The sequence below is a fragment of the Oncorhynchus nerka genome, linkage group LG22 (assembly GCF_034236695.1).
Source record: "Oncorhynchus nerka isolate Pitt River linkage group LG22, Oner_Uvic_2.0, whole genome shotgun sequence".
Lineage (NCBI taxonomy): Eukaryota > Metazoa > Chordata > Actinopteri > Salmoniformes > Salmonidae > Oncorhynchus > Oncorhynchus nerka.
The window spans coordinates 80,105,903-80,250,081 of NC_088417.1; the positions used below are offsets into that span (position 1 = coordinate 80,105,903).

The 144,179-nt window shown below is 42.2% G+C and overlaps 3 protein-coding genes across 14 annotated transcripts; 2 read left to right on the top strand and 1 right to left on the bottom strand.

The window, feature by feature from the left end:
- Positions 1 to 13,852: 13,852 nt before the first annotated feature.
- LOC115105804 (AP2-associated protein kinase 1-like) lies at positions 13,853 to 62,041 on the bottom strand. 11 transcript variants are annotated; one of them, XM_029628205.2, is made up of 21 exons: positions 60,990 to 62,040; positions 41,934 to 42,052; positions 41,578 to 41,686; positions 39,158 to 39,300; positions 38,507 to 38,628; positions 35,932 to 36,013; positions 35,487 to 35,619; positions 33,172 to 33,275; positions 32,313 to 32,407; positions 28,431 to 28,591; positions 27,481 to 27,605; positions 26,175 to 26,564; positions 25,570 to 25,706; positions 25,067 to 25,284; positions 24,759 to 24,860; positions 22,311 to 22,406; positions 19,877 to 19,981; positions 19,527 to 19,628; positions 17,842 to 17,997; positions 17,296 to 17,397; positions 13,853 to 15,974 (listed from the first exon to the last, which is right to left on the bottom strand). In XM_029628205.2, the coding sequence occupies exons 1-21, from the start codon at positions 61,147 to 61,149 to the stop codon at positions 15,970 to 15,972; spliced, it is 2,766 nt and encodes a 921-aa protein (XP_029484065.2). In that variant the 5' UTR covers positions 61,150 to 62,040; the 3' UTR covers positions 13,853 to 15,969. The 11 variants fall into 11 exon arrangements, 10 of the variants coding, with proteins under 10 accessions (XP_029484065.2, XP_029484064.2, XP_029484063.2 ...); XM_029628204.2 differs by having other exon boundaries at positions 13,853 to 16,894; XM_029628203.2 differs by lacking the exon at positions 13,853 to 15,974 and having other exon boundaries at positions 17,130 to 17,397; positions 19,527 to 19,625; positions 60,990 to 62,041.
- A 3,113-nt stretch (positions 62,042 to 65,154) lies between these two features.
- On the top strand, positions 65,155 to 84,106 carry LOC115105806 (annexin A4-like). Of its 2 annotated transcripts, none has more exons than XM_029628209.2 (13): positions 65,155 to 65,226; positions 66,935 to 66,979; positions 67,739 to 67,826; positions 71,319 to 71,413; positions 73,099 to 73,212; positions 74,947 to 75,037; positions 80,128 to 80,207; positions 80,446 to 80,502; positions 82,241 to 82,334; positions 82,628 to 82,723; positions 83,451 to 83,509; positions 83,623 to 83,745; positions 83,850 to 84,106. In XM_029628209.2, exons 2-13 carry the CDS (start codon positions 66,971 to 66,973, stop codon positions 83,901 to 83,903), a joined length of 960 nt encoding a protein of 319 aa, XP_029484069.1. In that variant the 5' UTR covers positions 65,155 to 65,226; positions 66,935 to 66,970; the 3' UTR covers positions 83,904 to 84,106. The 2 variants fall into 2 exon arrangements, with proteins under 2 accessions (XP_029484069.1, XP_029484070.1); XM_029628210.2 differs by lacking the exon at positions 65,155 to 65,226 and adding an exon at positions 65,278 to 65,518.
- A 102-nt stretch (positions 84,107 to 84,208) lies between these two features.
- Positions 84,209 to 104,494, top strand: LOC115105807 (beta-1 adrenergic receptor-like). The gene is made up of 3 exons (XM_029628211.2): positions 84,209 to 86,568; positions 87,223 to 88,666; positions 98,856 to 104,494. Exon 2 carries the CDS (start codon positions 87,261 to 87,263, stop codon positions 88,644 to 88,646), a length of 1,386 nt encoding a protein of 461 aa, XP_029484071.2. The 5' UTR covers positions 84,209 to 86,568; positions 87,223 to 87,260; the 3' UTR covers positions 88,647 to 88,666; positions 98,856 to 104,494.
- The last annotated feature ends 39,685 nt before the right edge of the window (positions 104,495 to 144,179 follow it).

The window sequence follows — 144,179 nt, forward strand, 5'->3', positions numbered from 1 at the left end:
CACGGCTGCCCGGAGCCCTGTTCTGTGAGCTCGCAATGAGTCGTTGAGCCACGGAGCGGGAGGGGAGGGCCGAGCCGGCCTGGAGGATAGGGGACATAGAGAGTCAAAGGATGCAGAAAGGGAGGAGAGGAGGGTTGAGGAGGCAGAATCAGGAGATAGGTTGGAGAAGGTTTGAGCAGAGGGAAGAGATGATAGGATGGAAGAGGAGAGAGTAGCGGGGGAGAGAGAGCGAAGGTTGGGACGGCGCGATACCATCCGAGTAGGGGCAGTGTGGGAAGTGTTGGATGAGAGCGAGAGGGAGAAGGATACAAGGTAGTGGTCGGAGACTTGGAGGGGAGTTGCAATGAGGTTAGTGGAAGAACAGCATCTAGTAAAGATGAGGTCGAGCGTATTTCCTGCCTTGTGAGTAGGGGGAAGGTGAGAGGGTGAGGTCAAAAGAGGAGAGGAGTGGAAAGAAGGATGCAGAGAGGAATGAGTCAAAGGTAGACGTGGGGAGGTTAAAGTCGCCCAGAACTGTGAGAGGTGAGCCGTCCTCAGGAAAGGAGCTTATCAAGGCATCAAGCTCATTGATGAACTCTCCGAGGGAACCTGGAGGGCGATAAATGATAAGGATGTTAAGCTTGAAAGGGCTGGTAACTGTGACAGCATGGAATTCAAAGGAGGCGATAGACAGATGGGTAAGGGGAGAAAGAGAGAATGACCACTTGGGAGAGATGAGGATCCCGGTGCCACCACCCCGCTGACCAGAAGCTCTCGGGTGTGCGAGAACACGTGGGCAGACGAAGAGAGAGCAGTAGGAGTAGCAGTGTTGTCTGTGGTGGTCCATGTTTCCGTCAGTGCCAAGAAGTCGAGGGACTGGAGGGGGCATAGGCTGAGATGAACTCTGCCTTGTTGGCCGCAGATCGGCAGTTCCAGAGGCTACCGGAGACCTGGAACTCCACGTGGGTCGTGCGCGCTGGGACCACCAGATTAGGGTGGCCGCGGCCACGCGGTGTGGAGCGTTTGTATGGTCTGTGCAGAGAGGAGAGAACAGGGATAGACAGACACATAGTTGACAGGCTACACAAGAGGCTACGCTAATGCAAAGGAGATTGGAATGACAAGTGGACTACACGTCTCGAGTGTTCAGAAAGTTAAGCTTACGTAGCAAGAATCTTATTGACTAAAATGATTAAAATGATACAGTACTGCTGAAGTAGGCTAGCTGGCAGAGGCTGCGTTGTTGACTATGTAGGCTAGCTGGCAGTGTCTGCGTTGTTGACACTACACTAATCAAGTCGTTCCGTTGAGTGTAATGGTTTCTCCTGTGCTACTGTGCTGCTATTCGGGGCTAGCTGGCTAGCTAGCAGTGTTGATTTACGTTACGTTGCGTTAAAAGAACGACAATAGCTGGCTAGCTAACCTAGGAAATCGCTCAAGACTACACAATTATCTTTGATACAAAGACGGCTATGTAGCTAGCTATGTAGCTAGCTACGATCAAACAAATCAAGCCGTTGTACTGTAATGAAATGAAAAATGTGATACTACCTGTGGAGCGAAGCGAAATGCGACCGGATTGTTGAGTGCGGAAGTTCTGTTACGTTAAGGACGACGAATAGCTGGCTAGCTAACCTCGGTAAATTAAGATAATCACTCTAAAACTACACACTCTAAACTACACAATTATCTTGGATACGAAGACAGCAAAGACAACTATGTAGCTAGCTAACACTACACTAATCAAGTCGTTCAGTTGAGTGTAAGTTGTGCTGCTAATCGGTAGACGGTGGACTAGCTAACGGTAGACGTTAGCTAGCTAGCTAGCTGCAGGGCGGTGTAGACTGCGTTAGGACGACGAAATACGATAATTACGCAATTATCTATGATACAAAGACGGCTATGTAGCTAGCTAAGAAGAAAAATTGCTAAGATTAGACAAATCAAACCGTTGTACTATAATGAAATGTAATACTACCTGCGGACCGAGTGCAGATGCGACCGCTCCAAATACCAATTTCCCACAATGTCTGTGGGAAATTGGTCTGGGGGTGAGGTAAGTGCACTAGAAGACAAACATGAGTTTCTCCTCTCCAAACAAAAACTACAGGGTTACATTTGTGGACCTGCATGTCATGGTCCTTACCATGTCATTTAGAAAGGGTATTTGGTGTCATGTATTGTATGTGTATGAATTCAGTACATATTCTGTGTCATTTTCAATCTATTCTATTATTGGTCAAACAGTTCATACAAACAATGTGGAAATCTTTGTTTGTGGACTGAGGTTGTTGAAAATACGCTATTCTTGTTCTGAGAAATGAAGGCTATTCCATGTGAGAAATTGACAAGAAACCGAACATCTCGTACAAGGCTGTGTACTACTCCCATCACAGAACAGCACAAACTGGCTCTCACCAGAATAGAAAGAGGAGTGGGAGGCCCCGGTGCACAATGAGCAAGAGGACAAGTACATTAGAATGTCTAGTTTGAGAAACAGATGCCTCACAAGGCCTCAACTGGCAGCTTCATTAAATAGTACCCGCAAAACACCAGTCTCATCGTCAACAGTGAAGAGGTGACGCCGGGATGCTGACCTTCTAGGCAGAGTTGCAAATAACAAACCTTATCTCAGATTGGCCAATAAATATCCAGTCCACAAGAAGGTGAGTCCAGAAATGTCTTCTATGCTGCTGCATAAATAATGTAATATGCCAGGGAGATATGAATACTGTAGCCAAGAAAGTAATACTGAGTGTATGTTGTGTAGTAAGCCGTTTGTAGGCCCTGTGCCTCACCATAATAATTTGGTCCCTTTTTCCCTCATAACTTCGACTACTGTTCTGACTTTATGGTACACATGTAGCCTATAGCCTGTTTTAGAGAAATGCAATCATTTAATATTAAGAGCTTTCATTGTCTGCTTATATGCCCCTTTATTTATCCTACGGTATTGACTTGGTGTACAGGACGAATACTGTAATAACGGCCCATGTTCTGAATAATATCGCTGTACATTTAAAAAATGCTGAACAAATAGTTACAGTCCCTTCGGAAAGTATTCAGACCCCTTGATTTTTCCACATTTTGTTATGTTACAGCCTTATTCTAAAATGGTTTCAATTGCTTGTTTTTTTTACTCATAAATCAACACACAATACCAAATGATGACTTGCAAATTTATATAATTTTTTTATTTTTAATATCACATTTATATAAGTATTCAGACCCTTTACTCACTACTTTTTTCCAAGCACTTCTGGCAGCGATTACAGCCTCAAGTCTTTTTGGGTATGACGCTACAAGCTTGGCACACCTGTATTTGGGGAGTTTCTCCCATTCTTCTCTGCAGATCCTCTTCTGGAAGGTTCTCCCATCCCCACAGAGAAACTCTGCAGCTCTGTCTGAGTGACGATGGTGTTCTTGGTCACATCCCCGACCAAGTCCATTCTCCCCCGATTGCTCAGTTTGGCCAGGCGGCCAGCTCTAGGAAAGGTCTTGGTGGTTTCAAACTTCTTCCATTTAAGGATGGAGGCCACTGTGTACTTGGGAACCTTCCACGCTACATAATTATTTTGGTACCATTCCCCAGATCTGTGCCTCGACACAATCCTGTCTCCGAGCTCTTACGGACAATTCCTTCGACGTCATGGCTTCTTTTTTGCTCTGAGATGCACTGTCAACTGTGGATCCTTATACAGAGAGGTGTGTGCCTTTCCAAATCATGTTCAATCAATTGAATTTACCACAGGTGGACTCCAATCAAGTTGTAGAAACATCTTAAGGATGATCAATAGAAACCGGATGCACCTGAGCTCAATTTTGCGTCTCATAACAAAGGGTCTGAATACTTACGTAAATAAGGTATCTGTTTTAATTTTTGTATTCGCCAGACATGGGTGACATGTCTGGTGAATATGCAGGCCAAGGAAGAACTGGGAAATTTCATCTTGCAGGACTTGTGTACAGATCCTTGTGACATGGAGCCATGCATTATCATGCTGAAACTTGAGGTGATGGATGAATGGCACGACAATGGGCCTCAGGAACTCGTCGCAGTATCTCTGTGCATTCAAATTGCAATCAATAAAATGCAATTGTGTTTGTTGTCTGTAGCTTATTCCTGCCCCTAACATAACGCCACAGCCACCATGGGGCACTCTGTTCACAATGCTGACATCAGCAAACCACTCGCCCACCTAACACGTTGTCTACGGTTGTGAGGCCAGTTGGACGTACTGCCAAATTCTCTAAAATGACATTGATGGCAGTTTATGGTAGAGAAATTAACATGACATTTTCTGGCAACAGCTCTGATGGACAATCCTGCAGTCAACATGCCAATTACACGCAACATGCCAATTACACGCAATTACACGCAACATCCCTCAAAACTTGAGACATCTGAGACATCTGCGGCATTGTGTTGTGTGACAAAACTGCAAAATGGCGCAGGAAGAAATGGCAGCAGTTTTACGGGTGCCCAACCAATTGTGCTACTATGTGGGGTTTTGCAACTTATTTTGTACATAATGTTTCTGCAACCATGTCTTACGGCAAAAAAAGAGCTTGGGGATATCAGGACAGCGATCACTCACCTCGGATTAGACAAAGATTTCTTCTTCAACAAACAAGATGCACAAGACATTCTCCAAACACCCGGCAGGGCCGACATCCCCGTTATTTGCAAGAAGAAGCGACGTAGGTACAGAGGACCGGATGCCTGGTCAGGACCAGGAAAAGGCGAGTGGGAAAGCTGCCGTTACCGTCAATACTACTCGCCAACGTGCAATCATTGGACAATAAACTAGACGAGGTACGATCACGAATATCCTACCAACAGGACATCCAAAACTATAATATTGTAAGGGTTAGGGTTAGGGTTAACCCTAATCCTCTTCTGAGGAGGAGTAGGAAATATCAGACCAATGCGCAACGTGGAAAGTGTCCATGTTATTTATTATAACCGGAACACTGAAACAAAAACAAAAGTAGAATAAAACGCAACAGTTCTGTCAGGTACTCACACAAAACAGAAAACAATCGCCCACAACTCAAAATGGGAAAACAGGCTGCCTAAGTATGGTTCTCAATTGCCAGCTGCCTCTGATTGGGAACCATACCAGGCCAAACACAGAGATAGAAAACATAGAACATAAAACATAGAATGCCCACCCCAACTCATGCCCTGACCAAACTAAAATAGAGACATAAAAAAGGAACTAAGGTCAGGATGTGACAAATATCCTATGTGTCACGGAATCGTGGCTGAATGACGACATGGATATTCAGCTAGCGGGATATACGCTGCACCGGCAAGATAGAACAGCACACTCCGGTAAGATGAGGGGGGGGTCTGTGCATATTTGTAAACAACAGCTGGTGTACGAAATCTAAGGAAGTCTCTAGATTTTGCCTGCCTGAAGTAGAGTATATTGTGATACATTGCAGGCCACACTACTTGCCTAGAGAGTTCTCAGCTATACTTTTCGTAGCTGTGTATTTACCACCACAGACAGATGCTGGCACTAAGACCGCACTCAGTCAGCTGTATAAGGAAATAAGCAAACAGGAAACCACTCATCCAGAGGCGACGCTCCTAGTAGCCGGAAACTTAAATGCAGGGAAACTTAATTTAGTTCTACCAAATTTCCACCAACATGTTAAATGTGCAACCAGAGAAAAAAAAATCTAGATCACCTGTACTCCAAACACAGAGACGCGTACAAAGCTCTCCCTCGCCCTCCATTTGGTAAATCTGACCACAACTCTATCCTCCTGAATCCTGCTTACAAGCAAAAATTAAAGCAGGGATCACCAGTGACTCGGTCTATAAAAAAGTGGTCAGATAAAGCAGAGGCTAAACTACAGGACTGTTTTGCTATCACAGACTGGAACATGTTCTGGGATTCTTCAGATGACATTGAGGAATACAGCACATCAGTCACTGGCATTATCAATAAGTGCATTGAGGACATCATCCCCACAGTGACTGCACGTACATACCCCAACCAGAAGCCATGGATTACAGACAACATTCGCACTGAGCTAAAGGGTAGAGCTGCCGCTTTCAAGGTACGGGACTCTAACCCGGGAGCTTACAAGAAATCCTGCCCTGCAACGAACCACCAAACAGGCAAAGCGTCAATACAGGGCTAAGATTGAATCATACTAGAGTGTGATCACTGGGAAGCATAGCCGCGAGCTGCCCAGTGACACAAGCCTACCAGACGAGCTAAATCCCTTCTATGCTCGCTTTGAAGCAAGCAACACTGAGGCATGCATGAGAGCATCAGCTGTTCTGGACGACTGTGTGATCACACTCTCCGTAGCCGACGTGAGCAAGAGCTTTAAACAGGCCAATATACACAAGGCTGCGGTGCCAGACTGATTACCAGGACGTGTGCTTCGGGCATGTGCTGACCAACTGGCAGGTGTCTTCACTGACATTTTCAACATGTCCCTGATTTAGTCTGTAATACCAACATGTTTCAAGCAGACCACCATAATCCCTGTGCCCAAGAACATAAAGGCAACCTGCCTAAATGACTACAGACCCGTAGCCATGAAGTGCTTTGAAAGGTTGGTAATGGCTCACATCAACACCATTATCCCAGAAACCCTAGACCCACTCCAATTTGCATACCACCCAAACACATCCACAGATGATGCAATCTGTATTGCACTCCACACTGCCCTTTCCCACCTGGACAAAAGGAACACTTATGTGAGAATGATGTTCATTGACTACAGCTCAGCACCAACACCATAGTACCCTCAAAGCTCATCACTAAGCTAAGGATCCTGGGACTAAACACCTCCCTCTGCAACTGGATCCTGGACTTCCTGACGGACCGCCCCCAGGTGGTAGGTAGCAACACATCTGCCACTCTGATCCTCAACACCGGAGCTCCCCAGGGGTGTGTGCTCAGTCCCCTCCTGTACTCCCTGTTCACCCACAACTGCATGGCCAGGCATGACTCCCAACACCATCATTAAGTTTGCTGAAGACACAACAGTGGTAGGCCTGATCACCGACAACGAGGAGACAGCCTATGGGGAGGAAGTCAGAGACCTGGCAGGGTGACCTATCCCTCAACGTAACCAAGACTAATGAGATGATTGTAGACTTCAGGAAAAGGAGGACCGAGCACGCCCCAATTCTCATCGACGGGGCTGTAGTGGAGCAGGTTGAGAGCTTCAAGTTCCTTGGTGTCCACATCAACAACAAACTAGAATGGTCCAAACACACCAAGACAGTCGTGAAGAGGGCACGATAAATCCTATTCTACCTCAGGAACTCAAAAGATTCTACAGCTGCAACATCGAGAGCTGACTGGTTGCATCACTGCCTGGTACGGCAATTGCTCGGCCTCTGATCGCAAGGCCCTACAGAGGGTAGTGCGTATGGCCCAGTATATCACTGGGGCTAAGCTGCCTGCCATCCAGGATCTCTACATCAAGCGGTGTCAGAGGAAGGCCCTAAAAATTGTCAAAGACCCCAGCCACCCCAGTCATAGACTGTTCTCTCTACTACCACTTGGCAAGCGGTACTGGAGTGCCAAGTTTAGGACAAAAAGGCTTCTCAACAGTTTTACCCCCAAGCCATAAGACTCCTGAACAGGTAATCAAACGGCTACCCGGACTATTTGCATTGTGTGCCCCTCCCAACCCCTCTTTTTACGCTGCTGCTACTATCTGTTTATCATAGATGCATAGTCACTTTAACTATGCATTCATGTCCATACTACCTCAGTTTGGCCGACCAACCAGTGCTCCCGCACATTGGCTAACCGGGCAATCTGCATTGTGTCCCACCCACCAACTGCCAACCCCTCTTTTACGCTACTGCTACTCTCTGTTCATCATACATGCATAGTCACTTTAACCATGTCTACATGTACATACTACCTCAATCAGCCTGAATAACCGGTGTCTGTATGCAGCCTCGCTACTTTTATAGCCTCACTACTGTATATAGCCTGTCTTTTTACTGTTGTTTTATTTCTTTACCTACTGTGGTGGCATTTTTCTGCTTTACCAAATGAGGAGAGTTACAAACTACACACCAGTCAGAGTTATCCTTAAATTACATTTTTAATAATAAGAGCTTTGCAATAGCCATCTTTTTCAATGATGCACTATCTCTAATGAACCATTGAAAAGTGACTACAGAAAAATACAAAGATCTTTTAAAGCCAAGATACACCCCTCTCAACTTACATGACGAACCACAGATCTTAGGAACTGTTCACAAAGAAATACTTTTTCTTGACAAAGGAGTATCCCTTAGCCAGATAACATTCGCTATTAATTATCGTTGAGTTTGGTCCCTCGGACGAGGTTCTAATCTTGTTCCTGTTACTTCATAGTACAAAACCATTACCTCATCCAATCTGGAATGCTCTTTAGGTTTTATCACCCAAAGACATCGTAAATCTCCTCTGTCAGTGCTATATCATAGAGGCCCATCCTCAGTGGAACACACACACAATAATATATTCTGTCGAATAAAACAACCATTACAATGCAATACAAACATTATAACATAATCTTGCAATTTTCCACGACACTACCTATTGTTCACCTAATACCTTTTTTTCACTATTGGTTAGAGCCTGAATGTAAGAATTTCACTGTAAGGTCTACACCTGTTGTATTCAGCGCACGTGACAAATACACTTTGATTTGATAATAGAGTAGCCTTTTATTGTCCCCAACACAAGGTGCAATGATCATCTTCTTGATATGCCACACCTGTCAGGTGGATTATCTTGGCAAAGGAGAAATTTGATTCTTTGTCTTGAGGACAGCTTTGCACACACTTGGCATTCTCTCAGCCATTCGATCCAGCAACCTTTTGGTTACTCGCCCAACACTCTAACCACTAGGCTAGCTGCGGCCCCATACATGAAGTGCTTTCATTTCTAAATGATAAAGCAGATACTGTTGGTATGAAAACATCCTCAAATAAAAGCTGACATTCTGTACTGTCGCCTAATACAAAACATTCTATCTCAAATTGAAAATGCTGGAGTATAGAGCCAAAAGTATAACGCTGTCATATAATGACACTTTGAGAAGCAGACACAGCCACAATCCTGTGGAGAGAGAACTGAAGCATGCCATGTGGCCAAACACAGAGCCAACTGTAACTACTAGCTGAGCTTGGTGGCAGAGGGATTGGAGGCAGTAAAAGAAAAGGCCCAACCATGATGACATAACCTCCTCTGCCAGGGCTAAGAACCAGGCACACATACTCAAGGGAGAGCTGAGGTTCTGTGAGCTGCCCCTCGATCAACTCCTTAAGTCTGATAGACAAATAGATCACTCCACTACAGCTATTTCTGTTGCAATTTCAAAATGATGAGGGGGATGCTGAGGACACGCTTGCTCGCATTGGATTAATCACCCATATAAGACTCTTCAATTCCATTCTGTATTAAGCCTACATTTGTTAAAATACCCTTCTGACTGATTACTCTGGGATCCAAACAATAATCCAATCAACTGATTCATTAGAGGTAAGAAAGCCACTTGACAAATTATGTCTAAATAAGCATATTGTTAAAATGAATGTTCAAATCAGATTGGTAGACATGTCAAGTGACTGAATACATTATCAGTAATAGGCCTACTACAGCATTGCATGAACAATCATTTTAGTTTACAGCAGTGTGGCTGTTAAGAAAACATTGAACAGCAAGGTTGTTGTAGGGAACGGTAATCCTAGATTAGAGCACCAGACTGCTGTGCTTTCCTCAATGAATGGATTCATAGATCAATGCCAGGAATATGGATACATAGAGGGAGGGGTAACATGAAAGCATATTAAATCTATAGAGCATTCCTACAACATGACACATACTGAGTGAGAAAAAAACATATATGACAGGATGTCACACCCATACAGCATTCATCTGAGGTGGATCCTTTGGAAAATGATAGGTCAGAGAGGTTCCTAATCTGTTTTGTCACAAGGCTCAACCTAAACTTGAAAGTATTACTTAAGTTGTTTTTTGGGGGTATCTGTACTTTACTATTCATATTTTTGACTACTTTTACTCAACCACATTCCTAAAGAAAAGTATGTACTTTTTACTCCATACAGGAAAATTGCCTAATTCACACACTTACTGTATAAGAAAACATCCCTGGTCATCCCTACTGCTTCTGATCTGGCAGAATCACTAAACACATGCTTTGTTTGTAAATTATATTTGAGTGTTGGAGCGTGTCCCTGGCTATCCATAAATAAATAAAAACAAGAAAATGGTGCCGTCTGGTTTGCTTAAAAGGAATTTGAAATTATTTATCAATTGACTTTTCATATTTAAGTATATTTTAGCAATTACATGTACTTTGATATATATATATATATATATATAAGTACAAGTATATTTAAAACCAAATACTTTTACTCAAGTAGAATTTTACTGGGGGACTTTCACTTTTACTTGAATCATTTTCTATTAAGGTATTTTTACTTTTACTAAAGTATGACCATTGGGTACTTTTTCCACCACTGGGCTCAACAAGTAAACTTTCATTTACTTTACAGGGACATACTGTAGTATTACATATGAATCCCTATTTAGGTAGCAGCCTTTGGGTGGTACATCGAGACCCATGTCTTTTCCTATGGTCTGTAGGTTGAAAAGGTTTTAGAATCATTGCTGTAGGTAGGTTATTTTGCATTATAGGTAAATAGGCATACAATACAAAGCTGCAGTCTGTTGGGCTCAACATAATGTTCCTCCTATATGTTAGTGACTATGTATAAAAATGCACTCTAAGACATAAAATTCAATATAGAGGCTGCTGCTATGGTTATGGACCAAATTTAAGTATCCTTTAAGATAAGCCTTTCAAAGTCCTCTGTCTTTTGACAACATGTCTTTTTATTAGGACTGTCAAAATATAAAAACAATTAATTGATTTAATCACAGGGTTTGCTGTGATTATTCGGGATTCATTGCACATTAGAAATCTGCTCAAATTAAGATTTTTCATTTAGAAAAAAACATTTCACGAATATTGACATCTTGATTTTGTCTAAAGTAATGATTTGCAAAATTTGGTGAATTGAGAAAGCACACTTTCTTTAATCTTAATGTCAACTTGTTTTTACATTGCATTGTTGTTTTTAGCTGTATAGATGTGTTGGGATGTTTTTAGTGTATTTTGAACGCTTTAAGACAATGCGATTAATCACGATTCAAAAAATGTGAACTCAAATTACAACTTGAGTGAACTGATTAACTCTGACAGCCCTACTTCTTATAAAACCGTTCCATGTTGACCTTTGAAGAAGGAAACTGCATAAAACAACGGTTACAATGTAAGGAATAGTAGATGTAGATTACATACGTTTCACACAGAGGTCAAATGTCACATGCTAATCAGGCAAATACTCAACTGATGTAATTTAGTACTTCAATAGTATATCAAGTCTAACCATATAAAAGCAGTGTAATTTACACAACATTAGTATATTATTAACATGGTGTTAAAAACAATGTGACAAAATTATATCAACATTTTAAATTAAAACCATTCAACAAAAAAACAAATTTCCCTTGAGCTCTACTTTACATGGGAGACTTCTCTAATTCAGAAAATGTAGATTACTATCAGTACTTTTAGAGTAAAACAATCCTGGACAATCTTCGGTTTCAAAATAGTTTAAATCGGTTCGATGTGTCCTGAAAATCTAAATGTATTGCAAATAAAGTGCCGCAATGCTTCATCTGAAGGTGAATCAGAAAGCTGAGGCAGAACAAGGGTGTAGCAAAGCAGGTAGAATATGGGCAAGATAGAGCAAGTCATTGTTAATACTGCAATTGTACAGAAATACAGTCAGTCTACCTATAGTATCACATCCTCACCAGAGGGAGACAGAGCAATCTAGATTGCACACTGGTACTGGGATATGACCTCTACAGGTGGATATAGAGCAGGGCTGGCCTGGGCCAGGCTTCAACAGATCACCTCCCTCCCTGGGAGGCCAGCTTTGGTTTTTGATAATGGGTGGGGGTCCATATATTAAGACTTTCCCTGTGGGCATCTGGGGTATAAGGGGGCCCTGAGGAATGGGTCCACTATAGCTCTGCCTCCAATGGCCTCCACAGTCACCGAGCCCACAGCAGCCTGCTTCCCCACACTGGAGACCATGCGGTGGGCTGCGACAGGCTGCTGGAACAGGGGGGCCTCGCGAGCACCAGGAGTACCTGGGCTGGGCCTGCCATAACATGATGCAGCCACCACCATGCTTGAAAATATGAAGAGTGGTACTGAGTGATGTGTTGACCCCAAACTTAACACTTTGTATTCAGGACATAAAATTCATTTCTTTGCCATATTTTTTTCAGTTGTACTTTAGTGCCTTATTGAAAACATGATGCATGTTTTGGAATATTGTTATTCTGTATGAGCTTCCTTATTTTCACTTTGCCATTTAGGTTAGTATTGTGGAGTAACTACAATGTTGAGCCATCCTCAGTTTTATCCCATGACAGCCATTAAACTCTAACTGTTTTAAAGTCACCATTGGCCTCATGGTGAGATCCCTGAGTGGTTTCCTTCCTCTCCAGCAACTGAGTTAGGAAGGATGCCTGTATCTTTGTAGTGACTGGGTGTATTGATACACCATCCAAAGTGTAATGAATAACTTCACCATGCTCAAAGGGATATTCAAGGTCTGTTACCAATAGGTGCCCTTCTTTGCAAGGCATTGGAAAACCTCCCTGGTCTTTATGGTTGAATTGGTGTTTGAAATTCACTGCTCGACTGAGGGAACTTAAAGATAATTCTATGAGGTATTCAAAAATCATGTTAAACTCTATTATTAGACACTGAGTATATGGAACTTGTTAAAGCACATTTTTATTTTACTCCTGAACTTATTTAGGCTTGCCATAACAAAGGGGTTGAATACTTATTGACTCAAGACATTTCAGCTTTTCAATTGTATTAATTTGTAAAAATACATAATTCCACTTTGACATTATGGGGTATTGTGTGCAGGCCAATGACAAAAATAATCTGAAGTCAATCTTTTTCTTTTTTGTGTGTGCAAAGCTATCATCAAGGCAAAGGGTGGCTACTTTGAAGAAACTCAAATATAAAATATATTTGGATTTGTTTAACACTTTTTTGGTTACTATTCCACAAGTTTTGATGTCTTCAATATTATTCCACAATGTAGAAGTTCGTTAAAAAAAATTTTTTTTAAACTTGAATGAGTAGGTGTGCCCAAACTTTTGACTGGTACTGTAAGTGCATGTGACAGATGGGAGCAATAATAAATATGCTATGTTGCAGTTGGCTCACCTTTCCTATATTAAATGGACTTTAAAAAGTATGTGATAGATTGCTTACTTTATTGAGATGAAATTTGCAGCTGAAATCTGGCCATAGAATGAATGACCAAAAAATACATATTTTCACCCTCTGTAAATTACGTCATTTCATTTTTCATTCAGAACCTAAAATTAACCTAACTTCAACGTTTGGAAAACACTTTTTTTCAACATCATTTTGCATAATGAGTATGAAATCTACTCAATGTCATCCCCCAAATGTAATTAAACCTCTGCGCATATGTAAATAAGATGCTAATAAGTTGTGATTAATTCACAGTACATGATTTAATTGATTGTACTTGAGTATTTGTATTTATTTGTATTTATTAAGGATCCCCATTAGTAGAAGTGAGTGTCTAAAAGATAACAGCTAGCTAAATGTGTCGCCCCTCTCCATCTGAATCAATCTGTCTGCCAATAAATCACGTTAACCACATGACTACCATGACAGGGTCAAATTCTCAGCAATCAACTCCCTTCAGTCACTCAATCAATAGTCAAAACAAAAGTACATTCACATGTATATGTTTATTCAACATCCCTTTCTTTGTAATTCTTTAGTTATCTCACAAAAATAGAAGGTGCACAAAGAAATGACTGCGCTTACACAGGATTAGGTGTCATATAGACGGACAGAGATCCAGAACATTCAGGAGAACAATGGTCATCAGAAACAGCTTTTTCCACTTTTGGCAAAAACAACTGGGCAACATGAAGGATCTCTTTTTCACAACAACACAAGTTGAACTACCTGGAGGGCAAGACCTTTACCAAGAACAAACAGCACAGTGGTGTCTACAGGAAGAAGCAAAGATTGCATAGGTCAATAGCCTCATGAGTATCTGCAGATGACTAGACTGTACAGTAGTGGAGGGGATAAGATGTGAACTTCAGCTTGAGATAGATGTGACACAGCATTGAATTTTAGAATATTGCCAATAAGTGCTGTTGCTTGGCATGCATTGTTTGGAAAACTGCAGTAGAGCAATTATCTGTAATTCCTTGAAATGTATAGTGAGCATTCCTATCTTCATAGGATCTGACGTGTATGTGGTCATAGTGTTGAGTCCTGTGTAGTGCTTGCCCCTCTCTGTCTGATAACCAATATATTCCTTTCCTCTAATTCAGTCAGATCACTGAGTCTAGTGGTCCACTCAGAGAGACACTGATGTGCTCTCAAAAACAGTGGCTTCCTCTATGGGCAACAGAGTGGACTCAGCGCTATTTATTTAAGAGGGCCTGTGCTTTTCAAATGTGACGAAGTCAACACAAACATCACTGTAGATGTCACTTATTGCAGCGAGGTTAGACAACAACACAACCGCATCACATCCAACGAGTCAGACTGGCTAGGAGTTCCATTACTGTATGTTCACACATTCACACACCGATGATAACACTGTCTACCAACACAACAGAACAGAACATTCAAGAACACGGTCATGCATCTTTTTGATCATATAAAATCTGCGTGGAGAAAGCATGGCTTTGTAGAGCACTATTTCAGCAACGACTGTAGTTCTCTGCCTTTTGTACAGCGTGATTAAGTATGGTACAGTATAAGACATGGTAAAGCTCCCTGGGTTGCGGTCCCAATGTACAACAAACTACTTTGTTTGCAATAAAACCCTCCTTAGGTCAAGGAAAGTTAATAGACACTACTTGAAGGAGAAATCCTACCCAACCCTCAACAACAGATCAAAGCTAAGATTGTCACAACTGTATGTTATGATAATGTCACATTAGGAATCTGGGGAGAAATATGGTGGAAAAAACACAGCTGCACAGGAAAAACAAAGTATTCGTCTATAATAGTCATCTTAAGAATTCTATTTAAATATATTAATCTTTATTTATAATGATATTAATTTCATACATTCATTCTCTAACACTCTATTCATATTCACATTTATTATTAGCTATATATGAAATAAACTTTTCTATATATTTTTTTCACAATGTAAACTATGATGACCGATGAGTAACAGAGGACATACATGTTTTGTAACGTTAACTTTATACACGAGAGGAACCACACGTATGATCACTGGATCAGAGTCTGTGGGTATTGCAGATATACATACATTTACACTATGTAGGGCTGATAAATTACTGGAATATAGGATCTATGTACAAGTAGGAATGGACTTTCTGTGGGAATGCATGTTTGAATAGAATGAAAGGATTGCGTGGGCACAAACAGGCTGAAATGAAAGGGATGATATTGACCGACGGTCTGTATAGTCAGGCTAAGGAGAGGTCAACGAGAGGAAAACAAGCAAATGCTTTAGAAAAGCATCAATGTTGTCAATGTGCAGCTGAGTCCAGAGCCAAGCTGGTGTTTTTAAATCTTAGCTTCTTCCTTTGGGATCGTTAGCTCCATATTTATGTTAATGTAGGCTTTAAAAAGTCTTAAGATATGTTGGTGCTAACTTAGAACTTTTTTGAATAACTTCCTAGCTCATTTTGACCATAGACAGGTAACATGCCTGGTGGCTCTTACAGTGCTCTGCTAATGGCAGCTGGGAGGATGCGTCCACAGGGAGGCTCAATCTCTGGACCAGCTGGTGGAGTAATCAGTCCTTTTTGATATTGACATCTATCCCATCACGCCGGCTATGATACCTCACGCTAAGGGTTAAAACACAATCCCTGAGAACTCAGCCACTGAAGTGTGGGAAACTAAATTGGCAGACAGACAACCATTTTTTTCAACGTTCTACAGTACAACTCAAGATGTTTAGAAGAAATCAATGTTGTGATATTGTTGTTACCGAATGTGCGCAAATAATAATCCAAGTGAAATATAAATATAACCCTGGAGAAAGGCAGGAGACAAAACATCTACTTGTCCACCATAACAACATCTACTAACAACAAGAGTGGAATTATCTGGTTGCTTACAGGACAAGACTGACCAGAGAGATAGGATTGAAACATGGTGAAACATTTGACCCTGGTCTACAGAAAGAAGAACTCTTGGATCAAGTTAGAGTGACAAATACAAAAGCTAGAAAAAGTTAGTGTGTCGTGAAAGCAAAAGTTATATTGTTAGGGTGCCATGAACGCAAAAGCTAGAAGCAGTGTGCCATGAACTTGTTTGCCATGATGACCGCAGAAGGCAACAGAACATAGGCCTAAATGCTGTGAGAGCATGAAATGAGAGGGCAGAGGGGGGAAGAAGAAAAGTGGTGGACATGACGGGAATCAATATCAGAGGCATGATGGGACAAACACAGACAGGACAATGATTATGGATCTAGAACTCTATCGCCCAGTGCGTTCGGAATGACAGCAGGAGTTCCCATGGAACAAGCGTTGGTGATGAATGGTATAGGGGTGTAACGACTAATGGTGGGGTCTATTTTCCTCTCCAGCATCAATACTTCTACCTCGTCTCTCCATCCCCCCACTCCCCCTCTCTTTAGTGTCCCGGCTCCCCACCGGCCTCTACAGGTCGATGAGCTGGTCCACCATGAGCAGGGAGCGGGCCAGGCTGGGAAGGCTGGACTCAGAGCTGCCACTGTTACTTCGAGAGTGGCCTCCTGAAACTGTCCGGACAGAGGAGGAGGGAGGTGGGCCAAGGCGAAGCAGGGGGACAGGGGGGAAAAGCAAGGGAGGTAAGTAAGAAAGAACAGGTGCCAGGAAAAAGAGGGAGAGAAGATAAGGTTACAGAAGATAGAGAAAGACAGGAAGAGGAATTTCTCTCCAGATACAATCTAAAAATGTTACGGAATAACTACACAAAGGATGCGAGGATGGCTACTCAGATGAATCTACAAGGGGAAGAGGGAACAGGGTTTAATACACTACTGAGGACATTGACCGGAATCAAATCCCAGAGTTCCTCTGACCCTGGTTGAGGTATTAATGGCAATCTTAGTGGGACAGGACAGAGACTCCCTGCCTGTCCCTGCCTCTGGTCTGAAGGCTGGAAGCCCACTGGGCTTACCTTGGGAGGAGGCCATGACAGGGATGGGGTCAAACTCATCCTCGTTGGCTGTCTCTGCACTGGGTGGAGGCTCAAAGCCTGGGATCAGGAGATCAGAAGAGTCTGCAGAAGATGGAGCCGAGAAAGGAGGAAGGGGAGGTTAAAAGGTGTTTGGGAGAAGCATTGAGTAAAGCAAGCAGCACAACCAAGAGTATAAAGGAAGAATAAGAAATGTCAGAAAGGGAGAGAGATAGAGGAGGAAGCAGATAAGGCGAGTTACAGAGCAGTGTGCCACACAACTACAGAGGGTTAGAGTTAGACTGCAAGTCAGTAGCCTGCTAGTGTAGTTGTCTCTCTTCACAGGGAGAAGAGCTAGCTTCCTAACAGGGAGAACAGCTAGCTTCCTAACAGGGAGAACAGCTAGCTTCCTAACAGGGAGAACCAAACCATTTGTTCCTACGGTACACATCAAGTATAAGTGGCAGCACTTCTGCCTCTCCAATTGTGGGACTAAGTGGTCCAGTTTGGGCTTGTTATGGACGTGTGATTTTGGAAACAGAGCCTTACCTGACAGAAACTGGGTGGAACCCCCAGATGCCAGGTCAAACTCTTCCAGAACAGACCTAAAGCCAGCAGAAGCGGCAGCAGAGGAGAGAGAGGAGGCTCTAGAAGGGGGAGAGATGAGAGAACAACCCAGCAGAGAGTCCTCCCCAAGCAGGGGATCTGTGGGAGGGAGGGCAGAGGAGTGGGAGGGGGGGCAAGGGTTAGACTGGAATGTTTAGTTCAGGATATCTCAGGATATGGCCAAAATATATTACTGTATCATGTATAATATAATGGGGCGGCAGGGAAGCCTAGTGGTTAGAGCGTTGGACTAATAACCCGAAAGGTTGCAAGTTCATATCCCCGAGCTGACAAGGTACAAATCGGTCGTTCTGCCCCTGAACAGGCAGTTAACCCACTGTTCCTTGGCCGTCATTGAAAATAAGAATTTGTTCTTAACTGACTTGCCTAGTTAAATAAAGGTAAATAATAGCTAGATTGTAAGCGCCAAGGAAAAGGGATGAAAAAGAATGTGTGTTTCTAATAGCTCTCAATGTCATGCTATAGTATATCATGTATGGTCATAGAGGCACTAAACATCAAAGTATCCAACCGTAAGTCGGGGTATGGGGAGGTTTCCTTTGAAACCATAAAAAAATGAGGTAACTATCTGCATCAGCTTTTTCAGTACTTCCAACATGAGGTATTCTTTTGGTGTTTCACAAACACTAATATGAAGTCCAGCATAAAAAAATGACTTCGCTTCAACTTCCTTTTATCAATTCCAAACTGTTATTATTCGGTAGATCTACTTGAACGTTTGATTAGTTACTTTCAGTGATCATGTCTTATTGTTTTACATTGCTTTGTGGTTTTGATTATTAGCCATTTGAAACCACTTTCGCAGGCATTGTTGAGCACAGTGCACAATCTACTAGCAGTAGCCTAAGTGGAGGTTGATCTGCACGCAATGGGCCTCAATGGGCTTGGCAACAGTAACAAGGCGTGATGTGTAACAAAAACATTTTGGGGGGGAGAATGTTTCTTTGGGACCATCAGGCAACGTCCTGACAACTGATACACAGGAATGTTCTTGCAACGTTCTCATGAAACGTGTTTAGAACATGAATATTGTATATTCTGAAAACATGGCAACCACGTTCTGTGTATGTTTGATGTGATGTTGATGGAATATTCTCCTAAACCTGAGAAAACTGGACACAAATGTTCTTGCAACGTTCCATAAAACGCATCTAGAACGTTGTGGAATATTCTGAGAACATTGTAACCACATTCTAGACATTAAGGGAATGTTCTCCTAACTTTCACACCAAAATACGTTAAAAAGGTTGACAGAAGGTTTTTGCTAACATAGATAGAATGTTCCCCTAATGGAAAACTGGACACACATTAGGGGAACATTACGGGTAACATTACATTCAATCTCCCTAGAACTGTTAGCTGGGTAGACAGACACTCAAAATATCAGTCAGACAGTCTCATTGTACTCAATGGGCTGGCTCCACTCCGTCCTCTGAAAACCTTATACAATGATCAAAGACCAGTGTCGAGGCAGGTGGTATTATCAGTAATAACAGAAACCAAAACATTTTGGTTTCGTCAGATCTAAATTATCTTCTTCCACTGTGGCATTCAATTTTGGAACCATCTAGATTGTGTGTCGCATTGCCTGTGAGACAGAAACTAACCATGAAGCAGTGTAGAATCTGTCTCAGACTGGGACACAGGAGCCTCCAGACCAGGGATCAGAGAGTCCAGACTCAAAAGAGAGTTCTCTGCTGGACCCACTACTGTACATGTAGAGAGAGGGAGGAAGAGACAAAGACGAGGAGAGGGGGAAGCAGAGAGAGGGAGATGGGGAGGAAGAGAACGGGAAATGGAAGCAGAGAGAGGGAGAGAGGAAGAAAGGGTGCACTGAGGGCAGACAGAGGATATTGCGATGGAGCATTCCACGGTAAAACATTTACATTGGGAAAAACAAATGTAACAAAGTGTGTACAGCAATGAAATCTCCAGGAGTGAAAGTATTTTACCATACCATTAACAGCCTCCACCACCGTTCTGCCAAAGGGATCAGCCATGGACAGGAGGTCAGGGAGCAGGTGGTGTGTATCTGGGGACTTCAGTCCCTCAATAAGCTTCTCTAAATGCCCAGAGAGAAATGAAGAGCGAGGAAGAGTAAATGGAAAGGGAGAGAACAGTAAGAAAAAGTGAGTGGCAGCAACAGTCTAGCTAGCAAATACTGCATTTGACATGGTCAAGCAATTAAGGAATTTGTGAGGATGGAGATAAGGGGTGAAGAAAGGAAGAGAGAGAAGGTGAAGGACAAATAATAAATAGGACTGAGGGCAAGGGAACTAGGCAATAGGGAATGTGAGAGGATGGAGATAAGGGGTGAAGAAAGGAAGAGAGAGAAGGTGAAGGACAAATAATAAATAGGACTGAGGGCAAGGGAACTAGGCAATAGGGAATGTGAGAGGATGGAGATAAGGGGTGAAGAAAGGAAGAGAGAGAAGGTGAAGGACAAATAATAAATAGGACTGAGGGCAAGGGAACTAGGCAATAGGGAATGTGTGAGGATGGAGATAAGGGGTGAAGAAAGGAAGAGAGAGAAGGTGAAGGACAAATAATAAATAGGACTGAGGGCAAGGGAACTAGGCAATAGGGAATGTGTGAGGATGGAGATAAGGGGTGAAGAAAGGAAGAGAGAGAAGGTGAAGGACAAATAATAAATAGGACTGAGGGCAAGGGAACTAGGCAATAGGGAATGTGTGAGGATGGGTGTTCAATGCGGGGAAATGATGGTACAGCCGAGCCTCCAGCACATAACGTGATGCAAGGACAGAGACCACAATATCCTATACATTTTCATAAATATAGGCCTATATAGATAAGCTAATGTACATTTTTTGGAACTAATATGCACTCCGTGGATGGACTCAGCTGCACGTCCTCCAAGCCTGTGTCATCTATTACTTTCAGAGAATGTACAGAACGTCCTTATTTATCGCTTACATATAGGCCTATACAGATAAGCTGTTGTACTACAACTATAACCACTCAACCCACTCATGTCGTTAAGGCCCGTTTCCTAGTTCATGGGGAGCAAACATTAAACATTGCTGATTAATTTATATTTACTGGCCAATAGTGTATCCTAGTTCCAAATAACCTGATACGGCTGAGATGTAATGTTTGTTTATCAAGTGCAGCTTTCCAGTCAGAAGTGATTGACAGCCCCCATGGAGATAACCTGCCATGGTATTTACATTATCACCATTGATATTATTTTCATCAATAGGAGCCTGAAGGAACTGGAACGGTATTCAATTGTTTAATGAAGCTATTGACCTTAGCTTTCAAGGGTTTTGTAATCAATAATATAAGAAATGCAACTAAAACCATAGATTTTTTTTTTTTACGTACCAGTAGCTTAAACAAAACAGAGATGGAGGGAATGAGAAAATTGGGAAATGAAAGAGGTTTGGGATAAATTCATGAATTACAGATGAATAAGACAAAGATAATAACAGAATGGCTGAAGAATGACATTAAGACAAAGAATCTGAGAGAGACACATTAGAATATAGCTAAATAAAAAGAATAGCGCCCTACAGATGAATGAAAGGTTCACCTCAAGCAGAGAAACTGTTTGCAGTGGAACCGTTCTCTTTGAAGAAAAGTTATAAAAAACCAACAAGGTCAACTTCCCATCACATTCCAACAAGCCAGTTAACAAGCGATTAGAATATCTTGCATACATCGAGACATTTGTTCACACAGCCACCAAACCCGAAACGTTATTTTCACACCAGATGCATAACACAGTTACACAGAGAGAGCTGTCTAGTAGCTACATCCACTATCTGGGGTTCCCCCTAAAGACCACTCTACACACCAGGTCATCTCCCAACACAACACATGCACACATCTGCTCTCTTCCTGCCTCTCCACTCTGTACTTACAGTTAAGTCATGGACCAAGGCACAGCACAAGTCCACTCTAGCCCCTTTAACTTGGGAAAGAGAGCACTGTACATCACTGCTAGCAACATGATTACCAGTACTTTGGCTTTCTTAGAGCAATATCCCACACATTACAACATGAAGTACTGCATTTTGACTTAATTAAAAGAAGATTAGGCTTGGAATGGTTTTTGACAACCACTTACTAAAACAGCCAAACGTTGCCATGACCACTAAGGAACAGTAATTGTGTGTGGATTCCAAGGGTGCGTTTGTTTTTCAGCCTGATGTTTACTGGCACCTGTCAAAAACAACAGGCATGACATGTTTTCGTAAATGCATCAGTTATTCTGCACTCTGGCACTCTCAAACCTGAGTGCTCTGACCTCGGAGTAGATTTCCAGAGTGGATTTACGAATGCAGCATCTCAGTATGTCGTGTTGATGCTCTATGTGGGGTAAGTGATTTGAAGTGTACTTTTAGAAATAAAAAGGGACACAACCTTACCTGGAGTGTCTGAGAGTGCTAGGGTGCTGAAAGGGACCATAACAGTCAACAAAGACTCTCCTGTATCCAGTCCAAGGATGTCTTCAGATTGCTCTACTGGTGCAGCAGAGAAAAGACAACAAAACAGACGTAGACTAATGAACACTGCAGAGATACACAAAGCATGGCATGTTGTCCATCTGCGTCTGATAAGTAGAGATGATTGGGCATGGATAGTTCAAGGCAAAGACACAGTGTTTTCTTGGCCAGTTATTCAGTGAAGACATCCCATTAAATGGCTAGCTAGCTAAGGATTTTGAGCTCGCAGAGTTAATGAAAGCTTTCAGAAAGGGATTTCTGCTGAGCTTAGAGTTCAGATTGCTACTGATGAGGTCACAGAGGACAATTCACTCAGCAGGAAAAAATATGCACTTTTATGAACTTCTCCTGTCCTCCAAGAGTTGCTGAACTTTCTCTTCATTTCAGTAGCTCCTCAGTTCCTCAGTTCCTGCACCTTGGTTGGAGAGTGGAGGAGTAACAGAGTTCCCTTCCTAAGTCCATAGTACGACATATAGAATAGTGAATTATAGGATTTCTATGGGTATGTCACTGGAGATGATTGTAATGGAAAATGGAGGATCTGATTGCTAAAGGAAGAACAAAGGAAGAGGAGCTATGGGAATATCTGAGAGATACAGCGTATTCGGAAAGTATTCAGACACTTTGACTTTTTGTTACATGACAGTCTTACTCTAAAATTGATTCATTTTTTCCCCCTCATTAAACTACACATAATAGCCCACATAACATTTTTTTTATTGTATATACAGTAAAAAAAAACAGAAATAGCTTATTTACATCAATAAGTATTCAGAGCCTTTGCTATGAGACTCTAAAATTAATCTCAGGGGCATCCTGTTTCTATTGATCATCCTTGAGATGTTTCTACAACTTCATTGGAGTTTACCTGGGGACAATTCAATTGATTGGACATGATTTGGAAAGGCACACACCTGGAATGCCAATAGTCGATGAGGAAATAAAAAAGTGTGTGAACCTACAGTCAGAAGTTTACATACAACTTAGCCAAATACAGTTAAACTCAGTTTTTCACAACTCCTGACATTTAATCCTAGTAAAAATTCCCTGTCTTAGGTCAGTTAGGATCACCACTTTATTTTAAGAATGTGAAGTGTCAGAATAATAGTAGCGAGAATGATTTATTTGGGCTTATATTTCTTTCATCACATTCCCAGTGGGTCAGAAGTTTACATACACTCAATTAGTATTTGGTAGCATTGCGTTTAAATTGTTTAACTTGGGTCAAACTTTCGGGTAGCCTTCCACAAGCTTCCCACAATAAGGTGGGTGAATTTTGGCCCATTCCTCCTGACAGAGCTGGTGTAACTGAGGCAGGTTTGTAGGCCTCCTTACTCGAACACGCTTTTTCAGTTCTGCCCACATATTTTCTATAGGATTGAGGTCAGGGCTTTGTGATGGCCACTCCAATACCTTGACTTTGTTGTCCTTAAGTCATTTTGCCACAACTTTGGAAGTATGCTTGGGGTCATTGTCCATTTGGAAGACCCATTTGCGACCAAGCTTTAACTTCCTGACTGATGTCTTGAGATGTTGCTTCAATATATCCATATAATTTTCCTGCCTCATGATGCCATCTATTTTGTGAAGTGCACCAGTCCCTCCTGCGGCAAATCACCCCCACACCATGATGTTGCCACCCCCGTGCTTCAAGATTGGGATTTGTTCTTCGGCTTGCAAGCCCCCTCCCCCCTTTTCCTCCAAACATAACGATGGTCATAATGGCGAAACAGTTACATTTTTGTTTCATCAGACCAGAGGACATTTCTCCAAAAAGTATGATCTTTGTCCCCGTGTGCAGACGCAAACCGTAGTCTGGCTTTTATATGGCGGTTTTGGAGCAGTGGCTTCTTCCTTGCTGAGTGGGCTTTCAAGTTATGTCGATATAGGACTCGTTTTACTGTGGATATAGATACTTTCGTACCTGTTTCCTCCAGCATCTTCACACGGTCCTATGGTGTTGTTCTGGGATTGATTTGCACTTTTCGCACCAAAGTACATTCATCTCTAGGAGACAGAACGCGTCTCCTTCCTGAGTGGTATGACGGCTGTGAGGTCTGCAAAAACTATCAAGCCATTGACTTTAATAAATTTTTAGGCTGTAACATAACAAAATGTGGAAAAGGTTGAGGGGTCTGAATACTTTCCGAATGCACTGTATACTGTAGGAAGATTAATATAATATTAATATATGCCATTTTGCAGACACTTCAATCCAAAGTGACTTAGTCGTGCATGCATACATTTTAGGTATTGGTGGCCCCAGTGGGAATTGAACCCACAACCCTTGGCGTTGCAAGCAACAGTCTCTACTGACTGAGCCAGAGAGGACTGAAACACTATGAGTGATGGAGATGAGAAGGGTCTCACCAGCAGGTTGGGGGGTTGTTTCCCCAGGGGAGGAGACCTCCAGCAGGCCAGGTATCAGTTCCTCTGTGGGGGCCGTCTCCACCTCTGCTTCTGCAGCCACGTCTAATAGCGATAAGGTCAAAGTGAATGATACAGCTTTATCTGATTGGAAATACGATTACAGCAGGGGATATGTTAGAAATGAGGTCTACGGGTGTATTTTTAGCACCTATCTCTTCACCTATCTGAAAACACACGGTATTCCGTTGTGTGTGCAACACACACACACACACACACACACACACGTCCACACACACAAACAGCCTCACCATCAGCCTGTTCATCAACCAGGTCTTTGTTAATCAGTTGCTCTGCACTGAGATTGGAGAAGTCATCATCACCAAAAGGGTTCCAGACGGGCTGCGTGGGGGAACCCGTGGCAGGGCCAGGGGAATGGGCAAAGGCAGCAAAGTTGCCGTCTTGTGCTGGTTCACACACACTCTGCTGAAGGGACCGGGAGGAATTGGGTGGAGATGTACCGACAGATCTGGAAAAACACACAAATGCCGGAAGAGGTCAACTTGTTGTTACACACTGAAGCAGTGATGCCAAAACGTTGGTGGTTTACCCAATTCAATACTAGGAGTTGATATATAGAGTGTGCGACTCTATTTATTTTTATAGTTTACAGTTTATTCGTTGTTAGTCCGCACCTCTACACAAAACAATTTTCAGTGGGTGTGCGCCAGCTCATGCTTTTTATTACACATTGAAAACTAGGCATATTTAACTAAGGATGATATTTCTGGTGATGATGTCATGCATATCTTACATTAACTGGTTGAGGTCATCCTCTGCTGTGGCCTCTTGCAGTAGTAGGCTGAAGTCACTTCCAGGTAGCCCACCGACTGCATTCTGGGTAACGTTACTCGGGGTAAGCTCTGCTGTCTTTGGAGAGTGGTGCGGAGTCTTGGACAGAGGGACAGAGAAATAGAGAGGAAATATAAGAAAAAATATAATATAAACGATACAGATCTCACAGTCTAACTGAAGGGAGAAGAATTCAACAGGACGACAAATCCACAATAACACTCACTAATGATTCACTTTCAATGGCAAATACAAATACATACAACACTAAAGAAAATGAGGGAAACAAAGTAAAATGAAGTGAAAAACAGACAGGGGAAAAAAAGGCTATCACACAGAAATGAGGGTCATTCAAACATTCACAATGTTGCAGTTTTTTTCAAGTTACTGAGAGAACAACACTAACGAGCAAAACTGAAAGACAGCAAAATGATGAAGGCTGATGGCATTGGCATGACGATAGATGGCTGGGTGGAACAATGGATGGCCTGATGTCATTTTCAAGCAGGCTTTGAGTGTGTCTGACAGCTCAGGGAGCAGAAGCGGTGCAGGCTGCAGGTATGTTACCGTCTCAGTCTCAGCTGTGTTGTGACTGGTCTCGGCAGGAGTGGACTGGGTCTTGACAGGTGGATGCTGGGCCGCTTCTGTCTGAGCTACTGGTTGCTGGGCAACTGGTTGTTGAGGAACTGGTTGCTGCCGAGCTGTAGGCTGCTGTGCAGCTGAAGGATGGGCTGGAGTAGGCTGAGCAGATGGTTGCTGCTGGGTCTGGCTGGCCTGCTTACGACGTGCTGGGGCTTTGGGTGGGGCTGGGCTGGACGGAGCCTGGGCCTTCTGAGGGGAAATACTGGCCATCGGGGGAGGCAAGGCCTGTTGAGGGGTGCTCGGGGCCTCCGCCATGGTCTGCACAGATGGGACTCCTCCCACTGCTTCGATAGGCTGCTGCTGCAACTGTCCTGGCTACCACATAAAGACGTAGGACAGCACACAGTGTCAAAAAACCGAGACAACGAAAACAAAGCTGCTTCACACACAGACAACACAGTGTGCCACTAAGAACGCATGTGGCTGTTATCATGGGTTCACCTGCATAACACTTCACCTTTTCACACAGAATTATATACCGGTATACCGTAAAACTGTCTTACCTACCTAAAAACTAAGGACCAATTGTTGCAATAGGAGGAGACTGTAAAAAATGTAATCCCAGGAAAATATCATGGGGTGCAATTGTGTGGTAATGTTTTTTTCCATCCAATTTCCTCCCTAATGCACATTTCTTCTCTGTTTGGTCAAGAGTTTCCTGCACTTCAATGACCTACTTATCTAAGCTTGTTCCATGATGACAGTCTATACAAAGGTTGGCTGAACAATAACCCAACCCTGAGGCAGCAGCTTGTCACACAGATGGCACTTTACAGCTGGCATAAGTGGCTTTGTCACTAAGCAACAAAATCCTATGAAATAAATTAGCTATATTTCTTTGAAATAAATTTTACCAGACCCGTTAGAGGGTAAAGAGGAACATTTTCTTTAGAATTTTTTTGTTGTTGTTGCTAATAACCATAATTATATTAACCCACTTAAATGCTTTTTTAAAAACTTGCAGGGTTTTGTACTGTAATTGATTAGATTCATTAAACGCTTCCAGATGCTCAGAAGATACGTCATCCACCCCCACCTGGTGATGGCAGTTCTTTTTGCAGCAGAAACCTAGATCAGCACTCCTATTCTGAGACGCATGATACAAACAGCCCCTGGTCTCCCATCCAAGGATCGACCAGACACAACCCTGCTTAGCTTCAGAGAAGCCAGGAGTGGGATGCAGGGTAGTAATGGCTGTGGGTTTGGGTGTTAGCTGGCTGCCTGAGTTTACCTGCTTCTGCTGGGGTGTTGCCTCACTGGGAGGGTTATGTGATTGGCCGGTCGCTGGCTGAAGTGCCTTCTGTGCCTTCTGTGATTGGAGGGCTGCCGCTTGCTGGGCAAGGTTTAAGTTCACTCCTGCAAGGAATACAGAATATGGTTACTATACAAGCCATGAAACTAAGAAAATATATTGCATGCTATATACATCACTGGCAAGACCTCATTAGATGAAACTGTTGAGAGACATTCTAAGCATACCAGTCATTTGTTTCTAAAGAGAGCCATATAATGTTTGACTAAATATAACTAAGATCGAATTTTTGTAATAATTCAACCAAATTTGGCTGGTATGTTCTGAACAGTTTGCACCCAAAGAGGCATTTCTTTGAGTTACCGAGAAAAGAGGGAAAACAACTGTTTTAGGTCAGTGCAGGTCCAGCTCGATGTTAACTAGCTAGCTTATTTGGGTACATGCCCACTTAGGCATACATTTATTTATCATGGCTAGTGCCCACTGTCCGCCATCTTAATTTACTTCCATTTTCTCCAACTTAGCTATTGCCATTAGGGTAGAGAATCTACCTCAGTCACTTCTGTTTATCTCTTGAGTAACTACAGTGCCTTCAGAAAGTATTCACACACTTAGATTTTTTCCAAATGCTATTGTGTTACAGCCTGAGTTTAAAATGTATTAATTTACAAATATTTTTTCACTGACATACACAATAATGTCAGTGGAAATACATTATTTATTTATTTGTATTAATAAAAAAATGAAAAGCTGAAATGTCTTGAGTCAGTAAGTATTCAACCTCTTTGTTAAGGCAAGCCTAAATAAGTTCAGGAGTACAAAGTGTTATGTTTGGGACAAATCTAATACAACACATTACTGAGTACCACTCTCCATATTTTCAAGCATAGTAGTTGCAGTAAATAGGCAGAGTGAGGGTGGGTACATACCAAGAGGAAGGGCCCCCCCGGCAGGTAGGTTGGCCCTTTTGCGAGGGGTGAGGGCAGCCGGCTGGATGGGTAGGATTCCAGCGCTGGGCTGGGCATGGCCCGCTTTGGGCCTCTGTCGGGGCGTGATGGAGGTCTCAGTGGTGGGGATGGGGTCTGTCAGTCTGGGGGGAAAAAGGTGAGAGTTGGTGAGACTTGTAGATAACCTGTAGCCAGTGGGTTTGACGACGAGTATGAAGAGAGGGCCAACCAACGAGAGCGTACAGGTCGCAATGGTGGGTAGCGTATGGGGCTTTGGTGACAAAACGGATGGCACTGTGATAGACTGCATCCAGTTTGTTGAGTAGAGTGTTGGAGGCTATTTTATAGATGACATCCCCAAAGTCGAGGATCGGTAGGATGGTCAGTTTTACGAGGGTTTGGCAGCATGAGTGAAGGATGCTTTGTTGCGATGTAGGAAGCAAATTCTAGATTTAATTTTGGATTGGAGATGCTTAATGTGAGTCTGGAAGGAGAGTTTACAGTCTAACCAGAAACCTAGGTATTTGTAGTTGTCCACGTATTCTAAGTCAGAGCCGTCCAGAGTAGTGCTGCTGGAAGGGCGAGCAGGTGCGGGCAGTGATCGGTTGAATAGCATGCATTTAGTTTTACTTGCATTTAAGAGCAGTTGGAGGCCATGGAGGGAGAGTTGTATGGCATTGAAGCTCGTCTGGAGGTTAGTTAACACAGTGTCCAAAGAGAGGCCAGAAGTATACAGAATGGTGTCGTCTGCGTTTGAGGTGTACCGGAGAATCACCAGCAGCAAGGCTGTCAAGTCTGTGAATAATAATGTGGTGACTGACAGAGTCGAAACCTTTGGCCAGGTCGATGAATACGGCTGCACAGTAATGTCTCTTATCGATGGCAGTTATGATGTTGTTTAGAACCTTGAGCGTGGCTGAGATGCACCCATGACCAGCTCTGAAACCAGATTGCATAGCGGAGAAGGTACGGTGGGATTCGAAATGGTCGGTGATCTGTTTCTTAACTTGGCTTTCGAAGAGGATAGATATAGGTCTGTAGCAGTTTGGGTCTAGAGTGTCACCCCCTTTGAAGAGGGGGATGACCGCGGCAGCTATCCAATCTTTGGGAATCTCAGACGATACAAAAGAGAGGTTGAACAGGCTAGTACTAGGGGTTGCAACAATTTCGGCAGATCATTTTAGAAAGAGAGGGTCCAGATTGTCTAGCCCGGCTGATTTGTAGGGGTTCAGATTTTGCAGCTCTTTCAGAACATCAGCTATCTGGATTTGGTGGGATGCTGTAGAGGGTGCCAGGCAGTTGACCGGGGTAGGGGTAGCCAGGTGGAAAGCATGGCCAGCCGTAGAGAAATGCTTATTGAAATTCTCCATTATAGTGGATTTATCGGTGGTGACAGTGTTTCCTAGCCTCAGAGCAGTGGGCAGCTGGGACTTTACAGTGTCCAAAAACTTTTTGGAGTTAGTACTACAGGATGCAAATTTCTGTTTGAAAAAGCTACCCTTAGCTTTCCGAACTGCCTGTGTATATTTGTTCCTAACTTCCCTGAAAAGTTGCATATTACGAGGGCTATTCGATGCTAATGCAGAACGCCACAGGATGTTTTTGTGCTGGTCAAGGGCAGACAGGTCTGGAGTGAACCAAGGACTATATCTATTCCTAGTTCTAAATGTTTTGAATGCAGCATGCTTATTTAAGATGGTGAGGAAGGCACTTTTAAAGAATAGCCAGGCATCATCTACTGACGGGATGAGGTCAATGTCATTCCAGGATACCCCGGCCAGGTCAATTAGAAAGGCCTGCACGCAAAAGTGTTTTAGGGAGCATTTGACAGTGATGAGGGGTGGTCGTTTGGTCGCAGACCCATTACGGATGCAGGCAATGAGGCAGTGATCGCTGAGATCTTGATTGAAAACAGCAAAGGTGTATTTGGAGGGCGAGTTAGTTAGGATAACATCTATGAGGGTGCCCGTGTTTACGGATTTGGAGTTGTACCTGGTATGTGAGATTGAGGGCATCAAGCTTGGATTGTAGGATGGCCGGGGTGTTAAGCATGTCCCAGTTTAGGTCATCTAGTAGCACGAGCTCAGAAGATAGATGGGGGGGTAATCAATTCACATATGGTATCCAGGGCACAGCTGGGGGCAGAGGGAGGTCTATAGCAAGCGGCAACAGTGAGAGACTTGTTTCTGGAAAGGTGAATTTTTAGAAGTAGAAGCTCAACTTGTTTGGGTACAGACTTGGATAGTAATACAGAACTCTGCAGGTTATCTTTGCAGTAGATTGCAACACCACCCCCTTTGGAGGTTCTATCTTGGCTGAAAATGTTATAGTTAGTGATGGAGATTTCAAGGTTCTTGGTGGTTTTCCTAAGCCAGGATTCAGACACGACTAAGACATCCAGGTTGGCAGAGTGTGCTAAAGCAGTGAGTAAAACAAACTTAGAGAGTAGGCTTCTAATGTTAACATGCATGAAACCAAGGCTTTTACGGTTACATTAGTCAACAAATGAGAGCACCTGGGGAGTGGAGCTAGGCACTGCAGGACCTGGATTAACCTCTACATCACCAGAGGAACAGACGAGAAGTAGGATAAGGGTACGGCTAAATGCTATACGAACTGGCCATCTAGTACGTTCGTCACAGAGAGTAAAAGGATCAGGTTTCTGGGCACGATAGCATAGATTCAAGGCATAGTGTACAGATAAAGTTATTGTAGGATGTGAGTACATTGGAGGTAAACCTAGGCATCGAGAAATTATGAGAGAGATATAGTCTCTAGAGATGTTTAAACCAGGTGATGTCATTGCATATGTAAGAGGTGTGACAACATGGCTGACTGGGAACACGGCGATTCAGACAGTTAGCAGGCCGATGCTAACACAATAACAGTTAGTAGGCCGAGGCTAAACAAGCTAGCAGACCGGGGCAGGCAAGCTAGCAGTTAGTAGACCGGGAGACGTCTGTTTTTGCCTCTTTGTGCGGTGACGTCGATAGACCAGTCGTGGAGTTAGTAGGGTTCCAGGTATCTCTAGGTAGCTAGCAGGCCTAGCAGGTTAGCAGAATGGGCCTTCAGCGGGCATCGCACCTCAGGGGCCTGTTGGAATCCTCGGGCAGATTATCGGTATTCCAGTCATATAGGATCGGCGGGGATCCGCGCCCCGTACCGGCAGTAGAAGAGATCCGGATATTGTAGCCCAGGAGTGAGCCGGGGGATGGGTCTAGCATGGGCTAGCCCCAGGCTAGTTGGTGCTAGCTCCGGGACAGAAACGTTAGCCAGGAGTAGTCAACCCGGGCTGCGGTTAGCTAGCTGTGATGATCCAGATGAAAAGATTCAGAGTTTGTGGTAGGACTCCGGGGATATAGAGAGAAAAATAGGTCCGGTATGCTCTGGTTTGAAGCACATTGTACAAACTGGCAAGAGCTTTCCGAGCTAAAGGTTAGCTGATGACCGCTAGCAGTGGTTAGCTGATTGATAGCTGGTAGCTAGCTAGCTTCAGTTGAGTTATTCCAGTTCGGAGGTAAATAGAAATACTTTAGGGAAAGAAAAAAAAGGATCCACACCACATTGGGTGAGGCAGGTTGCAGGAGAGTATTTTGAAGTTGCGGTTTAGGAAAAATATTAAAAGTAATGCGAAGGAAAAGATATATACACATGGGACGAGACAAGACAAAGACGTCTGACTGCTACGCCATCTTGGAACAAGATGTCAATGGTATGAAATTACCTTATGAATGATGTTAAAAGCAGAACAGAGAACACACAACTAAAAAAACATGGATACTGGCCTCAATACTGCTGCGTATAATAACAACAACTACAAGATTACTCAGGCAGCCCCCTGTATAACAAACACCACAAACTTACCTGGCCTTACTCTGTGTCTGGCTCTGGTTCTTCTTCGCTGCAGCAGCCTCGCTGGCTTTGATTGGCTCAGGGAGTTGAGCAGGAATTGGAGAGTTCTATATGATTAGAGGTAAAAGTATTGTAAATTCCTATTTGGGAGGGAATGGATCCATATGACAAGCACATTCATTAGATTCAGGCATGGATTGAATAGAACATTGGTAGATCTGGCCCTGAGGCCAATCCCAGAGCAGAGAGAGAGAGAAACATACAGGAAACACTAGAGAGAGACACCCTACCACAGAGATTGACTGACCCACATAACACAGAGTGTACAAAACATTAAGGACACCTGTTCTTTCCATGACATAGACTGACCAGGTGAAATCAGGTGAAAGCTATAATCACTTGTTATGTCACTTGTTAAATCCACTTCAAAATCAGTGTATAGGAAGGGGAGGAGACAGGTTAAAGAATGATTTCTAAGCCTTGAGATAATTGAGATGTGCCATTCAGAAGGTGAATGGGCAAAACAAAAGTTTTAAGCGCCTTTGAGCGGGGTATGGTAGTAGGTGCCATGCGCACCGGTTTGAGTGCGTCAAGAACTGCAACACTGTTGGGTTTTTCACACTCAACAGTTTCCTGTGTCTCAAGAATGGTCCACCAATCAAAGGACACCCAGCCAACTTCACACAACTGTGGGAAACATTGGAGTCAACATGGGCCTGCATCCCTGTGGAATGTGTTTCACACCTTGTAGAGTCCATTCCCCAATGAACTGAGGCTGTTCTTAGGCCAAAAGGCAGTGCAACTCAATAATAGGAAGTGTAATGTTTTGTACACTCAGTGTAGACTTTCCGCAAAGCAGAGAAAGACTGACCTTAACATTCTGAACAGGGCAGTCCCGACGAGCGTGTTTAAAAGCAAAGTAGGACACCTGGTAGATGTCAGGTCTTTTGTCAGGGTCGGGCTCCAGCATGTACCCTGACAAACACCAACAGAATGAGAAGGAGAGGTGGAAATGAGAGAGAAAAAGTGAGACACCAATCAAACCACAACATAAGAGACAAAAGCAACACACTGACTATCCCACAATGGGTAGATTAAGCATGGTTAGATGAAGAGGTAACATGTTGTACAGAACTGATACTATATACACTAAGTGAACAAAAGTATGTGGACACCTGCTCATCGAACATCTCATTCCAAAATCATGGGCATTAATATGGAGATGGTCCCCTTTTGCTGCTATAACAGCCTCCACTCTTCTGGTTAAGGCTGTCCACTAGATGTTGGAACATTGCTGGGGGTACTTGCTTCCATTCAGCCACAATATCATTAGTGAGGTCGTGCACTAATGTTGAGCGATTAGGCCTGGCTCACAGTCGGCGTTCCAAATCATCCCAAAGGTGTTCAATGGGATTGAGGTCAGGGCTCTGTGTTGGCCAGTCAAGTTCTTCCACACCAATCTCAACAAAACATTTCTGTATAGACCTTGCTTTGTGCACGGGGGCATTGTCATGCTGAAACAGGAAAGGGCCTTCCCCAAACTGTTGCACCAAGTTAGAATCACACAATCGTCTAGAATAATTCAGAAATGTCTAGAAGGTCAAGACAGTCTTGAAGAGGGTAAGACGAAACCTATTCCCCCTCAGGAGACTGAAAAGATTTGGCATGGGTCCTCAGATCCTCAAAAGGCTCTACAGCTGCACCATCAAGAGCATGGTTGCATCACTTCCTGGTATGGCAACTGCTTGGCCTCCGATCTCAAGGCACTACAGAGGGTAGTGCGAACGGCCCAGAACATCACCGGGGCCAAGCTTCCTGCCATCCAGGACCTCTACACCAGGCGGTGTCAGAGGAAGGCCCTAAAAATTGTCAAAGAATCCAGGCACCCTAGTCAGAGACTGTTCTCTCTGCCACTGCACAGCAAGCGGTACCGGAGCGCCAAGTCTAGGTCCAAGAGGCATCTAAACAGCTTCTACCCCCAAGTAATGAGAATTCTTAACAAGACCGGTAAATAGTTAAATGGCTACCCAGACTATTTGCATTCCCCCCCCCCTCTCGTTTACACCGCTGCTACTCTCTGTTGTTATCATCTATGCATTGTCACTTTAAAACCACTTCCTACATTTACATATTACCTCAACTAACCGGTGCCCCCGCACATTGAATCTGTACCGATACGCCCCTGTATATAGTCTAGCCATTGTTATTTTACTGCTGCTCTTTAATTACTTCTTACTAGTATTTCTTATTCTTATCCGTTTTTTTTAAACTGCATTGCTGCATTGTTGGATAGGGCCACTGTAAGGTCTACACCAGTTGTATTCGGCGCATGTGACTAATACAATTTGATTTAATTTTATACTGTAGCATTAAGATTTCCCTTCACCAGAACTAAGGGGCCTAGCCCGAACCATGAAAAACAGCCCCAGACCATTATTCCTCCTCCACCAAAATGTACAGTTGGCACTACGCATTGGCGCAGGTAGCGTTCTCCTGGCATCGCCAAACCCAGATTAGTCCGTTGGACTGCCAGATGGTGGAGCATAACTCATCACTCCAGAGAATGCGTATCCACTGCCTTAATGGCGGCGAGCTTTACAACACTCCAGCCGACGCTCGGCATTGGGCATGGTGATCTTAGGCTTGTGTGCGGCTGCTCGGCCATGGAAACCCATTTCATGAGGCCCCTGACGAACAGCTTTGTGCTGATGTTACATTCAGAGACAGTTTGGAACTCGGTAGTGAGTGTTGCAATGGAGGACAGACGATTTTTAAACACGATTCGCTTCAGCAGTCCCGTTCTGTGAGCTTGTGTTGCCTAGCGCTTCAAGGCTGAGCCATTGTTGCTCTTAAACATTTCTAATTCACAATAACACAGCTTACAGCTCTTGCATGGAAAACATTTAACAAACTGACTTGTTGGATGGTGCCACGTTGAACGTCACTAAGCTCTTCAGTAAGGCCATTCTACTGCCAGTGTTTGTCTATGGAGATTGCATGGCTGTGTGCTCAATTTTATACCCGTTACCCGTCTGCAATTGGTGTGGCTAAAACAGAGGAATCCACAAATTTGAAGGGGTGTCCACATACTTAAATATAAATATAGTGTACTTCTAAAATATGTAATGGCACTGTAGAATCTACACTAATTTTCATAGCAGATACAGTGAGTGGTGGAACACTGACGGATGAGGCAGTGCAGGTCGTAGGAGTAGCGGGAATTGTCAGGAATGGTGAAACTGCCATCACAGATGGCCACCTGGCTCTCCCCAAAGGGTAGAGTGAAGTAGCACAGCTTATACAGCAAACAGCCCATTGCCTGGAGGGAGGGAGGGAACACACACACACACAAACAAAGCTCTTAACCTCTAGGCTACCTGCCTCAACACACACACACACTAATTAAGTTATATAACATTTAGAACAAACATCCAAATGCCTTGAGAAACAAGATGGGAAAGGCTTCTCCACACAAATATGTCTTTTCAAATGTCCTACTGTACCAACTACATTTTCATGGGCATTCTGTGACAAATTGCTGAAAAGTGTATTGTAAAAAAGCCCATACAAATAGGAAGCTGGCACTGATACCATGACTAAAGCATAGATCTAAAATACAACATCCACTCACCCATATGTCAGCTTTAGTAGTGATAATCTTGCTGTTGTAGAGGTTTACCATCTCAGGAGCACGATATGACAGAGTGGTATACCTGAGAGAGAACAGAACAAGGTCACAAACAGGAAGATGAACATCATAAGCTTTATCTAACGAACACTAATTTCGAAAAGGCTCGGCTCAGGTGGACTTTGAAAGGACTTTTCTATGGCTGTAAAATAAAATGTTTCAAAAAAAATGAAATGGCAGGAAATGGTACGCATATACAGTTGAAGTCGTAAGTTTACATACTCTTAGGTTGGAGTCATTAAAACTAGTTTTCAACCACTTCACAAATTTCTTGTTAACAAACTATAGTTTGGGAAGTCGGTAAGGACATAATTTTTCCCACAGTTGTTTACAGACAGATTATTTCACGTACAATACACTGTATCACAGTTGACTGTGCCTTTAAACAGCTTGGAGAATTCCAGAAAATTATGCCATGGCTTTAGAAGCTTCTGATAGGTTAATTGACATAATTTGAGTCAATTGGAGGTGTACCTGTGGATGTATTTCAAGGCCTACCTTCAAACTCAGTGCCTGGTTGCTTGACATCATCGGAAAATCAAAACAAATCAGCCAAGACCTAAGAAAAACAATTGTAGACCTCCACAACTCTGGTTAATCCTTGGGAGAGAATTCCAAATGCCTGAAGGTACCACGTTCATCTGTACAAACAATAGTAAGCAAGTATAAACACCATGGGACCACTCAGCCATCATACCGCTCAGGAGGGAGACTCGTTCTGTCTCCTAGAGATGAACGTACTTTGGTGGGAAAAGTGCAATTCAATCCAAGAACAACAGCAAAGGACCTTGTGAAGATGCTGGAGGAAACAGGTACAAAAGTATCTATATCCACAGTAAAACAAGTCCTATATCGACATAACCTGAAAGTTCGCTCAGCAAGGAAGAAGCCAATGCTCCAAAACCGCCATAAAAAAAGCCAGACTACAGTTTGCACATGGGGACAAACAACATACTTTTTGGAGAAATGTCCTTTGGTGTGATGAAACAAAAATAGAACTGCTTGACCATAATGATTGTTACAGATAGTTATCCTGTGTGTGTGTATCCTGTGTGTGTGTTTCTTTTCTCTCCTTCTCCCCTCACAGGTGAAAACCATCACTCCCCAATCAATCATCAATCAGAAGACACACCTCCTCCTATTTCCTACCCTATCACAGTTCCTTCCCCATGGTTTAAAAACCCCATCATTTGTTTGCTCTGGAGCAATCTCTAGCGCAATCTCTAGCTCAATCTCTCTGTAAATGCCATGTCTGTAGGTCTCTGTGTTTCACTCTTGCTTTGTGTCGTAACCTCTCTTTTGTTTAAGCACCTCCATAGCACTTTGTCATCACCTGTGAGTATTGTTTTTGGTTATGGTGTTTGTTTGTTTGCTGGTGGGAAAAGGGGGAAACCAAGACAAGTCGCCCATGGGCATACACTACCCGTAGGTGAACTTTGTTAAATACACTAGTTAGAACTGGGCGGACCACCCACTGTATTTTTGGTTAGTTAGTTAGCTGTTGTTAAAGTAGGCTAGTCTAGCTTAGGGGTGTTTTGGATGCTTATTGTTTCTTTCCTTGGGTCCAGCTCAGCCCCTTTCCCTGCTTCCCCCATTACTGTGTGTTTATAAATAAACCTAGAGTTTGACGGTAGATTTCTGTTGTCGTGGTTATTTCGTGCACACTTTTACTTTGTCACAATAATAATTTGCATGAGTTATGTTACGGGTCTCATTACCATCCCCCCTAGACTGTCGGGCCAAAAGGGATTTGTAACAATGATCATTGTTATGTTTGGAGGAAAAAGGGGGAGGCTTGCAAGCCGAAGAACACCATCCCAACCGTGAAGCACAGGGTTGGCAAGATCATATTGTGGGGGTGCTTTGCTGCAGGAGGGACTGGTGCACTTCACAAAATAGATGGCATCATGAGGTAGGAAAATTATGTGGATATATTGAAGCAACATCTCAAGACATCAATCAGGAAGTTGAAGCTTGGTCGCAAATGGGTCTTCCAAATGGGCAATGACCCCAAGCATACTTCCAAAGTTGTGGCAAAATGACTTAAGGACAACAAAGGCAAGGTATTGGAGTGGCCATCACAAAGCCCTGACCTCAATCCTATATATAATTTGTGGGCAGAACTGAAAAAGCATGTGCGAGCAAGGAGGCCTACAACCCTGACTCAGTTACACCAGCTCTGTCTGGAGGAATTCACCCAACTTATTGTGGGAAGCTTGTGGAAAGCTACCCGACACATTTGACCCAAATTAAATATTTAAAGGCAATGCTACCAAATACTAATTGAGTATATGTAAACTTCTGACCCACTGGGAATGCGATGAAAGAAATAAAAGCTGAAATAAATAATTCACTCTACTATTATTCTGACATTTCACATTATTAAAATAAAGTGGTGATCCTCACTGACCTAAGACAGGGAATCTTTACTAGGATTAAATGTCAGGAATTGTGAAAAACTGAGTTTAAATGTATTTGGCTAAGTTGTATGTAAACTTCTGACTGTCGGTTCACAAACTTTTTTATTTCCTCATCGACTACTGGCACTCCTTCGGTCTGTGGGTTCTGGAACTTATTGGTGGCGCTTCCGAAGTCACACAGCACGTAGTGACCCTTATCATGTAACAGGATGTTTTCCACCTGCAGAAACACAAAGGAGAAGAAGAGTCAAACAGAGCCAGAGAACTACAGAATGAGTCACGTAATGGTCACGCTATTTAAAAAATATATAATGTGAATTGGATAAAAAAATGTGTCTGCTGAATGGCATATATAAATACCGGTAACAGCTTGCCTATATAACAGCAAGACTAAGCCAATAAGAAGATGAGGAGAGAGGGACCAAGAGCAGAGAAGGGAGGTGGGAGAAAACACAGGAGAGGGTTCCTACAGATGTAGGATCTTAATTTGAGCCCGTTCGCTACAGCAGGAAAATAATCCTGCAGCAACAGTGAATTTTCATGTGAATTATAATTAATGGAATTTTTGGGGGGCGTTGATACATTTTTGTAAGGGAAAATCATGTCTGAAATATCAAAGTGGAAATTACAAACTTCAGAAGCTTTTTTAAACCTCAAATACACTATAAGTTTTACATTTCCCACATTGCAGGAAAGTTCTCCTGCAACTGGGTGATCAAATTAAAATCATACATCTGTCCTCCGCATACCTTAAGGTCCCTGTGGATGATGGGTGTCTTGCCCTGGTGCAGTCGAGACACGGCGTCACACGTATCACAGAAGATCTGCAGTACCTCTGCCTCGGTGAAGCCTGTCTGCAGACGCTGGTTCATCAGGTTCACCACCTGGCCTCCTGCAAAGATACACCACACAATTTCATTACTGAACACACACTGGGAATGGAGCTTACAGCCACACTCAGTCACACCTATCTTGCACTCAGACTCAGTCTCTTGATAATCTAAAATGACCACTTCACAATAGGGGCTCAGTGGTTGCACATGGTGTTATATAGCTGTGATGTGGAAGCTCACTAGGCTTGAGCAATATACCGTATACCAGGGTGTTTCAAAATACCAACAATATGATTTTAAACATTGCAGTGGGCTGCTGGGGTGCGTGCTGCGCCACTGCTTATAACTAACTATAAGTTAAGTAGAACTATAAAAAAATCTAAGATGTCTCAAATAAATGACATCCAGCTCAGGGGCTCCAGCTATGCATTTGGTTTGCTAACTTGCTAGCTAAGTGGCTAAGAGTGTAACGCTCATTCCTTCAAAGATAAATGTGAATCTGAACCATCACCCCTGATGTGACAAAACCGCAATTCGTCAAAGAGCAATTTTTGCCAGTCCTGTCTGGTCCAGCAACGGTGGGTTTGTGCCCATAGACGACGTTGTTGTCGGTGATGTCTGGGGAGGACCTGCCTTACAACAGGCCTACAAGCCGTCAGTCCAGCCTCTCTCAGCCCATTGCGGACAGTCTGAGCACTGATGGAGGGATTGTGCGTTCCTGGTGTAACTCGGGCAGTTGTTGTTGCCATCCTGTACGTGTCGCGCAGGTGTGATGTTCGGATGTATCGATCCTGTGCATGTGTTGTTACATGTGGTCTGCCACTGCGAAGACGATTAGCTGTCTGTCCTGTCTCCCTGTAGCGCTGTCTTAGCAGTCTCACAGTACAGACATTGAAATGTATTGCCCTGGCCACATCTGTAGTCCTCGTGCCTCCTTGCAGCATGCCTAAGGCACATTCACGCAGATGAGCAGGGACCCTGGGCATCTTTCTTTTGTTTTTTTTCCAGAGTCAGTAGAAAGGCCTCTTTAGTGTCCTAAGTTTTCATAAATGTGAAATGTTAATTACCACTAAGCTGTTAGTGTCTTAATGACCGTTCCACAGGTGCATGTTCATTAATTGTTTATTGTTTATTGAACAAGCATAGGAAACAGTTTTAAAACCCTTTACAATGAAGATCTGTGAAGTTATTTGAATTTTTATGAATTATCTTTGAAAAACAGGGTCCTGAAAAGGGGATGTTTCTTTTTTTGCTGAGTTAAAATATTTATTAGTTTTTTGTTTAAATAGCTCCCCTTGTGTGCACAATTGGTAAAATCGTACACCCCGGTATGGTACAGAAACAGTATGATGGTATGAAAATGGGATAAAGCTCACTGAAGAAAATGCAGTCTGAGTAGCAGGATCTACTGTACAGTATATCAAACATTGTATTATCAACATGTTGATGGATTTATAGAACCGTCTCTACAGTATGTATGGTCTTCAAGGTTGAGCCACAGAGATAAAATGAAATAAAAAATTGTCCAATACACAAAACTTAGAGCCAATTCATAACCTCACAACTTTTTAATAATTTCAGACATGTGTTGTCTTTCAATGAACACTTAAGTGTCCTCTTCATTGTGACAGTTCTCCCAAAGAGCGGAAAAGGTTAGGCTGCTCTATCATTCCATTATTAAGAGCAAATTATTCTGTGAACAAAAGAAAGAATGAAATATATGACCCCAGATTGGCCGTGCTTGACTAGCTGTTAGCGTGATACGTAAAGTTAGCCTTTGAGTGAAAGAGTGCTAGAAACCCCAATGTCACAATGAATAACAACACTCGCAAAAGAATGGCAACATTCACAGTTCAAAGGAAACACATATTTTTCTTAAAGGGGGTAGGTTTTTAGTTCACGCAGGCCTATTTTATACATTCTTAGAACCGCAAGTTTGAACATGCATTCACATCCTGGGAAAACAACCTGGTGCAGTACAGAAGTCAAATGAGTTGCAAAGATACAAAGACAGAAGTAAGAAATGTTTGATGTGAACAGTCCTGAAAAAAACAAGGCTTTGATTTAAAACAAGTATTTCCTAGAGATACTTAAACAATCACATTATCTACACCTTCACATTTTTTGTGGAAAAACTGAACGGTTAAACACAACATTTAAAGAAATTCACCACCCCAGCCGTAGGCCTATATGGAGGACAGAATATAGTTAGACAGAAAGCGCCCTCATGTGGACTACAAGTTGAGTCACAGTGGCCGACCTTATTTCTACCTTTCAGTCACTTTTGAGGAATGAACTACACTTGATTGAACACAGATCCTTCAGTAAGCACTCACCTTTACAGTAGTCCATGAGGATGAGCACTTCCCACACATCTCCTCCTCCACAAGTGGTGATACTAGAGTCCAGATAGCCAACAATGTTCTTATGGCCGACCAGGTCCTTCTGCGAGAGCACAAGGACAACCACATTACAATAAAAGACAGAGTGAACATTACCATGCCACTCAAATTCAAACTTTGTCTCCTGAGGATAATTTGGTTGGAAATCATCGTTGCTGATACATAACATGCTGCAGTTTGTAGAGCTGCCTGTATGCGTGTCATGTATGTTTTCATGTGAGCAAAGGAGAGAACTAGACATAATAGCTCCCTTTTCAAGCATGCCGTGGGGTAATCCCACAGCAACTCACCATAATCTGGATCTCTCGCTTGCACACCTGCAGGTCGTGCTCATTGTTGACATACATCCTCTTGAGGGCACAGCGGAGCCCCTGGCTGGTTCGTACCAGGAACACAATTGCAAACCCCCCTGTGATAAAGAGTGAATGAGACCAAATTAAATGTTCAGTGTTTGGAGGCAAGCAACCATTGGAAGTCTGAAGTAATAGAGAAAACTGAATATAAGAGATATTCCACGTCAGGAACAAATCACTTTCAAGTGTATTCAGGTATCAAGAACTGCTTGCATTTTGTATTTATATGGATGTGTGTGTATTTACTGTAATTTATGTAATTCAGGGCTCATCTGTAAAAGAGACCTTGGTCTCAGTATGACTGAGACCAAGGCTAGTATAGTAATTATTTACCTTTACTCAACTAGGGAAGTCAGTTAATTAAGAACACATTCTTATTTACAATGACAGCCTTGGAACAGTGCCTTGTTCAGGGGAAGGAGAAGAACAACAGCTCGGGGATTCGATCTAGCAACCTTTCGGTTACTGGCCCAACGCTCTAACCACTAGGCTACCTGCCGTCCAAATTACAGTAGTGGGATAAAAGGCTTTACTGGTGAGTCCTCATGAAACTAGAACAAAAAGACACCATGATAATGTTTTTGGGCTTGGAAACCCGATGATCTTTAAAAGGAGGCAAATAATTTGTAGGATTTTTATTTGACATTAAGCATGTTTAAATCCAACCTTTTTATGTGAGTAAAGTACATCAGATAAAAAAATGTCATGACAGGCCTAATGGAAACAGAACATTTTTCAGTAAACTTTCGAAATGTAGAGAGAACAAAATATGCTAGACAAGTTGGGATCTTTTTCTGTCAGTAAAATTAATTATGCGATAATTGTCAGTGAAAACACTAATGTGCAAATATTGATATAATAACCATCATAGCAAAGTAAACATGGAGTCATGCGATGACAGGAAAGCATGCAGTTTATTAAGCTATAGATGACAAATTATGGAGTTCACAGGGTGGTGAAAGTGCAAGGTGATGAGCTTGATACTCCTTTCCAATAAATATTGAGGTGTCTTATTCTGGTGACATGAAAACCGATGCTTGGCATATGACAAATAAAAATAAACTCGCTCCTTCGGCTATAAAATACTAATCTCATCATGTAAGCCAGGATGGGCAAAATGTGGCCCCCATTTTATAGACCTGCGGACCAATATGACCAAAATAAGACCGTATTCAGACCGCTTGAATTTTTCAACATTTTGTTACATTACAGCCTTATTATAAAATAGATTAAATAATTTTTCCCCCTAGTCAATCTACTACACACAATACCCAAAATTGACAAAAATTGACAAAGCAAAACAGGTTAACAAATTATCAAATTTATATAAAAAATATATAATTAAATCACATTTACATAAGTATTAAGACCCTTTACTCAGTACTTTGTTGAAGCACCTTAGACAGCGATTACAGCCTCGGGTATGACGCTACAAGATTGGCACACCTGTGTTTGGGGAGTTTCTCCCATCCTTCTCTGCAGATCCTCTCAAGCTCTGTCACATTGGATGGGGAGCATCGCTGCACAGCCAATTTCAGGTCTCTCCAGAGATGTTCGATTGGGTTCTGAAAAACATCCCCACAGCATGATGCTGCCACCACCATGCTTCACCGTAGGGATGGTGCCAGGTTTCCTCCAGACGTGGCGCTTGGCAATCAGGCCAAAGAGTTCCGTCTTGGTTTCATCAGACCAGAGAATCGTATTTCTCATGGTCAGAGTCCTTTAGGTGCCTTTTGGAAAACTTCAAGGGGACTGCCATATGTATTGTACTAAGGAGTGGCTTCTGTCTGGCCACTAACATAAAGGCCTGATTGGTGGAGTGCTGCAGAAATGGTTGTCCTTCTGGAAGGTTCTCCCATCTCCACCAAGGAACTCAAGAGCTGTCGGAGTGACCATCGGATTCTTGGTCACCTCCCTGACTAAAGACCTTCTCCTCCGATTGCTCAGTTTGGCCAGGAAGCCAGCTCTAGGAAGAGTCTTTGTGGTTCTAAACTTCTTCGATTTAAGAATGATGGATTCCACTGTGTTCTTGGGGACCTTCAATGATGCATCATTTTTTTGGTACCCTTTCCCAGACCTGTGCCTCGACACAATCCTGTCTCTGAGCTCTACGGACAATTCCTTCGACCTCATGGCTTGGTTTTTGCTTTGACATGAACTGTCAACTGTGGGGCCTTATATAGACAGGTGTGTGCCTTTCCAAATCATGTACAATCAATGTAATTTACCACAGGTGGACTCCAAAATCATGTTGCTCAGCTGCTGATGTGTCAGCAAGTCTCCAAAACGACTCTGTGATGGTCAGATCTGTGGCGACATTATTTGCATCCCTCATCACTCTCACATAGCGATAAACTTGTCTTAACTGGTCTACTCTGGATACAGGTGGTGTCCATTATAATAGACAAAAATGGGGCTTCCTGCATCTCTCCCTGAATGTCACACTTCACTCGCTCGGCTAAGACATAAATCACCCCATTTTGGATTTAAAGACTGAGATATTTAACGGATCCTGCGGGGCGTTCTAAAAGTTATTTCAGAACTGGGTCGTAAAATGACAGCAGTTCAATTATACTGAGAAAATTCCCACTATTGGCCTGCCCCAGCTTTCAACGGTGCCCTCTGAACGCCAATTACATGATGCAAGTGTGAGAGTTACATTAACTATGCGCTCCAACATCTGTCGCCAGAAATCTTCTGCGTTACCCCACGCCTCTCTCCATTTCTGCGTCAATAGTGCCATTGAGCTTCATTACTCATATACCAAACAGGCACCCATGTGAATTTGGGATGTCTCATGACATGCTAGTATGGATGTTAGATGGCGCCAATCTCTCACCCCATTCACCCACACATCAGAGAAGAAAAGGGCACTCCGATCTCCAAACAGGCAGAAAGGTTAACAATACGCACAATCTAGCTTGATCGAATAACATAGCCATGTACGTGGTAATTTGATTCCAGCCTTGGTTGTAGTGGTGTAATATGACTTGGAAAAACACTGCCTTTCGTCAACTCTTGGGAATGGGCCAGCAGGCTTACACGAGCCTAATGCAATAACATGCCGTTTAACTTTTCCACATTTGTTGCAGAATGTCCCATCAGTTGGATAGGTAAAAAGGCTGTCTGTCCCACTTCCACCTGTTTCCTCAGCCGCCACGATTCTAGCCTCGCCCTGCTCCTCTTCCTCCCCGCCCGGGGATAGCTTGTCCGACCTGGCTTGTGCTCAGGGTCGTATCCACCGATACCTGACAACCTGTATCCTCCTCTGTCAAAGTTGCTTCTTCTGGCACGATGGAACAGCTTGGCCTTGGCTCACTTGACCCGCTAAAAGCTGCTGCTGGTGACGATAAACCTACATCCTCTTCTGGTCCCGCTACATTGCTTGTGCTAGCAATGGCTGCACTTGAACTGCATTTGAAAAAGGAATCCAATTTAACACATTTTGATATCACCCTGGTGCGACCGCACCGGCTGCCCTGGCTGAAGCTACACCACTGGTCTGAATACTTATGCAAATAAGGTATGTCATGATGTGACTATCATTAATGTGATGACTGTTATTCATCGAATAATTACCCACTATGTTTAGTTGTTATTAGATTAAATTAATCGCATAACAATGAACTCATTAGGAAATTGGGGCACCACGGAAAAAGTTTGTTTAACAGGTTACAGTCTCCTGAATTATTTAACTAGACAAGTCAGTTAAGAACTAATTCTAATTTACAATGACGGCCTACCAAGAGGCAAAAGCTCTCCTGCGGGAACGGGGGCCTGGAATTAAAAATAAATATAAAATACAATACAAATCAAAAGTCACTAATTAATAATTTCCTCATATCAGTCTCCTTTTGAACATCGCAGACTTCGTGAATCTGCAGAAATCTGAGTCTCACTGATCATTCTATACCACACAAATTGATTTGATTATTAATTTACTAAGAAACTAAATGATAACATAGGATACACACACGGTATAGCTTATCGATTAGAAACTCAATGCGATGACAACAGGTCCCTAATGGACTAACACAATATGACACTTGTTACACAAGATGGAGAGTTAGAGAGAGAAAGCGAAAAAGAGAAGCAACACTTGGATACATTTGCAAACTACACTTACAGTAGCCCTAATACATTGCCCTGAAAGGCCACTCTTTTGGGGAAGAAGTAATGCATGTATTACGTGCATTATTTGCGTAAATTGAGAAGGGTTTGATTGGGCCTTATTTCAGATGGCCTTCTTCTTCTCTGATTGTCCACAAGAGGTCACAATGTCCTTCTTCTTAGTTGTCTGTTTACTTGCACTCCTTCTGGAAGAGTGGTCTCCTGAGGACAGCTAATCAGCCGTGTCGATGATCCAGAGTGGTGATGAAAGCAGTGCAGGCAACGATGATTTGAAGAGAATAACCGGTCCTACTAAAATTCATCTTCTTAGATACTGTACTTAGATACAGCTACTCAACCGTAGCATTGGATTGTTAGAGTTTCTTTTGTCTTCTTCAACCTCGTGTTGCGTTCTGTGGTAGTGACTATCCTAGACCTCGCTACAGCTGTGGTCATTTTAGTCTGATATGTTAATTTTTAACAGAACCCTTTATACCCTTGGGTAAAAAGGGGAGTTTCCGTCATGCTGACATGCTCTCTGGTTACGAGGTAATGTATGATAATTTACTATGATCTTGTTAGAGAACTAAAATCACAATCTTAATCGTCACAAACACATTCTCTTTATCCTTGATATTTTCTACACAACGTAAAGGATGTAAACCAGATTAGAGGACGGATAACGATTATTGGAGGACCAAAAAAAGCCGATACCGATAAATCGGCCGATTTTTCAAATGTATTTGTAATAATGACAATTACAACAATACTGAATGAAAACTTATTTTAACTTAATATAATACACCAATAACATCAATTTAGCCTCAAATAAATAATGAAACATGTTAAATTTGGTTTAAATAATGCAAAAACAAAATGTTGGAGAAGAAAGTAAGTGTAATATGTGCCATGTAAGAAAGCTAACGTTTAAGTTCCTTGCTCAGAACATGATTACGTATGAAAGCTGGTGGTTCCTTTTAACATGAGTCTTCAATATTCCCAGGTAAGAAGTTTTAGGTTGTAGTTATTATAGGAATTATAGGACTATTTCTCTCTATACCATTTGTATTTCATTAACCTCTCCTCGCTCCTCCCTGGGGTCGAACCAGGAACACAACGACAACAGCCACCCTTGAAGCAGCGTTACCCATGCAGAGCAAGGGGAACAACCACTCCAAGTCTCAGAGCGAGTAACGTTTGAAACGCTATTAGCGTGCACCCCGCTAACTAGCTAGCCATTTCACATCAGTTACACAAGTCTAATCTCGGGAGTCGATAGGCTTGAAGTCATAAACAGCGCAATGCTTGACGCACAACGAGGAGCTGCTGGCAAAACGCACGAAAGTGCTGTTTGAATGAATGTTTACACGCCTGCTGCTGCCTACCACCGATCAGTCAGACTGCTCTATGAAATCATAGACTTAGTTATAACATAATAACACACAGAAATACGAGCCTTGGGTCATTAATATGGTCAAATCCGGAAACTATCATCTCGAAAACAAGAAGTTTATTCTTTCAGTGAAATACGTAATCGTTCTGTATTTTATCTAAGGGGTGGCATCCATTAGTCTAAATATTCCTGTTACATTGCACAACCTTCAATGTTATGTCATAATTCTGTAACATTCTGACAAATTAGGCAGCCCAAACTGTTGCATACACACTGACTCTGCGTGCAATGAACGCAAGAGAAGTGACACAATTCCACCGGGTTAATATTAATATTGCCTGATATCCTGGATATATTTTAGCTAAATATGCAGGTTTAAAAAGATATACTTCTGTGTATTGATGTTAAGAAGGGCATTGATGTTCATGGTTAGGTACACATTGGAGCAACGATACGCACCGCATCAATTACATGCAATGCAGGACACGCTAGATAAACTAGTAATATCATCAACCATGTGTAGTTAACTAGTTTTTATGATTAATTGATTGTTTTTTATGAGATAATTTAAATGCTAGCTAGCAACTTACCTTGGCTTACTGCATTCGCGTAACAGGCAGTCTCCTCGTGGAGTGCAATGAGAGGCAGGTGGTTAGAGTGTTGGGCTAGTTAACTGTAAGGTTGCAAGACTGAATACCTCGAGCTGACAAGATGAAAATAAGAATGTGTTCTTAACTGACTTGCCTAGTTAAATAAAGATTAAATAAAAGGTGTAAAAAAAAATAAAATAATCCGCCAAATCGGTGTCCAAAAATACAGATTTCCGATTGTTATGAAAACTTGAAATCGGCCCTAATTAATCGGCCATTCCGATTAATCGGTCGACCTCTAAACCAGATGTACACAGTGTAAAAACTCTTCAAGTAATGTAATTGCAATGTTTTGTTATAATGCCTTTATGACAATTTTAATGACATCACAAAATAGACTAATTTCCATATTCCACCTATTATCATTCCCAACATTCGGATGTTGAAATACATTGTCCCAGTGTTCATTGTTTGATGTTGAAGTTTTGGGAGGCAAACTCTTCTGTAACAAAGAAACATTCCATTCACCCAAACTAGAAACCACAAGGAATCGCCTGCTGCCTACAATTTACAATCGGACGCGAGCCGTTATTACCCCCCACCTCACCCACAGAGGGGGCTCTATTGAAAGCTCTTCCCCTGCAACCTGATCCTTGGATCCTCACAGGAGAGTAATGAAAGGTATAGCTGTTCTTTATTATTAATACATTTTCGAATTTCTATAAATCTGTTTTCAGTTTGTCATTATGGGGTATTGTGTGTAGATTGATGAGGAAAATTATAATTGAATCAATTCAAGAATAAGGCTGTAACGTGACAAAATGTGGAAAAAGGAAGGGGTCTGAATACTTGTATATACAGTGGCTTGCGAAAGTGTTCACCCATGGCATTTTTCCTATTTTGTTACAACCTGGAATTAAAATGTATATTTTGGGGGGGATTTGTATCATTTGATTTACACAGAGTGCTTACCACTTTGAAGATGCAATATAGTTTTAATTGTTTAACAAACAACAAATAACAACAACAAAAATGAAAACTTGAGCATGCATAACTATTCGTGCGTGCATAACGCCCCCAAAAGGCAATACTTTTTGCAGCAATTACAGCTGCAAGTCTCTCGGGGTATGTCGCTATAAGCTTGGCACATGTAGCCACTGTGATTTTTGCCCATTCCTCAAGGCTAAACTGCTCCAGCTCCTTCAAGATGGATGGGTTCCGCTGGTGTACAGAAATCTTTAAGTCATACCACAGATTCTCAATTGGATTGAGGTCTGGGCTTTGACTAGGCCATTCCAAGACATTTAAATGTTTCCCCTTAAACCACTCAAGTGTTGTTTTAGCAGTATGCTTAGGGTCATTGTCCTGCTGGAAGGTGAACCTCCGTCCCAGTCTCAAATGTCTGGAAGGCTGAAACAGGTTTCCCTCAACAATTTCCCTATATTTAGTCATCTGACCAGAGTACCTTCTTCCATATGTTTGGGGAGTCTCCCACATGCCTTTTGGCGAACACCAAACGGGTTTGCTTATTTTTTTCTTTAAGCAATGGCTTTTTTCTGGCCTCTCTTCCGTAAAGCCCAGCTCTGTGGAGTGTTTGGCTTAAAGTGGTCCTATGGACAGATACTCCAATCTCCGCTGTGGAGCTTTGCAACTCCTTCGGGGTTATCTTTGGTCTCTTTGTTGCCTCTCTGATTAATTCCCTCCTTGCCTAGTCCGTGAGTTTTGGTGGGCGGCCCTCTCTTGGCAGGTTTGTTGTGGTGCCATATTCTTTCCATGATTTATAATGGATTTAATGGTGCTCCGTGGGATGTTCAAAGTTTTGGATCTTTTTTTATAACCCAACCCTGATCTGTACTTCACAACTTGGTGGTGCCCCTTGTTTAGTGGTGTTCCAGAGTCTGGGGCATTTTAGAACAGGTATATATATACTAAGATCCTGTGGAAAATCATGTGACACTTAAATTAAGTCCACCTGTGTGCAATCTAACTAATTATGTGACTTGAAGGTAATTGTTTGGACCAGATCTTATGTAGGGGCTTCATAGCAAAGAGATTGAATACATATGCCCGTACCACTTTTCCATTTTTTTTTTGTGCATTTTTTTATATAAAAAAAATTTCAGTTCACCAATTTGGACTATTTTGTGTATGTCCATTACATGAAATCTAAATAAAAATCAATTCAAATGGACTCAGTCGGGATCTCAACTTACTGTTGAGAGTTAGAATAATCGAATACACAATTTCCACATTTGGTTGTGCATTAGCAGTCACTCAATTAGGCCACGTCAGCTAAATGTTTTTAGATTGATAAGTTAGTCTAACGGCCAGCTATCTAAACTAGTAAGCATGGTCGAACTACAGACCGGGGTAGGGCCTATTTGATCATTGGTTATCATATTGAAAACTTAAAACATTTGCCTCCACCCTATGGCAAAATGTGTAGAATTGCAGGAAATTAGTTAGAAAATAGCTACATTCTCTCTACGCCCAATGGCAAAATGCACAGAAAAAGTACAAATGTTTTGCTCGCAAGCTGAGGTGTATGGATGTGGGTATGTACACCCAGGAGCCACTGCAGCCCCGCATGATGAGTTCCGTTACACATCCCTGATTTAGGCTATATGTGCGCACTAGCCAACATTGCACAAATAGCAGAGTGGGCACACTCGCTTGTTAACACAACTTGGCGCCAGAGGAGATGGCCGCCATTTTACTGTCTCATAACCAATTGTGCTATTATGTGGGTATTTTCGCGATATTTGTAAATTATTTTGTACATAATGTTTCTGCAACCGTATCTTATGGAAGAAAAGAGCTTCTGGATATCAGGACAGCGATCACTCACCTCAGATTAGACAAAGATTTCTTCAACAACAAAAACAACAACAAGCAGGACTCACACGATATTCTCCAAACACCCCACAGGGCAGACATAGCAATTATTCACAAAAGGAAGCGACGCAGAGGACAAATACGGATGCCTCGTCCGGACCCGCAGAAGCCAACTAGGAAAGCTGCCGTTACCATCAATATTACTCGCCAACGTGAAATCATTGGACAATAGTCTAGAAGAGGTACCATCACGAATATCAACGGGAGATAAACTGTAATATCCTATGCTTCACGGAATCGTGGCTGAATGACGACATGGATATTCAGCTAGCGGGATACACGCTGCACCGGCAGGATAGAACAGCACACTCCGGTAAAATGAAGGGGGGGCGGTCTGTGCATACTTGTAAACAACAGCTGGTGCACGAAATCTAAGGAAGTCTCTAGATTTTGCTCGCCTGAAAAAGAGTATATTGTGATAAACTGCAGGCCACACCACTTGCCTAGAGAGTTCTCAGCTATACTTTTCGTGGCTGTTTATTTACCACCACAGACAGATGCTGGCACTAAGACCGCACTCAGTCAGCTGTATAAGGAAATAAGCAAACAGGAAACCACTCACCCAGAGGTGGCGCTCCTAGTGGCCGGAGACTTTAATGGAGGGAAACTTAAATCAGTTCTACCAAATCTCTATCAACATGTTAAATGTGCAACCAGAGGGGGGAAAAATTCTAGATCACCTGTACTCCACACACAGAGACGCGTACAAAGCTCTCCCTCGCCCTCCATTTGGTAAATCTGACCACAACTCTATCCTCCTGATTCCTGCTTACAAGCAGAAATAAAAGCAGGAAGCACCAGTGACTCGGTCTATAAAAAAATGGTCAGATGAAGCAGATGCTAAACTACAGGACTGCTTTGCTATCAGACTGGAACATGTTCCGGGATTCTTCAGATGACATTGAGGAATACACCACATCAGTCACTGGCATTATCAATAAGTGCATTGAGGACGTCATCCCCACAGTAACTGTACGTACATACCCCAACCAGAAGCCATGGATTACAGACAACATTCGCACTGAGCTAAAGGGTAGAGCTGCCGCTTTCAAGGTGTGGGACTCTAACCAGGAAGCTTACAAGAAATCCCGCTATGCCCTGCGACGAACCACCAAACAGGCAAAGCGTCAATACAGGGCTAAGATTGAATCAGCTCCGACGCTCGACGGGGCTTGCAAACTATTACAGACTACAAAGGGAAGCACAGCCGCGAGCTGCCCAGTGACAGGAGCCTACCAGACGAGCTAAATCACTTCTATGCTCGCTTTGAGGCAAACAACAAGGAGGCATGCATGAGAGCATCAGCTGTTCCAGACGACTGTGTGATCACGCTCTCTGTAGCCGACGTGAGGAAGACCTTTCAACAGGTCAAAATTTACAAGGCTGCGGGGCCAGACGGATTACCAGGACGTGTGCTCCGGGCATGTGCTGACCAACTGGCAGGTGTCTTCACTGACATTTTCAACATGTCCCTGATTGAGTCTGTAATACTAACATGCTTCAAGCAGACCACTATAGTCCCTGTGCCCAACAACACAAAGGAAACCTGCCTAAATGACTACAGACCCGTAGCACTCACGTCCGTAGCCATGAAGTGCTTTGAAAGGCTGGTAATGGCGCACATCAACACCATTATCCCAGAAACCCTAGACCCACTCCAATTTGCATTCCATCCAAACAGATCCACAGATGATGCAATCTCTATTGCACTCCACACTGCTCTTTCCCACCTGGACAAAAGGAACACTTATGTGAGAATGCTGTTCATTGACTACAGCTCAGCGTTCAACACCATAGTACCGTCAAAGCTCATCACCAAACTAAGGAACCTGGGACTAAACACCTCCCTCTGCAACTGGATCCTGGACTTCCTGACAGGCCACCCCCAGGTAGTGAGGGTAGGTAGCAACACATCTGCCACACTGATCCTCAACACAGGAGCTCCCCAGGGGTGCGTGCTCAGTCCCCTCCTGTACTCCCCGTTCACCCACGACTGCATGGCCAGGCACGACTCCAACACCATCATTAAGTTTGCTGACGACACAACAGTGGTAGGCCTGATCACCGACAACGACAAGACAGCCTATAGGGAGGAGGTCAGAGACCTGGCCGAGTGGTCCCAGAATAACAACCTATCCCTCAACGTAACCATGACTAAGGAGATGATTGTGGACTACAGGAAAAGGAGCACCGAGCATGTCCCCATTCTCATCGACGGGGCTGTAGTGGAGCAGGTTGAGAGCTTCAAATTCCTTGGTGTCCACATCATCAACAAACTAGATTGGTCCAAACACACCAAGACAGTCGTGAAGAGGGCACGAAAAAGCCTATTCCCCCTCAGGAAACTAAAATGATTTGGCATGGGTCCTGAGATCCTCAAAAGGTTCTACAGCTGCATCATCGAGAGCATCCTGACCGGATGTATCACTGCCTGGTACGGAAATTGCTCGGCCCCCGACCGCAAGGCCCTTCAGAGGGTAGTGCGTACGGCCCAGTATATCACTGGGGCAAAGCTGCCTGCCATCCAGGACCTCTACACCAGGCGGTGTCAGAGGAAGGCCCTAAAAATTGTCAAAGACCCCAGCCACCCCAGTCATAGACTTTTCTCTCTACTACCGCATGGCAAGCGGTACCGGAGTGCCAAGTCTCGGACAAAAAGGCTTCTAAACAGTTTTTACCCCCAAACCATAAGACTCCTGAACAGGTAACCAAATGGTTTCCCGGACTATTTGCATTGTGTGCCCCTCCCAACCCCTCTTTTACGCTGCTGCTACTCTCTGTTCATCATATATGCATAGTCACTTTAACTATACATTCATGTACATACTAGAGGTCGACTGATTATGATTTTTCAAAGCTGATACTGATTATTGGAGGACCAAAAAAGCAGATACTGATTTTTTACATGTATTTGTAATAATGACAATTACAACAATACTGAATGAACACTTATTTTAACTTAATATAATACATCAACAAAAATCTATTTAGCATAAATAAATAATTAAACATGTTCAATTTGGTTTAAATAATGCAAAAACAAAGTGTTGGAGAAGTAAAAATGCAATATGTGCCATGTAAAAAAGCTAACGTTTGAGTTCCTTGCTCAGAACATGAGAACATATGAAAGTTGGTCGTTCCTTTTAACATGAGACTTCAATATTCCAAGGTAAGAGGTTTTAGGTTGTAGTTAATATAGTATTTATAGGACTATTTCTCTCTATACCATTTGTATTTCATATACCTTTGACTATTGGATGTTCTTATAGGTACTATAGTATTGCCAGTGTAACAGTATACCTTCCGTCCCTCTCCTTGCCCCTACCTGGGCTCGAACCAGGAACACATCGACAACAGCCACACTCGAAGCAGCGTTACCCATCGCTCCACAAAAGCCACAGCCCTTGCAGAACAAGGGAAATAACTCATCTAAGTCTCAGACCGAGTGATGTTTGAAACGCTATTAGCGCACACCCAGCTAACTAGCTAGCCATTTCACATTGGTTACACCAGCCATTTGGCTGATAGGCTTGAAGTCATAAACAGCGCTGTGCTTGCGAAAAGCTGCTGGAAAAACGCACTAAAGTGCTGTTTGAATGAATGCTTACGAGCCTGCTGGTGCCTACCATCGCTCAGTCAGACTGCTCTATCACATCATAGACTTAATTATAACATAATAACACACAGAAATACGAGCCTTAAGGTCATTAATATGGTTGAATCCGGAAACTATAATGTCGAAAACAAAACGTTTATTATTTCAGAGAAATACGGAACCGTTCGGTATTTCATCTAACGGGTGGCATCCCGAAGTCTAAATATCCTTGTTACATTGCACAACCTTCAATGTTATGTCATAATTTCGTAACATTCTGGCAAATTAGTTTGCAATGAGCCAGGCTGCCCAAACTGTTGCATATACCCTGACTCTGTGTGCAATGAACGCAAGAGAAATGACACAATTTCACCTGGTTAATATTGCCTGCTAACCTGGATTTCTTTTAGCTAAATATGCAGGCTTAAAAATATATACTTCTGTGTATTGATTTTAAGAAAGGCATTGGTGTTTATGGTCAGGTACAGTCGTCCAACGATTGTGCTTTGTTCGCAAATCTGCTGTTGTTAAATCAATCCCCAGCGTTGCATCGATTATATCCAACGCAGGACACGCTAGATAAACGAGTAATATCATCAACCATGTGTAGTTAACTAGTGATTATGATTAATTGATTGTTTTTTATAAGATAAGTTTAATGCTAGCTAGCAACTTACCTTGGCTTCTACTGCATTCACGTAACAGGCGTAACAGGCAGTCTCCTCGTGGAGTGCAATGAGAGGCAGGTGGTTAGAATGTTGGACTAGTTAACTGTAAGGTTGCAAGATTGAATCCCCCGAGCTGACAAGGTGAAAATCTGTCGTTCTGCCCCTGAACAAGGCAGTTAACCCACCGTTCCTAGGCTGTCATTGAAAATGAGAATGTGTTCTTAACTGACTTGCCTAGTTAAATCAAGGTATATATTTTTTTTTATATGTAAAAAAAAAAAAAAATCTGCTAAATCGGCGCCCAAAAATACAGATTTCCGATTCTATGAAAACTTGAAATCGGCCCTAATTAATCTGCCATTCTGATTAATCGGTCAACTAGTACATACTACCTAAATTGGCCCGACTTACCAGTGCTCTCGCACATTGGTTAATCGGGTTATCTGCATTGTGTCCCACCACCCGCCAACCCCTCTTTTTACACTTCTGCTACTCTCTGTTTATCATATATGCATAGTCACTTTAACGATACCAACATGTACATACTACCTCAAAAAGCCTGACTAACAGGTGTCTGTATATAGCCCTGCTACTCTTTTTTCAAATGCCTTTTTACTGTTGTTTTATTTCTTTACTTACCTACACACACACATACCTTTTTTTTCTTTTTTTGCACCATTGGTTAGAGCCTGCAAGTAAGCATTTCACTGTGAGGTTGTAATCGGCGCATGTGTTGTATTAGGAGCACGTGACAAATAAACTTTGATTTGATGTATTTATGAGAAAACCCATCAGTCGATTTGAAAATGTGATGGAAACCCATTTAACTTGTATCTTTTATTCGGTACATGGGAATTTAACGGCAAAAGGTAGTTTTGTGCACTACACAGAATGTACAAAACATTAAGGACACCTGCTCTTTCCAGGTGAATGAGAGTCCAGCTTTGATCCCTTATTTGTCACGCCCTGACCTTAGAGATCCTTTTTATGTCTCTATTTTGGTTTGGTCAGGGCGTGAGTTGGGGTGGGCATTCTATGTTTTCTATTTCTGTGTGTTTGGCAGGGTGTGGTTCTCAATCAGAGGCAGCTGTCTATCGTTGTCTCTGATTGAGAACCATACTTAGGTAGCCTTTTCCCACCTGTGTTTTGTGGGTAGTTGTTTTGTTTTTGTGTCTGCACCAGACAGAACTGTTTCGTTCATTCTCTTTGTTATTCAGGGTTCAGTTCTATTAATAAATCATGAACACTTACCACGTTGCGCTTTGGTCACTTCTTCATGCAACGATGACTGTAACATTATTGATGTAATTTGTTAAATCCACTTCAAAATCAGTGTAGATGAAGGGGAGGAGACAGGTTAAAAAATGATTTTTAAGTCTTGAGAAAATTCAGACATGGATTGTGTATGTGTGCCATTCAGAGGGTGAATGAGCAAGACAAAAGATTGAAGTGCCTTTGAACGGGATATTGTAGCATGTGCCTGGTGCACCGGTTTGTGTCGAGAAGTGCAACGCTGCTGGGTTTTCACGCTCAACAGTTTCCCGTGTGTATCAATAATGGTCCACCACCCAAAGGACATCCAGTAAGCTTCACAAAGCTATGGGAAGCATCCCTGTGGAACGCTTCGACACCTTGTAGAGTCCATGCCCCAAAGAAATTAGTGCAAAAGGGAGGGCGGGGTGAAACTCAATATTAGGAAGGTGTCCTTAATGTTTTGTACACTTAGTGTACATCACCACGCACATGTCTGTTGGGAAAATGTGCATTGTTTTATGTGGATTTTTGAATATTTGCATGAAAATCTGGAAACGTAGCTATTGTGATGTCGCCAGATTGACTTTACATGTCGTAAACATTGCCATCACTCCAAAGTAAATTTGATGACATCATAATGATGGCAAAGTTGTTTCCTACTAATTATTTGCCAACTCCTATATCATTGTATTTACAGACCAATGTAGTTTAATTTTGACAAAAGTTATTAGCCCCCATTCAGAATGACTGAGCAGCAATATGGCAGAGGCATTTTGAGAACTTTCACAACAATGGCATGACGCAACCGAAGTGCAATCAATGAAAAGTAGGCTAGAGTTAGTACTGTAACATCTTATCAAATGTGCATCCACTGTCCCACAGCCCAGACAGTCAATTTATAAACTTAATCTCCCCTGGAAAAAAGCATCTAGACAATATTTCCTCATGCTACTAGGCTAGCATTTGGTTTGCAGCAGGTTGGGTTTGTCTAAACCTTGTAATTTGCTTCAATAATCCATAGAATTTGTTTTTAAGCACTCAAAATGTTTTAGTTTGAACATTCTGATTTTTCCTTTTGTGGCCATGATTTCAGTTTAGAATGTTGTATCTTGCATTCCGCCATTGAAATTAATGGGGATAGAAGAGTGGAAGATTGAATAACTACTCTTATAATGGTGATTTTTACTGCTGCTCTAAATGTATTTATTACTTTTATTTCTTAATTAACATGTATTTTTCTTGATACTGCAATGATGGTTAACGGCTTGTAAGTAAGCATTTCACTGTAAAAGTCCATACCTATTGTATTCGACACATGTAACAAATAACATTTTATTTAATTCCAGTCTCATTATGAAACTACAGTTGAAGTCGGAAGTTTACATACACTTAGGTTGGAGTCATTAAAACAAGTTTTTCAACCACTCCACAAATTTCTTGTTAACAAACTAGAGTTTTGACAAGTCGGTTAGGACATCTACTTTGTGCATGACACAAGTCAATTTTCCAACAATTGTTTACAGACAGATAATTTCACTTATAATTCACTGTATCACAACTCCAGTGGGTTAGAAGGTTAAATACACTAAGTTGACTGTGCCTTTAAACAGTTTGGAACATTCCAGAAAATTATGTCATGGCTTTAGAAGCTTCTGATAGGCTAATTGACATCATTAGAGTCAATTGGAGGTGTACCTGTGGATGGTGTACCAATTGGAGGTGTACCTGCGTTCTGTCTCCTAGAGATGAACGTACTTTGGTGATAGAAGTTAAAATCAATCCCAGAACAACAGCAAAGGACCTTGTGAAGATGCTGGAGGAAACGGGTACAAATAAATCTATATCCACAGTAAAATGAGTCCTATATTGACATAACCTGAAAGGCCCGCTCAGCAAGGAAGAAGCCGCTGCTCCAAAAGTGCCATAAAAAAGCCAGACAACGGTTTGCAACTGCACATGGGAACAAAAATTGAACTTTTTGGTGAAATATCCTCTGGTCTGATGAAACAAAAATAGGACTGTTTGGCCATAATGACCATTGTTATGTTTGGAGGAAAAAGGGGAAGGCTTGCAAGCCAAAGAACAAAATCCCAACAGTGAAGCACGGGGGTGGCAGCATCATGTCGTGGGGGTGCTTTGCTGCAGGAGGGACTGGTGCACTTCACAAAATAGATAGCATCATTAGGGGGGGAAATTATGTGAAGATATTGAAGCAACACCTCAAGACATCAGTCAGGAAGTTAAAGCTTGGTCGCAAATGCGTCTTCCAAATGGACAATGACCCCAAGCATACTTCCAAAGTTGTGGCAAAATGGCTTAAGGACAACAAAGTCAAGGTATTGGAGTGGCCCTCACAAAGCCCTGACCTCAATCCCATAAACAATTTGTGGGCAGAACTGAAAAAGCATGTGCGAGCAAGGAGACCTACAAACCTGACTCAGTTACACCAGCTCTGTCAGGAGGAATGGGCCAAAATTCACCCAAATTATTGTGGGAAGCTTGTGGAAGGCTCCCCGAAACATTTGACCCAAGTTAAACAATTTAAAGGCAATGCTACCAAATACTAATTGAGTGTATGTAAACTTCTGACCCACTGGGAATGTGATGAAAGAAATAAAATCTTAAATAAATTATTCTCTCTACTATTATTCTGACATTTCACATTCTTAAAATAAAGTGGTGATCCTAACTGACCTAAAACAGGGAATCTTTTCCTGTATTAAATGTCAGGAATTGTGAAATACTGAGTTTAAATGTATTTGGCTAAGGTGTATGTAAACTTCTGACTTCAACTGTATATGACTAGAAGACAAGACAAGATATTGAAGTAAAGAAATAAAATTGGCCTAACCATTCCATACACCCCAATCCATAATCCATAAGAGCATTATTTGTCATCTTCTGCCAACTGTCTTTGTGGCATCATGTTAAATTAGTAATCTTCATTGCAACTGTAGGCTGTGAAATTTACAGTATATCTAGCTTAACTATCTTAGCATGGAATTTACAGTAAGTCAATGTTGATTGCCTACATGTTATACCATAATGGTGTTGAATTTCAATGTGTTTAAACTGCAGTGTACTGTGTAGATCTATACAATATTGCAGTGGGAGTTGCTGAGCTAAAACTGAGGCAGGGATAGGCTAGACTGTCTCCATTCACCATGTTTCAGACTCAGTGTACACTGCAAAGCGGCACTCTAAAAGGATGGACAGAATAGGCAGAAATCATGAGATGCAATTTGACTTACTCGTCAACAAAAGCATTGGATGTGAGAAAGTGATAGAAACATTGTCATCATGAACTGAGGTTGTTAGAGCAAAGTTGCAGTCTTTAAGAAAGTTGTGCAAAGTAAATTAATTTTACAAGATGTCAGGGCTACATCATTACCATATCAGTGAACACAATCCACACAAATGACTCTACTGTGCAGGATAATGCAGACACTGCACCTTTCACTCAGGTGTATGATACAAAATGGTAGTGTTATGTGATAACTGGGGTCAGGCATTAATGTCACATCACTTCCTCACATCAAGGCATTATGGTCCTGTGTGGCTCAGTTGGTATAGCATGGCGCTTGCGGAGGACAAGTAAGAAAATGTAGGCACTCACTACTGTATGTCGCTCTGGATAAGAGTGTCTGCTAAATTACTCAAATGTAAATGTACAATTATCTTCAGATTCTTTGGATTTCACTACCAAGTACATGAGTGATATCAAACAATCAGCAACTTGATCTGCATGGTATTGGGTTGTCAAAATTACAAAAATGCCAGGATTAATGTGCCCAATTGGCTTTTGTTTAATAGTAAAAATTCTTTGACACCCCAAACATCTCTCTCTGTGCTCTTCAGTACCTGAAAATTAGCTATCATTCCTAGTGAGCCTCTTCTCGTGTCCATGGTCACTAATTTTAATAATTCATAGAACACCGAAAACAGCCGGTTCTGAGTCCATTTAAGTGCCTAATACGTAAGGGGATTTCCTGACAATTAATTTACCAAATGCAGATGCTGCTCCAACAATGACAGAGCTGTCAGTCATTTGACTGATATGACATAAGTCACATCTTGCAGCAGCCACACACTTGATCCTCAAAACTGATGCCATGAAAGCCACACTACAAACAATATGGCACGATGGCTTATCCATCTACAGTGAAATAGTCATTGGTTGGGTGTGTCAGATGTAGGGGTGTCAGGAATAGGAGTACATCATGTGAAAAGTTGACACAACAGTATGTCTTTACCAATGGCATACAGTAGTCATATCACACTGAAACCTCGGCTTGCCTCTGGCTTGAGCATAAATGAATTCCATCATTCCATATTTCATGCAGCAGCTACCTGATTGGTAATGACTGATTGATGTTGACCATTGTTGCAGTTTGCTGTCTGACTGAAATGTCACATGACCATGTTCTCAGTCAACATGAACATCAAAACATTGTTTCCAAAAGACAAGCATCAATTCCTACATCTCACCTTCGGCCACTGTTTCTTCAATAGTGACTTGGTGCCGCCCAATTGTACATGAACGTCCAATTAAATTGCCACCTGCATGGCTGGATCCACTGCTACCCCCTCCAGAAGCAGGTCCAGAACTGACCAACTCCCGACGAGATGAATCAAAAAACTTCCTCATTATAGTTTTGTCAAGTCTCGATGATCAGGAAAAATTATCCTCACTTCGATACAGACTGTTCAAATGTCCTTGTTTACAGTTGTGCCAGTTTCACAAATGTATGTATTGTGCCAGTTTCACAAATCTTGTATTTCTGGACAAGGCCGAAGGTCTGTCTGACACAGCCAGTCTTGTTGTTTGCAGATGCCAAAACAGCTGTGATTTCTTCACCAGCACTGGCAGCAGTTAGCTATCTCATCATTGACTAAGTAGCTAGCAATCTCGGAATGACCCGTCTACTATTTGCTTGACAAACTAGATACAGAGACAAGATAGCAGACTATAATAATTTCGCTAAACCTTGTGCAGTATTATATTTGCTATCGTCTCGGAGGACATTTCTCCATCAATACAGCTGTTCAGGAGGTTGTGGGTCCCTCCAACTCCGCGGCTAGTTTATGACATTTCATGTAGCTAAGGTTATCCAGGTTATCCTCTAAAAATGATGTCCGTTGCAATATATCCCCGGTGCAACGTGCAAATGTTACACGATCCTTCCATATTCAATGTCTTTCGGCAAATATGATTATTTCCAAGCCTACTACAACACATCATCTAGCTAGCTACAATTAGCTAACGGCCAGCAGGCTGCACACGAACCGCTAGCTAGCTATTTCGCAACAGGAAATGGATATCAAACTGACAGGAAATGGTCATTCCGATACTGAGTATACCGATTGGAGCTAGATACTTTCGATCTCAATTTGGTTTGATAGCTCCGTTAGAAAATATAGATAAATAATAGCCAGCTAGTTAGTAGTTCATGTTATGTATGCAAGCTAGGCTAATACAAGCTTCGGCTACTACGACAACATCAACATAGCAGCAGCTGCCTGCTAAGGCTTACAGCAGTGGAGTCATGATATCTGTATTTCTACGATTGGGGGGACACTGGTGGGGAGCATCTATAGCTAGGTTTCTATCCAATTTGCGACAGATTTGAATGCGAATACTCTCAAATGCATAAAAAAATATGCAAATTTTCCCACCAGAGATATGTTTATATCAAACTGGCTTTTTATAGATGCAGTGCGGGATGACGTAGTGCACATAACACTTTTACCGTTACATTCCCATGTAGGCTACCGAATGAAAAATACAGGTTAAATGGGTTTCCATCGCATGTTCAATTCTACTGATGGTTTTGTCATAAAATTGTTATATTGAAAATGTGCCCAATCTTTCTTGGCACATGCGCTCTAGCCAACAACTCGCAGATAAAGTGCGTAGGCTACCCCATTATGAATGTATAACAATTGTGAGCGATATTATTTATATTTTTCAAACAGCAGCCAAGCTTCGATCATCATGTCACCAGAATAAGACCCTCGATATTTATTGGAAAAAATTGCATCAAGCTCATCACCTTGCACATTCACCACCCTGTTTTTGATTGGATTCATTGGGATCCCCATTAGACGACGCCAATGGCGACAGCTAGGCTTACTGGGGTCCGACATATAACGAAAAAGACATTACAGACAATACTTTACTATTTACATATAAAAACATTAACATGTAGAGTGTGTGCATCTATCAGTTTCACATACAGTGCATTCGGAAAGTATTCAGACCCCTGGACTTTTCCCACATGTTGTTAAGTTACAGCCTTATTCTACAATTGATTAAATAAATACAAATCCTTAGCAATCTAAACACTACCCCATGATGACAAAATGAAAACAGGTTTTTAGAAATGTTAGCAAATTTATTAAAAATTAAAAACAGAAATACCTTATTTACATAAGTATTCAGACCCTTTGCTATGAAACACGAAATTGAGCTCAGGTGCATCCTGTTTCCATGTATCATCCTTGAAATGTTTCTACAACTTAATTGGAGTCCACCTGTGGTAAATTCAATTGATTGGACATGATTTGGAAAGGCACACACCTGTCTATATACAGTAAGGTCCCACAATTGACAGTGTATCTCAGAGGAATGTGGATGTGGATGTGGTTCAGAAGATGTTGGTTCATCAGCAGGATTCATTTTCACAGAGAAGGCAGGCTGAATCACGACAAGGGGATGGTGGTTGGAAGAGCGCGCTTGTTTGAAATTGAAAAGCGTCACGGTAGCTTTTGATGAAGAAATTACATCAAGGCAAAGCAGCTGCATTATAAGTGGGATGGCACTGTTGAACGCTACATCCCGAAGGGTTCGTGCTGATTTTACGGAGATTGACAGCCGGAATTTCGTCCCTTGAGAAAGTAATAAGTTGTGTCAGGAGAAGTTCAGTATTATCATACGCTCTAAAAAGAAACGGTTCCTCGAGTATCCTTTAGGGGTTCTTCAAATTGAAACCTATAAGTTCTTCTAGGAACCCCTTTTAATGGTTCCTCGAATAACCTTTTGAATCACTTTTGGGGGTTCGTTTTTTAACCCCCCCTCCCCAATAATAATAATAACATATTTTAGTTGTCAGTGTTTTATTATGATTTTGGAGGGGGGAAAGAGAGGCAGACGAGGTCTAAGCGCGAGAGGGAGGAAGACGGTGAACTCGACACAGTTAAAAATGGCTGGAAAAGGGGAGATGGGAGAACCTTTCAGAAGGACAACCATCTCTGCAACACTCCACCAATCATGCCTTTATGGTAGAGTGGGCCAGACGGAAGCCACTCCTCAGTAAAATGCACGTGACAGCCCACTTGGAGCCCACTTGGAGTTTGCCAAAAGGCACTCTCAGACCATGAGAAACAAGATTCTCTGGTCTGATGACACCAAGATTGAACTCCTTGGCCTGAACCGTCACATCTGGGGGAAACCTGGCACCATCCCTACCGTGAAGCATGGTGGTGGCAGCATGCTGTGGGGATGTTTTTCAGCGGCAGGGACTGAGAGACTAGTCAGGATCGAGGCAAAGATGAATGGAGCAAAGTACAGAGAGATCCTTGATGAAAACCTGCTCCAGAGCACTCAGGACCTCAGTCTGGGGAAAAGGTTCACCTTCCAACAGTACAACAACCCAAAGCACACAGCCAAGACAACGCAGGAGTGGCTTCGGGACAAGTCTCTGAATGTCCTTGAGTGGCCCAGCCAGAGCCCAGACTAGAACCCGATCTAACATCTCTGGAGAGCCCTGGAAATAGCTGTGCAGCAATGCTCCCCATCCAACCTGACAGAGCTTGAGAGGATATGCAGAGAAGAATGGGAAAAAGTACCTTAATACATGTGTGCCAAACTTATATCTTCATACTCAAGAAGACTCAATGCTGTAATCAATCCCAAAGGTGTTTCAACAAAATACTGAGTAAAGGGTCTGAATAGTTATGTAAATGTGATATTTAATATTTATTTTTTATTTGTAATACATTTGCAAAAATGTCTAAACCTGGTTTTTCTTTGTCATTATGGGGTATTGTGTGTAGATTGAGGAAAATATTTACATTTAGAATAAAGCTGTAATGTAACAAAATGTGGAAAAAGTAAAAGGGTCTGAATACCTTCCGCAAACCTGGTCTGAAAAACAAATAAAGCAACACCTCTCTCCCAATTAACAACACATCATTTCATCGCGTGACTCCACTATTACTTCTGGTTATTATATCAATATTTGCGCATAAATGCGTTTCCAACGCCCCCATTCTCACATGATACATTTCACCGACACAAATATCCAGCAATTTTCTGTCAGCATTTATAAATTGTACCGGCATTTAATGTTTACATCACTTTTTCATGCGTCAGGTAATTCATTCGCATGAAATGGTTGGATGGGAACCTGGTTAATGAAATTAACGTTTTTTCCCTATTTGTATATTCCAATCTAGTATATGGGATGACTGGCTATTTGTCTTCTTGTCGCATAATACAAATACAATACAATAAGTCTGTTGCAGAGAGATCTAGGTGGTAAGCATAAGGCCAAGGTACCATTAAGAGAGATATGAAGCTCTTGACTGAAATATAATGTGACCCGTGTAAGTATAAAGGGGTGGGACCGAAAATCTTTCTGTGTCAGCCCCTGGGCTGCGTTTTAAAGCTGACGTTCCGTTCTCAGAAGAGTTCCGTTTTGTCACCACTCCATTCTTCCTCATTGTAAGTAAATATTTTACTGTCATTTTAGGGTGAGGTTAAAATAGGCACAAATAAGCTATAGATTCGTGTTTTCGGTTGTTGTTTTTACTCGAAGCTTTAGAATATTATTTCTGACACATTCAAGGGTGTGTCTCGAACATAAACTAAACCTCAGAAGTTATTCTTCCATCGCTGGCCGCCAGCTGAGAGACATCGCTTCCTAAGACCTATTGTTGGGTTGATTTAATTTATCCTTAACATTACACCCACAAACAGGGAAACAACTAACGAACAATTATAAGAACTGTGTTGGGTAACAATGTCTCCATATTTACCTATATTTACGATAGATTTGTAGTGCCTGCGTTGTGGTAATTTTGTGAACTGCATTTCATTGGTTGCATTTACTCTAGTGGGCTAATGGTCATTTTGACGTAAAAGTGCTCTAAATGCACCATCAGCATTATCTGCATAATGTGCAGGGGTGATCATATTGAAATAATGTACTGTATATCTAGTAGGCTATTTCTAATGTTTTGAAGTGGCAGTTGGGCAGAGGCAGATGTCAAAAGGGTTCTTGTTGTACCAGGTATTTTCACGCCAAACTAACATAACGCAGCAGGCTTAACGGACCAGATGTATACAGTGAAAGAGTTGTTATCCTTGGCTAATGTTCCAGCGGCACAATATGGATAACACCCCTGGACTAAAATATATATTTTTGCATTTGAAGTTGGACTATAAAGATTGTTGGCTCCCTATGTTATTAGAAACATTATCAACATAAACTAGTGACTGCCTGAGGCAATATGCCCTGCCCAGAGACTGATGTATTTTGTCTCAATTGGACTTTCGGGGAACTGTCGTGAGCTAATTTTTTCAGTGGGTAAAGCTGGTCTCTTAGAATAGAACACTAGCTAAATACCCACTGGCCCTCTCTTACTGAGTAGTGTAATTACAGGTGTGTGTGTGTAATTAGTTGACCTGTGAAGATTGTTCCACTGGGAAGACTGGATGATGAAATGTGTTTTGGGTAATCGCATACAGTCAGTAGTGGAAAAAGTATCCAATTGTCATACTTGAGTAAAAGCAAACAAAAATGACTCAAGTGAAAGTCACCCAGCAAAATACTAATTGAGGAAAAGTCTAAAAGTATTTGGGTTTTAAATATACCTAAGTTTCAAAAGTAAATGTAATTGGTAAAATATACTTCAGTATCAAAAGTCAAGTTATGAATAATTTTAAATTCCTTGAATTAGGAAAACCAGAAGGCACAATCCTCTTGTTTTTATTTATTTATGGATAGCCAAGGGCACACTCCAACACTCAGACATAATTTACAAATTAAGCATTTATGTTTAGTGAGTCCGCCAGATGAGAGGTAGTAGGGATGACCAGTGTTGTTCTCTTGATAAGTGTGTGAATTTGACCATAGTCTGTCCTGCTAAGCATTCAAAATGTAACCAGTAATTTTGGATGTCAGGGAAAATATATGGAGTAAAAGGTACATTACTTTCTTTAGGAATGTAATGAAGTAAAAGTTTTTATAATACCCCAAATGATATAAGTAGTACTTTAAAGTATTTGTACTGAAGAACTTTTCACAACTGTATATAGTATTAATTAGAGAGCAATGCTGTTTCATCTGCTTTCAAAGCTCACCACATTGTTCAATGAAGAACGCATTACTAAGAATCCTAAGAAGTAATAACAATGTTTCTTTTCATAGCTTTCCCATCTCTTGATTAAGTTTTGAAACTCTACAATGGCAGCGGTAAGTCCCAGCACCCAACGTGTGTACTGTAGTACGCTTTGTGACTGGACTAGGAACGATAGTGGTCAACATTTCCATACATTTGCATGCATGCTCACATTTGAATTAGGTTTTGTTTGCTTAGTCTTGGAGTTTATTTTCTTATCAAGTTTTATTTGTTACATGCGCCGAATACAACCGGTGTAGACCTTACCGTGAAATGCGTACTTACAAGCCTTTAACCAACAATGCTGTTAAAGAAATATAATTAAGAAAATATTTACAGCTTAGTCTAGGTCATTTCTACACGTAGGTACTGCAGGGGTAAAGTGACTATGCATAGATAATAAACAGTGAGTAGCAGTAGTGTAAAAACAAAGGGGGAGGGGGGTCAATGTAAATAGTCCGATGGCCATTTGATTCATTGTTTTGCAGTCTTATAGCTTGGGGGTAGATGCTGTATCAACAGTGTATTCATTCAAGTTTGCAGAAAGATAGGTGATGGAAATAGGCCCTAAAAAGACCAAATCCTTACTGCTGTAGGCCAACTGACAAGCCTGCTTTTTGAAAATATCAGCCATAGAGCAGACGAGGTAGTCTGGCATACACTGTAAACAGTAGATACCAGTGGCGGCAGCTGAGGGGAGGGCGGCTCTTAATGGCTGGAATGGAGCGAATGAAATGGCATCAAACATGTGACTACGATACCAATGTAGAGTGACTGCGATACCAATGCATAGGCCTTTTAAACATGTGCCATATAACTTTCTCCCACTGTAGATTGGCAACCGTGGAACCGTGGTTGAAGCCGCTGCTTTCAATGTAGAGGAGGATGTGAACCGTCTGAGAGGAGCCATGAAGGGGGCTGGTGAGTGATAGGCCGGATGTGAGCGTTAGTGTCACTTTTTTTCTTCTCAGAAAGCGTTATATCCTAAAATAGTTTGTCCTTTCCATGAAAGCCCCAACCTACCTTCCTGTTATACAGTATGCTATGCAGTGCCTTCGGAAAGTATTCAGATCCCTCAAATTTGTCCACATTTTGTTAGGTTACAGCCTTATTCTAAAATTGTTTAAATAGTTTTCTTTCCTCATCAATCTACACACAGTACCTATAAAGAGAAAGCAAATACGGGTATTTCGATATTTTTGCTATTTTAACAACAGATTTTCACCTTGTCAGCTCGGGGGGATCCAATCTTGCACCTTACAGTTAACTAGTCCAACGCAATAACGACCTATCTCTCTCTCGTTGCACTCCACAAGGAGACTGCCTGTTACGCGAATGCAGTAAGGCAAGGTAAGTTGCTAGCTAGCATGAAACTTCTCCTATAAAAAACAATCGATCATAATCACTAGTTAACTACACATGGTTGATGATATTACTAGATATTATCTAGCGTGTCCTGCGTTGCATGTAATCTGACTGAGCATACAAGCATACAAGTATCTGACTGAGCGGTGGTAGGCAGAAGCAGGCTTGTAAACATTCATTCAAACAGCACTTTCGTGCGTTTTGCCAGCAGCTCTAAGTTGTGCGTTAAGCATTGCGCTGTTCATGACTTCAAGCCTATCAACTCCCGAGATGAGGCTGGTGTAACCGATGTGAAATGGCTAGCTAGTTAGCGCGCGCTAATAGCGTTTCAAACGTCACTTGCTCTGAGCCTGTGGTTGTTTCCCTTGCTCTGCATTGGTAACGCTGCTTCGAGTGTGGCTGTTGTCGATATGTTCCCGGTTCGAGCCCAGGTAGGAGCGAGGAGAGGGACGGAAGTTTTACTGTTACACTGGCATATACTAAAGTATATACTTCTTCCTTGCTGAGCGGCCTTTCAGGTTATGTCGATATAGGACTCTTTTTACTGTACATATAGATACTTTCGTACCTGTGGATATAGATACTTTTGTACCTGTTTCCTCCAGCAGCTTGACAAGGTCCTTTGCTGTTGTTCCGGGATTGATTTGCACGTTTCGCACCAAAGTACGTTCATCTCTAGGAGACAGAACACGTCTCCTTCCTGAGCGGTATGACAGTTGCGTGGTCCCATGATGTTTATACTTGCGTACTATTGTTTGTGCAGATGAACGTGGTACCTTAAGGCATTTGGATATTGAAATACATCCACAGGTGCACCTCCAATTGACTCAAATGATGTCAATTAGCCTATCAGAAGCTTCTAAAGCCATGACATAACTTTCTGGAATTTTCCATGCTGTTTAAAGGCACAGTCAAATTAATATGTGTAAATTTATGGCCCTTTTGGAATTGTGACACAGTGAAATAATCTGTTAACAAGAAATTTGGCGTGGTTAAAAAAACAAGTTTTAATGACTCCAACCTAAGTGTATGTAAACTTCCGACTACAACTGTACCTGAGCTCAATTTCGAATCTCATAGCAAAGGGTCTGAATAGTTACATGAATAAGGTATTTCTGTTTTTTGTTTGTAATAGATTTGATAAAATGTCTAAAACTGTTTTTGCTTTGTCTTTATAGAGTATGTGTAGATTGCTGAGGAAATTTGTTTTATTTAATCCAAAAGTAACAATGTGGAAAAGTCAAGGGGTCTGAATTATTTCCAAAAGCACTATAAGTACAGTCACAATTTGTATTTCTTCTAGACCTCAATACAGGCGCCCGACACGACTGTAGTTCCTGTACTTTCCATTTTGATGATCTCATTTATTCCTCTAATTGTGCCCTGAGAGTACTTTCTTTATACTTGACTCATCCGTAGCCTTTACAGTATTTTGCTTTTCTCTTGTTCTATTTGAAAGTTAGGATTGCATTATCGTTGCCTTGCTGATGTACAGTACCATTCAAAATGTTGGACTCACCTACTCATTCAAGGGTTTTTCTTTATTTTCTACATTGTAGAATAATAGTGAAGACATCAAAACTATGAAATACCACTCATTGAATCATGTAGTAACCAAAAAAGTGTTAAACAAATCAAAATACATTTTATATTTAAAATTCTTCAAAGTAGCCACCCTTTGCCTTGATGACAGCTTTATACACTCTTGGCATTCTCTCAACCAGCATCATTCACCTGGAACAGGTGTCCCTTCTTAAAAGTTAATTTGTAGAATTTCTTTCCTTCTTAATGCATTTGAGCCAATCAGTTGTGTTGTGACAGGGTAGGGTTGGTATACAGAATATAGCCATATTTGGTAAAGGACCAAGTCCATATTATGGCAACGACAGCTCAAATAAACAAAGAGAAAACGGCAGTCCATCATTACTTTAAGATGTGAAAATCAGTCAATTCGGAAAATTTCAAGAACTTTGAACGTTTCTTCAAGTGCAGTCGCAAAAACCATCAAGCGCTATGATGAAACTGGCTCTCATGAGGACCACCACTGGAAAGAAAGACCCAGAGTTACCTCTGCTGCAGAGGATGAGTTCATTAGAGTTACTAGCCTCAGAAATTGCAGCACAAATAAATGCTTCACAGAGTTCAAGTAACAGACACACCTCAACATCAACTGTTCAGAGGAGACTGTGTGAATCAGGCATTCATGGTCGAATTGCTGCAAAGAAACCACTACAATGACCCAAAACACCTCCAGGCTGTGTAAGGGCTAATTGACCAAGAAGGAGAGTGATCGAGTGCTGCATCAGATGGCCGGGTCTCCACAAACACCCGACCTCAACCTATTTGAGATGGTTTGGGATGAGTCTGAACGCAGAGGGAAGGAAACGCAGCTAACAAGTGCTCAGCATATGCTGGAACTCTTTCAAGATGGTTGGAGAAGCATTCCAGGTGAAGCAGGTTGAGAGAATCCCAAGAGTGTGCAAAGCTGTCATCAAGGCAGTGTGGCTACTTTGAAGAATCAAAATATATATAATATGTTTTGGATTACTACATGATTCCATATGTCTAATTTCATAATTGTAATGTTTACACAATTTGTCTCTAAATGGGTGAATCTTGGCACCATGTTTGGAATGCTTATGCTTCACCTGACTCTAAAGTGAGATGTATTAGAAACTGATGGCACATACATCGAGAAACGGGTATGCCCATGGGTCCAAGGGGAGGAGCTTGGAAACAGGAAGTGTGTCAGTTCAGCATTCATGTTGAACTCTGGTTGAGCACTTTCTAGCTGTGGTATCAGGGAGATATTTCTGTCCATTATTTATATTGAAAATGCAGCCACACTATGGACAAGTGCCATTTAATGTCAAAGTTCTGTCAGTGTCAAGTTTTAACATTGGTTGAGATGTCAATGTGTGAAATATTGTATTCTTAATTGCAATGGTGATCGACACTGTTTTGTCAATAGCAAGTTATTTTATCTTATAATGCAGCATTATAATGTGAAGGTATACAGTAATGTTAGTCTGGGATGTTTTCTTATAGGCACTGATGAGGCAGCTGTCATTGAGGTCCTGGCACGTCGTACCATTGCTCAGAGGCAACGCATCAAGGAGGCTTACAAGCTGACCGTGGGGAAGGTAATAAGTGTTAATTTTTACTTATATCAGATGGAGTGACGCACCTGTCGAAGGCAATGGACAATACCTGTGTTTATGACATTTCTCATATCCCTGTTTGAATTATCAGACTATTCTTAAGTTTTCCAAAGCCAAACAATGCCAGCTCCAGTAATTGAGGAAGACTATTTAGATATTCTTATATTAGATATAGTTCAAGTGCATGGCAGGAGTATGCAGGGATTGTGTAAATAGTTACATTTATCATCTTCGTTCCTGGTGTGTGGTTTTGTGTGTTACTATGGGTGTGGTGGTGTCTGTCTGGTGTTAATGTTTACTTTGTGTTGACAGTTGGTGCCTCGGGTTCATCATTAACTCTTACAAACAGATGGTGTTGTGGACAGAGGATAGAGAGAGGATTATCTAGGACTGGCCACCCCTCATAGCCTGGTTCGTCTCTAGGTTTCTTCCTAGGTTTTGGCCTTTCTAGGGAGTTTTTCCTAGCCACTGTGCTTCTACACCTACATTGCTTGATGTTTGGGGCTTTAGGATGGGTTTCTGTACAGCACTTTGAGATATCATCTGATGTAAGACGGGCTATATAAATACATTTGATTTGATCTACCTTCAAAGATTAGGTGAATAATACTCCTCATGAGGGTTGAAGACCAGTTTCAGTCAGGATACTGCATTGTGTGTTTAAGGGAAGTAGGAAGATTACAAAGTGACAGACCCTATGTTAAGTTATTATTTAACTCGTCTGATCAATGTTTACTCTACTGGTGGGTGCTTATCTGCCCTATTTCACATGTACAAGTGTCGAATTTATATGTGTGAATTGTTAATGTCTTTTTTGCATACTCTCCCTGAAACAATGTCTCAGCCATTATGAACAGCGCCCCTCAAGGGCACATCAACAGCTTTTTCACCTTATTAGCAACCTTTCGGGTTACACTCAAACAGCTAGGCTACCTTCTGCCCTACTGAAACAGTGAGATATGAGCTGTCATGTGGTCTGGCATAAAATGAATAGTTGATAAAGTTATCTAGACCCCCTTAGGGTGACGGACACAATTCGCCCAGCGTCGTCCAGGTTAGGGGAGGGTCTGGCCGGGGGGCTTTACTTGGCTCATCGCGCCCTAGCGACTCCTTGTGGGGGGCCGGGTGCCTGCAGGCTGATCTCGGTCCTCAGGTGAACAGTGTTTCCTCCGACACATTGGTGTGGCTGGCTTCCGGGTTAAGCGAGCGGGTGTTAAGAAGCGCGGTTTGGCGGGTCATGTTTTGGAGGACACATGACTCGACCTTTGCCTCCTGAGCCCGTTGGGGAGTTGCAGCAACGAGAAAAGATCGAAATTGGGGGGTAAAATACAATAAAATGAATTAATGTTATAAAGACCCATGGTTGAATGAGAATGCTTGCCAAAGGGAAGGGCAAATATTGCTAGTGAAATCCTCCTGGTCAGAAACAGGGGGACATATAGTGTGTGTGGACGCCCAGACAGACGAGGTCACTCTTTACTAGCTGTGTCGTTTGTTCAACTCCTCTGCAACCACACCCTTCTGGCAATTGAATTGTATCTAGAATGTGCTAGGTTAAACAATCAGAGATATGAGTGTATTGAGAAATCGTGAATGCTAGGTTGAGCACTCGGCAGGGGATTGTGTCCATTGGACCCATTTTAAATGTCTGTGTAATGCCACTGTAGGACCTGGCAGATGATCTGCAAGGAGAGCTGACGGGGAACACTGAGAAAGTGGTGCTGGGCCTCCTGATGATCGCTCCTAAGTATGATGCTTACGAGCTGAGGACCGCTATAAAGGTCAGAGGTTATTACTGCCAGGGAGACCGTCACAATGGGGATATACAGTGGGGCAAAAAAGTATTTAGCCAGCCACCAATTGTGCATGTTCTCCCACTTAAGATGAGAGAGGCCTGTAATTTTCATCATAGGCACACTTCAACTATGACAGTCAAAATGAGAAAAAAAAATCCAGAAAATCACATTTGCAAATTATGTTGGAAAATAAGTATTTGGTCACCTACAAACAAGCAAGATTTCTGGCTCTCACAGACCTGTAACTTCTTCTTTAAGAGGCTCCTCTGTCCTCCACTCGTTACCTGTATTAATGGTTCCTGTTTGAACTTATCAGTATAAAAGACACCTGTCCACAACCTCAAACAGTCACATTCCAAACTCCACTATGGCCAAGACCAAAGAGCTATCAAAGGACACAAGAAACAAAATTGTAGACCTGCACCAGGCTGGGAAGACTGAATCTGCAATAGGTAAGCAGCTTGGTTTGAAGAAATCAACTGTGGGAGCAATTATTAGGAAATGGAAGACATACAAGACCACTGATACTCTCCCTCGATCTGGGGCTCCACGCAAGATCTCACCCCGTGGGGTCAAAATTATCACAAGAACGGTGAGCAAAAATCCCAGAACCACACGGGGGGACCTAGTGAATGACCTGCAGAGAGCTGGGACCAAAGTAACAAAGCCTACCATCAGTAACACACTACGCCGCCAGGGACTCAAATCCTGCAGTGCCAGACGTTTCCCCCTGCTTAAGCCAGTACATGTCCAGGCCCATCTGAAGTTTGCTAGAGAGCATTTGGATGATCCAGAAGAAGATTGGGAGAATGTCATATGGTCAGATGAAACCAAAATATAACTTTTTGGTAAAAACTCAACTCGTCGTGTTTGGAAGACAAAGAATGCTGAGTTGCATCCAAATAACACCATATCTACTGTGAAGCATGGGGGTGGAAACATCATGCTTTGGGGCTGTTTTTCTGCAAAGGGACCAGGACGACTGATCCGTGTAAAGGAAAGAATGAATGGGGCCATGTATCGTGAGATTTTGAGTGAAAACCTCCTTCCATCAGCAAGGGCATTGAAGATTAAACTTGGCTGGGTCTTTCAGCATGACAATGATCCCAAACACACAGCCCGGGCAACGAAGGAGTGGCTTCGTAAGAAGCATTTCAAGGTCCTGGAGTGGCCTAGCCAGTCTCCAGATCTCAACCCCATAGAAAATCTTTGGAGGGAGTTGAAAGTCTGTGTTGCCCAGCAACAGCCCCAAAACATCACTGCTCTAGAGGAGATCTTCATGGAGGAATGGGCCAAAATACCAGCAACAGTGTGTGAAAACCTTGTGAAGACTTTTGACCTCTGTCATTGCCAACAAAGGGTATATAACAAAGTATTGAGAAACTTTTGTTATTGACCAAATACTTATTTTCCACCATAATTTGCAAATAAATTCATTAAAAATCCTACTATGTGATTTTCTGGATTTTTTTTCTTCTAATTTTGTCTGTCATAGTTGAAGTGTACCTAATAATGATAAATTACAGGCCTTTCTCATCTTTTTAAGTGGGAGAACTTGCACAATTGATGGCTGACTAAATACTTTTTTGCCCCACTGTATGTAACACTTTTCAATACTGTACATCTCAGAGCTATTGTATGGGGCTATTCACCTCATCCACCACCCATGTGTTGCCTCACATTAACATATCTCTCCGCATCTCTTTTACTGAATGCTAGGGTTCTGGAACAGAGGAGGCTGCTCTCATTGATATCCTGGCCTCAAGGACAAATGCTGAAATTAGAGCTATCACGGAGGTCTACATGAAAGGTATATCACAGCACACAGCCTCTCTGTGCAATGTATTGAATCTCCATCTGTGTAAGAGTGCTGTATTTAAACAGGCAGCCCAATCAGATGTATTTATTTTACCTTTATTTAACTAGGCAAGTCAGTTAAGAACAAATTCTTATTTTCAATGATGGCCTAGGAACAGTGGGTTAACTGCCTGTTCAGGGGCAGAACGACAGATTTGTACCTTCGGTTACTAGTCCAACGCTCTAACCACTAGGCTACCCTGCCTTTGGCATATATCACACACACCACACACACACAGTTGAAGTCAGAAGTTTACATATACATTTAAACTCAGTTTTTCACAATTCCTGACATTTAATCCGAGTAAAAATTCCTTGTCTTAGGTCAGTTAGGATCACCACTTTATTTTAAGAATGTGAAATGTCAGAATAATAGTAGTGATTTTATTTCAGCTTTTATTTCTTTCATCACATTCCCAGTGGGTCAGAAGTTTACATACACTCAATTATTATTTGGTAGCGTTGCCTTAAAATTGTTTAACTTGGGTCAAACGTTGCGGGTAGCTTCTCACAATAAGGTGGGTGAATTTTGCCCCATTCCTTGTGACAGAGCTGGTGTAACTGAGTCCGGTTTGTAGGCCTCCTTGCTCGCACACGCTTTTTCAGTTCTGCCCACAAATTGTTTATGGGATTTGAGGTCAGGGCTTTGTGATGGCCACTCCAATACCTTGACTTTGTTGTCCTGAAGCCATTTTGCCACAACTTTGGAAGTATGCTTGGGGTTATTGTTCATTTGGAAGACCCATTTGCGACCAAGCTTTAACTTCCTGACTGATGTCTTGAGATGTTGCTTCAATATATCCACATAATTTTCCTATCTCATGATGCCATCTATTTTGGGAAGTGCACCACCCTCGTGCAGCAAAGCACCCCCACATGATGCTGGCACCCCCGTGCTTCACTGTTGGGATGGTGTTCTTCAGCTTGCAAGCCTATCCCTTTTTCCTCCAAATATAACGATGGTCATTATGGCCAAACAGTCCTAATTTTGTGTCATCAGACCAGAGGACATTTCTCCAAAAAAGTACTCTCTTTATCCCCATATGCAGTTGCAAACCGTAGTCTGTCTTTTTTTATGGAGCAGTGGCTTCTTCCTTGCTGAGTGGCCTTTCAGATTATGTCAATATAGGACTCGTTTTTTTATTTTTATTTTTCACCTTTATTTAACCAGGTAAGCAAGTTGAGAACAAGTTCTCATTTACAATTGCGACCTGGCCAAGATAAAGCAAAGCAGTTCGACACATACAACGACACAGAGTTACACATGGAGTAAAACAAACATACAGTATAAACAAGTCTATATACGATGTGAGCAAATGAGGTGAGATAAGGGAGGTAAAGGCAAAAAAGGCCATGGTGGCAAAGTAAATACAATATAGCAAGTAAAACACTGGAATGGTAGATTTGCAATGGAAGAATGTGCAAAGTAGAAATAAAAATAATGGGGTGCAAAGGAGCAAAATAGATAAATAAATTAAATACAGTAGGGAAAGAGGTAGTTGTTTGGGCTAAATTATAGGTGGGCTATGTACAGGTGCAGTAATCTGTAAGATGCTCTGACAGTTGGTGCTTAAAGCTAGTGAGGGAGATAAGTGTTTCCAGTTTCAGAGATTTTTGTAGTTCGTTCCAGTCATTGGCAGCAGAGAACTGGAAGGAGAGGCGGCCAAAGAAAGAATTGGTTTTGGGGGTGACTAGAGAGATATACCTGCTGGAGCATGTGCTACAGGTGGGAGATGCTATGGTGACCAGCGAGCTGAGATAAGGGGGGACTTTACCTAGCAGGGTCTTGTAGATGACATGGAGCCAGTGGGTTTGGCGACGAGTATGAAGCGAGGGCCAGCCAACGAGAGCGTACAGGTCGCAATGGTGGGTAGTATATGGGGCTTTGGTGACAAAACGGATTGCACTGTGATAGACTGCATCCAATTTGTTGAGTAGGGTATTGGAGGCTATTTTGTAAATGACATCGCCAAAGTCGAGGATTGGTAGGATGGTCAATTTTACAAGGGTATGTTTGGCAGCATGAGTGAAGGATGCTTTGTTGCGAAATAGGAAGCCAATTCTAGATTTAACTTTGGATTGGAGATGTTTGATATGGGTCTGGAAGGAGAGTTTACAGTCTAACCAGACACCTAAGTATTTGTAGTTGTCCACGTATTCTAAGTCAGAGCCGTCCAGAGTAGTGATGTTGGACAGGTGGGTAGGTGCAGGTAGCGATCGGTTGAAGAGCATGCATTTAGTTTTACTTGTATTTAAGAGCAATTGGAGGCCACGGAAGGAGAGTTGTATGGCATTGAAGCTTGCCTGGAGGGTTGTTAACACAGTGTCCAAAGAAGGGCCGGAAGTATACAGAATGGTGTCGTCTGCGTAGAGGTGGATCAGAGACTCACCAGCAGCAAGAGCGACCTCATTGATGTATACAGAGAAGAGAGTCGGTCCAAGAATTGAACCCTGTGGCACCCCCATAGAGACTGCCAGAGGTCCGGACAGCAGACCCTCCGATTTGACACACTGAACTCTATCAGAGAAGTAGTTGGTGAACCAGGCGAGGCAATCATTTGAGAAACCAAGGCTGTCGAGTCTGCCGATGAGGATGTGGTGGTTGACAGAGTCGAAAGCCTTGGCCAGATCAATGAATACGGCTGCACAGTAATGTTTCTTATCGATGGCGGTTAAGATATCGTTTAGGACCTTGAGCGTGGCTGAGGTGCACCCATGACCAGCTCTGAAACCAGATTGCATAGCAGAGAAGGTATGGTGAGATTCGAAATGGTCGGTAATCTGTTTGTTGACTTGGCTTTGAAGACCTTAGAAAGGCATGGTAGGATAGATATAGGTCTGTAGCAGTTTGGGTCAAGAGTGTCCCCCTTTGAAGAGGGGATGACCGCAGCTGCTTTCCAATCTTTGGGAATCTCAGATGACACGAAAGAGAGGTTGAACAGGCTAGTAATAGGGGTGGCAACAATTTCGGCAGATAATTTTAGAAAGAAAGGGTCCAGATTGTCTAGCCCGGCTGATTTGTAGGGGTCCAGATTTTCAGCTCTTTCAGAACTTCAGCTGAATGGATTTGGGAGAAGGAGAAATGGGGAAGGCTTGGGCGAGTTGCTGTTGGGGGTGCAGTGCTGTTGACCGGGGTAGGAGTTGCCAGGTGGAAAGCATGGCCAGCCGTAGAAAAATGCTTATTGAAATTCTCAATTATGGTGGATTTATCAGTGGTGACAGTGTTTCCTATCTTCAGTGCAGTGGGCAGCTGGGAGGAGGTGTTCTTATTCTCCATGGACTTTACAGTGTCCCAGAACTTTTTAGAGTTAGTGTTGCAGGAAGCAAATTTCTGCTTGAAAAAGCTAGCCTTGGCTTTTCTAACTGCCTGTGTATAATGGTTTCTAGCTTCCCTGAACAGCTGCATATCACGGGGCTGTTCGATGCTAATGCAGAACGCCATAGGATGTTTTTGTGTTGGTTAAGGGCAGTCAGGTCTGGGGAGAACCAAGGGCTATATCTGTTCCTGGTTCTAATTTTCTTGAATGGGGCATGTTTATTTAAGATTGTTAGGAAGGCATTTTTAAAAAATATCCAGGCATCCTCTACTGACGGGATGAGATCAATATCCTTCCAGGACACCCCGGCCAGGTCGATTAGAAAGGCCTGCTCGCTGAAGTGTTTCAGGGAGCGTTTTACAGTGATGAGTGGAGGTCGTTTGACCGCTGACCCATTACGGATGCAGGCAATGAGGCAGTGATCGCTGAGATCTTGGTTGAAGACAGCAGAGGTGTATTTAGAGGGGAAGTTGGTTAGGATGATATCTATGAGGGTGCCCGTGTTTAAGGCTTTGGGGGGGTACCTGGTAGGTTCATTGATAATTTGTGTGAGATTGAGGGCATCAAGTTTAGATTGTAGGATGGCTGGGGTGTTAAGCATGTTCCAGTTTAGGTCGCCTAGCAGCACGAGCTCTGAAGATAGTTTCACTGTGGATATAGATACTTTTGTACCGGTTTCCTCCAGCATCTTCACAAGGTCCTTTGCTGTTGTTCTAGGATTGATTTGCACTTTTCGTACCAAAGTACATTAATCTCCAGGAGATAGACCGCGCCTCCTTCCTGATTGGTATGATGGCTGTGTGGTCCCATGGTGTTTATACTTGCGTATTGTTGTTTGTACAGATGAACGTGGTAGCTTCAGGCGTTTGGAAATTGCTCCCCAGGGTGAACCAGACTTGTTGAGGTATACAATCTCTTTTCTGAGGTCTTTACTGATTTTCTTTTGATTTTCCCATGATGTCAAGCAAAGAGGCACTGAGTTTGAAGGTAGGCCTTGAAATACATCCACAGGTACACCTCCAATTGACTCAAATTATGTAAATGAGCATATCAGAAGCTTCTAAAGCCATGACATCATTTTCTGGAATTTTCCAAGCTGTTTAAAGGCACAGTCAACTTAGTGTAACAAACTTCTGACCCACTTGAATTGTGATACAGTGAATTATGAGTGAAATAATCTGTCTGTAAACAATTGTTGGAAATATTACTTGTCATTCACAAAGTAGATGTCCTAACCGACTTGCCAAAACTATAGTTTGTTAACAAGAAATGTGGTTGAAAACTTGTTTTTAATGACTCCAACCTAAGTGTATTTAAACTTCTGACTTCAACTGTATATTTGGAGTTTTGACCAATCAGAGCAGCTCTGAAAAAGATCTGTGATTGGTCAAAAGACCAATTAGTGGAGAAAATATCAGAATTGGACTGCCTTTGTAAATGCAGCCCATTCATCACATGCGGTGTGTGGTAGAAGTCGATACCTTAGTATTGATCACTGTGTATGAAGAATAAACCTGATATAAGATATCGGTGTCTAGTCGTCTTTAGAGTGTATGAGAATTATTGTTTTCTATACAGCAATATTAAACTTTTGTTACCTGCCAAAGCTATTGACAGGGTGTTCACAAACCGTTTCAAGTGTTGTGGTTAGAACTGCCTAGTCAGACCACTGGGACTTAGATAATTCATAACTTCTACTTAATTTTACTCAATCATGTGACGACAGAACATGGGACGAGCCTGGAGGATGATATTGAGGCTGATACTTCTGGAATGTTCAAGAGGGTTCTGGTCTCTTTGCTCACGGTGAGAATCTTCCAGTATTGATCTCTCAATGCATTCCAACAGTCAAAGCAAACAGAACTACAGTACATGGATTGTTGTAAGGGAAATAGTTTGTCCTCCTTCACTTCATCCATTATGTACAGTTTAACACATAGTGGATGATTTGTAGTTTTTAGAGGTCTCTTATAACCAGGTAATGATCATGTTATTGTCTGACTCATTGCTAACATGGCCTCTGCCTCTGTGCTTTGACTGACAGGCAGGGCGAGATGAGAGCAACACTGTGAATGAGACTCAGGCTGTGCAGGATGCTAAGGTGAGGATGTGGACCCAGAGAGGAGGTGATCTGGCGCTGTCTAACTCAGTAGCACATGCTGGGGTATCAGGATCAATGTGCAATAATAGTGTTTAACATGATTTATAATGACTACCTCATCTCTCTACCCCACACATACAATTATCTATGAGGTCCCTCAGTCAAGCAGTGATTTTCAAATACTGATTCAACCACAAAGACCAGGGAGGTTTTCCAATGCCTCGCAAATAAGGGCACCTATTGGTAGATGGGTAAAAAATTAAAACAGCAGACATTGACTGTCCCTTTGAGCATGGTGAAGTTATTAATTACAGTTGGAATGGTATATTAATACACCCAGTCACTACAAAGTTACAGGCGTCCTTCCTAACTCAGTTGCCGGATAGGAAGGAAACAGGGGAGGTATTTAACCATTAAGCCAATGGTGACTTTAAAACAGTTAGTTTAATGGCTGTGATGGATGGATCAGCAACATTGTAGTTACCCCAACAATAGTAACCTAATTGACAGAGTGAAAAGACGGAAGCCTGTAGAATAAAAAATATTCCAAAACATGCATCCTGTTTGTAACAAGGCACTAAAGTAATAATGCAAAAAAAGTGGAAAAGCAATTCACTTTTTGTCCTGAATACAATGTTTTATGTTTAGGGCAAATCCAATACAACACATTACGTCATGCCGCTCCATATTTTCAAGGATAACGGTAACTGTTATGTGCTTGTAATCGTTAAGGACTGGGGAGTTTTTCATAATAAAAATAAATGGAATGGAGCATAGGCAAAGTTCTAGAGGAAAACCTGGTTCAGTCACCTTTCAGTAGGACAATAACCTCAAAAAGAACAAATCTACACTGGAGTTGCTTACAAAGAAGACAGTTCATGTGGCTGAGTTAGACTTTCAAGCAGATTTCAAGCAGATTTAAGTAAGAACTGTGGCAAGACCTGAAAATGGTTGTCTAACAATGATCAACACCAATTTTACAAAGCTTGAAGAAATTTGAAAAGAATGGGCAAATTTTGCACAATCCAGGTGTCAAATCAAATTGTATTAATTATATGCACCGAATACAACAGGTAGACCTGGCAGTGAAATGCTTTCTTACTTACGAGCCTAAAACCAACAATGCAGTTGAAAAAAGTAACAAGTAGTTAAAGAGCAGCAGTAAAATAACAATAGCGAGACTATATACAGGGGGGTACCGGTACAGAGTCGATGTGCGAGTGCACTGGTTAGTTGAGGTAATATGTGTATGTAGGTAGAGTTATAAAAGTGATAACAGATGATAACAGAGTAGCAGTGATGGGGGGGCTTCGGAGTTGAAGCTGTTTAGAAGCCTCTTGGACCTAGACTTGGTGCTCCGGTACTGTTTGCCGTGCAGGAGCAGAGAGAACAGTCTATGACTAGGGTGGTTGGAGTCTCTGACCATTTTTGTGGAAAGCTCTTAGACTTACCCAGAAAGACTCACAGCTATATTTGCTGACAAATGTATAGACTCAGGGGGTTGAATACCAATCAAGATATATTAGTGTTTTATTTTTTACATTATGTTAAAAATTGGCTTCCACTTTGTTTAGGTCATTGACAAAAAAAATCACAATTAAATCCCACTTTGTAACACAACAAAATGTGGAAAAAGTAAAGGAGTGTGAATACTTTCTGAAGGCACTGTATGTCCCAAGAACCGTGTTCGGGGATTGTCCTTTTGGGTTTGTGAAATGCTTTTGCTGTGGGTTCTCAGGATATCTACGAGGCTGGGGAGGCTTGTTGGGGAACAGATGAGGTCAAGTTCCTCACTGTGCTCTGTGTGAGGAACAGAAACCACCTACTCCGAGGTAATTGCCCCCACATTATAGCGGAGTTTGTTAGATCTTGTTTTGGGAGTGGGAAGTGAACAAATTTTCCCTTTGTTTTATGATTCAGTGCAACATTCAAATTGTTCATTATTCTTTACAGTGCTCTACTTTAATAAAGAAAATATATACTTCCAAATTGATTTTGCTACAGAAATGAATGTACAGACACGGTTCTGCTGTCCTCTTGTGGTGATTTGGGGAACAAATATTTTATAACGGCTTACTCATTCAAACAGTGATTCCACATCTCTGCCCTTCTCTCGTTCCCTCAGTGTTTGAGGAGTATCAGAAGATCTCTGGGAGGGACATCGAGGATAGCATTAAGAGGGAGATGTCTGGATCTCTGGAGGATGTTTTCCTGGCAATAGGTCTGTCAGACGGATCCAATTTGTTTCACTGCCTCTTGTAATAATGTACTGAAGACAGATCCCATTGGGGGTCGAACTGGTTGAATCAACGATGTTTCCACGTAATTTCAACCGAAAAATTCACTGTGATGACTTTGAATCAACGTGGAATATTTATTTTAAAAATTTTCCCACCTGACTTTCAAAAAAAAAAATTTAAACTACATTTTACTTGATTTCACATTAGTTGACAACACAACCAACTGTAAATAATAACTAGACGTTGAACTGACATCTGTGCCAAGTGGGATAAGCCTTGACTGAGAAACAGATCAGTTCTGTTGAAAATAAGCACATAAAGAGTATCCTGAACCGGACTAAGGGCACAGTGCTATAATTAAGCAATAAGGCACGAGGGGTGTGGTATATGGCCAATATACACAGCTAAGGACTGTTCTTAGGCACGATGCAACTAAGGTGCCTGGATACAGCACTTAGCCGTGGTATTTTGGCCATGTACTACAAACCCCAGAGGTGCCTTATTGCTATTATAAACTGGTTACCAGCGTAATTAGAGGAGTAAAAATAAATGCTTTGTCATATCCGTGGTATACGTTCTGATATACCATGGCTGTCAGCCAATCAGCATTCGGGGCTCGAACCACCCAGTTTATAATACTAATTTGAAACTAAATCTTGTTCAGCTACCATGCCTGATATATCGCTTTTTTTTTCTTTCTTTTTGCAGTGAAGTGTCTCCGAAACAAGCCAGCATTCTTTGCAGAGCGGTTATACAAATCCATGAAGGTGAAGCCTTTTTTTACATACTCTCCCATGAAGTGTGCATATCTGTCTACAATTATGGGTTATCAGACAGAATTGCTCAGAATGTTGACGCTCCCTCCCTCCTGTCTCCTCAGGGTCTGGGAACTACAGACAGCATCCTGATTAGAATCATGGTGGCTCGGGCCGAAATTGACATGTTGGACATCAAGACCGAGTTCTCTAAGGCGTATGGGAAGACTCTCCATTCCTTCATCAATGTGAGACCCTGGTCACTAGAGATTGAGTAATGATTTAAAATGTAGATTTGTGCCCATTTCTTTCTGTTATCTTGAAGTAATCCGAGTGTCTCTGTATTGTTAAGGGAGACTCATCTGGAGATTACCGCAAAATCTTGCTGGAGTTATGTGGAGAGTAGGGCATTGAACGTCTAGGACATCATTCAACGATGACTTCACTCTGCAACAACACCATTGGTGCATCTCCTATCTGCTGTTTCCTTTGCTTCCAGCTCTCTCAATATCCTCAGCTCTTCTGTGGCCCAAACATTTCAGAGACTAACCATGATGCCTTTTTTCACAGTTTGTATTACTAATTAAACCAAAGACAAGTTACATTTTACAGCTGCCTGCATGTCTTTATTGATCCCCTGCTTCAGCTTTAATTCATGTTTAGAGAGAGAGCTGTTGTCACACATCTCATGAAGCATAATATATGGACCTTATTGACCTCTGCCTTCCACCTCTGTCTCAGCAGAAGGACATTTTCATCTCTGACTGATTGAAGTCCGTTTAATTCATTTGTTTGAGTTTGTTGAGTCAGCTCTGAGTCATTTGACTTTTTTGGATGTTTCTTCATTTCCTTCCAAATCAGACCATGTAGTTAATCATTTCACCCAGGCCCTCATACGCCTGCAGCCTAATCACAGAGAGTTGTGAGAATCAAACTCTGAAATGTTGAATCCTTTATAAGGGAAGATGTGGTAGTACCTGTTAATACTATGGGGTGGCGCCGTTACCATTCTCTGGTGTGGGATAAACTCAGGAACGAGTTAAGATTGATCTAAATGCAGCTTCTCTGTTTCGGGAAATCTTAGGTGGCTGGAAACATAATTTATAGTTTATTTGTTGGGTCTAAACTAAAGATTATTCCATAAGCTTTACAGTTGGTGGATCACTTCACTGGCTCTGAGAAGAGAGACCTTATACTGTTAAAATATTAAACTGCATGACTTTGGAAACAGTTCCATCATTCTATATGGTAAATTGTCTTGAATACAAGCTTTTGTACAAGTACACAGCCTTGTTGGGAATTTAACAGGAATTTCATCAGTACACGCATCTAGTTAACTTCATTCTATAAGCATATTTTGTGGTTTGTTTTCACAATGCCAAAGCTCAATGGGAATTTTGTGTTTTGTTTGGGTTCTTTTGAATCGTACCTGGGTTTTAGTGTTCTGTGAGGTTCCTATATATCAAGTTCCAAGTCCAGGCTGTTATACAGGCTATTGTAATGAACCTGATCAGACCACCACCCTATCACACCTACAGTCAACATCCTGTTGACACAAATAGCCAGAACAACACATTTCCAACAGGGTTTGGGGTCTGCAGCTGGATGATCCAGTGTTAACCAGCACTAATTACACCATGTCATGTCTCCACTTCACACAATATGGGGTCCATGCTGTACGTCCATCTTTATACCAGGTGATGAATACCCAGGTTGGTGTTCCATGTCGGGGTACAATTACCACTAAGACAAACATGTCTCAGAAAGGGAAGACAGACAGGCAAACACTTGATTTGAATTCCTCCACAGAGGAGACATGCAGCATGAAGCGTAAGACTCTCTAGTCTATTCAAAAGATTAAGAAGACAAAATGCAAGATTTTCTCTGCACTGAGAACTGCTGCCTAATTTAACGTCACTGCAGCTTAACCCCATGATGAGATGTGAATAGCTATGGTCATTGAATTCACATGAGATTATAAGGTCAATACCATCAGCAAAAAAATAAAACAATCTTCAATTTAAGTTTTTCAGTCACCGTGAGGTCTGAGGGGGGAAAGTCTGAACTCTTAAGGGGCGGCAGCGTAGCCTAGTGGTTAGAGCGTTGGGCTAGTAACCAGAAGGTTGCGAGGTCAAAACCCTGAGCTGACAAGGTACAAATCTGTCGTTCTTCCCCTGAACAGGCAGTTAACCCACTGTTCCCAGGCCGTCATTGAAAATAAGAATGTGTTCTTAACTGACTTGCCTGGTTAAATAAAGGTAAAATTAAATTAAGATAAGGGTTGAAAGGTCAGTGAAAATGGTGTGCCTGGGTTCTGTCTCTCCTCCCTGTGTGAACCTTCACACACTGACTTCTTCCTTCTGCTGGAGGCTATGATCTGGTCTTAATGGCCATGTACTCTTATCCCCCTGGCACAGCCAGAAGAGCACTGGCCACCCAGTGTTCCTGCCTTTCTAGGGAGTTTTTCCTAGCCACCATGCTTCTGCATTTGGGGTTTTAGGCTGGGTTTCTGTATAAGCACTTTGTGACATCTGCTGATGTTAAAACAGCTTTATAAATACATTTGATTTGAAATGGTCTGTGAGGAAAGTTTATCCACAGCCTGAACCTGAACCGCACACTGGTGGACTGGAGATAGTAACAAAAGTCAGGCATATAAAAGATCCATGGAACAGAAGTCAAAGTCTCCAAAAGCCAAGGCAGAAGAAAATGGGAAGAATCATCAGTTTGCTATCTGAAGTTTCTGAAGACTGTCAACCTATAGCATCAGCTTATACCATGGGAAAACTGGTGAAGACTTAGATGTTGTTTCATCTGTCATACAGAAAGCAAAAATAAGAGAAGCCCTTTTGCAATAGACAAAACCACAGAGTTGGCTCTGCAAGATACATTTAGGTCACACTGCATGTGCATGGAGAGAGATGAGCTAGAAGGCTGCTCTGCATGAGCAACTTCCGTACCAGAGATCACAACTTGTTGAATGTTTTGAAGTGGGACTGTTTTTTTATTATGTCCACCACCAAGGTGACATCAAACCAACAAACAAACTCTCCGGGAGCACCTTCACTCAGGTATGGTTGTTGTGATGTATTCACTTTTCTCTACTGATAGAGTTGTTATTATTGGCTTATTAGTTTATTTTTTAACAGTTAATTCATCATAATTAATCATCTATAATAGAGTCAGTAGAAAACAGATATACAGTGTACATATTAAAATGCTTGAGTTTAATAAATTGAAATGTAAAAAAAATTTGGAGGTACTAAAAGTTTACTTATAAGCATTATTTATTTAGGACGCTTTTGGATTATCCAAACCTTGCTTTTTGTCTTGCTATTGTTGTTCTCTTTGTCAAGAAAAAAACTGAACAAGGTCCAACAGTGGAGAAGACATTTTGCGGCAGATCTAACTTGTATTCTGCGAGCTGCTGCAGTTTGACAAACTTCTCCTTATTTTCCTTCGCCTTGATGATCAAGCCATCAAATCTGGATTCCACCTAGTCAAAGTGCTATGATGCAAGCATATTATGCACTTTGCTCATCAAAATCATATCACTTCAAGAATATAATGTAATACTCTGAAAGAACTGAAAGTGGATTAGGAGAGTAAGAGAGAAGCTATTGAGGAACAGACTGCATGCTTTTATTTCACCTGTTTGACCTGCTAACTAGAAACTGAGCAATCACTTAACATGTGATTAAATGATTCCCTCTCGTGTCCTTCAGGGCTTTCTTAGTGGTCGTCTTGACTGACTGTGTAGAGTATGAACAACCACAGTTCTGGATCGTACCACCCTCCGGCTGAACCATTGGTGATGCCTGTTCTGGTGGTAATTATCTTCGTGACGGTTGCTGGCAACCTACTGGTCATCCTCACCATCGCCCGCACCCTCCACCTCCAGACCACCACCAACATCTTTGTCATCTCCCTGGCCTGTGCTGACCTTATCATGGGCTGCCTGGTGCAGCCTCTGGGGGCCTCCCTAGTGGTGACGGGGGACTGGCTCCTTAGCGGCACAGCCTGTGAGCTCTGGACATCCATGGATGTCCTCTGTGTGACAGCCAGCATTGAGACGCTGTGCACCATCGCTGTGGATCGCTATATCGCCATCACACGGCCTCTCAGGTACCAGTCTCTGCTTGGGAAACGTCAGGCGTGGCTCATGGTGTGTGTGGTGTGGGGTGTGGCAGCCCTCATCTCTATAGTCCCAATCATGAGCCAGTCGTGGCGTGCTCATAACGACACCGGGAGCATGCAGTGCTACGAGGAGCCACACTGCTGTGACTTCATCACCAACATGCCCTACGCCATCGTGTCCTCTGTTGTGTCCTTCTACGTCCCCCTGCTGATCATGATCTTCATCTACAGCAGAGTCTTCCTCATCGCCACACGGCAGGTCAGGCTTATGAATGAAAACAAGCTGCGTTTCCTCAGTTGGTGTGACATCCCCCCATCAGAGTGTCAAATAGTCAGCCCTGGGAGTCCCAATGGCAGGGATAGGAGCATCACTGGCAGGGCTGTGAGTCCCACTGGTAGTATCACTGGCAGGGCTGGGAGCACCACTGGCAGAGCTGGGAGCATGAACAGGACTGGAAACAACGGCAGGGCTGGAAGCAGCTTCATTTTCGACTCCATACAGTGGAGAAGCCAGGGCCGCAGGCACACTCGGGTAACTGTCCTAAAGGAACACAAAGCCATCAAGACCCTGGGGATCATCATGGGGACCTTTACTCTGTGCTGGTTGCCCTTTTTTGTGTCCAACATCATTAAGGTGTTTGACCCAGATATCCCCACCAGGGAAGTTTTTATTCTGCTCAACTGGCTGGGCTACCTGAACTCAGGCCTCAACCCCATCATCTACTGCCACAGCCCAGAGTTTCGCTCAGCCTTCCGGAACCTTCTATGTTGCCTGTGGCTCTCTAAGGTGGGGCTCAACAGAGTCTTCAAGGGGCTGTGGACTAGTGCCATGTTGGAGGAGAGTAGAGCCAATGCAGGGACACACAGCTGCCAGGGCCTGAGACAGGGGCAGAGGCAGGGGCAGAGGCAGGATCAGGAGCATGGACTGGGGCAGGAGGGACTGTCTCTGCCGCTAACACACATTCAACACAGTCCAGACGGAATGGATGTCACTGACACAGCGACAGTCTGAGAGAAAGTCACACCTATATGGTATATACAGCATGAATGCACTAGCTCTATTTGGTTGATTGCATTGTTGGCTTCATCAAATTTACATGATACACAAGGGTTCAAAAAGGTTTTTTCGGCTGTCCCCATAGGATAACTCTTTTTTGTTCCAGAGAGAACCCTTTTTGGTTCCATATAGAACCCTTTTGGGTTGCATGTAGAACCCTCTGTGGAAAAGGTCCTACATGGAACCCAAAAGGGTTCTTCAAAGGGTTCTCCTATGGGGAAGGCAAAAGAAGCCTTTTAGGTTCCATATAGGACCTTTTTTTAAGAGTGTACAATTCACACATTTAGAGATGAGGAATAAGGAACAAATGCAAATACCTGTATATATATACACAGGTATCTGTTGGGTATCACTACGGCAACAGCTTCCAGGAACTAAACAATATTTACATCTTACAGTTATTCGGAAAATAAGCAAAAGGAATAAAACAACAAGATGTACATAACAACTGCCAAGTGGTACAGTATATATACATATACAGTGGGGAGAACAAGTATTTGATACACTGCCGATTTTGCAGGTTTTCCTACTTACAAAGCATGTAGAGGTCTGTAATGTTTATCAAAGGTACACTTCAACTGTGAGAGACGGTATCTAAAACAAAAATCCAGAAAATCACATTGTATGATTTTTAAGTAATTAATTCGCATTTTATTGCATGACATAAGTATTTGATGCATCAGAAAAGCAGAACTTAATATTTGGTACAGAATCCTTTGTTTGCAATTACAGAGATCATACGATTCCTGTAGTTCTTGACCAGCTTTGCACACACTGAAGCAGGGATTCTGGCCCACTCCTCCATACAGACCTTCTCCAGATCCTTCAGGTTTCGGGGCTGTCGCTGGGCAATGCGGACTTTCAGCTCCCTCCAAAGATTTTCTATTGGGTTCAGGTCTGGAGACTGGCTAGGCCACTCCAGGACCTTGAGATGCTTCTTACGGAGCCACTCCTTAGTTGCCCTGGCTGTGTGTTTCGGGTTGTTGTCATGCTGGAAGACCCAGCCACGACCCATCTTCAAATGCTCTTACTGAGGGAAGGAGGTGGTTGGCCAAGATCTCGCAATACATGGCCCCATCCATCCTCCCCTCAATACGGTGCAGTCGTACTGTCCCCTTTGCAGAAAAGCATCCCCAAAGAATGATGTTTCCACCTCCATGCTTCACGGTTGGGATGGTGTTCTTGGGGTTGTACTCATCCTTCTTCTTCCTCCAAACACGGCGAGTGGAGTTTAGACCAAAAAGCTCTATTTTTGTCTCATCAGACCACACAACCTTCTCCCATTCCTCCTCTGGATCATCCAGATGGTCATTGGCAAACTTCAGACGGGCCTGGACATGCGCTGGCATGAGCAGGGGGACCTTGCGTGCGCTGCAGGATTTTAATCCATGATGGCGTAGTGTGTTACTAATGGTTTTCTTTGATACTGTGGTCCCAGCTCTCTTCAGGTCTTTGACCAGGTCCTGCCGTGTAGTTCTGGGCTGATCCCTCACCTTCATCATGATTATTGATGCCCCACGAGGTGAGATCTTGCATGGAGCCCCAGACCGAGGGTGATTGACCGTCATCTTGAACTTCTTCCATTTTCTAATAATTGCGCCAACAGTTGTTGCCTATTGTCCTGTAGCCCATCTCAGCCTTGTGCAGGTCTACAATTTTTCACCCTGATGTCCTTACACAGCTCTCTGGTCTTGGCCATTGTGGAGAGGTTGGAGTCTGTTTGATTGAGTGTGTGGACAGGTGTCTTTTATACAGGTAACGAGTTCAGTTAATACAGGTAATGAGTAGAGAACAGGAGGGCTTCTTAAAGAAAAACTAACAGGTCTGTGAGAGCCAGAATTCTTACTGGTTGGTAGGTGATCAAATACTTATGTCATGCAATAAAATGCAAATGAATTACTTACAAATCATACAATGTGATTTTCTGGATTTTGTTTTAGATTCCATCTCTCACAGTTGAAGGTTACCTATGATTAAAAATTACAGACCTCTACATGCTTTGTAAGTGGGGAAACCTGCAAAATCGGCAGTGTATCAAATACTTGTTCTCCCCACTGTATACACAGTACCAGTCAAAGGTTTGGACACACCTACTCATTCAAGGGTTTTCTTTATTTTTTTACTATTTTCTACATTGTAGAATAATAGTGAAGGCAGTAACTGCTCATTTGGTCAAATTAGTTAATGTCTTTTTGCTACATTAAATACATGCTTAGTCATGTGGACAAGTATCCTGCCTATTGTTTTGTTTTTTGTTAACAGGAACTGCATAAAGTTACTGTGAAACAAAGGAAAATAAAATATTTTTTTCTCAGTTCCAATCTATGAGTAATTACTGCCTTTTTGCTTTGTAAGGCAGAATATTGGAAAGATTTTCCAACAGTTATGTAGAAATTCCCACATATGCTGGGCACTTGTTGGCTGCTTTTCCTTCACTCGCGGTCCAACTCATACCAAACCATTTCAATTGGGTTGAGGTCAGGTGATTGTGGAGGCCAGGTCATCTGATCTAACACTCCATTACTCTCCTCCAAGTAGCCCTTACACAGCCTGGAGGTGTGTTGGGTCATTGTCCAGTTGAAAAACAAATGACAGTCCCACTAAGTGCACATAATTAAATCATAACTTGATTACAAATTACGTCATAAAGGAAAACGTCCCGAGCGGGCGGAACAGATATGACAGCTTGTTACACAAAAGAAAAGGGGCTGGGTTTGAGTGAAAGAGCGGGAAGACTGAGGAACGAAGGGTGAAGCTGTGCTATCGTAAATACAGTATCTTATGCATTCTAAATTACCGCCCATTTGGAAAAGGAAAATGCAATAAATATTTGCTCTGAGCTGCGCATCGGTAGGTTGGTGGTAGATGGAAGGCCGTGTTGTCCAACCGAGTCATTTGTCCTTTGAAGAATGTCTCTGGTTGTCAATTGGATACGTTGTAGTAACGTCGTTGTGTGATAGACGGGATACTCTGTCTGTTCCTTCCTAAGCCTTGTTTGATTCTGCTGTTGCTAACTCAACGGCTAGGAGATATCACTTCTGTAGGGAATAAGAGTTCAAAGTTCATACCATTCGCAACCAAAGCTCACGCTGATGTTGGCTTCATTCTGTAGTTATTATCTGAACCATTCTGACATCGGACTGTCGTCCTCACGTCCTCGGAACAGGAGGTTACATTGTCATCAAGGCTTTATATAGGAAGGGAGAGGAGGGTGTGTTTGAAAAATTTTATAGCCCATGTCCCTTCACAGGGGCGGCTAAAAACATACCACTTTGTGATCAGGAGAAAAGGTACATTTCTTTGCCACATTTTTTCGCATTTTATTGCATGACATAAGTATTTGATGCATCAGAAAAGCAGAACTTAATATTTGGTACAGAATCCTTTGTTTGCAATTACAGAGATCATACGATTCCTGTAGTTCTTGACCAGCTTTGCACACACTGAAGCAGGGATTCTGGCCCACTCCTCCATACAGACCTTCTCCAGATCCTTCAGGTTTCGGGGCTGTCGCTGGGCAATGCGGACTTTCAGCTCCCTCCAAAGATTTTCTATTGGGTTCAGGTCTGGAGACTGGCTAGGCCACTCCAGGACCTTGAGATGCTTCTTACGGAGCCACTCCTTAGTTGCCCTGGCTGTGTGTTTCGGGTTGTTGTCATGCTGGAAGACCCAGCCACGACCCATCTTCAAATGCTCTTACTGAGGGAAGGAGGTGGTTGGCCAAGATCTCGCAATACATGGCCCCATCCATCCTCCCCTCAATACGGTGCAGTCGTACTGTCCCCTTTGCAGAAAAGCATCCCCAAAGAATGATGTTTCCACCTCCATGCTTCACGGTTGGGATGGTGTTCTTGGGGTTGTACTCATCCTTCTTCTTCCTCCAAACACGGCGAGTGGAGTTTAGACCAAAAAGCTCTATTTTTGTCTCATCAGACCACACAACCTTCTCCCATTCCTCCTCTGGATCATCCAGATGGTCATTGGCAAACTTCAGACGGGCCTGGACATGCGCTGGCATGAGCAGGGGGACCTTGCGTGCGCTGCAGGATTTTAATCCATGATGGCGTAGTGTGTTACTAATGGTTTTCTTTGATACTGTGGTCCCAGCTCTCTTCAGGTCTTTGACCAGGTCCTGCCGTGTAGTTCTGGGCTGATCCCTCACCTTCATCATGATTATTGATGCCCCACGAGGTGAGATCTTGCATGGAGCCCCAGACCGAGGGTGATTGACCGTCATCTTGAACTTCTTCCATTTTCTAATAATTGCGCCAACAGTTGTTGCCTATTGTCCTGTAGCCCATCTCAGCCTTGTGCAGGTCTACAATTTTTCACCCTGATGTCCTTACACAGCTCTCTGGTCTTGGCCATTGTGGAGAGGTTGGAGTCTGTTTGATTGAGTGTGTGGACAGGTGTCTTTTATACAGGTAACGAGTTCAGTTAATACAGGTAATGAGTAGAGAACAGGAGGGCTTCTTAAAGAAAAACTAACAGGTCTGTGAGAGCCAGAATTCTTACTGGTTGGTAGGTGATCAAATACTTATGTCATGCAATAAAATGCAAATGAATTACTTACAAATCATACAATGTGATTTTCTGGATTTTTGTTTTAGATTCCATCTCTCACAGTTGAAGGTTACCTATGATAAAAAATTACAGACCTCTACATGCTTTGTAAGTGGGGAAACCTGCAAAATCGGCAGTGTATCAAATACTTGTTCTCCCCACTGTATACACAGTACCAGTCAAAGGTTTGGACACACCTACTCATTCAAGGGTTTTTCTTTATTTTTTTACTATTTTCTACATTGTAGAATAATAGTGAAGGCAGTAACTGCTCATTTGGTCAAATTAGTTAATGTCTTTTTTGCTACATTAAATACATGCTTAGTCATGTGGACAAGTATCCTGCCTATTGTTTTGTTTTTTTGTTAACAGGAACTGCATAAAGTTACTGTGAAACAAAGGAAAATAAAATATTTTTTTCTCAGTTCCAATCTATGAGTAATTACTGCCTTTTTGCTTTGTAAGGCAGAATATTGGAAAGATTTTCCAACAGTTATGTAGAAATTCCCACATATGCTGGGCACTTGTTGGCTGCTTTTCCTTCACTCGCGGTCCAACTCATACCAAACCATTTCAATTGGGTTGAGGTCAGGTGATTGTGGAGGCCAGGTCATCTGATCTAACACTCCATTACTCTCCTCCAAGTAGCCCTTACACAGCCTGGAGGTGTGTTGGGTCATTGTCCAGTTGAAAAACAAATGACAGTCCCACTAAGTGCACATAATTAAATCATAACTTGATTACAAATTACGTCATAAAGGAAAACGTCCCGAGCGGGCGGAACAGATATGACAGCTTGTTACACAAAAGAAAAGGGGCTGGGTTTGAGTGAAAGAGCGGGAAGACTGAGGAACGAAGGGTGAAGCTGTGCTATCGTAAATACAGTATCTTATGCATTCTAAATTACCGCCCATTTGGAAAAGGAAAATGCAATAAATATTTGCTCTGAGCTGCGCATCGGTAGGTTGGTGGTAGATGGAAGGCCGTGTTGTCCAACCGAGTCATTTGTCCTTTGAAGAATGTCTCTGGTTGTCAATTGGATACGTTGTAGTAACGTCGTTGTGTGATAGACGGGATACTCTGTCTGTTCCTTCCTAAGCCTTGTTTGATTCTGCTGTTGCTAACTCAACGGCTAGGAGATATCACTTCTGTAGGGAATAAGAGTTCAAAGTTCATACCATTCGCAACCAAAGCTCACGCTGATGTTGGCTTCATTCTGTAGTTATTATCTGAACCATTCTGACATCGGACTGTCGTCCTCACGTCCTCGGAACAGGAGGTTACATTGTCATCAAGGCTTTATATAGGAAGGGAGAGGAGGGTGTGTTTGAAAAATTTTATAGCCCATGTCCCTTCACAGGGGCGGGCCACTGATTGAGCAGAGCCCTACCTTATGAAATCCCAAATCTCACATTTTAGAAGCTAAAATCACATTTCATCCCATCAAGAATAATTTCATATTCAAACATTTAAATTGAACAACAATTCCATGTGAATCCGATAACTCTGATGTGTAGACTTTCCACTGTAGAGTTTATGTCATCTTATTATTGATGAGAATGTCTCAGATGACAACCAAACTGACATCATATTCATTAAGTACCACCGCATATGTTCAATTGGTTGGATTACCAGAATATAGTTCATTTCCCCCCACCTTTTGATTTTCCCAGAATCTCTATGTTAACCAAAGGGGTTTGCAAATGTAACATCAGTAGGGTAGAGAGAGGAAAAAGGGGGGAAGAGGTATTTATTACTGTCATAAACCTACCCCCAGGCCAACGTCATGACAATAGGCAGATTAAACTTTTTCAATTCAACCATTATTGGGTTCAAATACACATTTAGATTTGCGTACAGCCATCCACAACAACCCAAATCAATAAGCCGCAAATAGCTAATTGAGAGAGAAATAGTGTGATTCACATCAATGCGATATGTAGATATCAATAATAAGTTATATCCGTATCGCAGTAGACTACACCACTGCTGTCATCATTACCTCCAAAAGTTTTTTTCAAATTGGATAATCTTTGAATGCCGACAGCAGTCGGACAGCAGTCGCTCCATTGGAAGACATACTGTAGCTTGGACTATAGCATGCAAAAATGTGTTCCTTCCTCTTTCCCCGCGATCCATCAAACACATTGGTTGTGTCATCATAGGGGTCTCTGACTTGTGGTCAATCTCTGCTGAGGTGGAACAAACTTAAACTTGTGCCTTTTGTCAATGCTGATTTGAATGTCATTGAGAAAACAGAAGTGTCAAAGATTTTTTTTTCGCAAACATCGTTTCTTAATTTAAAAGTAATCCTCGAAGTAATCCTCTAGTTTTTCAAAGTATCTGTAATCTGATTACAATATTTCTGCTAGTAATGTAACGGATTACAGTTACCGTTTTTTGTGATCCCTTACATGCAATGGATTACATGTAACCTGTTACTCCCCAACACTGGAGATACAGTAACTGTGGATGGATCAACAACAAGTGTAGTTACTCCACAATACTAACATAAATTACAGAGTGAAAAGAAGGAAGCCTGTACAGAATACAAATATTCCAAAACATCCTGTTTGCAATAAGACACTAAAGTAATACTGCAAAAAATGTGGCAAAGAAATGTACCTTTTCTCCTGATCACAAAGTGGTATGTTTTTGCAAATCCAACACAACACATCATTGGGTACCACTCTTCATATTTCATATACAAATCTGGGGAAGGACACCAAAACATTTTTGCAGCATTGAAGGTCCCCAAGAAAGTGGCCTCCATCATTCTTAAATGGAAGAAGTTGGGAACCACCAAGACTCTTCCTAGAGCTGACCGGCTGGCCAAACTGGGCCATCGAGGGAGAAGGGCTTTGGTCAGGGAGGTGACCAAGAACCTGATGGTCACTCTGACAGAGATCTAGAGTTCCTCTGTGGAGATGGGAGAACCTTCCAGAAGGACACCCATTTCTGCAGCACTCCACCAATCATACCTTTATGGTAGAGTGGCCAGACGGAACCCTCTCCTCAGTAAAAGGCACATGACAGCCTGCTTGGAGTTTGACAAAAGGCACCTAAAGGACTCTCAGACCATGAGAAACAAGATTCTCTGGTCTGGTGAAACTAAGATTGAAATCTTTGGCGTGAATACCAAGCATCACATTTGGAGGAAACATGGCACCATCCCTATGGTGGAGCATGGTGGTTGTAGCATCATGCTGTGGAGATATTTTTCAGCGGCAGAGACTTGTCAGGATCAAGGGATAGATGAACGAAGCAAAGTACAGAGAGATCCTTGATGAAAACCTGCTCCAAAGCGCTCAGGACCTCAGACTAGGGCGAAGGTTCACCTTCCAACAGGACAACGACCCTAAGCACACAGCCAAGACAACGCAGGAATGGCTTTGGGACAAGTCTCTGAATGTCCTCGAGTGAACTACATAGAGCCCGGACTTGAACCCGTTTGAACATCTCTGGAGAGACCGGAAAATAGCTGTGCAGTGACGCTCCCCATCCAACCTGACAGAGCTTAAGAGGATCTGCAGAGAAGAATGGGAGAAACTCCCCAAATACAGATGTGCCACGCTTGTAGCGTTATACCCAATAAAATGTGAGGCTGTAATCGCTGCCAATGGTGCTTCAACAAAGTACCACTTGAAGGGTCTGAATACTTATGTAAATTTGATATTTCAGTCGTTTTTTTTTATAAACATTTGCAAAAATTCTAAAAACCTGTTTTTAGGGTATTGTATGTAGATTGATGAGAGAATATACATATATATATACAGTTGAAGTTGGAAGTTTATACACTTATGTTGGAGTCATTAAAACTAGTTTTTCAGTCACTCTACAAATTTCTTGTTAACAAACTAGAGTTTTGACAAGTCGGTTAGGACATCTACTTTGTGCATGACAAAAGTAAGTTTTCCAACAATTGTTACAGACAGATTATTTCACTTATAATTAATTCACTGTATCACAATTCCAGTGGGTCAGAAGTTTACATACACTAAGTTGACTGTGCCTTTAAACAGCTTGGAAAATTCCAGAAAATGAAGTCATGGCTTTAGAAGCTTCTGATAGGTTAAATGACATCATTTGAGCCAATTGGAGGTGTACCTGTGGATGTATTTCAAGGCCTACCTTCAAACTCAGTGCCTCTTTGCTTGACATCATGGGAAAATCAAAAGAAACCAGTCAAGACCCCAAAAACAAAATTACGCAAGTATAAACACCATGGGACCACGCAGCCATCATCCCGCTCAGGAAGGAGACGCATTCTGTCTCCTAGAGATGAACATACTTTGGTGCGAAAAGTTCAAACCAATCCCAGAACAACAGCAAAGGACCTTGTGAAGATGCTGGAGGAAAGAGGTACAAAAGTATCTATATCCACAGTGAAACGAGTCCTATATCGACATAACCAGAAAGCCCGCTCAGCAAAGAAGAAGCCACTGCTCCAAAACCGCCATAAAAACGACAGATTATGCTTTGCAACTGCACATGGGGACAAAGACCGTACTTTTTGGAGAAATGTCCTCTGGTCTGATGAAAAAATAGAACTGTTTGGCCATAATGACCATCATAATCTTTGGAGGAAAAAGGGAAAGGCTTGCAAGCCAAAGAACACCATCCCAACCGTGAAGCACAGGGGCGGCAGCATCATGTTGTGGGGGTGCTTTGCTGCAGGAGGGACTGGTGCACTTCACAAATAGATGGCATCATGAGGTAGGAAAATTATGTGGATATATTGAAGCAACATCTCAAGTCATCAGTCAGAAAGTTAAAGCTTGGTCGCAAATGGGTCTTCCAAATGGACAATGACCCCAAGCATACTTCCAAAGTTGTGGCAAAATGGCTTAAGGACAACAAAGTCAAGGTATTAGAGTGGCCATCACAAAGCCCTGACCTCAATCCCATAGAAAATGTGTGGGTAGAACTGAAAAAGCGTTTGCGAGCAAGGAGCCCAACAATCCTGACACAGTTACACCAGCTCTGTCACGAGGAATGGGCCAAAATTCACCCAACTTACTGTGGGAAGCTTGTGGAAGGCTACCCGAAACATTTGACCCAAGTTAAACAATTTAAAGGCAATGCTACCAAATAGTAATTGAGTGTATGTAAACTTCTGACCCACTGGGAATGTGATTAAAGAAATAAAAGCTTAAATAAATCATTCTCTTCTATTATTCTGACATTTCACATTCTTAAAATAAAGTGGTGATCCTGACTGGCCTAAAACGGGGAATTTTTACTCTGATTAAATGTCAGGAATTGTGATAAACTGAGTTTAAATGTATTTTCCTAAAGTGTATGTAAACTTCCGACTTCAACTGTATATATATGTATATATTTTTTTTATCAATGTTTGAATAAGGCTGTAACGTAACAAAATGTGGAAAAATTCAAGGGCTCTGAATACTTTCCAAATGCTCTGTAAACACATGTCAAATGTACCATGATTTAATTGTGTGTGTGTGTGTGTGTGTCTGTGTGTGTGTGTGTGTGTGTGTGTGTGTGTGTGTGTGTGTTTGTTTGTCTTGTTTGTTTGTTTGTTTGTTTGTTTGTTTGTTTGTTTAACCAAACACGATTTTCTGGTTTATCTTCAAGTAGACTCTGCGTTCCAGACAGGTGGATGTTCGCTTTCTCAAGCATGATGACAGGCTGAATATTCTCTCCACAAACGCTTGGGATGTAGGGGCAGAAACCAGATCCAGCACCACAGGGTAGAGCTTTGGATAAACAGCCATCCTTGCCTGACAAAACTGGAGACTTAAATCTGTAACCATGCCCCATTTACCTCTTCCAGGTATTTCCGCAGCTCACACGGGGCACTTAATTCCCTGCCAGGTTGACCCTCCCCCTAAGACACAATCTTTGATGCAACAAAGCCATATTTCTGAAGAACTGTGGTCGAGATGCTTGCTGGATTCAAGTTGCTGGCACCTTTGGGGGTCCTGCCGCTCCACGGCTGTACTCTCTGATTTACTGAAGTACAAAGACTCTGCTTCCCTCATCAGTGGCTCCATCTCTGTTGAGCAAAGTGCCAGAGACACTCTTGGGTCCATCAAGCAAGCTGCTGCAGGGGTTGGATCGAAGTTGGCTGCCAGAGGATTCAGTTTGAAGTTGGTCGATGTAGATTGTAAACAGCTCCAGCAACTTCACAAGCTGCTCTAGCTTGCCCCAGTCAAGCTCTGTGCTCGCCCTCGGATTTCTTCCATTAGCTAGTGATAGCTAGTGATGATGATGCACAAACTAGGCCTATTTGAAATATTTGCATCTAACTTGCAGCATTTACCCACCATATTTACAAGCTCAAAAACCCCATTAGAAAAAAACTAAAACTAAACATAATTTATGATGGTTTTTATTTTATTTTAGTTCAATTTGCAGTCAAATATAGTACTTTCAGTACATGCTTTTCATTTTAATTTTTACTTTAGTTTACTAAATAGTTATTCAATTTGAGTGTTTATTTTAGTTTCAGTTTTCATTTAATAGAATAACCTTGGTACCAATATTGTAGTTACACTGCATTGTGCATGTCAATAATTTTAGTGCCACTATATTACCGGTACATATCTTAGCATTCTAATAAAGGAAGTGGTTGAGTGCTGAGAATGTTAAATACATCAACTTCCCACGCCTCAATATGTGTATGTGGGTGGTTTGTGCAGTCAGTGGACTTGAACAGTGGGTGAGTTTCAGTTGATAAACCACAGTAGTTCTGTTTGTCCCTTCAGTGCCACCTGGGCATGTGCAGTGTATATACAGTGGGGCAAAAAAGTATTTAGTCAGCCACCAATTGTGCAAGTTCTACCACTTAAAAAGATGAGAGAGGCCTGTAATTTTCATCATAGGTACACTTCAACTATGACAGACAAAATGAAAAACAAAATCCAGAAAATCACATTGTAGGATTTTGAATGAATTTATTTGCAAATTATGGTGCACCACAATTGGTGGCTGACTAAATACTTTTTTGCCCCACTGTATAACAGGCTTAACAGACATAAGAAAACCCTGTAGGGCCAATGAACTTTGTGTTTTCGTAAGGGTATAAAACTAATCTTTCATTTGGAAGCAGGGAATATCACTACTTTGCTGATAAGTACTGTAAGTAATTGTCAAGACCTGTTGGGGGGGAATATTTGGAAATCCTTTGTGTGATCTGTTATTAAAGGTGTGTATTTGTATTTATTATTTATTAAGGCAGCAGCTACTCTTCCTGGGGTCCAGCAAAATTAAGGCAGTTATACCATTTTTAAAAAATTACAACACATTGCACAACAGATTTCACAACACATTAAGTGTGTGCCCTCAGGCCACTACTACTACCACATAAATATGTAGTAGTAGAGTAGTGGCCTGAGAGCACACACTACAATATCTACAACACAAAATCCAGGTGTACATGTGTATATAGTGCGTATGTTGTCGTGTGTGTGTGTGTGTGTGTGTATGTTTGTTCACAGTCCCCTCTGATCCATAAGGTGTATTTTTATCTGTTCTTTTATCTCTATCACATGGTGTTCAGATATGAGCCTCTCTATCTATACCTATATACATCAGAGTATCTGAGAGAAGTTTTCATACATTCAAACTAAAAACACCACAACTTTCCGTTTATTCTGAGCATCGATTTCTAACACCAGGGATCAGACAGAATAATGTTTGTTAGTTATAGCTGTGAGTACATCTTGTTTTTGTTGTGCTCTCATATAGTACTAATTGGGCACTCACTACTCTGTGGTTTGGATCGTACTGTAGATCAGAGGAAACCCTGTCTAGTTAATTTCTAGAAGTTTCATTAGGCCACTAGACTAGTTAGCTGCAGAATGCCTTGAGCATAGCAGAAGAGGTATCGATCGAGACAACTTACAACACAGAGTCATTTTATTCTCTTCATAATGACAGCATGTCTAATGTATGTGAGAAACATTTAAATGATTATACACTGTCACAGACAATTGTCTAATTTTGAAATTGTGATAAATAATTTGAGAATAGGCAACAAAAGTTAGTTTACATTAATTGGCAGTACATGTTTCATGAGAGCAGTCTTTCCAAGGATGTAGATACATCAATGCCACTATTACAGCGTTGCCAATATTTGTCACGATCGTCTAAGGCGGAAACAGTGGACCAAGGTGCAGCGTGGGGAGCGTACATACTTCTTTATTTTAAGCTGTCGCCAACAAAACAATAAACATCAAATGAATACGTGAAACCCACGTAGTGCTCACAGGCAACTATACATGGACAACTACCCACAAATACATGTTGGAAAAATGTTACCTAAGTATGGTTCTCAGAGACAACAATAGACAGCTGCCTCTGATTGAGAACCACACCTGGCCAAACACACAGAAATACAAATCATAGAACAAGGAACATAGAATGCCCACCCAAATCACACCCTGACCAAACCAAAATAGAGACATATAAAGCTCTCTACGGTCAGGGCGTGACAATATTAATGTGCTATGTCTTTTAGAATGATAATTGAGCTGCATTACAAGGTCCACTTAGGAATGGGAGTGTGAAGGGTGGAACAAGGATAAATGTAGTATTCAAATCATATTTGACAGAATGACAGCAGAGTTATCACAGGCACTAAGTCTGATGTTTGCTGCCTGGTCAAGGCAGAATGTAAGCGACTGGAGTCAGACAGGGAAATTAACTCTCCAAAGATGAACTGTTGTTATAGGCTGGGTGGTTTGACAGTATGGCATGATACTGCAGTCAATGAATTACCAGCCAGCCAGTGATACAGTGTATGTTGGAATTAACCTGAATATTAGATTGTATGAAAGGTCAATTGCAATAGTAAAGGTTATACAAGTATGTTGAATGATTGCACTTGCTGTTTTGGAAAATATTAGAATGTATAAGATGTTATGTGTGTCATAGATTTGTCAATGTGTTAATTGTCCATTGTTTTCCACAGAGTACATTTAATATCTACAGAAGTGCAAATACACAGGGGCGGCAGGGTAGCCTAGTGGTTAGAGCGTTGGGCTAGTTACCAAAAGGTTGCAAGTTCAAATCCCTGAGCTGACAAGGTACAAATCTGTTGTTCTACCTCTGAACAAGGCAGTTAACCCACTGTTCCTAGGCTGTCATTGAAAATATGAATTTGTTCTTAACTGACTTACCTAGTAAAATTTCTGTATAATTACTCAATACCATGTGAAAATGCATACAAACAATAGATGAGCTGGAACATCTTACAAAACAATTAAGAATTTTATTGTTAGATTAATAATTTGATGAATTAGATGATACAACATAAAAATAACTATTCTAGTGGTGACTGAAATCTGTAGCCTATAGAGTGAGTAGCTTAGATAGCTCATTTAGAAAATGGGATTGTCCTTTTCTCCCCTTTTTAACATTACAAGTAACAATGGAAATCAACAACTCTGTCTGTCTTCATCTGTTTCTTTCTTGTAAGCATTTTTCCACCCTAGAGTCTGAGACCTTGTGGAAATCTGTGTTAGAGTGGAAGAATGTATGACAATTTAGCATTCGTTAAAAATACATAATGACAGCTGGAATTATGTATGATAAAGTATCTCTACCTCTATTTTCCAACATTGCATCAATTAATCATCAGTTCAATCACTGCAGTATTTGCCAGGGTCATACAACCAATGGCTCCAAGACAAGTAATGAGTGGGCTAAAAAACATCAGTACTAAAAGCCTGCAACCCATCTGTTCAATCATCAATCCATCTGCGTCCGACGTTACAACACTGCTTTACGAGCTGTGAGTAAGTTTACTTATGGGGGGGGGGGGGATTTGACCAACACTATGCTAATGTCTTATTTTTCCACTACTCCCAAGATTGTTTTGGACAACTGAGCCTTTAACAAGATTGTGAAATGTTAGGCTGCCACACCACCTCCTCCAGATTTGACCACCATTCTCAGAATGTGAGCACATATACAATTTCACCATGGGGTGGTGCTTAAGAGTATGGCTTTGCCATACTGGTATCTGTACCAGTATAGCGTCTGTGACAGCATGGGCAGCACCGTTTTGAGTCCCACCCAGTTGGCTACATTAAAATGGCATGCCCATGCAAGGCATGCCCATGCTAACACGGCCTATTGGCCACTAGAGGCCTCTATCATTCTCTATGGGCTTTGCCCATTGAGTTGAGCTTGCAATGGTTGTTGGCCTCTACACAGATGTACTATCTTAATTTGATCACTCTGTTACAACAGATAATTTTCCTGTGCAGCAGGAAATGCACATTTTAGGGTATTCAAGGTTTAAAAAGGTTTCTAAAGTTTGTAATTTCCACTTTAAAATGTCAGACTTGATTTATCCTAACTAAATATGTATTGAGCCCTACAAAAATGTCAGTTAATTATAATACAAATAATAATTCACACGTCCTTTTAAGGGGTTGTTGTTACAGTGTAATTACATGTGTAACTACACTGTAAAAAGTATTGTAGTTAACTGTAACAACTCGTAGAAACAATGTAATAACAACATGTAATTGGTAGTAATTACTGTCACGACTTCAGCCGAAGTTGGTCCTTCTCCTTGTTTCGGGCGGCGTTCGGCGGTCGAAGTCGACGACCTTCTAGCCACCGCTGATCCACTTTTCATTTTCCATTGGATTTGTCTTTTCTTCCATCACACCTGGTTCCAATTCCATCAATTACATGTTGTGTATTTAACCCCTCTTTAACCCTTTCCTCCTGCTTGGTGTGCGCCCAGTGTAAGGCTCCTAGGCACCTGCCCAGTGGTAAGCTACACCCCTTACCCATTCCACAGCGGCCTTGGTTGCACCTGTCGGTGGATTTTCTGACTGATCTTCCACCCTCACAGGCTAACACCGCGATCCTGGTCGTTGTGGATCGCTTCTCTAAGTCCTGTTGTCTCCTCCCTCTGCCTGATCTCCCTATGGCCCTACTTGTTTACACATCTTCTGGCACTACGGGGTGCCTGAGGATATAGTGTCTGATCGGGGTCCCCAGTTCACGTCTAGAGTCTGGAAGGCGTTCATGGAATGTCTGGGGTCTCGATCAGCCTTACTTCCTTACATGTTACATGTTACAGCCTTACATGTTGTGTATTTAACCCTCTGTTTCCCCTCACGTCCTTGTCGGTAATTGTTTCTTGTAGTGCTTATGCACGGTATTCTGGTATTTACCGGGTTTTGTTTGACCCATTTATTGTATTGTTCTGTTGACGGTGGTTTATGGATATTAAATGACACTGTTGTAAATCAGTTTTCGCTCTCCTGCTTCTGACTTCTCTGCCGCCAGTACGCACCTCACCACAAATTACTGTCTGTAACTACAGAAGTGTAGCAACAAATTCTTGTTATCATGTATGTTACAAATGGACAGGTTTCCACTAAAATCACCAACTTACTTTTCGGGGTTTTCTCAGCTGCATCCGATTCATTAACAAGTGTGACTGAGGTTGGGATCCCTTGTGGTTGTGCTGGGTGTCTGGGAGATTATAGCCTATGCTATTATGGCCTACCCATGAATGTGAACTGCTGAAGATATATCGCCAGTCAAAGTTGTTGCTAGCACTTGTCCCCAAAATAAAGCCATATGGGTTAAGTCGGTTGAGCTTATGAAAACAGATCTAATATGAGTGTCATCCCAGATGAGGAATAAGACACTACTCAAATCTGTAGCCTATGACAATTCAGCATTAGACACTACCTTACCCAATACTAGATATCACCTTCTACCCCCAAGCCATAAAACTGCTAACCCCCACCCCATTGTTTTTACAGTACTGCTACTCGCTATTTACTATTTATGCATAGTCACTTTACCCCTACCTACAGTACATGTACAAATTTCCTCAACTAGCCAGTACCCCCGCACATTGACTCGGTACCGGTACCCTCTGTATATCGCCTCATTGTGTTTTTTTTAATTGTGTTGCTTTAAAAAATATTTTAAAATTCTGCTTTAGTTTATTTAGTAAATATCTTCACAACTCTATTTATTGAGCTGCACTGTTGGTTAAGGGCTTGTAAGTAAGCCTTTCATGGTAAGGTTTCGTTGTGTTCGGCGCATGTTACCTAGCTAGCTACCTAGCTAGTCCTTGTGTTATCCAGATAGCTATAAGCGTGCATGCTAACACCAACTAACTACATTTGCATATTTCCATTAGGTAACACTTAGTCTGTGAAGTGCGTGTGGGCAATAACTCAATTTGCCCTCGCACTCCTTCTGAACAACACCATTTTTAGAAACTCTGGCAAATTGTAAAGTCTAAAAAACTCAGTCTACTGAGTCTGTTCATAACATATTCTAGATTTGGGAATAGAAACTGTATAGAGCAAGATAGAACAATGAGTTCCACCACTGGATGTTGGTAAACTATAATCACAAGTACCCCTCAAGATACACTCCATTTTAACTAGCCAAATCCTGTGTAACACCTAGTAATTACATTGTACACTTGCAGATATTACTTCTATTTATCGTCCCACTTGGATCGCACTTCCAGAAGCTTGAAAATGAGGGCCAGGATGTCATGATGGGTAATGTGCTGTATAAGTTCGTAAATTTAGTGGAAACTTGCCCATTTGTAACAAGCATTCGTTGTTACACTTCTGTAATTACAGACAGCAATTACTACCAGTTACATGTTGTTATTACATTGTAACTATGAGTTGTTACAGTTTCCTACAATACTTGTTACAGTGTAATTACACATGTAATTGCACTGTAGTAAGGACCACTTAAATGGAGGTGTTACCATCTTTTTCTTTGTCCAAATGAATTACTTTTAAAAAGGTGAGAGATAGGATTGGGGCAGATGAGTCATGGAACCATCTGTGCAATCGCTTAATTCATTGCCTCTTTGAAGCATTCATTAATTTGTTGTTTATCTGTCTACCAGACTTCCCTCATATAAAATATAGTGTCTTGGCAGTAGTAGGCCTACATGTCGGTGTACCACAGATAGCTGGCTATAATGTCTAAGTTTACGGCTGTCATTGATTCAGAATGAATGATTCTGTGTTGAGGTAAATCAGGTCATCTAGACTGGTGTGTTTTGGTAGGAGTGTGTGTGTGTGTGTGTGTGTGTGTGTGTGTGTGTGTGTGTGTGTGTGTGTGTGTGTGTGTGTGTGTGTGTGTGTGTGTGTGTGTGTGTGTGTGTGTGTGTGTGTGTGTGTGTGTGTGTGTGTGTGTGTGTGTGTGTGTGTGTGTGTGTGTGTGTGTGTGTGAGAGAGAGAAAGAGAAAGAGGTATGATTGGGATGTAAAATACTGTTTACTCTTTGTGCATATTTTGCTTATGGTTTACACTTGTGTAGACATGAAGGAATGCTAATTCTTCACACTTGGCAAGAGGAATTAAAATCAAGTGCAACTTTTCTGACCATACAGAACCCTTGACAAAATCTTAATGCCTGTGTTTAAGAATACAATAACGAGGGTAATTTGCTGATAAATCTAAGAACTGGTATCCTGGCAACACTGAGGAACAAATAATTACATTTTAGGAAAAGAGTAATAACTGAATGCCCATCAAAAGAGTCCAGAGGAGAATGCAGCCACAACTAATCTTAGTCAAAGTTCTTTATTTAGGACAGGGTCAGACCTTTTCCACATAGCCTTCATTATATGCACCACCTCCATCTAGACAGAGAATGACCCAGTCAAAAACGATCCATCTACGGTGACCTATCACAGGAAGACACATGGCAGACAAGACTGTATGCATTATGTCTACCAACCAGAGAGAGTAAATGACGGCATCAGAATTCTACTCCTCTCCTTTTACAGACATGTTCCATCAAACAAAAATTGAAAATTGTCTGAGTGTATGACTAGAAAATAGTCACGTTTCATAACCCATCTTATATACAATTTCAATCTCTCCAATCTCCCATGACTCCATTCACAGCTCAAATGTTCACATGGATATATCAATCAGATGTCCTGCTGGGGAAAGTAATATACTCCTTCCACCAAGATAGTGTGAAGTGAAGTGAATGGGCTATGCTGGGCATGGGCTGGAGGAAGCATTGATTCTACTCCATTCTGTTCTGATGAATGCAATGCAGTGGTTCTGCTGACTGTCAAGTGGAAAACATTTCTAGCTGCTCAGAGGGGAGGAGAAAGCAGCTATTGAAAATTCTGATGACTCACAATCAGTATCTGAGCTCTGATTGTGTCCATCAGGCTGAACTGAGAACCCAAGAGAGAGTGCATATGTGAGGTGACTAAGCAGAGCAAAATGATCTAAGGATTTGGTAGCGTGAGTGCAAGAGAAACAGGAGAAACAGGAGACGAAAGATCATGAGCTCTGTTATCAATCATTTCTGCTGCTTCCCCAGTGATTCTCAGCCAGGTCTGAAGTTGTATTTTTATCTGACACTGTGATTAAAAAAACATGAGATAATTATTCTCATGAAATATGAGATGAAATTAGATAATATATACTGTAGTTTGGTCATTCATCAGGAATCTCTTTGGTCTCTACATTCAATGTCAGATGCTCTTGAGTTGGCCTGTGTGTTGACATTAAGTAGAAAGACCATCTTGAGTAGAAAGTAAAGGATAAGATTGCTAGTATTGAACAGTGTGAAGAGTGTTATGATAAATGGAAAAACAGGCAACGGCGAATGACTCCAATTTAGAAAAATAATAAAGACCAGGAAGAAATTAGCAAATGTGTTGTTTACTTTGAAAGACACACAGCACAGTTATACAACATGAGACATATACTTAACTGGCATGATCTGATGATTGCATATATATAACATATTTGCTTTTGGATGCGTACCTGATTCAAATAAATTCATTGAAATCTTGTGGGCAACCGAAAACATGTTACTTTAGCAGCTATTTCATCAATTCTGACAGCGACCAAAAGGCCTTTGAATGAGATGGGATCATGGACAAAGTATGCCATCCTTTCAGCCAGACAAAGCTGCTTTGCAATTATGTTTTAGAAAACATGAAACACTAGTTGTTACGGCTCTCGTCGGAATGAGGATCAGACCAAAGGGCAGCGTGGTAGGTGTTCATGATTCTTTATTACTCAAAAAACACTAACAAAATAACAAAGAGAAAAAAACAGTTCTGTAAGGCAAATAAATTATACAGAAAACAACTACCCACAAAACACAGGTGGGAAAAAAGGCTAACTAAGTATGATTCCCAATCAGAGACAACAATAGACAGCTGACTCTGATTGGGAACCACACTCGGCCAAAAACAAAGAAATAGAAAACAGAAATAAAGAAACTAGAATGCCCACCCTAGTCACACCCTGGCCTAACCAAAATAGAGAATAAAAGCCTCTCTATGGCCAGGGTGTGACACTAGTAGGCAATGAGTAGTAGAGCTATGACTCTGTTGAAATGCTTGCTCTTACTTCAATCATGGAAAAATATGAAAGTTATAATTAAAGACAATGTATATTTCATGTTAGGATTGTTTTCCCCATGGTCAGAGTAACGAACTATTGGTTTCCATGAGACTGTAGTTTCTTAAATAGCACCATTAGTACTGAGTCTGTTTGACAGCCTGTTCTCGCCAGCAACAAACTGCTACTCGAACAAGATGTGTGCCTTGACAGACTGCACCCCAAAGGAATGACAAATCTAGGTTCTTTGATGGACAAAGTAACACAGGAAGTTTTGCAAAGAACATTTAGTCCTGTTTTGTATGCAGCTCCTAAACTTCTATGTCACTTACAGTGCCTGCTACTGTAAGTGAATATTTTATAATTACATTATGTAGAGTTGACTAGCATAGTAAAGGTAACTGCCAAAATAAAGAAAACATCAGTAAATTAGGGATACAGTTAAGAACAAATTCTGATTTACAATGATGGCTTAGGACCAGTGGATTAACTGCCTTGTTCAGGGGCAGAACAACAGATTTTTACTTTGTCAGCTCAGGGATTCGATCTGGCAACCTTTCGGTTACTGGCCCAACGCTAGGCTATGTCTATTGCAACAACAGGGGCAGGCAAACGACAGGTCAAGGCAGGCAGGGGTCGATAATCCAGAGTAGCGGCAAAGGTACAGGATGGCAGGCAGGCTCAGGGGCAGGCAGAGTGGTCAGGCAGGCGGGCTCAGAGTCAGGAGAGGCAAGGGTCAAAACCAGGAGGATTAGAAAAGAGAGACTGGGGAAAAACAGGAGCAGAGAAAGCACTGGTTGACTAGAACAAACAAGATGAACTGGAACAGACAGACCTTGTCGGTTTAGGGATTCAAACTGGCAGCCTTTTGGTTATCTGGCCCAACACTCTAACCACTAGGCTACCTGCTGCCTAGGCTGCCTACTCTGTACTCGGCATGAGGTTCAATTTAATTGAAGAGCACTGCACTCAGTTTTAGTACATTTTAATATACTGAGCAATGTCAACGTTTTACACGCAGAATCTTTCAATCTCCCCTTTGTTCAATTGCAACAACGTGTTTTCTGCCTCTATGTGAATATCCTCAGGAAACTCACAAAACGTATTTTTTTAACACTGCTTCCCTGCTCTCATTTAGTCATACAGCCCTTCCCTCTTTGAAAGAACAGACTCTCTCAGCAGGGTAACAAGTTCTTGTCTCTGATGGAGTGTTGAGTGTTTATTTGGGCTCCTGAGTGGTGCAGCGGTCTAAGACACTGCATCTCAGTGAGGCATTAGAGCCATTACTATAGACCCTGGTTTGAATCCAGGCTGTATCACAACCGGCTGTGATTGGGAGTCCCATAGGGCGGCGCACAATTGGCCCAGCATCGTCCAGATTTGGCCGGTGTAGGCCGTCATTGTAAATAATAATTTGTTCTTAAATGACTTGTCTAGTTAAATAAAGGTTAATAAATAAAATGTAATGGTGAATAGTAAGTGGATGATGCGCCATGTGACCTAAATGGACTCAAAATGTGCAGTTTCACACTGGGCAACTGAGAAAAAAACAGTAGATGCACGAATATGTCACATACAGTCAATAACCTCTGTGAGAAATAACAACCACTATTGGGAGACAAACATCAATTGTAGAAAGCCATTTAAAACCGACTGTTTTGAATCAGGGGTACACAGGGTCATTGTCGTCTTTACTGTACCAACCTGGACTCAGGGGTGGAATACTAAATGTTCTGAGACCAGGTTGCAAGAACATAGCAAACAAAAATCCAGGACACTCAAATTAGTGTGATATGTTATGTTTGGTAGGGTATGTATTAATTTCTGGATGTCGAGCATGAATTGTTACAAATTCCAATTAGTATTATACAGTTGAAGTTTACATACACTTAGGTTGGAGTCATTAAAACTCGTTTTTCAACCACTCCACAAATTTCTTGTTAACAAACTATAGTTTTGGCAAGTCAGTTAGGACATCTACTTTGTGCATGACACAAGTACTTTTTCCAACAATTGTTTACAGACAGATTATTTAACTTATAATTCACTGTAACACAATTCCAGTGGGTCAGAAGTTTATGTACACGAAGTTGACTGTGCCGTTAAACAGCTTGGAAAATTCCAGAAAAGGATGTCATGGCTTTAGAAGCTTCTGATAGGGTAATTGACATCACCAATACCTCAGAAAAGAAATTGCAGATGTCCACAAATATGGTTCATCATTGGGAGCCATTTCCAAACACCTGAAGGTACCATGTTCATCAGTACAAACAATAGTATGCAAGTATGAACACCATGGGACCACGCAGCCATCATACCACTCAGGAAGGAGACGCGTTCTGTCTCCAAGAGATAAACGTACTTTGGTGCAAAAAGTGCAAATCAATCCCAGAACAACAGCAAAGGATCTTGTGAAGATGCTGGAGGAAACGGGTACAAAAGTATCTATATCCACAGTAAAATGAGTCCTATATCGACATAACCTGAAAGGCCGCTCAGCAAGGAAGAAGCCACTGCTCCAAAACTGCCATAAAAAAGCCAGACTACGGTTTGCAACTGCACATGGGAATAAAGATCTCACTTGTTGGAGAAATGTCCTCTGGTCTGATGAAACTGTTTGGCCATAATGACTATCGTTATCTTTGGAGGAAAAAGGGGGAGGCTTGCAAGGCGAAGAACACCATCCCAACCGTGAAGCACGGGGTGGCAGCATTATGTTGTGGAGGTGTTTTGCTGCAGGAGGGACTGGTGCACTTCACAAAATAGATGGCATCATGAGGTAGGAAAATTATGTGGATATATTGAAGCAACATCTCAAGACATCAGTCAGGAAGTTAAAGCTTGGTCGCAAATGGGTCTTCCAAATGGGCAAAGACCCCAAGCATACTTCCAAAGTTGTGGCAAAATGGCTTAAGGACAACAAAGTCAAGGTATTGGAGTGGCCATCACAAAGCCCTGACCTCAATCCCATAGAAAATATGTGGGCAGAACTGAAAAAGCATGTGCGAGCAAGGAGGCCTACAAACCTGACTCAGTTACACCAGCTCTGTCAGGAATAATGGGCCAAAATTCACCCAACTTATTGTGGGAAGCTTGTGGAAGGCTACCCGAAACATTTGACCCAAGTTAAACAATTTAAAGGCAATGCTACCAAATAGTAATTGAGTGTATGGAAACTTTTGACCCACTGGGAATGTGATGAAAGAAATAAATGCTGAAATAAATGATTCTATCTCTATTATTATTCTGTCATTTCACATACTTAAAATAAAGTGGTGATCCTAACTAACCCAAGACAGGGAATTGTTACTAAGATTAAATGTCAGGAATTGTGAAAAACTGAGTTTAAATGTATCTGGCTAAGGTATATGTAAACTTCAGACTTCAACTGTATGTTACGAATTCCAATTAGTGTAATATGTTACAAATTACAATTCGTATGATATGTTATGAGTTGCAATATGTATGATGTGTTCCAAAATCCTATTTGTGACTAACTTTGGCTAGGCTATGGGTTAGGGTTAGGGTTAGGGGTTAGGGTTAGGGTTAGGGTTAAGGTTAGGGTTATGAGTTAGGGTTAGGTTTAAGGTTAGGGTTATGAGTTAGGTTAAATGTGTTACGGTTAGGGTTAGGGGAAGAGTTGGCTGACATGCTAAGTAGTTGCAAATTAGCTATAAAGAAATAAGCGATTGCAAAGTTGCTAATTAGCTAAAACGCAAAAGTTGTCTGTGATGAAATTTGAAAACGTAACCTTTAGGTTGCTAGATGTTCGCCATCCTCTCTCCCTAAAATAATGCTTTGTCTGCCATTTGTCATTGGTGTTACTCACATCTTAAATGACAATTCTGGCTTTTCATAATGTTTTTCTGTCAAATTAATTTGTGCATGTAAATAGTAATGGAGATAAATGGTAATGGTAATTTGGAAAAAGGTTTTTATTATTTTACTTTAACATAGTAAGGGACGGTATGTATACAGTTTTATCTATACTGTTTTTGCTGTATCGTCAACAATAATTGAAGGTGAGTCATCAAAATGTAATAGTTATTTCCTTAAAATTTTTACTTTTGAATAATATTACAATTAGGTTGGTAAAATACCAATAATCTGTGCTGTTACACTGCACATAATGTAACACCAATGACTTGACACATGATTATCAGAATCAACTTCAACCATTTATTACATTTTAAAACTGAAAATGCCATGGAATATGTTACAATTTCTCTCCCGACACCCAAATTGAAATACAAAAGGAAGATTTTTGCAGTTTCCCTGTGTTGTCTGTAGAGCTGGTGTTTCTCTGCTGCACACAATTTGTTCATACCTGACAAAATAAATACATAGGATTTGGTTAAGACACTTTCTTTAACCATACTGAATGCTTTTGTGTTGATAGCATATTTGTAGGAACTTGATAATAACTTGCATAAACAAAAACTTAATTGAATCTTAATTGTTTTGTTAATAATTCTGTTTTCCTTTACATACAAATGACAAACACCAATGACACATTTGATTTAGACACATGAAAGATATTTTTTAATTGGTAATATATGAAAAGAGTGTGCAGACTCCCTATGCGCTTCCATAAATATCCCTCATCAATAAACCATTTGCCACAGGACGTACTTTATAGGATTTTGTATGTTAAAAAAATAAAATAATAATTTGCAGGTACAACACCAATGACATTACATTTCAGGACAGGTATTCCTTTTTCATTATTGTCACGTGTGCTCCCTCTCCATTCTAGGTCACCAAATTGGGACAAGCCAATTTGCTAGACCCCAGTATGTTCATAATGCATACAAATAGACGTGTTGCAACATAAAGGACTTCCATATGTTTTGTTATTAAATAACAGTTTAGTAAACTAAAAATGTACTTTTAAAGTGTTTTTACATGATGCCAATGTTCGGGGACATCATTACCACCGCAATTCAAGAATTACCCTTCTAGATGATTTTGCAAGAATGTGTTTTGCTATGGTCTAAAAATAATTGGATGGATTTAATGAATTTAAGAGTTGTCACTGTCAAGTTCGTTAAATCCGTGAAGAATTTACAAAACAGGAAAATGTCAGAGGAAGATTTTGACTGGGCCTCATGGGGGCCTCGGTGACACAAGTGAAGGCTGGTATTGGATGAAAACACTGAATCTGCGTGTGCCCACACTCACCAAAGTCTTATTCTAGAGATGCTTCCACTGAAGAGAGCCAAAAATCTGATTTGAATTGATATTCGGTCTTCCATTGTGAGGACAGAATATGGATATGCTTAAGTCTGGAGGTGTTTGTGATTGTATGAAGAAAATAAACAAATATGGACAGTAATCAACCTTTTATAAATATAGTACTAGAATATGGTACTGATTTGAATGGCGCCGGAGGGGATGGCTGCCGTTTTGCAGGCTCCTAACCAACTGTGCTATTTTGTTCAATTTTTTGCATTGTCTGTAACTTCTTTTTGAACTTCTTCTGTACATAATGTTGCTGCTACCGTCTCTTATGACCGAAAATAACTTGTGGACATCAGAACAGCGATTACTCACCTCGAACTGGACAAATATGTTTTTCTTTAACAAGTCCGACAGAAAGGATATACTGTTTTCTCGGGAATGGGCCCAAATTCCAGTCATTTGCATGAAGAAATGACAAAGAAAAAGGAAGCGGAGGTCGGGCTGCTTACTGAGAATTCGTAGGCCAGTGAGTAAACCTCCACTACCATCTGTTCTATTGGCCAACGTGCAATCATTGGAAAACAAAATGGATGATATACGATCAAGACTATCTTACCAACTGGACATTAAAAATGTTTCACCGAGTCGTGGCTGAACGACTACACGGATAATGTAGAGCTGGCAGGATTTTCCATGCATTGGCAGGACTGAAAAGCTACGTCTGGTAAGACGAGGAGCCAGGGGTGTGTGTCTATTTGTCAATAACAGCTGGTTATTGGGGGATGGGGCCACAGTGTCTCCTGACCCCTCCTGTCTCAGCCTCCAGTATTTATGCTGCAGTAGTTTATGTGTCGGGGGGCTAGGGTCAGTTTGTTATATCTGGAGTACTTCTCCTGTCCTATTCGGTGTCCTGTGTGAATCTAAGTGTGCGTTCTCTAATTCTCTCCTTCTCTCTTTCTTTCTCTCTCTCGGAGGACCTGAGCCCCAGGACTACCTGACATGATGACTCCTTGCTGTCCCCAGTCTACCGGGCCATGCTGCTGCTCCAGTTTCAACTGTTCTGCCTTATTATTATTCGACCATGCTGGTCATTTATGAACATTTGAACATCTTGGCCATGTTCTGTTATAATCTCCACCCGGCACAGCCAGAAGAGGACTGGCCACCCCACATATGCTCTCTCTAATTCTCTCTTTCTTTCTCTCTCTCGGAGGACCTGAGCCCTAGGACCGTGCCCCAGGACTACCTGACATGATGACTCCTTGCTGTCCCCAGTCCACCTGACCGTGCTGCTGCTCCAGTTTCAACTGTTCTGCCTTATTATTATTCGATCATGCTGGTCATTTATGAACATTTGAACATCTTGGCCATGTTCTGTTATAATCTCCACCCGGCACAGCCAGCAGAGGACTGGCCACCCCACATAGCCTGGTTCCTCTCTAGGTTTCTTCCTAGGTTTTGGCCTTTCTAGGGAGTTTTTCCTAGCCACCGTGCTTCTACACCTGCATTGCTTGCTGTTTGGGGTTTTAGGCTGGGTTTCTGTACAACACTTTGAGATATCAGCTGATGTACGAAGGGCTATATAAATACATTTGATTTGATTTGATTTTTGATTTGGTGCACAATGTCTAATATTAAAGAAGTCTATTGCTCGCCTGAGGTAGAGCACCTTATGATAAACTGTAGAGTTTTCATCTATATTCTTCGTGGCCATCTCTTTACCACCACAAATTGATGCTGGCACTAAGACCACACTCAACGAACTGGATAAGGCCATAAGCAAACAGGGAAAATGCTCATCCAGAAGCAGCGCTCCTAGTGGCTGGGGACTTTAACGCAAACTTAAATCCATTTTACCTCATTTCTACCAGCATGTGCAACCAGAGGGAAAAAAACCTCTAGACCACATTTACTCCACACAGAGAGATGCGTACAAAGCTCTCCCTCGCACTCCATTAGGCAAATATGACCATAATTATATCCTTCTGATTACTGCTTACAAGCAAAAATTCAAGCAGGAAGTACCAGTGACTCGTTCAATACGGAAGTGGTCAGATGACGCGGATGCTACTCTACAGGACTGTTTCACTAACACAGACAGGAATATGTTCCGGTATTCATCCAATGGCATTGAGGAGTATATGTCCCAACCAGAAGCCATGGATTACAGGCAACATCCACACTGAGCTAAAGGCTAGAGCTGCTGCTTTCAAGGAGTGGGACACTAATCCGGATGCTTATATGAAATCCCTCTACGCCCTCAGACAAACCATCAAACAGGCAAAGCGTCAATACAGGATTAAAATTAAATCCTACTACACCGGCTCTGACGCTCGTCGGATGTGGCAGGGCTTGAAAACTATTATGGACTACAAAGGGAAACCCAGCTGAGAGCTGCCCAGTTACGCGAGCCTACCAAATGAGCTAAATGCCTTTTGTGCTCTCTTCGAGGCAAGTAACACTGAAGCATGCATGAGAGCACGAGCTGTTCTGGACGACTGTGTGATGTTGCTCTTGGTAGCCGATGTGAGCAATATCTTTATACAGGTCCACATTCACAAAGCCTCGTGTCCAGACGGATTACCAGGATGTTTACTCAAAGCATGCGCGGACCAACTGGCAACTGTCTTCACTGACATTTTCAACCTCTCCCTGACCAAGTCTGTAATACCTACATGTTTCTAGCAGACCCCCATAATCCCTGTGCCCAAGAAAGTGAAGGTAACCTGCCTAAATGATTACCGCCCCATAGCACGTCGGTAGCCATGAAGTGCTTTGAAAGGCTGGTCATGGCTCACATCAACAGCATCATACTGGATAACATAGACCTACTCCAATTCCCATACCGCCCCAACAGATCCACAGATGACGCAAACTCAATCGCACTCCACACTGCCCTTTCCCACCTGGACAAAAGGAACACCTATGTGAGAATGCTGTTCATTGACTACAGCTCAGCATTCAACACCATAGTGCTCAAAAAGCTTAATAATAATCCAAGGACCCTGGGACTAAACACCTCCCTCTGCAACTGGATCGTGGACTTTGTGACGGGCCGTCCTCAGGTGGTAAGGGTAGACTACAACACGTCTGCCACGCTGATCCTCGGCACAGGGGTGTATGCTTAGTCCCCTCCTGTACTCCCTGTTCACCCACAACTGCGTGGCCAAACACAACTCCAACACCATCATTAAGTTTGCTGACGACACAACAGTAGTAGTCCTGATTACCAACAACGATGAGACAGCGTATAGGGAGGGGGTCAGAGACCTGGCAGTGTGATGCCAGGACAACAACCTCTACCTCAATGTGAGCAAGACAAAGGAGCTGATCGTGGACTATAGGGAAAGGTGGGCCGAACAGTCCCCCATTCATATCAACGGGGCTGTAGTGGAGTGGGTTGAGAGTTTCAAGTTCCTTGGTGTCCACATCACCAATGAACTATCATGGTCCAAACACACCAAGACAGATGTGAAGAGGGCACGACAACACCTTTTCCCCCTCAGGAGACTTAAAAGATTTGGCATGGGTCCCCAGATCCTCAAAAAGTTATACAGCTGCAACAACGAGAGCATGACCGGTTGCATCACCGCCTGGTATGGCAGTTGCTTGGCATCTGACTGTAAGGCGCTACAGAGGGTAGTGCATACGCCCCAGTAAATCTCTGGGACCAAGCTTCCTGCCATCCAGGACCTATATACTAGGCGGTGTCAGAGGAAAGCCCAAAAAATTGTCAAAGACTTCAGTCACCCAAGTCATAGACTCTTCTCTCTGATACCGCACGGCAAGCGGTACCGGAGCACCAAGTCTAGAACCAAAAGGTTCCTTAACAGCTTCTTCCCCCAAGCCATAACACTGCTACATTGACACTATGTGTACAAAATACCTAGACTAATCTGCACCCTTGCACATTGACTCGGTGCCGGTACCCTCTGTATATAGCCTCGTTATTGCTATTTTATTGTCTTACTTTTTATAGTTTTTTTAACTTTAGTTTATTTGGTAAATATTTTCTTAACTCTTTCTTGAACTGCATTGTTGGTTAAAGGCTTGTAAATTAAGCATTTCACAGTACGGTTGTATTCACATGTGACAAATAATGTTTGATTTGATTTGAAATAGACTGAAACTGAAACTGTATCACAACTTGAAACTTGAAAAGAGAACTGTGAGAACCAAGAATGGTAGCTTGGCAACAGTTGAGTTTAAAAACTGAGTTGTGAGTAGGCAGGAAGGTTGAGGCGATCTAGAAGAGAAGCGATTGAGATGCTCTGTGAATCATGACTGACAAGCTGTCAGTTCTCTGCCCTTCTTGGCTCTGCACAGATAACCAAGAAGTCTTTACCTGTCTGCATATTCACTATACTGTAGTTTCAAAAGACTCTAGATGAGTTTAAGCTCAGTGTGTGAATATGGTAAGAGCAACCGTGTGATTAGTGCTGACAAGTTAAGATTATACTTAACCCAACAATCAAAAGTGTGGGATTACTTTGCTTTTCTCTCAATTGGATTCTTTGCAGCTGTGCATGCTAATGTTATTCCATAATTACATTTAAAGAAATTCAATTTAACTGGGCTCTCTCTCTTTGATCATTCTCCCCCTCAGCTCATACCTCAGTAATAGCCTGAGGCAGACAGAAGATAATTCGTTTTGAGACCACAAGACAAAAACACAGACTATATTAAAAAATATATTGAATAGATATATTTGAAGTTAAAATACAAAACAAGTGTGTCTGTGTATGCCACTACGCGCTGAAAGACCTGGGATGTTTGTCATCTCGTGCTTTTGCTGATGTGAATAGTTCAATTTAGGAATTCTACATTTGATTGCCTGTCAAAACAACGAACACTTCAAGAAACCCATGTCATGTGTATTACCATTCGTCTTACCGTTCTTGGAGGATAAATAAATGATACCTGAAGGAGATTTGTGGTTCAAATAGAGCTATACAATCCACACAGTGTGGACAGCGCATCTGCACAGCTAGCAATGTAAATCTTCCCGTTGGTAGACACTTAGACACATTATGGACACAGTTCAATACAGCTGCCCCCAGATTTGAGCAGCACATCTGTGTTTGGTCCTCTGTGTCATAGTCTTGACCCTTGATGGAGATCTTTGCGGTCCGAACTCGGCCATCCACCCCAGGGTACGTTTCAGTGATCTTTCCTATAGGCCATGAAGCCAGAGGCTACTGAGGGTCCACAATCAGAGCAATCTGGCCTACATCAAGGTTTACCCTGCCAGTTTCCCATTTCTGATGTGTCTGAAGAGTAGGGAGATAGTTGCAGATGAAAGCAGCTCAGAAGTTGACAACCAAGAAGGTCACTAGAGTAAAAGATGGCTTGTGGGAGAGAGGAATCGCGCTTCAACATTAGCAAAATGTTTGGTGTGACTGGATCTGGGTCAGCCAGGTCAGAGGATACTGTGCATGTCCCAGTGGTTTAGAATTAAGGATTCCCTCTACCTCTACCAACACAGACTGCTTCTGCTGTTGATTCCCTAGCACCAAATGAAGGGCCGTTTTCACAAGTTTGATTTCATGCTCCCAGCTTCCACCAAAATGAGGAGCGGAGAGAGGATTGAAGGTAGCAGAGCTGTCATCTAACACAGGAGGCAGACAAGTGTAATACCCTGTTAAAACCACGTATTAGAAACACTACATTGTATTACAGCCTTTGCTATTGAGACTATGTTGTTTGCGTTGCATCAAACACATGTGAAAGCTTCAAAGAAACAATCTGTCAATATTTTAAGAGGTACTCTAGGTTTAATTATTTAATGTGCCGTCACATTGATGTGAACTAAAGTAACCTGGTTTGGTTTAGCCAATAAGAAGTCTTATTAAGTTTTTGAGTCAATCATGTGATCTCTTTATATGAACCTTGAGGCTATTCACGATGTGAGAGAAAAGAGGCAACACTGTTGTTGAACTTAAACTTTTACATTTGGGAAGATTTATGAATTTCATTTAGCAAAAAGACTGTTGTTTAATTTTAATTACCTGTTACAAGTCTAGAGAAAGTCTAGTTAAACATCTATCTATGAAATTTACCTGAATTCACCGGTTGTGGATAATTTTGCCATAGTCGCTTCAAGAGTGGTTTTTGTTCCGAGACAACCTGAAAACTTATTTTGTGACGATGGACATCTCTTCTATTTCATGCAGTTTATTTTCCGCCATTGATTATAGATAGGCATCAGCCTTGGAATGATTTTTTTAAGGAGTTTGCTACGGTATTGTGAGTAACATTGGGTTTCCCATTCATTTGCTGAATCATTCTATCTTCATTGAGCTCCAACGGGTGCAAGACTGAGTTATCAGAGTGCATTCAAATACCAGAGGGTTTTTATTTCTATAGCGTGAATGAATTTTTATCTATTATACATAAATAATTAATTTACTGAGAAGTCCTTTTCACCATTTTTCCCATGCGGATCTATCCCAGTCTTTGGTGAGAGGGTTACACAAGCTATATTCAATATGTTGTCAGGGCAGAAGATGAGGGTAAAATGAATGGAATTTTCTTAATTGCAACCATTTCATTGACCTTGTTTTATTCTATTTTAGCTAATTCCACATCTTGAGATGTCTCAGCCTCAGGAAAACTAAACTTCCGGAGGACCTATCATCCTTTCACTCCATCCTCTCTACCTTCTCTCCCTCTGTATCCGTTGTTAAACCCACTTTCTATCACTCTGAATTCCAAGCTTCTGCCTCTCACCCTAGAAATATATTTCCCACCTTCTCCTCCCTCATTAATCCTCCACCCCTCCCCTTCCCTCCTCCCTCTCTGCAGACAACCTTGTCAAGACTTTGAAAAGAAGGTTGACGACATCCGCTCCTCATTCACTCAGTCAATTAAGTCCACTGGTCTCACTCACACAGAACTACCCTATGCCTTGACTTCTTTCTCCCCTCTCTATCTAGTGAGGTCCTGCCACCTGACAAACTGCCTTACCGACCCCATTCCCTCCTCCCTTCTCCAGAACATCTCTGGAGACCTTCTCCCATTCCTCACTTCTCTCATCAACTCATCCCTGACCACTGTCTGTGTCCCCTCTGTCTTCAAAATGGTCAGTGTCACTCCCCTCCTCAAGAAACCAACACTTGACTTCTCTGACGTCAAAAACTACAGACCAGTATCCATTCTTTTTTTTCATTCCAAAAGACTTTCGCGTGCTGTCCCTGACCAACTCTATAGCTATCTCTCTCACCATGATCTTCTTGAGCCTGACCAGTTTGGCTTCAAGACGGGTTACCCAACCAAGACTGCTCTTCTCTGTGTCACGGGGGCTCTACGCATTGCCAAATCTGACTCTCTCTCCTCTGTTCTCATCCTCCTAGATCTAGCCGCTGCCTTCGACACCGTGAACCATCAGATCCTCCTTTCACCCTCTCAGGGCTGGGCATCTCAGGTTCTGCACACTGTTGGATTACATCCTAGCCTGCAGGCCGCTCCTACCAGATGACGTGGAGAGGATCTGTGCATGCACCACGTACAATCACTACTGGTGTCCCCCAGGGCTCGGCTCTAGGCCCTCTCCTCTTCTCTCTATACACCAAGTCACTCTGCTCTGTCATATCCTCACATGGTCTCTCCTATCATTGCTATGCGAATGACACTCAACTATTTTTCTCCTTCTGCCCTTCTGACACCCAGGTGGCGGCACACATCTATATGTGCCTGGCAGATATCTCAGCTTGGATGTTGACCCACCACCTCAAGCTCAACCTCGACAAGATGGAGCTGCTTTACCTCCCGGGGAAGGCCTACCCACTCCAAGACCACTCATTCACAGTTAGTAACTCCATGGTGTCCCCATCCCAGAGTGCAAAGAACCTTGGCGTGACCCTGGACAACACCCTGTTGAGTTCTGCAAACATCAAAGCAGTGACTCCTGAAAATTCATGCTATACAATATCCAAAGAGTACAACACTAACTAACAGAGGAAGCGACGCAGGTCCTAATCCAGGCAATTGTCATCTCTCTTCTGGACTTCTACAACTCGCTGTTGGCTGGGCTCCCCGCTTGTGTCATCAAACCCCTGCAACTTATCCAGAACGCTACAGCCTGCCTGGTGTTCAACCTTCCCTAGTTCTCTCATATATCAAATCAAATTTGATTTGTCACATGCGCCGAATACAACTTATTGTGAAATGCTTACTTTCAAGCCCTTAACCAACAATTCAGTTCAAGAAATACAGTTAAGAAAATATTTACTAATTGAACTAAAGTAAAAAATAAAATAAAAAGTAACACAATAAAATAACAATAACGAGGCTATGTACAGGGGGTACCGGTACCGAGTGAATGTGCAGGGGTACAGGTTAGTCAACTTAAGTTGTACACGTAGGTAGGGGTAAAGTGACTATGCATAGATAATAAACAGCAAGTATCAGTGTAAAAACAAAGCATCTGCTTCCTCTGATCACTTCTGTATTGAGCGAGTCACTGGTACGTCCTGCTTTAGTTTTTGCTTGTCAGCAGGAATCAGGAGGATAGAATTATGGTCAGATTTTCCAAATGGAGGGCGAGGAAGTGATTTGTATGCGTTTCTGGGTGTGGAGTAAAGGTGGTCTAGAGTTTCCTCTGGTTGCACATGTGACATGCTGGTAGAAAGGAGGTAAAACGGATTTAATTAAAGTCCCCAGCCACTAGGAGCGCCGCTTCTGGATGAGCATTTTCGTGTTTGCTTATGGCCTTATCCAGCTCGTTAAGTGTGGTCTTAGTGCCAGCATCGGTGTGTGGTGGTAAATAGATGGCTAAGAATAATATAGATGAGAACTCTCTTGGTAGATAGTGTGGTCTACAGTTTATCATGAGGTTCGAGCAATACCACAAGACTTCTTTATTATTAGACATTGCGCACCAGCTGTTACTGACAAATAGACACGCACCCCCGCCCCTTGTTTTACCAGACGAAGCTGCTCTGTCCTGCTGATGCATGCAGTCAGCTCTTTATTTTACGTTGCGTCGCCATGATTCGGTAAACTTAAGATATTAAAGTTTTTAATGTCCCATTGGTAGGATAGTCTTGATCATAGATCATCCAGTTTTTTCCCCCAATGATTGCACGTTGGCCAATAGAACGGATGGTAGTGGTGGTTTACCCACGCGCCTACGAATTCCCACAAGGCACCCCAACTTTTCTTTGCGCGAATGACAGGGATTTGGGCCTGGTCTCGGGAAAGCAGTATATCCTTCGAGGTGGACTTATTAAAGAAAAAATCTTGGTCCAGTTCGAGGTGAGTAATCGCTGTTCTGATGTCCAGAAGCTCTTTTCGGTCACAAGAGACAGTAGCAGCAACATTATGTACAATTTAAGTTACAAACAATGCAAAAAAACTAACAAAATACCACAGTTGGTTAGGAGCGCGTAAAACGGCAGCCATCCCTTCCGGTGCCATTGTAAGGACCCCACTCATATCACCCAGCTCCTCCGCACACTCCACAAGCTTCCAGTCGAAGCTTGCATCCACTACAAGACCATGGTACTTGCCTACGGACCAGCAAGAAGAACTGCCTACCTTCAGGCTATGCTCAAACCCTACACCCCAACCTGAGCACTCCATTTTGCCACCTCTGGTATCTTTACCTCTACGGGAGGGCAGCTCCCGCTCAGCCTAGGCCAAGCTCTTCTCTGTCCTGGCATCCCAATCGGTGAACCAGCTTCCCCCTGCGTCCTTACCCATCAAAACATCTGAAACACTACCTCTTTAAAGAGTATCTTAAAGAATCCCACAGCACATATAAGAGTTGTGTTAGATTAGAGTTTTATAGTGAATGGACTATTAGAGACCTGAACTGTACATATTGTGTTATGCAAGACCTTGATCAGAGGTGAATCTACTGAATCTAGTCTCTTTATAGGACAGCTCATTCCCAATATGATCTACTGAAATCCTTGGGGATAGATGTGGATAGATGTCTGCCTGCGTTGCCTGTTTGGGAATAATAAGTAGTTGCACTTCCAACGAATGGCCTCTCTCTCTTTTTCTCTCTCAAGCACAGTGGAGAGGGACGATGATATGTGGGCATAATAAAGGCCATATGGCAATTATGAAATACTGAATGAGTAATAAAGCCAATCACATGGCTCCAATATCATTTTGAGATGTAATCAATTTAACTAAAAAAGCAACAAATTGTGTTTGATAACCAGACAGACCAGAGAGACGTGCTGCTCATCAACACTTTGATCACAGCTGAGAGAGAAAGAGAGAGAGAGAGAGAGATCCTTGAATGCATTTCATGCCAATAATGGGAGACATAAAGCATTTAATGTTGATTTGGAGGTAGGTAGGGTTGACACCTACACACCTACATCTCTGGGAATCCTAATTGGGAATCCCCCTTTGCCCTCAGAACAGCCTCAATTCGTTGGGGAATGGACTCAACAAGGTATTGAAAGCATTTCACAGTGACGCTGGCCCATGTTGACTCCAATGCTTTCCACAGTTGGGTCAAGTTGGCTGGATGTCCTTTGGGGGGTGGACCCTTCTTCATACACACAGGAAACTGCTGAGTGTGAAAAACCCAGCAGCGTTTCAGTTCTTGAGACAAACTGGTGTGCCTGGCACCTACTACCATACCCCGTTCAAAGGAAGTTAAATCTTATGTCTTGACATTCACCCTCTGAATGGAACACAAACACATTCCATGAGTCAATTGTCTCAAGGCTAAAAAATCATTCTTTAACCTGTCTCCTCTTCATCTACAATGATTGAAGTGGATTTAACAAGTGACATCAATAAGGGATCATAGCTTTCACCTGGTCTGGGTGTTGAAGAACTCTTAACCTCGGGCTAGTGAAATTGAACTCAGCTTTCCAAAAAATGTGATTAACCACAGTAAATTCATGATTTAACAGGGGGGGGGGATTACTTTGTCACATAAGGTTCGGATAGCTTTTTCCCCTTAATAAATAAAATGATCACTTAAAAACTGCATTTTGTGTTTACTTGGATTGTCTTTCTGTAATATGAAAATTTGTTTGATGATCTGAAACATTTAAGTGTGACAAATGTGCAAAAAAATAAGAAATCAGGAAGGAAATACTTTTTCACAGCACTGTATTTAGAACTCTCACACCCCAACCATTCCACCAGTCATCTGATAGTATAAAATCAATCATGAGATAAATATACAGAAATAATCAATTGTCCATCCAGGATGGATCACATACACATTCTCACATCCTTCACATAGAGGACATTGTTACATTCACTCACAACTGTCCGCTGTCCCAACTGCATTGGATAGATAAACACATATACAATGCAATTTATGTTGCATTTAGTAGTCCAACAGCACAAGGAACGAATAAATGTTTGAACACATTCTTTTTGGCCATGGGCATTCTGAAGCGCTGGCCAGAAGGAAGCCTCTCTAACTGAAGGTGTAGAAGGTGGGAGGGGTCGCCAATGACAGTTAGGGCTTTCTTTTTAGTTGCCTTGTGGAACAGCCTGCTCAAATATGCCTGTGGCTGACAAATTACTTTGCTGGTATGTGTTTACTATTCTGGTCAGTTTGTTTTACTGAACAATACATCACATAGTCTCATAAATAGTAACAAATTTAGAGCTGCTTTTCTGGATGTATTGGTCCGTTGGATAAGAGTTAAGAAAGTTCAAATACATTTTATTTGTCATATTCACCAAATACAACAAGTGTAGACTTTACCGTGAAATGCTTACTTAGGATCCCTACCCAAAATGCAGATTTAAAAATGTGCAAAATAAAATTTAGAAATAGTAGCACAATAAAATAACAATACCGAGGCTATATACAAGGAGTACTGTTACGGATACAGTTATCCTGTGTGTGTGTTTCTTTTCTCTCCTTCTCCCCTCACAGGTGAAAACCATCACTCCCCAATCAGTCAACAATCAATCATCAATCAGAAGACACACCTCCTCCTACTTCCTACCCTATCACAGTTCCTTCCCCATGGTTTAAAAACCCCATCATTTGTTTGCTCTAGCTCAATCTCTAGCTCAATCTCTAGCTCAATATCTCTGTAAATGCCATGTCTGTAGGTCTCTGTGTTTCACTCTCGCTTTGTGTCTTAACCTCTCTTTTGTTTAAGCACCTCATAGCACTTTGTCATCACCTGTGAGTATTGTTTTTGGTTATGGTGTTTGTTTGTTGCTGGTGGGAAAAGGGGGAAACCAAGACAAGTCGCCCATGGGCATACACTACCCGTAGGTGAACTTTGTTAAATACACTAGTTAGAACTGGGCGGACCACCCACTGTATTTTGGTTAGTTAGCTGTTGTTAAAGTAGACTAGTCTAGCTTAGGGGTGTTTTTGAATACTTATTGTTTCTTTCCTTGGGTCCAGCTCAGCCCCTTTTCCTGCTCCCCCCATTACCGTGTGTTTATAAATAAACCTAGAGTTTGACGGTAGATTTCTGTTGTCTTGGTTATTTCGTGCACACTTTTACTTTGTCACAATAATAATTTGCATGAGTTATGTTACGGGTCTCATTACCATCCCCCCTAGACTGTCGGGCCAAAAGGGATTCGTAACATAAGTGGGGGCTCGTCCGGGATCTGTCATAACTGACACCCATGCCGCTCATGTAGATTGTTGTAGTGGTATAGTTCAGTGTTGAGCGTCATAGCTGAAGTAGCATTAGTGTTTGCTATTTTCTTTGGCACTTGTGAAGTAGTGTAACATGACTACTTTTGATTTGAGATCCTTTTTGGATAACCCTTCGTGGGAGGTTTTTGACAAATGTCGTAGAGTTGATTTAATGACCTTGGCTGACCATTATTCAGTATCGATTCCGCAGAGTTTAGTTAAGGCGGAGGTTAAACGGCTAGTATTAAATGTATTGTTGGAAGAGCAGGTGCTTGTTTTACCGCTGCCTGAGCTTACTACCCCTGTAGAGGATGTTGCTGCTCCTGTAAGCCCATTGGTGTCTGATAATGAGGGCGAGGCTAAAGCTCCATCCACATTGCCCCGTTTTGATCCACTCTCCCCACTGTCAAACGATGATGCCAGGAGGGATGTCCGTTTAGCACAGTTCCAACTGGAGGTGGAAGAGAGAGCCCAAATTAGGCAAGAGACTCTCCAGTTGGAGATATGTAAAATAGAGGCAGAAAAATAACAAGAACAACGGCATTTGGAGATGTGTAAAATTGAGGCAGACAGAGAACAAAGGCAGTTGGAGTTCAAAATGCGCCAGATGGAACTGGAGGCAGAGACAGCGAGGCTAGCCTCCGGTCCTACTGTGCCTGTTTGTGAGCCGTCCTCACCTACTGTGTCCTCAAACACGTTTGACATTAGTAGGCAGATTGCCTTAGTACCTTTGTTCAGAGTCAGAGGTTGACTCCTATTTTTGTGTATTTGAGCATATAGCCGTAGCATTGAAATGGCCTGAAGAGGTATGGTGCCTATTACTTCAGTGTAAATTAACTGGTAAAGCCCAAGAGGTTTTGTCAGCGTTACCTCTGGAGGACAGTTTGAATTATGAAGTGGTCAAAGCTACTGTTCTTCGTGCCTATGAGCTTGTGCCTGAGGCATACCGACAGAGATTTAGGTCTCATAGAAAGTCTTCTAGTAAGACTTATGTGGAATTTGCTAGAGACAAGGGAAATCTGTTTGATAAATGGCATGCTACTAGTAAGGTAACTGATTTCAACTCTCTCAGGAGTTACTCTTGTTGGAAGAGTTTAAAAATTGCTTACCCTGAGAACGCATTGTAGTTTACCTAAGCGAACAGAAAGTATCCTCCCTGGCAGAAGCGTCTGTGTTGGCAGACGAGTTTGTGTTGACGCACAAGAGTGTGTTTTCGGCTCAAACTGAGAGTAGAGCCACTGAGTTTCCTACCTTTAGCCCTAGTCGGCCAGCAGTAGTATATCAAGCACGCCAGAAGAATGAGCGTCCCTGTTTCTATTGTCATAAAGTAGGACATATGATTAATGATTGCTTCCTGCTTAAACGCAAACAAGGGATGCCTCTTCGTGCCAAGCCACCAACAGGTGTTGCTCTAATTCGTGAGCAGCTGGTTGTGAGGTCTGCAACAAAACAGGTGCCTCAGGGTAACTGTAGTTTGAAAGTCTCAGTCCCCGACCACAGTTATGAACCATTCATTTTCGAGGTGTTTGTGTCCCTAACGAATGACGATGAGCGTCTCAGCGACCGGTTAAAATCCTTAGAGATACTGGTAATCGGCCCAGTCGTTTATATTGTCTGATGTGTTGCCCTTATCTGGTGTAGGGATACATATTGTGGTTCCAGTGTGTTAGTGCAGGGTATTGAAATGGGTTTTGTCCCAGTGCCATTGCACTTTGTGAAAGTACACTCTGAGTTAATCAGTGGAATATTCAGAGTGGGAGTCGCCCTATGTTGCCAGTGAAAGGTGTGACCTTTATAATGGGTAACTGATATTGGCGGATGAAAGGTAGTACAGTCTCCCGTATTGGAAGTATTGGATAAAAGTGACCACTCTCTCTCGAATGAGCTGGCACAGAGTTATCCACATGTGTTCCCCGAGATTTCATCTGGAGAGAGAGGGAGCTTGTGCTGTCACTCGTGCTCAGGCACGACAAGAGAAGGTGACGTGATAGAGGGCTTTTGTCGAAACACTGTTCTGTTCAAAGAGGTTGATCAAGAAGATGGATTGTGTGATACCTCTGAGAAGCTGATCACCTCTGACAAACAGCCCAGGAAAGAAGCAAAGAACGTTGAACTTATTGCTGATGCAATACAGTTACCAGTCACTCGTGAGCAGCTGATTGCTAACCAAAAGGTTGACAACAAGCTTGCTAAATGTTTTCTAGTGTTGTCTCATTGGAAGATGTGAAGAAGAAGAACGTGGCTTACTTCATTGATGGTAATCTCCTCATGCGTAAATGGAAATCCCATGTTGGCGCGGATGGAGATTGGAATGCTGTTTACCAAATAGTGATTCCTACAGCCTTTCGACAAAATGTGTTATCCCTTGCTCATGATCACCAGTGGTCTGGTCATTTAGGAATCACAAAAACTTATGATCGGATCCTTCGACATTTCTTTTGGCGGGTTTAAAACAAGATGTGGCTCAGTTCTGTCGGACATGCCACACATGTCAGATAACAGGAAAACCAAATCAGGTTATTCCTCCCGCTCCTCTTTGTCCCATACCTGTCATAGGTGAACCATTCGAGCATGTGGTGGTTGATTGTGTTAAGGACCGTTACCGAAGACAAAATCGGGTAACCAGTTTTTGTTAACGATAATGTGTATGGCTACAAGATACTACCCCAGAGGCCATTCCTCTGAGAAGGATTACAGCCCCGGTAGTGAGGTAAAGCCTTAATAAAATTCTTCACGACATTCGGGTTACCTAGGGTGGTACAAAGCGATCAAGGAACCAATTTCCTATCCAAGCTCTTCAGGCAGGTGTTAAAATCAATCCTTGTCAATTACGCACCGTGTGTCAAGCGCCTATCACCCAGAGTCTCAGGGTGCACTTGAAAGATGGCATCAGACACTGAAGTCTATGCTACGTAAATATTGTTTGGAATCTGAGAAAGATTGGGATGAGGGAGTTCCTCTAGTTTTGTTTGCTGCTCGTGAAACTGTGCAGGAGTCCCTAGGTTTCAGCCCGGCTGAACTGGTGTTTGGTCACACAGTGAGAGGACCAATGAAAGTCCTTAAAGAACAGTTCTTGTCCCAAGAGTTGTGTACCAGAGATGAGAATGTGTTGGACTACGTTAGTCGCTTTCGTGAGCGCCTACACCAAGCTTGTGCTCTCGCAAAGGAAGCTCTGTCTTCCTCACAGAGGAGCATGAAAAGACACTATGATAAAGAGGCTGTTTCTCGTCCATTACAGCCAGGTGACCAAGTACTGGTGTTATTACCTGTTCCAGGATCTTCACTGTCAGCTCGTTTCTCGGGTCCTTATTTAATTGAAAAGAAAATAAGTGAAACTGACTATGTGCTTCAAACTCCTGATAGACAACGCCAATCTCGTGTGTGTCACATTAACATGTTGAAAGCTTACCACACCCGACCAATCACACAGTTAGATAGTTCAAAAACAGAGGAAGGTACTGCTGTCTCCTCTGCTACTACTGCTATGATAGTGGACTGTCATATTGATGATGTTGATGGCTTGGAGTTGCGCAATACTCCGCAGCAGTGTGTTAGATTGCCCAACTCAGAAATGCTGCTGTCTATCCAATCCGGTCTGGTTCATTTAACGGATGGACAGGCCAATGATATTGTGAGGCTACTACACAGTTTTCCATGTCTCTTTAATGACGTTCCTACTCGCACAAATGTGTTGGAACATGACATTAATGTTGGAAATGCTACACCTATCAAGCAACACCCATATCGTATCAACGCTTCCAAGAGGAAGATAATGAGGGATGAGGTGAGATATTTGTTGGAGAATGACCTGGCTAAGCCAAGTTCAAGCCCTTGGAGTTCTCCTTGCATTTTGGTTCCTAAACCTGATGGTACGTCCAGGTTATGTACGGATTATCGAAAGGTAAATTCTGTCACAATGCCAGATTCGTTCCCGTTACCCCGACTGGACGACTGTATCGACACTATTGGTGCTGCTAAGTATGTAACCAAGTTAGACCTCTTAAAAGGTTACTGGCAGGTTCCGTTAACTTCACGTGCTTCTGAGATTTCTGCCTTTGTGACCCCAGACAACTTCCTACAGTACTCAGTCATGGCTTTTGGGATGCGAAATGCACCAGCCACTTTCCAACGACTGGTTAACTCCGTATTAGCTGGCGTTCCTAATTGTAGTGTATACCTTGATGACCTAGTGATTTATTCGTCTGAGTGGTCAGATCATGTTGACTCTCTAAGGGTAGTATGTGAACGGTTGGCAGCTGCTTCTCTAACCCTGAACTTGGCAAAGTGCGAGTTTGGGAAGGCTACTGTTACCTATCTCGGTAAAGAGGTTGGCCATGGACAGGTGCGCCCTGTTGGTTCCAAGGTCTTGGCTATAACTGCATTCTCTGCACCTACCACCAGACGAGAGCTACGCCGCTTTTTAGGGATGGTTGGCTACTACCGTAGCTTCTGTAAAAATTTCTCTGCGGTAGTTGCTCCATTGACCGATTTGCTTAGTCCGGCTAGATCATTTGTGTGGTCCCCTGATTGTAAGAGAGCTTTTGAATCAGCGAAAGCACTCTTATGTAGTACACCTGTATTTGCTGCTCCAGATTTTGAACAACCGTTCAAACTTGAGGTAGATGCTAGTGCCAGAGGTGCTGGTGCTGTTCTACTGCAGCAGGACAAGAGTGGAGTGGATCATCCCGTTTGTTATTTTTCACGTAAATGTAATAAATGTCAAACAAACTATGCGACAATAGAACAAGAAGCTCTTGCTTTGTTGTTGGCTCTGCAATACTTTGAAGTATATATTGGTTCCAATGCCCTACCCGTGATTGTATATACTGACCATAACCCCTTAGTTTTTCTCCACCGAATGTACAACCAGAACCAGCGCCTTATGCGTTGGGCGTTGATTGTACAAAATTATAATTTGGAGATCCGCCACAAAAAGGGTTCTGATAATGTGTTGGCAGATGCTTTGTCTCGTGTGTGAAAATGATTTCTGTATGTTTTGCAAAGGTTGTTGCTTTGTTGTGAGTATTCATTGAAATACTGTAGTCGCAACCCCTAGGGTTGCTCTTTTAAGGGTGGGAGTGTTACGGTTACAGTTATCCTGTGTATGTGTATCCTGTGTGTGTGTTTCTTTTCTCTCCATCTCCCCTCACAGGTGAAAACCATCACTCCCCAATCAGTCAACAATCAATCATCAATCAGAAGACACACCTCCCACTTCCTACCCTATCACAGTTCCTTCCCCATGGTTTAAAAACCCCATCATTTGTTTGCTCTAGCTCAATCTCTAGCTCAATCTCTAGCTCAATCTCTCTGTAAATGCCATGTCTGTAGGTCTCTGTGTTTCACTCTCGCTTTGTCTTAACCTCCCTTTTGTTTAAGCACCTCATAGCACTTTGTCATCACCTGTGAGTATTGTTTTTGGTTATGGTGTTTGTTTGTTTGCTGGTGGGAAAGGGCGACTTGTCTTGGTTTCCCCTATGGGCATACACTACCCGTAGGTGAACTTTGTTAAATACACTAGTTAGAACTGGGCGGACCACCCACTGTATTTTTGGTTAGTTAGTTAGCTGTTGTTAAAGTAGACTAGTCTAGCTTAGGGGTGTTTTTGAATACTTATTGTTTCTTTCCTTGGGTCCAGCTCAGCCCCTTTTCCTGCTCCCCCCATTACCGTGTGTTTATAAATAAACCTAGAGTTTGACGGTAGATTTCTGTTGTCGTGGTTATTTCGTGCACACTTTTACTTTGTCACAATAATAATTTGCATGAGTTATGTTACGGGTCTCATTACCATCCCCCCTAGACTGTCGGGCCAAAAGGGATTCGTAACAAGTACCATGTCAATGTGCAGGGGTACGAGGTAGTTTATGTAATTGAGGTAATATGTACATGTTAACACATTCAATTGTATGTCAACTCTCCATAAGAAAATAGGCAGACACACTATATATACAAAGGTATGTGGACACCCCTTCAAATTAGTTGATTCAGCAATATCAGCCACACCCGTTCAGCCACACCCAGGTGTATCAAATCGAGCACACAGCCATGCAATCTCAGTAGACAAACATTGGCAGTAGAATGGCCTTACTGAAAAGCTTAGTGACTTTCAACGTGGCACCGTCATAGGATGCCACCTTTCCAACAACTCAGATCGTCAAATTTCTGTCCTGGTAGAGCTGCCCAGCGCCACTGTAAGTGCTGCTATTGTGAAGCGGAAATGTCTAGGAGCAACAACAGCTCAGCCACGAAGTGGTAGGCAGCACAAGCTCACAGAATGGGACCGCTGAAGCGAGTAGCAAGTAAAAATCATCTGTCCTCGGTTCCAACACTCAGGAGGAATAATGGTCTGGGCTGTTTTTCATGGTTCGGGCTAGGCTCCTTAGTTCCAGTGACGGGAAATCTTAACACTATAGCAATAGCTATAACAATGACATGCTAAACTACTCTGTGCTTCCAACTTTTTGGCATGCCCTTTCCTGTTGCAGCATTACAATTACACTTTTTATTTGAACATTTATTTAACTAGGCAAGTCAGTTAAGAACAAATTCTTATTTACAGTGACGGTCTACTCAGGCCAAACCGGACAAAGCTGGGCCAATTGTGCGGACTTCCAATCACAGCCAAATGTGATTCAGCCTGGATTCAAACCAGGGACTGTAGTGATGCCTCTTGCACTGAGAGGCAGTGCCTTAAACTGCTGCGCCACTCGGGAGCCCTCATGCACAAAGTGAGGTCCATACAGAAATGGTTTGTCAAGAACGATGTGGAAGAACTTGACTGGCCTGCACAGAGCCCTGATCTCAAGCAAGTCCCAGCAGCAATGTTCCAAGATCAAGCGGAAAGCCTTCCCAGAACAGTGGAGGCTGTTACAGCAGCAAAGGGGGGACCAACTCCATATTAATGCCCATGATTTTGGAATGAGATGTTTGACGATCAGGTGTCCACATACTTTTTGTCATGTAGTGTATGTTGGCTGGTACCGAGGGGTACTTCCATGCATAAAGCAGTATGCAGCATTTGCCTAATGTAGCTGTCACCCTGTCTCTGAGTTGGGGGAAGGAGTAGAGGTATGGAGAAATGGGGGCAAGTGGAAAATGCCTCTCTCTCAATCCATAAACACTGGAGATTTGATCTGGTCACACAGACAGCAAAATGAACAGGCACACTTGAAATCCATGCTGTGGCAATGACAATATAAAATTAGAGTGTACTTCTCAAAGAACAAGGAGATGCCAGCTGGAAATATAATTAGGCCTACCTTTCACACATCACAAAGTGTGGCAGGTTAACAGTACAGATCCATTAGTTACATATGTTTAAACAGTCACGTTAGCCGTCTCTTTTAGTATGATTCAATTATCAATCTACGTTGTTATATGACATGAAAACAGATGCAGAGAGTATGTTCTTCTAATGGACATGGGCAGAGATGCTTTGGGTGATAAGATGTGTTGATTTTTGAAGGAATTAATGCATTTACAAATTGAGCCCCTGGTTACATGGGGTGGATAGCATTCACCACAGTGATCAGGCTGCTCTTATTATCCAATCAATGGTTCATGATTCAGAGAGGAACCACTACCAGTTTTCTCAGAACAGAACCATTGGAACAGCTTTCCTTCTTTTACAGAGCTATCCACACAGTATTCTTGGAAACCATTCAAACTGTGTGTTTGTGAACTGGGTTGCTTTTTTTTTATCACTGATGGTTCTCAGAATATAGGCTTTCTCTGAATACACCATGACTAACAGGTGTTCTACACAAATATAATTATTTAAGTCCTATTCTACTACCTCAGGCTCCTGTCAACTACACCTGCTACGGTTAGTAAAAGCTTTGCTTTCAACTCGTCATTATTTGACTCTTTCTTACTGATGCATCCTCTGGTTATACTGGGGAAAGGGTCATTATTACACCATAGAAATGATTACACACCGCCAATGAGTAGGCTAGCATTTCCCATATGGTTCTAAGACAACATGGGTATTGATGGACAGAGTGGGCTGTGAGAAAACCATTAGCACCTCACAGAGGTTAGCCATGGCTCAATAATACCTTCAAGGTAGAGAGATGAATGTGATCAATTGATTCAAAGGAGATGGCCTCCTGTGGAGTTTTACCTTGCAACCTGAAATGACCTGTTTATGGCTTTGTAACAACCCAATAGTTAAGCAGCACTCAAATAGGTACCCATGAAAACATAAAACGTGTTCAAGAGAAATGGAAACGGCATTACATACACTTTTCATACTGACCGGATTCTTAATTGTACAAAGGTATCAAATAAGGTAAAAACCTGCCCAAGCCTAACCAAGCCAAGGAAACAGGAAGTATTTGCCTGTTCTGTTCCATTCTCCTTTTCTGGTGTTTATGGAAGAGGTATTAATGCTCAGCATGTTCTTCAAACATGGTGTTGGTTGGAGAGGTCTGAATAGACACAGATAACTAGAAAACTCCTCTCTAGCCAAAGGGCACTGTAACGTCACAGCCTGACCTTTGGTCATCCATATTTAATCCTCCAAAAGATCCCAGTGCATCTGTCCAGGCAATTTTTCTTCACTTCACAGACCAGCAGAGCAGACCAGTGCAGACTTAAACAGGTAGCACTAAACCCCATCCCATCTCTAGACTGACATTAGGTGAGCCAGGATTGGCTTGCCATAGAACATTTGATAAAATGCACCTTTATTCATGTGACTTAGGACTCTATTCGATCCACATCGCAGAAGTTCAGCTTTATAGCGTGATTGAAATTTAAAGGCAATGTTCCTGCTTTATCGGAGACTGCATTCACAGTAAAAACTGCATATATCAGCTAAATCCAAAATTACCAGGGGCACAACTTTCACTGGAGATGAGGGACACATGCCCTAACTGCCCCACTTTCTGAAATTGCATTTTTGCCCCCCCCCCCCATTTTTGTCATTGCACTATGATACAAAACTCGGATCCGGTGTGCTTTAGGATCATGTGGATGCCTCAGAGTGGTCAGGTAGGCTGTTTTCCAGTTTGAGCTGGCTGGATTTAGGACCTAACAGACATCACAGAGCGTACGGACAGGCTGTGTGAAGGCAAAGCTTCTGAAAGGCTGGCGTATAGGACCAGCACAGGAGAGACCAGCAGCATACCACCCTGCATCCCACTGCTGGCTTGCTTCTGAAACTAAGCAGGGTTGGTCCTGGTCAGTCCCTGGATGGGAGAGCAGATGGTGTTGGAGTGCCAGTAGAGTGGAAGATGGCACCGGAAGAAATGGCAGCAGTTTTACAGGCACCCAACCAATTGTGCTATTATGTGCTTTTATTCACGTTATTTGAAACTTATTTTGTACATAATGTTTCTGCAACCATATCTTACGGCAAAAAAAGAGCTTCTGGATATCAGGACAGCGATCACTCACTTCGGATTAGACTAAGATTTTTTCTACAACCAGGACGACGCTCAAGACATTCTTCAAACACCCCACAGGGCCGACATCCTCTTTATTTGCAAGAGGAAGCGACACAGGTACAGAGGACAAAGAGCCGGATGCCTGGTCAGGACCCGGAGAAGGCGAGTGGGAAAGTTGCCATTACCGTCAATCCTACTCACCAACGTGCATTCATTGGACAATAAATTAGACGAGGTACGATCACGAATATCCTACCAACGGGACATCAAAAACTGTAATATCCAATGTTTCACGGAATCGTGGCTGAATGACAACATGGATATTCAGCTAGCGGGACATACACTGCACCGGCAAGATTGAACAGCACACTCCGGTAAGACGAGGGGGGGAGGTCTGTGCATATTTGTAAACAACAGCTGGTGCACGAAATCTAAGGAAGTCTATAGATTTTGCTCGCCTGAAGTAGAGAACATTGTGATAAATTGTAGGCCACAACACGTGCCAAGAGAGTTTTCAGCTATACTTTTCGTAGTTGTTTATTTACCACCACAGACAGATGCTGGCACTAAGACCGCACTCAGTCAGCTGTATAAGGAAATAAGCAAACAGGAAACCACTCACCCAGAGGCAGCGCTCCTAGTGGCCGGAGACTTTAATGCAGGGAAACTTAAATCAGTTCTACCAAATGTCTATCAACGTGTTAAATGTGTAACCAGAGGGGGAAAAATTCTAGATCACCGGCACTTCACACACAGAGACGCGTACAAAGCTCTCCCTCGCCCTCCATTTGGTAAATCCGACCACAACTCTATCCTCCTGATTCCTGCTTACAAGCAAAACTTAAAGCAGAAAGCACCAGTGACTATAAAAAAGCGGTCAGATGAAGCAGATGCTAAACTACAGGACTGTTTTGCTATCACAGACTGGAACATGTTCCGGGATTCTTCCGATGGCATTGAGGAGTACACCAAATCAGTCACTTTATCAATAAGTGCATCGAGGACATCGTCCCCACAGTGACTGTACGTACATACCCCAACCAGAGGCCATGGATTACAGGCAACATTCGCAATGAGCTGAAGCGTAGAGCTGCCGCTTTCAAGCTGCGGAACTCTAACCCGGAAGCTTAAAAGAAATCCTGCTATGCCCTGCAACGAACCATCAAAGAGGCAAAGCGTCAATACAGGGCTAAGATTGAATCATACTACACCGGCTCTGACACTCGTATTATGTGGCAGGGCTTGCAAACTATTACAGACTACAAAGGGAAGCACAGCCGCGAGCTGCCCAGTGACACGAGCCTACCAGACGAGCAAAATCACTTATATGCTCGCTTCGAGGGAAGCAACACTGAGGCATACATGAGAGCATCAGCTGTTTTGGATGACTGTGTGATCACACTCTCCATAGCAAACGTGAGTAAGACCTTTAAACAGGTCAACATACACAAGGCTGCGGGGCCAGACGAATTACCAGGACGTGTGCTCCGGGCATGTGTTGAACAACTGGCAGGTGTCTTCACAGACATTTTCAACATGTCCCTGATTGAGTCTGTAATACCAACATCTTTCAAACAGACCACCATAGTCCCTGTGCCCAAGAACACAATGACAACCGCCCAAACAGATCCACAGATGATGCAATCTCTATTGCACTCCACACTGCCCTTTCCCACCTGGACAAAAGGAACACTTATGTGAGAATGCTATTCATTGAATAAAGCTCAGCATTCAACACCATAGTACCCCCATAAAGCTCATCACTAAGCTAAGGATCCTGGGACTAAACACCTCCCTCTGCAACTGGATCCTGGACTTCCTGACGGGCCACACCCAGGTGGTGAGGGTAGGTAGCAACACATCTGCCACGCTGATCCTCAACACTGGAGCTCCACAGGGGTGTGTGCTCAGTCCCTTCCTGTACTCCCCGTTCACCCACGACTGCATGGCCAAGCACGACTCCAACACCATCATTAAGTTTGCAGACGACACAACAGCCTGATCACCGACAACGACGAGACAGCCTATAGGGAGGAGGTCATAGACCTGGCCGGGTGGTGCCAGAATAACAACCTATCCCTCAACATAACCAAGACAGAGGAGATTATTGTGGACTACAGGAAAAGGAGGACTGAGCACGCCCCCATTCTCCTGGACTGGGCTGTAGTGGAGCAGGTTGAGAGCTTCAAGTTCCTTGGTGTCCATATCTACAACAAACTAGAATGTTCCAAACACCCCAAGACAGTCGTGAAGACAAAGCCTATTTCCCCCCAGGAAACTGAAAAGATTTGGCATGGGTCCTGAGATCCTCAAAAGGTTCTACAGCTGCAACATCGAGAGCATCACTGCCTGGTATGGCAATTGCTCGGCCTCTGACCGCAAGGCACTACAGAGGGTAGTGCGTACGGCCCAGTACATCACTGGGGCTAAGCTGCCTGCCATCCAGGATCTCTACACCAAGCGGTGTCAGAGGAAGGCCCTAAAAATTGTCAAAGACCCAAGCCACCCCATTCATAGACTGTTCTCTCAACTACCGCATGGCAAGCGGTACCGGAGTGCCAAGTCTAGGACAAAAAGGCTTCTCAACAGTTTTTACCACCAGCCATAAGACTCCTGAACAGATATTCAAATGGCTACCCGGACTATTTGTTTTGTGTGCCTCCTCCCAACCCCTCTTTTACACTGCTGCTACTCTCTGTTAATCATATATGCACAGTCACTTTAACTATATATTCATGTACATACTACCTCAATTTGGCCGACCAACCAGTGCTCCTGCACATTGGCTAACCGGGCAATCTGCATTGTGTCCTGCCACCCACCATCCACCAACCCCTTTTTTACGCTACTGCTACTCTCTGTTCATCATATATGCATAGTCACTTTAACCATATCTACATGTACATACTACCTCAATCAGCCTGACTAACCGGTGTCTGTATGTAGCCTCTCTACTTTTATAGCCTTGCTACTGTATATAGCCTGTCTTTTTACTGTTGTTTTATTTCTTTATTTACCCATTGTGCAGCTTTTTGCACTATTGGTTAGATCCTGTAAGTAAGCATTTCACTCTAAGGTCTACCCCTGTTGTATTCGACGCACGTGACAAATAAACTTTGATTTGAGTAGTAGGCACTCTTTCCTCTGGTCTAAAAAAAACATCCCAATCCCCCCAGGGCAGTGATTAGGGACATTTCCCTGTGTCGGGTGCTGTCTTTCAGATGGAATGTTAAACAGTTGTCCTGATTCTCTGTGGTCACTAAAGATCCAATGGCACTTATCGTAGGGGTGTTAACCCTGGTGAGCTGGCTAAATTCTCAATCTGGCCTTCATACCATCATGGCCACCTAATTGGCTCCCTCTCACCTGTAAATATTCCCCATGTTGTTGCTGTAAATGAGAATGTGTTCTCAGTCAACTTACCTGGTAAAATAAGGGTTAAATATAAAAAGATTAACAGAGGCAGCTGCTGTCTGTCTTGTGCTTTCTCGCAGAGTTGTAAAAGCAAGCAGAGCAGAAACTGGCTACTCTTTAGTTGACTGACAAGGTAACTGCTGTTTGACAGAAGAAAATACGATTTATTCCCAGTGTCGAGCTAGTAGTGTAACTGACATTTTACGTTAGCTAATGTTTCATCCCCTCTTGACTGAAGTGAATGAACTACTAGAAGCTAGTTAGCTAGCAGCTACTACAGCCAGTTCAGCTCTAGCTAGCCTCTAGCTTTCTGTCAGGTAGCAGTATTTAACAGCTGTTGTGTGTATGGAAATGTTTTGTAGCCTTTGTTTTGTCCCGTTTCAACATAAGTACATTTGATGATGTACCATTGTACCATTAGCTAGCGAGCTAGCTCACTAACTTTAGCTATTATTTTTGCATCAATCACACTAGACCTGAATCAAATGATAAAACAAGCGGCCAAACAATTGAATACCGATATTCTGACATTTTTTTCAGTGCAGTGTGTATTTTTAGTTAGTATAGCAATATAACATCATTGATCATTTAGTTTCGCTAACTAATTCCTTACTTTTTACACTGACACAGTAAAAACAACAAACACGACAAACAAACAGTCCTGATAGGTGAAACAAAAACACTAAACAGGAAACAACCACCCACAAAACACAATGGAAAACAGGCTACCTAAATATGGTTCTCAATCAGGGACAACGATTGACAGCTGCCTCTGATTGAGAACCATACCAGGCCAAACACAGAAATAGAAAATCATAGACAAACTAACATAGACAACCCACCCAACTCACGCCCTGATCACACTAAAACAAAAGACAAAACAAAGGAACTAAGGTCAGAACGTGACAGCTGGAGGTGTAAAACACAAAAGGGGACATATTTGCATATGTAATGGTCTTGTGAAGGCTGGCTGAATTCTGCCAAAGATTATGTTCTTCCATCTCAGCATGTCTACAGATTATCCCTTGTCCCTGTTTTTGTTTGCTTGAAAATGTTGATACTGGAGACTGTAATCTATCATTTATAGTGGCTAAGAAATGCATTGTCATTAATTGGAAGGTTGGTTATCCTCCCGCAGTGGATGGAAGAAATGTCAAGTTGAGTATCACTAGACTTTAATTATTACAAGATTAAGGGTATACTGAGCAACTTTCATAAGGTCTGGATGCCTTATATGGAATACAGTATTGAAAACATGCCCAAAACATGCCCAAGAAAACATGCCCTGTATTGAAAACATGCCCACGTCAGGAGAGATAACTATTTAGGCAATCCCTATCTGCTGGGCTGCTCAGTCGTGGCCCTGGGGGTCTGCCGTACTGTTGGTTGTCACTCTGGCCTTTGGCCTAACACATCTGAAACCAATCATGAATGTTTTACTAAGATCCTAAAGCTGAGTGGGGGGACTTGGGATGGGGCGCTGCAGGGCTGTAGACCCCTAGGGACAGGACGGGTTGACCAGCTACAGTATATTGTGTGCAGATAAAAAGAGCTCTACAATAGTATTAGGCCTATGATATGAAATACAGTTGAAGTCTGAAGTTTACATACACCTTAGCCATTTAAACTCAGTTTTTCACAATTCCTGACATTTAATGCTCGTAAAAATTCCCTGCCTTAGGTCAGTAAGGATCACCACTTTATTTTAAGAACGTGAAATGTCAGAATAATAGTAGAGAGAATCATTTATTTCAACTTTTTATTTATTTCATCACATTCACAGTGGGTCAGAAGTTTACATACACTCAATTAGTATTTTTTAGCATTGTCGTTAAATTGTCAAACGTTTTGGGTAGCCCATTGGCCCATTCCTCGTGACAGAGCTCGTGTAACTGAGTCAGGCTTTTTCAGTTCTGCCCACAAATTTGCCATAGGATTGAGGTCAGGGCTTTGTGATGGTCACTCCAAAACCTTGACTTTGTTGTCCTTAAGCCATTTTGCCACAACTTTGCAAGTGTGCTTCATTGTCCATTTGGAAGACCCATTTGCGAACAAGCTTTAACTTCCTGACTGATGTCTTGAGATGTTGCTTCAATAAATCCACATAATTTTCGTGCCTCATGATGCCATCTATTTTGTGAAGTGCACCAGTCCCTCCTGCAGCAAAGCACCTCCACAACATGAACTGTGCTTCACGGTTGGGATGGTGTTCTTTGGCTTGCAAGCCTCCTCCTTTATCCTCCAAACATAACGATGGTCATTATGGCCAAACAGTTCTATTTCTGTTTCATCAGACCAGAGGACGTTTCTCCAAAAAGTATGATCTTTGTCCCCATGTGCAGATGCAAACCGTAATCTGGCTTTTTTATGGAGGTTTTGGAGCAGTGGTTATTCCTTGCTCAGCGGCCTTTCAGGTTATGTCGATATAGGACTCGTTTTACTGTGGATATAGATACTTTTGTACCCTTTTCCTCCAGCATCTTCACAAGATCCTTTGCTGTTGTTCTGGGATTGATTTGCACTTTTTGCACCAAAGTACGTTCATCTCTAGGAGACAGAACGCGTCTCCTTCCTGAGTGGTATGACGGCTGCGTGGTCCCATAGTGTTCCTACTTGCGTACTATTGTTTGTACAGATGAACGTGGTACCTTCAGGCATTTGAAATTGCTCCCAAGGATGAACCAGACTTGTGGAGGTCCCACCATTTCTTTGGAGGTCTTGGCTGATTTCTTTTGATTTTCACATGATGTCAAGCAAAGAGGCCCTGAGTTTGAAGGTAGGCCTTGAAATACATCCACAGGTGCACCCCCAATTGACTCAAATGATGTCAATTAGTCTATCGGAAGCTTCTAAAGCCATGAAATCATTTTCTGGAATTTTCCAAGCTGTTTAAAGGCACAGTCAACTTAGTGTACGTAAGCTTCTGACCCACTGGAATTGTGATACAGTGAATTATATGTGAAATAATCTGTTTGTAAACAATTGTTGGAAAACTTACTTGTGTCATGCACAAAGTAGATGTCTTAACCGACTTGCCAAAACTATAGTTTGTTAACAAGAATCTTGTGGAGTGGTTGAAAAACTAGTTTTTATGACTCCAACCTAAGTGTATGTAAACTTCCAACTTCAACTGTATATGCATGGTGTACAGTTTTTGTGTGTTAATGTGTAGGTGAATATGTGTTTTTATAAAACTTTTGTTTTCCAAACCATTCCTTGAGACATATAAGAAAGTTTTGTGGGGGAGAGAGTTGATTTATTGACTAGACTAGTGGGGGGTGGGCATGCAGGCGGCTCGGGCTGGTTTGGCGGTCTGGCTGAAATTTGATATAGAGGATGTCTTAATTAATAAAGACAATCAACAGTCTTTGTACTTTTTTGTAAAAGCTGGTCATTTGTTAGGGTATTGATTAAAGGTGCAACACAGTAGTGATTATTTAATTATCATTGATCTAGTTCAGTCTTATCACTCACTTAAACAGATTTAACAATGATCTCTTACTTATCTTGATGACTGGACATTTTTGCTTACTTTGTTGTTCTAAATAGAGACAGCTAGAAGGGCCATGGGTCATATTAGATTGTGTAGAAATGTAGGAAAGGAGCTTTATATGCCACCAAAAATGGGAGGACCCCCAGACAACTCCACCAAGTTATGCTGTCCCCCACACTTCTAAAACCAAAGTTGCACCCCTGGAAATTACCTTTCGATTTCTAACACTTGAGCTTTACATATTTAATAGAGCCCTTAGTGTTGAGGCACATTGTGTATATATCTATATTCAAAGGTGTCCCTTCCACTTGAGAATTGCAGAAAAAGCTTGGATTTGCCAGGAGCATTCTCCAACCAACTGAACAATTGGAACAACAGCCTCATCACTGTGCACACTGAGGACTGACACAAGAGGACCATGTGGTGTCTGTAAGTAATGGACTTGAACAGATACATCTTGACCAATAAATTGGTTTCGTCAAAACACACCCTGCAGGGTCTGTAAAACAATTGCTGAATCTCAGCCACAAAAAAGGGAATCCTGGTAATGCCAGGATTCCTTTTTTGTGGCCGAGATTCAGCAATTGTTTTAAAGATGGGGTTAATTTTGTGAGAACTTTGTAATGAGCTTCCCGAGTTTAACATCATCAGCAGGTAGCCGAGTCTGCAACTGTGGAGTTAAGTCGCATTTAAATTCTAGTCGGTACTAGGAAACTGAAATGTCCAAGTGTTTAACTGGTAATAGTTATTCACGTACCGCGTTCAACCAGTTAGCAAGTCGAACATTTCTAAGTTTCCTAGTTTCGACTAGCACGTGAACGCGGCATTACATCAACATCCAACGCATCATCATCATATCACGCATACATAGGCCAACACAAAATATAATAAAGTGCACGGTGCCGTGGACGGTGCTCAAATGGGGTTTAGGTTTGTATTTTACCCAAAACCATCGAAAAACAATCTGAATGGTTCCGTAGAAATGTTTGCTCAAAGGCATGATTACAATGAGCATGTTGAATATTTTTATTGTATTGCCGACGGCTCTGCGCCTGGCTTATTGAATATAAATTGCCGTCAGGGAAAGTTGTGCAGATGATTTCAGGCAACTGATATTAGTATTATATAGCCTATGGGCAGCCAATTACAGGTAGGCCTACTAAAACTATAATAAAATGTATAATCGAGTCTGACTCTGGAGAAAATAAAATCTCCACCACTAACTTGGAGATAAACCGCCTGTCTCTCTCCCTCTCTCTCTCTCTCTCTCTTGCGCTCTCTCTCGCTTCATATCAGCAACAGTATACTCTACACTTTTCAGGATATGAGTGTGTCGAGAGCGCACTTGACGAACGTTCGCAGTCTTTCAAGGAGTTCACTTCACCTTTTGCTCACTGCACTTGAAGTACCACGTCTTTGATCAAATATATCTGTTTCTTTCATTTGTGAAGAATTGCAGCTTTCGTTTTTACTTCATTAGCAAGGTAAGACTTA

What these genes read in the sequence shown, in the direction of transcription:
- LOC115105804 (XM_029628201.2), bottom strand. Translation starts at nt 61,149, where the DNA reads ATGAGGAAGTTTTTTGATTCATCTCGTCGGGAGTTGGTCAGTTCTGGA. An exon ending in CGACCTGCACTGCCTCATCC is followed by an intron (nt 33,276 to 35,486) that starts GTCAGTGTTCCA and finishes GGTGTTTGTCAG; the next exon opens with GGTACATGCTGGAGCCCGAC. An exon ending in GGTTGATGAACAGGCTGATG is followed by an intron (nt 24,861 to 25,066) that starts GTGAGGCTGTTT and finishes TATCGCTATTAG; the next exon opens with ACGTGGCTGCAGAAGCAGAG.
- LOC115105806 (XM_029628209.2), top strand. An exon ending in GGTTATACAAATCCATGAAG is followed by an intron (nt 83,510 to 83,622) that starts GTGAAGCCTTTT and finishes CTGTCTCCTCAG; the next exon opens with GGTCTGGGAACTACAGACAG. An exon ending in CTCTCCATTCCTTCATCAAT is followed by an intron (nt 83,746 to 83,849) that starts GTGAGACCCTGG and finishes TGTATTGTTAAG; the next exon opens with GGAGACTCATCTGGAGATTA.
- LOC115105807 (XM_029628211.2), top strand. Translation starts at nt 87,261, where the DNA reads ATGAACAACCACAGTTCTGGATCGTACCACCCTCCGGCTGAACCATTG.